General features: G+C 53.5%; 35 protein-coding genes across 35 annotated transcripts; 13 read left to right on the top strand and 22 right to left on the bottom strand.

Moving 5' to 3' along the window:
• Positions 1–648: 648 nt before the first annotated feature.
• Positions 649–1,512, bottom strand: CABS01_09188 (uncharacterized protein; the record flags this gene model as incomplete). Its single annotated transcript, XM_060542545.1, has 1 exon — positions 649–1,512. One exon carries the CDS (start codon positions 1,510–1,512, stop codon positions 649–651), a length of 864 nt encoding a protein of 287 aa, XP_060400826.1.
• Positions 1,513–6,541: 5,029 nt separating this feature from the next.
• Positions 6,542–8,128, bottom strand: CABS01_09187 (SAM domain-containing protein; the record flags this gene model as incomplete). Its single annotated transcript, XM_060542544.1, has 3 exons — positions 6,542–7,569; positions 7,626–7,787; positions 7,858–8,128. 3 exons carry the CDS (start codon positions 8,126–8,128, stop codon positions 6,542–6,544), a joined length of 1,461 nt encoding a protein of 486 aa, XP_060400825.1.
• Positions 8,129–15,048: 6,920 nt separating this feature from the next.
• Positions 15,049–17,614, bottom strand: CABS01_09186 (uncharacterized protein; the record flags this gene model as incomplete). The annotated part of the gene is made up of 4 exons (XM_060542543.1): positions 15,049–15,573; positions 15,741–15,781; positions 15,952–16,294; positions 16,397–17,614. The coding sequence occupies 4 exons, from the start codon at positions 17,612–17,614 to the stop codon at positions 15,049–15,051; spliced, it is 2,127 nt and encodes a 708-aa protein (XP_060400824.1).
• A 1,567-nt stretch (positions 17,615–19,181) lies between these two features.
• CABS01_09185 (kynureninase) lies at positions 19,182–20,803 on the bottom strand (the record flags this gene model as incomplete). The annotated part of the gene is made up of 3 exons (XM_060542542.1): positions 19,182–20,099; positions 20,158–20,525; positions 20,668–20,803. The coding sequence occupies 3 exons, from the start codon at positions 20,801–20,803 to the stop codon at positions 19,182–19,184; spliced, it is 1,422 nt and encodes a 473-aa protein (XP_060400823.1).
• A 4,112-nt stretch (positions 20,804–24,915) lies between these two features.
• On the bottom strand, positions 24,916–25,476 carry CABS01_09184 (uncharacterized protein; the record flags this gene model as incomplete). Its single annotated transcript, XM_060542541.1, has 1 exon — positions 24,916–25,476. The coding sequence occupies one exon, from the start codon at positions 25,474–25,476 to the stop codon at positions 24,916–24,918; it is 561 nt and encodes a 186-aa protein (XP_060400822.1).
• A 5,059-nt stretch (positions 25,477–30,535) lies between these two features.
• CABS01_09183 (NAD-specific glutamate dehydrogenase) lies at positions 30,536–33,901 on the top strand (the record flags this gene model as incomplete). The annotated part of the gene is made up of 3 exons (XM_060542540.1): positions 30,536–30,833; positions 30,893–33,812; positions 33,868–33,901. The coding sequence occupies 3 exons, from the start codon at positions 30,536–30,538 to the stop codon at positions 33,899–33,901; spliced, it is 3,252 nt and encodes a 1,083-aa protein (XP_060400821.1).
• A 1,672-nt stretch (positions 33,902–35,573) lies between these two features.
• CABS01_09182 (acetoacetate-CoA ligase) lies at positions 35,574–38,238 on the bottom strand (the record flags this gene model as incomplete). The annotated part of the gene is made up of 3 exons (XM_060542539.1): positions 35,574–36,837; positions 36,912–37,489; positions 38,023–38,238. 3 exons carry the CDS (start codon positions 38,236–38,238, stop codon positions 35,574–35,576), a joined length of 2,058 nt encoding a protein of 685 aa, XP_060400820.1.
• A 756-nt stretch (positions 38,239–38,994) lies between these two features.
• Positions 38,995–39,297, top strand: CABS01_09181 (uncharacterized protein; the record flags this gene model as incomplete). The annotated part of the gene is made up of 1 exon (XM_060542538.1): positions 38,995–39,297. The coding sequence occupies one exon, from the start codon at positions 38,995–38,997 to the stop codon at positions 39,295–39,297; it is 303 nt and encodes a 100-aa protein (XP_060400819.1).
• Positions 39,298–43,336: 4,039 nt separating this feature from the next.
• On the top strand, positions 43,337–45,304 carry CABS01_09180 (aminotransferase class I and II; the record flags this gene model as incomplete). The annotated part of the gene is made up of 1 exon (XM_060542537.1): positions 43,337–45,304. The coding sequence occupies one exon, from the start codon at positions 43,337–43,339 to the stop codon at positions 45,302–45,304; it is 1,968 nt and encodes a 655-aa protein (XP_060400818.1).
• A 1,894-nt stretch (positions 45,305–47,198) lies between these two features.
• CABS01_09179 (uncharacterized protein) lies at positions 47,199–47,505 on the bottom strand (the record flags this gene model as incomplete). Its single annotated transcript, XM_060542536.1, has 2 exons — positions 47,199–47,309; positions 47,398–47,505. The coding sequence occupies 2 exons, from the start codon at positions 47,503–47,505 to the stop codon at positions 47,199–47,201; spliced, it is 219 nt and encodes a 72-aa protein (XP_060400817.1).
• A 1,168-nt stretch (positions 47,506–48,673) lies between these two features.
• On the bottom strand, positions 48,674–51,060 carry CABS01_09178 (alpha-L-rhamnosidase A; the record flags this gene model as incomplete). The annotated part of the gene is made up of 2 exons (XM_060542535.1): positions 48,674–49,874; positions 50,087–51,060. 2 exons carry the CDS (start codon positions 51,058–51,060, stop codon positions 48,674–48,676), a joined length of 2,175 nt encoding a protein of 724 aa, XP_060400816.1.
• A 939-nt stretch (positions 51,061–51,999) lies between these two features.
• CABS01_09177 (SH3 domain-containing protein) lies at positions 52,000–55,617 on the bottom strand (the record flags this gene model as incomplete). The annotated part of the gene is made up of 5 exons (XM_060542534.1): positions 52,000–52,062; positions 52,117–54,020; positions 54,073–54,658; positions 54,710–55,275; positions 55,590–55,617. 5 exons carry the CDS (start codon positions 55,615–55,617, stop codon positions 52,000–52,002), a joined length of 3,147 nt encoding a protein of 1,048 aa, XP_060400815.1.
• A 2,852-nt stretch (positions 55,618–58,469) lies between these two features.
• On the top strand, positions 58,470–59,280 carry CABS01_09176 (uncharacterized protein; the record flags this gene model as incomplete). Its single annotated transcript, XM_060542533.1, has 3 exons — positions 58,470–58,587; positions 58,846–58,995; positions 59,069–59,280. The coding sequence occupies 3 exons, from the start codon at positions 58,470–58,472 to the stop codon at positions 59,278–59,280; spliced, it is 480 nt and encodes a 159-aa protein (XP_060400814.1).
• Positions 59,281–61,359: 2,079 nt separating this feature from the next.
• Positions 61,360–62,155, bottom strand: CABS01_09175 (uncharacterized protein; the record flags this gene model as incomplete). The annotated part of the gene is made up of 2 exons (XM_060542532.1): positions 61,360–61,845; positions 61,916–62,155. The coding sequence occupies 2 exons, from the start codon at positions 62,153–62,155 to the stop codon at positions 61,360–61,362; spliced, it is 726 nt and encodes a 241-aa protein (XP_060400813.1).
• A 2,786-nt stretch (positions 62,156–64,941) lies between these two features.
• CABS01_09174 (uncharacterized protein) lies at positions 64,942–66,016 on the top strand (the record flags this gene model as incomplete). Its single annotated transcript, XM_060542531.1, has 2 exons — positions 64,942–64,996; positions 65,844–66,016. The coding sequence occupies 2 exons, from the start codon at positions 64,942–64,944 to the stop codon at positions 66,014–66,016; spliced, it is 228 nt and encodes a 75-aa protein (XP_060400812.1).
• Positions 66,017–67,191: 1,175 nt separating this feature from the next.
• Positions 67,192–67,959, bottom strand: CABS01_09173 (60S ribosomal protein L32; the record flags this gene model as incomplete). Its single annotated transcript, XM_060542530.1, has 4 exons — positions 67,192–67,300; positions 67,401–67,522; positions 67,662–67,786; positions 67,920–67,959. The coding sequence occupies 4 exons, from the start codon at positions 67,957–67,959 to the stop codon at positions 67,192–67,194; spliced, it is 396 nt and encodes a 131-aa protein (XP_060400811.1).
• A 946-nt stretch (positions 67,960–68,905) lies between these two features.
• On the bottom strand, positions 68,906–70,409 carry CABS01_09172 (DnaJ domain-containing protein; the record flags this gene model as incomplete). Its single annotated transcript, XM_060542529.1, has 4 exons — positions 68,906–68,995; positions 69,055–70,143; positions 70,231–70,289; positions 70,358–70,409. 4 exons carry the CDS (start codon positions 70,407–70,409, stop codon positions 68,906–68,908), a joined length of 1,290 nt encoding a protein of 429 aa, XP_060400810.1.
• A 1,257-nt stretch (positions 70,410–71,666) lies between these two features.
• On the top strand, positions 71,667–73,866 carry CABS01_09171 (tRNA synthetase class I; the record flags this gene model as incomplete). The annotated part of the gene is made up of 5 exons (XM_060542528.1): positions 71,667–71,993; positions 72,061–72,171; positions 72,231–72,614; positions 72,718–72,990; positions 73,087–73,866. The coding sequence occupies 5 exons, from the start codon at positions 71,667–71,669 to the stop codon at positions 73,864–73,866; spliced, it is 1,875 nt and encodes a 624-aa protein (XP_060400809.1).
• Positions 73,867–75,054: 1,188 nt separating this feature from the next.
• Positions 75,055–76,989, bottom strand: CABS01_09170 (tetratricopeptide; the record flags this gene model as incomplete). Its single annotated transcript, XM_060542527.1, has 6 exons — positions 75,055–75,078; positions 75,139–76,032; positions 76,108–76,269; positions 76,320–76,655; positions 76,711–76,860; positions 76,975–76,989. 6 exons carry the CDS (start codon positions 76,987–76,989, stop codon positions 75,055–75,057), a joined length of 1,581 nt encoding a protein of 526 aa, XP_060400808.1.
• A 7,093-nt stretch (positions 76,990–84,082) lies between these two features.
• On the bottom strand, positions 84,083–86,028 carry CABS01_09169 (heavy-metal-associated domain-containing protein; the record flags this gene model as incomplete). Its single annotated transcript, XM_060542526.1, has 5 exons — positions 84,083–84,615; positions 84,872–84,949; positions 85,365–85,494; positions 85,676–85,828; positions 85,921–86,028. 5 exons carry the CDS (start codon positions 86,026–86,028, stop codon positions 84,083–84,085), a joined length of 1,002 nt encoding a protein of 333 aa, XP_060400807.1.
• An 885-nt stretch (positions 86,029–86,913) lies between these two features.
• On the top strand, positions 86,914–87,560 carry CABS01_09168 (50S ribosomal protein L13; the record flags this gene model as incomplete). The annotated part of the gene is made up of 2 exons (XM_060542525.1): positions 86,914–86,934; positions 87,042–87,560. The coding sequence occupies 2 exons, from the start codon at positions 86,914–86,916 to the stop codon at positions 87,558–87,560; spliced, it is 540 nt and encodes a 179-aa protein (XP_060400806.1).
• Positions 87,561–88,789: 1,229 nt separating this feature from the next.
• CABS01_09167 (uricase) lies at positions 88,790–89,692 on the bottom strand (the record flags this gene model as incomplete). The annotated part of the gene is made up of 1 exon (XM_060542524.1): positions 88,790–89,692. The coding sequence occupies one exon, from the start codon at positions 89,690–89,692 to the stop codon at positions 88,790–88,792; it is 903 nt and encodes a 300-aa protein (XP_060400805.1).
• A 1,038-nt stretch (positions 89,693–90,730) lies between these two features.
• On the bottom strand, positions 90,731–90,946 carry CABS01_09166 (uncharacterized protein; the record flags this gene model as incomplete). The annotated part of the gene is made up of 1 exon (XM_060542523.1): positions 90,731–90,946. One exon carries the CDS (start codon positions 90,944–90,946, stop codon positions 90,731–90,733), a length of 216 nt encoding a protein of 71 aa, XP_060400804.1.
• An 879-nt stretch (positions 90,947–91,825) lies between these two features.
• Positions 91,826–92,734, top strand: CABS01_09165 (uncharacterized protein; the record flags this gene model as incomplete). Its single annotated transcript, XM_060542522.1, has 3 exons — positions 91,826–91,907; positions 91,981–92,037; positions 92,418–92,734. 3 exons carry the CDS (start codon positions 91,826–91,828, stop codon positions 92,732–92,734), a joined length of 456 nt encoding a protein of 151 aa, XP_060400803.1.
• A 736-nt stretch (positions 92,735–93,470) lies between these two features.
• On the top strand, positions 93,471–97,735 carry CABS01_09164 (uncharacterized protein; the record flags this gene model as incomplete). Its single annotated transcript, XM_060542521.1, has 3 exons — positions 93,471–94,420; positions 94,481–95,927; positions 95,984–97,735. 3 exons carry the CDS (start codon positions 93,471–93,473, stop codon positions 97,733–97,735), a joined length of 4,149 nt encoding a protein of 1,382 aa, XP_060400802.1.
• A 751-nt stretch (positions 97,736–98,486) lies between these two features.
• Positions 98,487–100,665, top strand: CABS01_09163 (phosphomethylpyrimidine kinase; the record flags this gene model as incomplete). The annotated part of the gene is made up of 11 exons (XM_060542520.1): positions 98,487–98,539; positions 98,631–98,812; positions 98,878–98,960; positions 99,025–99,409; positions 99,466–99,625; positions 99,679–99,829; positions 99,885–99,950; positions 99,999–100,131; positions 100,185–100,400; positions 100,490–100,569; positions 100,627–100,665. 11 exons carry the CDS (start codon positions 98,487–98,489, stop codon positions 100,663–100,665), a joined length of 1,548 nt encoding a protein of 515 aa, XP_060400801.1.
• A 1,163-nt stretch (positions 100,666–101,828) lies between these two features.
• On the top strand, positions 101,829–104,354 carry CABS01_09162 (DEAD/DEAH box helicase; the record flags this gene model as incomplete). The annotated part of the gene is made up of 7 exons (XM_060542519.1): positions 101,829–101,965; positions 102,171–102,271; positions 102,333–103,301; positions 103,356–103,463; positions 103,904–104,032; positions 104,087–104,248; positions 104,311–104,354. The coding sequence occupies 7 exons, from the start codon at positions 101,829–101,831 to the stop codon at positions 104,352–104,354; spliced, it is 1,650 nt and encodes a 549-aa protein (XP_060400800.1).
• Positions 104,355–106,884: 2,530 nt separating this feature from the next.
• Positions 106,885–108,423, bottom strand: CABS01_09161 (AAR2 protein; the record flags this gene model as incomplete). The annotated part of the gene is made up of 1 exon (XM_060542518.1): positions 106,885–108,423. One exon carries the CDS (start codon positions 108,421–108,423, stop codon positions 106,885–106,887), a length of 1,539 nt encoding a protein of 512 aa, XP_060400799.1.
• A 3,789-nt stretch (positions 108,424–112,212) lies between these two features.
• CABS01_09160 (uncharacterized protein) lies at positions 112,213–112,338 on the bottom strand (the record flags this gene model as incomplete). The annotated part of the gene is made up of 1 exon (XM_060542517.1): positions 112,213–112,338. One exon carries the CDS (start codon positions 112,336–112,338, stop codon positions 112,213–112,215), a length of 126 nt encoding a protein of 41 aa, XP_060400798.1.
• Positions 112,339–113,574: 1,236 nt separating this feature from the next.
• On the bottom strand, positions 113,575–115,428 carry CABS01_09159 (uncharacterized protein; the record flags this gene model as incomplete). The annotated part of the gene is made up of 4 exons (XM_060542516.1): positions 113,575–113,603; positions 113,658–114,011; positions 114,265–114,457; positions 114,703–115,428. The coding sequence occupies 4 exons, from the start codon at positions 115,426–115,428 to the stop codon at positions 113,575–113,577; spliced, it is 1,302 nt and encodes a 433-aa protein (XP_060400797.1).
• A 5,128-nt stretch (positions 115,429–120,556) lies between these two features.
• Positions 120,557–121,030, bottom strand: CABS01_09158 (uncharacterized protein; the record flags this gene model as incomplete). Its single annotated transcript, XM_060542515.1, has 1 exon — positions 120,557–121,030. A coding segment is annotated over one exon (474 nt), but the record flags the coding sequence as incomplete, so codon positions are not given.
• Positions 121,031–121,071: 41 nt separating this feature from the next.
• Positions 121,072–121,299, bottom strand: CABS01_09157 (uncharacterized protein; the record flags this gene model as incomplete). The annotated part of the gene is made up of 1 exon (XM_060542514.1): positions 121,072–121,299. The coding sequence occupies one exon, from the start codon at positions 121,297–121,299 to the stop codon at positions 121,072–121,074; it is 228 nt and encodes a 75-aa protein (XP_060400795.1).
• Positions 121,300–122,912: 1,613 nt separating this feature from the next.
• Positions 122,913–123,557, bottom strand: CABS01_09156 (uncharacterized protein; the record flags this gene model as incomplete). The annotated part of the gene is made up of 1 exon (XM_060542513.1): positions 122,913–123,557. One exon carries the CDS (start codon positions 123,555–123,557, stop codon positions 122,913–122,915), a length of 645 nt encoding a protein of 214 aa, XP_060400794.1.
• Positions 123,558–131,411: 7,854 nt separating this feature from the next.
• CABS01_09155 (uncharacterized protein) lies at positions 131,412–131,948 on the top strand (the record flags this gene model as incomplete). Its single annotated transcript, XM_060542512.1, has 2 exons — positions 131,412–131,554; positions 131,618–131,948. Coding segments are annotated over 2 exons (474 nt in total), but the record flags the coding sequence as incomplete, so codon positions are not given.
• A 114-nt stretch (positions 131,949–132,062) lies between these two features.
• On the top strand, positions 132,063–132,636 carry CABS01_09154 (uncharacterized protein; the record flags this gene model as incomplete). Its single annotated transcript, XM_060542511.1, has 2 exons — positions 132,063–132,206; positions 132,433–132,636. The coding sequence occupies 2 exons, from the start codon at positions 132,063–132,065 to the stop codon at positions 132,634–132,636; spliced, it is 348 nt and encodes a 115-aa protein (XP_060400792.1).
• Positions 132,637–134,339: the final 1,703 nt, after the last annotated feature.

Below are 134,339 nucleotides of genomic sequence, written 5' to 3'. Positions count from 1 at the left end.
GACTCGCGCATGATCGATGGGCGGCCTCTGAGAAGTATTGACTCTTCTCTGAGGCTATTTCAGCCAAGCTCGCAAACGTTTCCCATGGTCTCATATGCCAGGCTACCTTGAAGATGCCACGGGAACACTGTAGCTTGGAAGATCTAGGTCGGGTCATCCTGTGAGGCAGTTGAGGCATGTCATTTGTCTCAAGGAAAGGGGTTTTTCGGATGATTGATGTGGTAAAAGAGTGAGACTGATGCTGTAAACTAGAATACAGGTTGGTGCTCAGCAAAATATTTCTCCATCGTGACTTTGCCGGTGCAAGCAGCTTCACACACGGCTGCATGCCATCGCCCCACAGTGTTTACTCACCAACTCCGCCTTTGCTTGATGATGAAGATTTTCTAGCATGATAACCACTTCTCCACGAAATTCTCCTATAGTTCCTTCGTCTCTTAGAAGATGAAGTTGCGCCAAGATATGGACAAGGCTCTCCTCATTATAGTATTTGAAAATACGATGCGTATCTGTGCCCGACCCTGACCTCGGTCCTTCCATCTGTGAATCACGAGCCCCCAGAAGTATAAATGCATTTTGTCTAAGAAGCCCAAACTCTCTGGAGGCCTTCATATTGCTCTGTTCGATTCCAGGTTCGAGTTAATATCGCTATAGTTCGATGACTTCGGGTTGTCCCTCCTTCTTCAAGGCATCCTGAAGCCGTGATACCTTGGTCTGCAGAGTAACATTCTCACTGATGCACTTCATGTTGGTTTCTCGAAGTCCTTTGATTGTCTGAGCATTAAGGTCGTGACAAGCCTTCAGTTCCCTCTCGCGCATCTTCAATGAGTCCGAGGCAGCCTGACAATTGTCTTCAGAGTCCTCAAGATCCTTTTCGAGAGTGTTGAGCTGCTCCTTATGGCCGCCCCTTAGATATCTGATGGTCCTCATCAAAGGAGACAATTCGTTACTCAAGTCAAAGGAAGCGTTGGACGACCGTTCGAGTTCTACCTCCGCATTCTCCAGTTCCTGTTTGGCATTTTCAAGATCTTTTTTGGTATCTTTTAGCTCTTGCTGAAGTCCATTCACCTCAACTCTCAGGGCAGAAGTAATCCTGTCGTAAGTCGTCGTGGCTTCACGGTGACCACGTACAGACGCGTCTCTCTCAGATTTGACTTTCGAAAGAATCTTCTCGTGGTCCTTTCTAGTCTCATCAAGCCGCCGTAAAAGATGATCTCGCTCAGCTTCGACATCCGAAAGCTTCTTCTTTGCTTCTCTTTGCCTTGATGTGAAGTCGAATGTCATGTCCTCGCCCAGACGGATCCTGGCGACTCCATGCGCTTCAACGTTGACCTGGACCTCATTGAGTCTTTGACGCTTTTCAAGGGGAAAGTCTGCATGATTCAGCTGATTCTGGGATCCAGAGAAGGCCGGAGGGCACCATGTGAGCGAATGGCCAGCGCCACTGGTTCCGAAGGAATATTGTAGGCCGCCTGGCCGACCTGGCGGGGTGACCTGATCTTGCTGGCTCATGGTAGGTAAGGCTTCGCTTCGGTTTATTGTGTGAAGATTCTATCCTTCGATGTGGCTCTGCCTGATTGTGACTTGTGAGAAGGCTAGTCGATATGGCAGCGAGACATCTAGTGTTCAAATTGTCAGCATGGATCGAGAGGAAATTCCAGAGGAATTCCAGGGGAATGAAATAGAAGGAGAGCTTACAAAACGTCAATACAAGTTCGTCAAGAACAGGCAATGTGTCAGAGTAGGTCCTCTTGCATTCAAGAGTGATCAATATTTGGAGTTCGGTCGGTGTTCGTCGAGAGAGGTTCGGGACAAGTATCTCGCGTACAACGCTTCGAACGACTCGATCGACGGGAGACGCCACGGACCTGAGTAGATCGCGTTGCACAACTGAAAGAAATAGAGAGGGAGACTGGCGGTGGTGGTGTTTTGTAGAAACAAAAGGCGGACAACTGGTGTGGGCGAAGGTGAGAGGCAGCATCAGGGTCAAGTTGAGAGGGAGCAAGTGGCAACTCTCGACGCTGGTTAACTTCAGGTAAGTACCAAAAAGGAAGGGAGGAGAATCACCTCGATGAATCCTCCTTCCAACATTCAATACGTGTGCTGCCACCTTCTTCAACTCAGCTCCTTCGTAGTTTGAGTGAGGTGCTCCTTCTTTCTCAGTGACGGCCTCTTGATCATGTGGATCGTGCATGCCTCCTTCAGCACCAGTACCTCATGCACCGCTAGTCTAAATAGTACTTTGGTCTTTCTCTTCGCGTGTCAATTGTTAACGCGGAACTCACCCCTCGAGCATTTGTCCAGGTAAGCTGATGTCAGTGCAAGTACTCTTTCCTTCTCGTAATCTTCCCGGTGACCACATGAAGAATGAAACTTCCCTTTTTGCGCGTAGTCTGTGGCCAAAAAATTGCTGCAGATTGCAGACTTCTCATGGCAGTAGAGGAGCCCTAACAGGCAGGAAGCTGCCTCCCATGGTGGAACTGATCTCACTGGTCCCGGATGCTAGTGAGTCGGTCAAATTGCAATGCCTCTCTCAAACAGGATGAGCACACTTTCTCTTCGCGCTAGTGAACAGACCAAGACAGTGATGGTAAGGATGACGACGGATAGCTTGAATGCTTCCAGTTCCTATCAGAGTGCATGTAGCTGGTATTACGGATTATCCCGAACAAGGGACGCAACCACAATCGTCCAATTTAAGCTGAAAGGTGTACACATGTATATCTATACCTCCCATCCAGCAAAATGCAATAACTACTATGAAGCAAAAGATACAGACATAGCAAAAGAAGAACAGATTGCCCAAAGGCGGAATCGAACCGCCGATCTTCTCATCGCGTTCACATATCATCCCTAGATCGTGAGATCTGGAGGAAGAACAAGGTACTAGTGAGACGCTTTACCACTGAGCCATTCGGGCATTTTGTATCTGTTGATGGAGTCATTAATCGGTGAATGGATTTATATTGCTGTGGACCTCTCTCGCGGAAGAGGAGCCCTAATCGCGTCGAAGAATCCGAGAAAAACCGTGGAGTTTCGACGACGTAGGTGGGGACCTAGCCGGCCATATATGGAGTGGACGAACTCGCCCAAACAGGAAAGTCGGTGATGGATATGCAAGGGGGTGTTTCGCTGGGTGACAAGGAGTTTGGAATGGAGGCATACTTTAACGGCGAGCCGGGCAGAAATTTTCATGGGTGACAGGTGAGAGAAATCTCTCACGCAGACTTCGACATGAAGATTCGGCCCTGTCGGCGATCCCTACATCGCAAGGCGCCCGCCGGTCTCCCAGGCATGAGACGGCACCTATCCGACATATAGACACAGGAAGCAACATATACCAAGCTGAACGACTCATCAATGTTCAAAACCAGGCCCTCCAAGACTGTGAGCCAGTACGTCGGCAACTAAACCATCCCATCCGTAAACCCAGCTTCATCAGACGAGTCACATCGGGGACGCACATCTCATGCTGATCTTATAGACTTATAACGTCCACTTCTCGACCAACTTCATGCGCGCGATTCAGCTCATCATTCGAGTTTTTGACAGATTCGCGAGCTGATATGGACATCTCAGTCTCAACTTACCTCACCTTACTCGCGAGCAGCAAAAGCATAAACTTTCCACCTTGGTAGCAAGTTTCGGTGAGAAAGAAGTACCTGCCCATCCCAGAAACCACTCAACCTGCGACTTGACGTCTCATTCCCCAGACCCGATTCTACCAAGAAAGTCACATTTCAAAACACCAAACGCCCGTCAAAAGGCGAAGATCAATCGAACATGTGGGGTGAGGAGTTGACCAGAGAAAAGTATCGGCGTCCAAAAAGAAAAAAGTCTTTGTGCGCGAGAGATAGTCACCCGGAAGCCGAACCCAAAAATCGTCGGGGTCGGAACCGTGAGGTAGCTTGAACCAAGCTTCTTAAAGTCCGCTTACCATGATGAGAATCAACGTCCCGTCTATCCGCGACAGCCCAGCCTAAGCGGACGGCACCGTACCGACCTACATACGGACCTGCGGCTCGTTGTGACGACCGTGCCGGCCTCAGTAAGACCCCCCGGCCTAGCCAACCCACCCTCTGGTCAAGCTTGGTTCTCAAGCAAGAAAGAAAAAAATGTCAAAGTATTCAGACGCTATGTGAACTTTCCTCGGACTACCGTCAATTCGGTTCATTCTCTGCCCAAAGCCACCTTTCTGTCACGAGAGATAGGGATAGACAGGGAAAAGCTGGTAGGTCAAACTAGGGCAAGCTTGTCTATTGTTCACGTATACGATACCGTACCCCCTTCACCCTTCGACTCACCTGTAACCTCTTCGCCCTCCAAAACCTCGTATCCAGATAAGGTGGTAAGGTCTCCTCCCGCACCATTGCCCGCAAACAAGCCACACCACACACACATGTCACCTGTACATCCCAGGGTAAACAAACCGTTCCAACCCCCCTTCTTTCCCCTCCGAGCTTCGGGGCTGACTTGCGCAAGGGCTAGCCGTCGTTGACATCAGTGCAAACGAATAAATCGCCGCCGGGGGGGAGAACGTCAACCGACCCCCGCTCCGTCCCGGCGTCACACCGGAACCTCCTCGCCGAAACCGCCCCCAACATCCCGTCGTCCCAGAAAGGGCAATATAAGGAATTGGAAACAGGGTCCCTTTCTTCCCCCCTCTTCTACGCCAGTACGGATGCATTGTCCGAGAAAGCGCCAGGGTCCAAATGAACGGAAACCTGCTCATCACTCCGTACCATTCTGCCCTCTATCGAATTGATTTTCAATGTGTTCTTGCTCATCCTACCCTTCCATTTCATCCACACGAACTTCTCTCTTCCCCCCGGCGTCTCGCCCCATCAAGACGCGACACAAAAATCCAACTCCCCTGCTTCTAACCGGCCCAAACATCACCCATTTGCTCATTCTCCATCATCACTGGCCCCGAAAACCGATGGCTCCAAATGACACAAAAACACGAGCAAAAGAGCCGTGTAAGAAAGCGTGTAAACGAACAGCAAAAACCCACCACAGGCCAAAAGAACACTCACCCCACCAGACTGAGACATCTAGAACCCGGCCCTCCGCCTCACCCGAATACAACCCCACATACACAACATCCCGGTTCTCCCATCCAACCCCCGAACCTCGCCCGTCCGTCCCACCACAAGGGAAAAAAACCAGTGCCGGTAAACCAGCTTGCGTTGCCAGCTCCAAGGAGGAACGAGCCAACGAACGGGGTGGAAGTGAGCTTTCTAGAGTACGGGAGTACGAATACTCCTTCCCCTTCCCATTCTCCGAAGGGAAAAAAAAAAACCCCCACGAACAGCCTCACCCACATCTACCGCGTATCCATCTTCATCCGGCATCCAGCCTCGTCATCCGTCCCACCTCAATTCCTTCAAAAAAAATCACTCCCTCTCATTCAAAAGTTACGACGCAGCGTGGCACCGAACCAGACTTCGGCCGACCTTGGAAACCGCGGAAATCGTCCCATCCTCACGAATCCTGGACCCGAGGGGTAGGCGAGATGGATCCCCCGTGCTTCTAGAAGGGCGCGGCCGCGCGAGTGCGTGTGATTCCCGTACACCAGCAACATACCCTACTCCGTAGCTTTGATCCTTGATGAGATCGTCCATGTGCGTCACTTCTCTTGGCAAAAAGGACAACGCCCAGCAAAACATGCAAAGACCTTTTCATCGTGCGGTCCTCATCAGTGTATCAGGTCAACACACACTGCCTCACCTACTAAGTCCAAGGCCCGGGTAGACAGACAGTGGCCACTGAACGGTTTCTGCGCTGGGGGGGCAAACAAAGAAGAGAGAATCACGGTGGCCACGTGCAACAATATGATCTGAATCAAGTGGTGAATAAATTGATGTCAAGAATAAAAAGAGCTCCTTTTTTTTGATAGCTTCCGCGACCTCTCGCGTCGCACAGAGCAGATGCCACCCTCCCAAACCCAAGAAATATCCTGCCACCCACTCCCTGAGGTGTTGGTTACACGTTCGCTCCAAGTCTCATCAGACCACACCCTGTCCTAATACAACATGACGAACAAGCGCCTTGCTCTACTCCCCGCTTACACCCAGCGTAAGCCCCAGTTGGATAGACCCTAGATCTTCAAGAGCACAAGACTCCAGATAGCTTCGAGAAGAAAACAAAAAAAGTGCTCCATGACGGCATTTGATGGCCCGATGTCTCGTCCGGTCAAGGCTTGAGAGCTCGTACACAAAAAAAAAAAAAACAATATTTGCTCAGATCCACGTTTCGAGTTTGGACAGCCCAGGAACAGTTGCGAGACGAAACACCGTGGAGAAAACCCCCGCCCAATCGAACCCACACATTGTTTCCGTGACAGTATTCCAAAGCAGTCAGTCGTCTCTCTTCCGCGCAGCGCTATGCAGGTGAACCCCAACTCCGGTATGCTCTGGTCCTGTCGAGCTCCCAGCCCCGCATCCTACACGCGGCTGGTGTCCACTCAAATAATCGGACGGGAAAGAAGTCAAATCGAGGAAGGATAAGCTTCGAGTATGATCAGTAGTGGTATCACCCCCTAAATGATACCACCAGGCGGATCATAGCCCGTTGTCGCGCCTCTGGCTCCCAGCCCGGCACTCCCTGGTTGTTCTGACGACGCATCGACTTGTGCGTTGTTCGTCTTTCGTAACATGAACATTGGTTTCTTGCCCTCCTTATCCAGCTGTTTGAATAGGATCAGAGGTTTCTCCTCCAGCCCCAGGCACCGCTCCTGATCGCCGTAGACAATATACAGGGCGTACTGATCCCAGGGTGCATTGATTTGGTATTTTTTGAGGGCGGCGGGCAGCACCTTGTAGCACGGATCGTCCATACTGACTCGGAATGACTTGAAGATCTCGACAGATGCGTTACTCGTGCTTGGTGTATCGGGGGCTGGGGTTGGTCCGCGTTTCGGCGCCGTTTGCTGTTCCCGGCCTTTGTAACTATGGTCGTTTTCGGCAAAGGTGGATCGTGTAGAAGGCGTCGGGGCTTCGGAGCGGTCGGAGCGATAGGATCGAGAGCCCAAGGTCGCGCCGCCAAGTGTCGGAGGGGAGGTCGGCGAGGGCATGTTCGGGGAAGGATAGCCGGGAGATGTAGCCGTAGCTGAGCCATTCATAGCTGCCAGATGCGATGAAGATAACACGGCTCGTTCCGCAGCATTTGAGGGATCCAGCGTTTGCTCCATCGACCTTTCGTGCGTTGTTTGCAGGTGTGACGGCGAGTTGTTCTTTGGCGTCGTTCCTAGCATGATTCTCTTGGTAGAGTACTGCCGTTGCAGGCTCATCGACTGAGTGGAAGAGGGTGTTGGAGCGGGTGGCGATACGGTCTCGTAGCCATAGCCCTGGTTGCTGTTGTTGGAGACGTTGGGCAGTGGTTGTGATGAATCCTTTGCCAAGCGCAACGCAGGCAGCATATCCTCCCTCAGCCGTCTGAAGTCTTCGGAGAGTCGACGCAGGTCCTTCTCTACCATGCTCATTCTCTCGTCTCGTAGACGGAGCTGCTCGACCAAGTGCTTGATATCCTTGAGGGTTGCTGTCGCGTACTGGGCCTCCGCATCGGCAGCTGGGAGAGCACATGTCAGTGGATAGTCTCTGCAAAAGAAATGCGGCGTCACCTACATAACGGCACATAATGGTCGCTCTCTATTGGTATGTCCTGGGCCTTCTTTACATCATAAACGCTCTTCAGGATAGTGAGGCGATGGCCAACACTGGCAATACCCATAGACTTCAGGTCATCGTGTTGTAGGGCAACCAAGGCTTCGCCGACAATCTCGTTTTCTAGTTGAAGACGCAATCAGTCAGGTGTCACAATGCATAGAACAACAAGAAGACCAATGGGGATACGCACCAACAAAGCTGTCGGCATATTGCGCCAAACCGATTGTGCTGATGAAATCGGCGCACTCGTCGGCGGTCCACTCGGAAATGATGGTCTCGGGTAGGCGGTCGGCGCTGCTACGGTGACCGTAGGTCGTGGGGGTATGCTCGTTGGAAGAGGGGAGTTCGGAGTCGATTGGCGAGCCTTCATCGTCGGCGACAGGCGAGTTGGGCCCCAGACTGCGCTCGTATTCGTCGTCGGCATCCGACTCTGCGTAAGCAGTGCCCGAATCGAAGTTCATGACTGGCAGCGTTTGATCGGCGGCTCAGTGACAGAGGAGAGGAGAAAGGGTGGAGGTAGAGGTGCGATAGCACGTTGGAGAGGGGTGGCGAGGCGACGATAGTAAAAGTCGGAACGGCAGGCGGCAATCAGAGAGAGAGAAAGCAAGGCGCGGCAAGTCGAGTCGAATCGAGAATAGGAGAGGGCAGGCTGGAAGGCGAATCGGGGTCTTGGTGTCAAGAAGCGCCGGCGGTGCCCTCAGCGTGAGGAGGTCGTGGCGGCGGCTGCGGGGGCCCGTTGCAGAAGAGATTGGAAGTGTGGAAGCAGAAGCAGCACACAGGACTGGGCTGACAGGGTCGGGATCGCGAGCATCGGTTCCTGGGGCAGCAGGTCGGCGTTTCTGTCCGACGAGTTGAGGTGAGGATGGCGATGTCAAAGGAGAGAGAAGGTGGGAGTTGAGATGCGCAACAGCGAAAGAGGCTCAATGGGGAGACACGCTACTTGGGCAGGCTAAGGTCGTAGACTGCAGGAGTAAGAGGGACGAGTCGGTTCCAAGATGGGATCGTCGTTCGGGTTCGGGCTCAGGCGAAAAGGTGGAGGAAAGCGTCTGGCAGGCCGAAGAGCCAACAGCAGAAGACTGCAGTTAGGTAAGGTAGGTAACGGCAGGGCAGTGAGGGCAGCGGGTGCGTGTTCCACTGCTTGAGGGGGAGGGGGGATTACCTACCTTAGGTAGGTACCTAGGCAAGGTACCTAAGGACCAAACATGAGGAGTACAAGGGATTTGGTGCGGGAATCCGCTGGAGCAAAAGTAGTTCTTGTGATGTGCTCCTAAGCCTGGTCTGGTGCCTTCCATGGTAAGGTACCTTTGGGAGGCTGTGTCCGCCGTTGGTAATGGAAGGTGCCTCGAGAAAATGCTGGGTCGTTTCCCCGTGCGGCGTTCAGTGGCCTGGTCCACGTCCCAGTTGGGTACCTTACCTTACGGTAGTGGAGCCGCAGGTGTGGGCGCGATCCAGGACAGCCCCCAGCAGTACTTCTGCCCGCCATCCAGTGAGAGGTGCGCCCTGTTGCCTGTGCCAGCCCGGCCCTTACCTTAGCACCTTACACAGTACATGGCAAAGATACTGGGCCTTGCCTGTAATGGTACTTACATACGTAGTAGTACTGTGTATGTCCCGGACAGAGAAGCGTGGCCAGGACAAGGAGACAAGAAGGCGGGCAGGAAACCCATGAAAAGCAAGCAGCTTCCTCTTTTCGGATTGTAATCTGCTTGGTACCTAAAGCCGTACGTCTCAGTCTAGGCGGCCTAAGGTAGTTGAGGCAATGGACGATTGGTACAATTGAGGCCTAGAGAAAGAGCAAGGTAAGAGACATACATCCATGGTTGGATCCACGGCCCATGGCACCGATGGCAGATGGTGTTTTCGTTTCTTTTTCCCCCTTGACATTGCATATGCAAAGCGACAAAATGATGGGCGCAAGTGACCTGGCACACTCACGGGTCACCAGGGCCAGTGGGCGGTAGTGACATGCAGATGCCGACGTCAAAAATGGTCTCCCGGCTGGTTGCGAGATGATGATGCATCACCACCATCATACTGAGTACTGAGATACTCCATATGCGCCGTGCCGCCTTGTTCGGCCCATTGCCGCGGCCACAAGAGTCTGTTAGCGCCCAAGGGGGTCATCCCTGCGCCATCCACGACATCCACAACATCCAATTGCTTCTATTGCTTGAAGATGACTCTTTGCCGTCTGCCCGCCTCCCCGCCAAGTTTCTTAGGTGATTAGGTACGATTGATTCTTTCTTACATCCAAGTATCAGCCTTTGCTTCAACGTTGGCATCTGAATCCCTGACACCTTCAACAAAGCATGCCCTGGCTTGCCTGACATATACCACACACAGTCGCCCATAGCAATTAATATGCAAGCCCCGGCTATGAAGCTGAAGCTGAAGCTCAACCTACCTTATCAACAGCACATGTCTCTCCCAGCTTCCACCAGTTCCTTGCTTCTCTCTCAGAAACAGTCTCCGCACACTGCATATTGTGTGCATGGTACCTAGTAGTGCCCAAAAGAGGCTGACGAGTTTTTCCCTCCCGCTGCATCAAACATCAGTGGCATGTTCCAGAAGCCGCGCCATCTGCGTTCCTCATCTCCCCCATGAACTTGTGCTACCCAACGATGACCAGGTTAATCAAAGTAAACAACGGAATAACTTGACAAAGGGGGAAAACAACCCCAGGTAAACAAGAGATTTTTCCAATTTTTGACGGCATGCAAAATGAAAAACGGTCCCGATATCTGCTAACCGGTGCAACATTGGCACGCTGCCCCTCTCTGTCGGTAATTGGGACCGAGCAGCCCAGCCGTTACCAATCGCTAAGTGACAAGTGGATTATCCTCCTCGACTCTCCCGTTTCCCGTTTCCCGTTCAGTCCAAGGTCCACCGTCCACCCCTCCAGAACGCCGTGATGCCCTGCCACCGTAACTTCCGGAATATGAGAGATATCAGAGAGGGAAGTCACCTCTCAGGCTGGTCTCCCAGACTCTCATAGCAGCAAGGAAGAAATATGACCATTCGATACCCCGTAGTATCTTGCCTTATCGCGCCTTTCCCCTTTGAAATGACGACCTTCATGTCAAATACAATCTGATTTCTCGCCAGGGTAAGCGACGCGCCTATGTACCTACATCCTATCTCAATCTTGAGGTACCTTACCTTGAGGTAGCTCAAGTATCCCGTACGAATACCCGACGGCAACGGGGTGAGTACCTCCTTACTTTGACTTTAACCTCGACAGACAAACACAAACACCAGGGCCGAGCACTGAGAGTCAGGAACCCGCAGCGAGAGCCATGCGGTGAAGTCATTATCAGATGCTTTTGCCGTTTCTTCTTTGCTTTACCGTCCAAGCACCGTCAAGTCCTCCACCAACCACATTGCTCAATCCCAACCACTGCCCGCTCTTGTCTTCCAGTCTGTATGGAATGACCTGGATCACCTTCCCCTCCGTCGAGACACACGAGTGACGAACCGCCGTCCTGGCTTGCCTGACCTTAACATCTCTGCTAACCTCAAACATCCCAGGAACCTCGGCCAACCGCGTGCCACACATCGTGGGAAGGGGTTCCCGACCTAAACCTGCTTCACGGCAGAGTGTCCCGACCGTCCAGCCCCCCGCACCTTTCATTCGCCCAAACCGCCTCTTCAGGGTTGATACCGGCAAGCGTCAATATGCAAACTCTCTCCCAGAAACACGCCAGCTACCTCATCTACACGACCTCACCTTGTAAAACGTTGCTTAATCGACCCAGTATTCTCCTTAGCTGCTCCATCCATAGCTCTACGTTCGGCTACCCCCAAATCCAATTGGCAAAGAAAATTGCCCGACTGGACGCTGAACCTAGCAAGCCGCCTATGCTATCGCCCTAGTCACAACTCTACCTTCTACTGTACGAATACAGCACTCAGCTTGCCGTGTCCAATGAGCCCGAATTGACTGGACAAGTGACATCAAAAGCGTCCGGGTACCGGCTTTCTTACTGTCCAAACGGAACAAATGGCGCTCTACGAATGCCTTACGTTTCCATTGTGCATACCGGATGGGGTTCCGTCAGTCTAGGCCTCCATCGCCCACAGTCTACGCGTTCAACGCCTTGCAATCAGTTCCCACACTTCCCCAGCTGCTCCATTTGACTCATGACGATGGGTACGGGTAGCCTTGTACCAGCACGCAAATGAGGCATTTTAGACAACAGAGACGTCGTCGCCGTCATATCGAAAGGCCCAGCCAGCGATATCAATATGCGCGACTAATCATCTTGGGGGCCTTCCATCATTTAACATTATGGATAAGCACCCACCCGCCGCCGCTGAAGCTTCCAAGCTTGTCAACTTAGGTCCAAGGCCGCCGTCTTGGCACTCTATAGCAAACCTGCTGTCATCACGTCCAAGCTACCATTTGCAGTCCCTTGGACCCCCAATTTTAAAACCAGAATTCCCTACAGGGCTACGCAGATTAGCCTCAGCGAGGCTGCCAGCGAGGGAAGGCGAATCGACCAAGGCCCCGATAAGAGCACCCGTCAGATTGAGCCCTGCGTCGATCATCCTCGGCTCCCTCTGGGCTCTCGACTCGTCCTCTCCTCGTCCTTTGACCTCTCTGGCCGTCTGGCCGTCGTCCTTACTCTCTGTGTACAGAGTACGGCTACCCATCCAACATTGTTCATCGCAACTCTGTACCGCGGCACAGCCACCCCGTTGTTTCCTCAACATCGTCCAAATTTCCTCCTTACCTGGCCACTTATCCTCTGCTGAAACATCCAGCTTTGATGAATAACATTCAAGAATGTGACTTAACTGCATCCCACTTCACAGGAATATTGGTCCAGTCACGACACAATGGAGAGAGGGATATCAAACGGCCCCCAATGACACTCCGCTTGACGTGTGAGTTTCAGGCTCTCTGCCGATCCATCCGGACAGGACGCTAGAGAACATCCACATTCGTCTATCGCGAACCTGTGTCGCGTCGAGGCTAGCTCTTGCGGTGCGGTGTCACCAATCCGCGCATGGCAAACGTTTCGCGCCAGTAGACGCGCTACCGAGAGGATAAACACCGAATTGGGCCGCGAAGATAGACCTAGGACCCAGCCTTCCGGTTGTCACATTTGGCATTCTCTCAGAAAGTCCGCGGAAGTTTCTCTCTGTCGTTTGATTCTTGAGAGCGCCCACATCGAACCTCTCGGACCATCTCGTATAAACAGCGCTATCCCAAACCGACAACACCTCTATCCTGGCGTTCATGTCACCATCGACCCTAGTGTATGCTACATTATCCCGGAGCATTGCACGACCTCTTGACACCTCGCCCATTATTGTCTGGTATTAGATATGAGACGCAACCTCTTCCGTCTCACATTGCTTTCGAGACAGAGTGAGGAAGACCGACACGCCAGATCTTATCGTTCATCTCAAAAAAACTCACTGACACCGTCCCCGTCCGTCCATTCATGGCTCATAATGTGATGCCTCTCAGCATTGGAAAACTCACTATTCATACACGAAGCATCCGGAACTTTCTCCGGGACCCAATCGCAGTGCCCTCCTGAGAAAACAAGTCCCATCATCATTTCCCAAGAGTCCGAGACCCCGTCAGCAAACATCCATCAACCGGTCACCCGTCGCACTGAACCACGGCCGAACGCACATCCAAACCTAATATGGAAGAACTGCCTCGTTGCTTACTCCGGAAGAGGCAAGGACAACTGCCCATCTCTTCTACAGGTTCCCTCTCTTGTCGAAAATCCCACCCCAGATAGACTTCGACGCTAGAGCCTCTCCGATCTGACGCCCGCCGCTCCCCTACGCCAGGCTTACACTACATTAATAGGATCCGAACGACGGCTCGCTCGGCCGAGTCCCTCCTCCAGTGCCCCTTTTCTTTTTCTGTTTGCCGCCTCTTTGTGTTTAAGCTCGCAGATCGCAGCTCAACCGCAAATCATCCGCCATCATTCCGAGCGACCCCTCTTGACCACGGACTTGAGTTGCTTCCCGAAGCTAGAGCGTCCGTGCCGACATCGCCCACAGAATCCGAACCTACCAACCAAGTATCTACCACTTCCCGGGTTTCCCAGGTGCTCAAAGTAAACCTTGACATCTCATGTGCGTGCGCGCTCTGTCATCTCAAGATCTCGATGCCTCTTGTTTCTTTTCAGGAGCTGGCTTGATCTCGTTTGGGGGGGAAACATCTTTAGAGAACCGTACGGACACTCTCCAGATTGGGAGAACCTTGCGTACCATCCAGATTACCCGCCCATCCGAGCTCCGAACCGACCTCATCTCACCTTGGGTTCCGCGTTATCCCCGACCGTCCTCGTCGTCGCACCAGAGCTGCGTGTCGGGCTTCATCGCTGCACATCGGGCTTCTCTGCTCTGCTAAACCCCCCACGTCTCTGTAGAGCGAATGCGAACAAACTGGACTAGTTCGCGCACCGGTTGCTACCGAGCTTTGTCTAAACTCTAACTGAGACCATTGCCTTGAGAGCCAAGAGGCTATTTCAGCCTTAATTCGCAGCAGGCGCGCCATGTAAGCAGAAGGACAGCCGGCAGTTCATTCTTGCAGATCGTGTTGGGGTAGCCCGCCTGCTTGCCCATCACCGAGCAAGTCTTGATATCGTTTTGGCACTCGGCCGGTCGCTTTCCGCAGTGACAACATTTCCTCTCCAACTTGAAGTTGCTAGTCGAGAATCCGTATAAGCTCCTTGTTTGTGAGTATACCGTACCTTTTCGTTGCACCGAGCACACGTGTTTGCTCCGGTTATTGAGACGACATGCTTGGCCAAAGTTGCAAATTGTGGGCTTTGAAAAAAGTCTGCCGCCATGTAAGAATGGAAGCCAACTGTAGAGACGGATTTGTATGCCTTGCCCTGTGTAATCGAGAAATTGCATTGTCGCAGCACCCTGCCGACGGGAGACTTCATTCAAGAATATGGAATCTTGACATAGAAATAGGGGTACTAAGGGCAACGTGACATGCTCCAACTCAGCTGTCTCTTCAAATCACTTCACGTAGTCTTATTCCCATGTTGGCAGATCGGATACTGGGTCACACTCACGTCTGGTTCTCGTTATGGGATGCTAAACCTGTTTTCTCAACCTGGAAATAGTGACACGCACTCATAGCCTATTGCCAACACACCCACAGAGCCCATACTGATACACTTCTTCCCTATTCCAACAGTCCAACCCATAGGCAATCCCACAGCGTGTGGTGTAATTCATGCAATCTGTCCACGACCGTCATCCAACAACACCATCACAGGGCTTGATCTCCGCCCTGATCCCCCCAGCCTATCAATTCCAGAGCTTCAGACATCCTGTGGAAGCAAGTTTGAGGCTGCAATACATCATGGAGACCCATGAGAGACACATCGTTCGTGAATCACAACTTTGGAAGAAAGCTTGCTCGCTTGCTCGGGGCTGTGGCGCCCGAAAGAGCTGAAGAATCGTCGTGATGCTCTTTCTTCATCTTCCTCTGTGTGCCCAATTTGGCCAATCCTTTCATTCTCTGCTTCTTCATAGGTCCCATTTCTCGGTGTAGAATCTTGACGTGGTCCTCCACGCTTTCGGCATATGCCTCAGGGGTTTGCCTCTCATCTGCAACTCGCGTTTTTGCGTCGCTAGTGTTAGCCACAGACATGTCGCCCGATCTGTTCGCGATGGTGATGATATGTTCGAGCACTGCCGACCGAGGCCGAACGTGGTTTCCGTGAGACGACATCACTCGTTCAGAACCCCGAGTCACTCCATGCTTGTTCACTTCAGTGCGAGGCGGCGCCGTTTGGTCTCGTCTGCGCTTCTTCTCTGTCTCCTGATCCTCATTTGACTTCGGGCTGAGAATAGACGAGGCGCTTCTCTTGGAGACAGGCGTATGCCAACCACCGGGAGATCGAAGTCCCTCGACAAGCTGTCTTTCGGATGTGTGGGGATTGTTTCCCAGTTGCAATTGTGCTCGTCCTATACGACTATGCGTGTGGGAGCTACATGTCTGCCGGTCCTTCTGGCGATGGCGATCCATTCCTTCACCCTTTGATATGGGACAATTGCGATCAGTAATCGAGTGATCGTTTCTACTACGTTCAGTGGTAGGTTGGGCTGGGGCAGGACCACGGGCACTAGAGTCGCTTCCTGTGAGAAGGTCAGCTTGTGTAAACTCATAATCGAGCAATCATGAAAACTGTGCTGTACTCACTTCTAGAACGGAGCAAGTTTAACGTCGGTGATTTACCATAGTTGGGTGTACGTCCTGTCTTGGAGTTGGGGAGTGTATGGCTTCTAGGCCTACCCGTTGTTAAGCCAGTTGGAGCATTCTTGCTAAGAGAAGCAAAAGAGTCGTCACTGTCGTATCCACCTTCGTACTTGCTATTGGCGAACCCAGAAAGGGGTTGTTCGGGTTCGTACAAAGGGCCTGGCAAAGTCTTGATGGCCACCAAGCCCAACGTGTCGGGGTCCATTCTACGCTGATTCAACACTTTCGGCTTCTGGCTTGGTGTTGTGCGGAGAGACCGACCCCGTGTAGCAAAAGACGCCTTTGCGGTTGATGAGGTCTTCGCAGGAGTTTCCACTCTCTGCTTCTTGGTGGCTGGAGCCGGAAACGACTGGTCGGGTGCAAGATCATCCCGGATTCGCTTCGACCCCTTCGTTGTCGTCGACTGAGTGTTCCCTTTCAAATCGTTCTAGGTCTTTGAAGAGGTATCATCCTGACGTCGGGCTCGACGGATAGGCTTGACTTCATGCTTCGGAACGGTAACAATTCTGATGGAAGGCTTGGGCGCCTTGGCCATCATGTTGGACAGCAGACTGAAGCTTTTTGGTACAGTCGGTTTTTTTGCGGTAGCCACATCTTCCTTTTTGCCGGTGTTGTGGGTGGTGTCCAAATTCAGGCGTGTTGCATCAGTATTCTTCAATTGCTTCTTGGGAAGGCCTTGAGATTCGATATCATGACCGACTAGAGTCGAGGATAACGATGATGTGCGAGGCCGGGAAGTAGTCTTGGCCTTGCTAGCTGCTATTTGTGTATTTTTCTGTCTACCCGTGCTGGAAGAAGTTTGGAATTCTTCGTCTTCATCTTCAAGAATGAAGCCAGAAACTTTGATTGCTGCAATCCCCTCCTGGAGGCCGTCGGCTGAGGCAGCTGTAGTTGTAGGCTTTTTGGAGGTACTTCCACGGCTCTCGCGTTCTTCGGTGTCAGGGAAGAAGCCACTTTTGAAAGCCCGACTCTGCAGCTTATCTAGAAATCTCAGGTGTCCAATATGGTCGCCGTTGGCAGGCGACGGAATTCTCAAAGGTGAAGAAGGTGCGTGAAGGTGTGCAGTCGGGTTATCAAGCAGTGGGTTACCGCGATGCAAACCACCTTGATCGACGAACAGGCTGTCGGCAGCCTGGGATGTTGCCCTGGGTTTGGCTGTAGCGTGTAGACTCGACACGGTAGAAGCCTTCCGGCAACTATATTCCGAAGGATTCTCTCGATAGCTTCTAGAGAACTCGGTTGATGGTAGAGAAGATGCGTTCCGGCCAGCTGTGCATTGAGCATTGGGAGGAGGGTGTGGTCCCAGAATGCTATGCCTATCGTGATCGATAGCTGACGGAAAGTGCGATTGCGACTGAATCGGACCGAGTGAAGAAGCCATGGCCGGAGGTTCAGGGAATGGAGTTCTTGGAATTTGCTGATAAGCTGCCGAAGAGCTATTGAACCCCTCAGAGGCTGACTGAGAAGCTGGCGATGGCTGGATGGAGTTGGTGCGATGTAGAGAATACTCGGCCTCTGCACCGCGCTCACGCGATGAACTACCCTGTGAGATAGAATAGTGACGCGGTGTGAAATTTCTAGGTCGAAGGGGTGGAAGAGACGTGTATCTTGGCTCGGCAGGATGTCGAAGAGGCTTCTGCTGTTGGCCTGATGACCGACGAGACACCACAGGAGCGTGGTGAGTGAAGTTGTCTTCCATACTGAACAACCACTCAGCGAGCAGATTTCCGATGATGGTATCTCTCGTGTGCTCTGGAAGTAAGCTCGTTGTTTGGGGATTCGGCGCGGAAAGTTGGTGCTCAAGATAGACGCGATCGCGCAGGCGCGACAATGTTTCAAACTTGGGATAAGGAAGAATGGCAAGAAAAGACCAAAAAGGCGACACTCCAAAACACCAAAAATACAAGATCAGACTCGAGGAATGATTCCCTGAGCACTGCGCAAGTAAGAATGGTAAGAGAATATGCTGCGTGGAAGTTGGAGGTTGGTGATATTTGCGCGGGTCTCTGAGCAATGTGATGTGGTGATGGAAGGATGAAAAGGTAAACAATTTCCGCGGTGAGGAAGGCGTAGAGATGAAGAGCGGACGAAGTGAGAAGGATCGGTCCGCCCTGAGGTAATAAACATCCCTCCAACCTCCTTCTGACCGCCCTCCTGAGCCGTTTCTGAGGTAACCACCGCCTCATCAACGACCTCGCGTCCACGTGAGGCGGTCACGCGTACGCGTTTCTCGTCAAAGGTTCAGATGGAAGGAGCAGAGTGCCTCGGGTACCCAAAGGTGAGATGGTCAAGAAGGAGCAAATGGGTAAAGGGGCATGAGGTGGCTCTCAGAAGGAACGTGAATAGTGTCAAAGGGAGAAGAGCAGGTGGATTCCTTGGATCAGAGGGGTCTGTGGGGTTGTTCTCTGCTTATCTTATTGATGACCCCGAGAAGGAGTAGGCCGTTCACGAAGATATCTGAGTATCTTCTTCTTCTTTTTTTTTTTCTTTTTTGATTAAGTATGTAGCTGAACCTCAAGATGGGAGTTATTCTTCCCCAGAATGGCCCCCGATATCGTCTTCTCTCGAGTAAGGCATTCCTGGAATGGTGTCTACTGTTTCAAGCCTCAATTCCTGGCGTCTAAGGCCATATACAGAAGTAGAAGCTCTCACCTACTTGGCAACATAGGAGCGTAGTCAGTCAATTTATGAAGAGAAAGAAACAGCGGACGAAGCATTGAGCGAGTGCTTCTTCACTCTAGTGCTCGAGAGCAGCGCTCTAATAATTATGATAATACATCCCTCAAGACTCGTGACATATCAACAGCAATAATGACTAATCGTTCATGAGTTCAAAAAACCAAAAGAGTTCACCCCCCCGGTGCTGAACTGGGGGCTACATCTCTGGTGCTCATGCCGGGACTCGAACTCGCTAAGCCTGTCGTCGAGTAGGCTGGTTGGCGTTTTGATTGTTGACCATGAACCGTTCCACCACCACACCACAGTTTGACCTGACCCCCGGCCTAAGGGGCGCCTGCTGCGCTGGTGACAGGAATTGGGTTGAGGGGGTAAATGAAGGCTTGTTGTTGTGTATTCAGGGCGGTATAGGCAGAAGAGGTATCGGATGAGAAGGTTTGTGATGTGGCTGGGAAAGGCAAGGCGCGGGTCAGGGTGGCTGACCTGGGAACCGTCGAGGTATGATCTTCGAACAATTTGACTCTGTCGAGTCTTTCCTATATTCTCTGTGGAAAGTCTGATTTTGGATATCTTTGACACGAGTCTAACCACTACGCTGTCTTGCTGGCCCTTTGCAAAGCCTTGCCAAAGTGCTCAACAAAATCAACACAGTCCACAAACGTATTATACAACGGCGCCGGCGCGACTCTGATGACATTGGGCTTCCTCTCGTCAATGACCACCCCAACCTCCTCAAAGTACTCCATCACACCATCCAACAGCCCATCCGCGAGCTTCAAGCTCAACTGCGCTCCGCGCTCCTCGCTCCCCGACGGCGTAATGATGCTGAAAATATCGGAACCGAGCCAGTTCTGGAGCAGCACCTCCAGGAACGCCGTCAGCCGCTTCGACTTCTCGCGCAGCGGCGCCATCCCGCCCGCGAGCTCAAACACCTCGAGCGAAGCGCACAGCGACGTGATGTCGAGCACGCTCGGGTTACTCAGCTGGAAGCCGGCCGCCCCGGCCGCCGGGTGAAACTTTGTCGCCATCACGAAGCGCGAGCTCTTGTCGTTGCCCCACCAGCCTCCGAAACGGTTCACGTAGCCCTTCTCGGAGTCGGCGTCCTCGACAGAGGTGGTGACGGCCGTGTGCCGCGCGTTGACGAACGCGCCGCCGATGCAGCCCGGCCCGCCGTTGAGGTACTTGTAGGTACACCAGGCCGCGGCGTCGACGTCCCAGTCGTGGAGGTGCAGCGGGACGTTGCCGACGGCGTGGGCGAGATCCCAGATAATGGGGATGGCGTGCTTGTGCGCGAAGGCGGTGATGGTGGAGATGTCGAGGAGCTGGCCGGTGTAGTACTGGATACCGGGCAAGAGGATGAGAGCCGTGTCTGCGGCGTGGGCCTCGATGATGGAGAGGATGTGTTGGGTTGCGAGGGTTGGTTCTACGGCGGTTGAGGGGGGCTCAATGCAGACCATTGACGTTGACGGGGAGAGATCATGGTGTCTGATTTGGGTCTCCACGACGAACTGTATGAGCTGTCAGTGCCATTCCCTTGTCTAAGTTTGCGGAAAAGAGCTGACTTACATGGTCACTCGGAAAGGCCTTGCTCTCCAGGATTATCTTATGCCTGCCGTCCTTCTTGGGCTTGTAGAAGGCCGACATGAGAAGATGGAGGTTTGCCGTCAAAGTCTGCATCACGGCAACCTCGGATTCCTCAGCGCCAACAATGGGGGCCATCATCTTGGCCGCCCTGGCGTCTACGTCGAGCCATGTCGGCAACGGGGAGTCTTCCAAAGGCTTGAAATGTCCCTGGACACCCTGCATCGCCCAGGTGGACAGATACTGCTGTATCCTCTCGGCGGTGCGCTTAGGCTGCAGACCGAGAGAGTTGCCGCAGAGGTAGGTGCATTTCTGCTGACCGGCCTCTGGTGTGGCAGAGCCGTCATCTTTTCCTTGGTGAAGGATGTTAGCTCCAAAATCTAGAGTCTAGAGGCATTGAGGGTGAGGAGTAGCATGTGAATGAGTTAGGGAGAGTGAGAATGAAGGGAGCTAGGTGTCTCCTGATGAAGTAGAATGATGCCTCCAATTGCTGACCTTTCTTGGCAAGGGTCTTGCTGGTGATGTCTTGTTTCGTGGGGATGACGAACTCGTCCCGCGTGTGCCTCAGCGCATCTTCCTGATCCAGGGCCTCGGCGCGTTGCCTGATGGAAGCGTCGAGGAGAGGGTCCATATCGGGTGAGATAGTGTGGATGACCTTTGACTAAGATGAGGTAGGACAACCTCTTGCTCCGACCTTGGCTTGAGGTTCGAGAGAGGGATTGAAGCGGGGGGTGGGGAAATCGAAATGGCCGTCAATGTGTCTTGGGATCTACTCTCTCTCGGGTTCACCTTGAATAGCAGTGTCGCAGTAACCCTTGATCGTGTGTGTCAAGATCCTTGAATTCAATGAGCTGGCCTCGATATCCTGCGTTTACGGCTTACAAGATGATGCACGTTGGATCAGAGGTAGTGAGGTCAGCAGTGTTTTCCAACCAAAAACACGAGTGAAGTCATGATGCTCCATTGAATAATTCCCGCGCGTGCGCCCCTCCTCCAATGAGGGGTTCGGATGGAGCTCCGGCTGGCGGGGCCACGCCGTGCAGCTGGCAACGTTCACCACCACCTTGCATCTTTTGTGACCACCGAGTGACCATCACCACGACCACAACCACTTGAAGTTGGATGACTGTGTGGATAGGTACCTGAACTTGGGATGGAGCTGCCCACTCAGAGACCAAGGGAGCATCAGGTGTTCCCACCATGTAAAACAGTTGGAGAGAGGGAGGAAGAGGTGAGACGATGGAGAAATCACCATTCCAGCATCAGAGGGGCAGAGGATCCTCTTTTTCTCCAAAAACTTGTGGTTTAGTGGACCTTGAAAAAACTTGGTGATGTATCGTGATGCCGAAGTCAAAGATGTGAATTCGATTAAATCAAGGTACTTTCCTTCGATCCTTGACATGTACCTTGCCCAAGTACCCTATACTTTGTCTAACTGTGTCAATGTACACTTACTTGTACCGGCATATATCTCACAAGTTTCAAAATGTCAAAAACCTGCATCGTGACAATCAAAGAAAGAAAAAAAACTTCTGTTCCATTCCATCATCATCAAAAACAACAATAACGTGCTCGAGCTAAACGCCTCGGATTACGAAATATGGGAGTTTTCATTACCCCCTCAAAACCCCGGTATTACCCCCTCATTACCCCATAGACTGGCCACATGCGGGGTTTTGCTGACTCGTCCCTTGGCAACGACCCTCCGCAATCCGCGAGTCTGGGGGGGCACACGAGATCGTTTGGGCCCAGACAGGGCCTGGTCGGTACCTTGAGCCTCGAGGCTCAAGGTAAATCAGGTACGGACGGCGGCGGCGGGCTTGCGTTCTTTGTCTCGCCCCTCCAAGTTTTTTTCTGTTTCTCGTGGATGGCGGTACCTGATGGACTAGTCTTACACTCCATCCAGATGGAGTCCTTTTGGGGGAAAGGAGGACCACATGAATGGGCCCAACAGAATACATACGAGTCTTTACTATGTACGACTAGATGGAGAGGGTGGGAGGTGGAAGGCCAGGTAGGTAGCACGGGGTCGGACGGAGCCAGAAGACGAGTCCGTCACCCCCTCCTCCCCGTGAGCGTCCGGGGATCCACGGCGGGTGATGCGGAGGACAAGGTGACTCTGTGACGGGAAATGGATGGTGGGAAGTATGCTGCCACTCTCGCCCTCCTCCGACGGAATTCCATGTTCCACGGAAGGAATCACGGCACGGGGTTTTTCGGCAGCTGCGGGCGCTAGGCGGGATATCAATGTACGAAGTATTCATACACAGCAGCAGCAGACTGACCGGGCTTACTTTCCTTGCAGATCCTGAAGCAAGTCTGGCCAGCCTAGGCCCGAGGAGGCCCGTTTCGAATTCAAGCCACGCTTTTCTTTCTTTCTCTCTTCGTTATCATCTGTTGTGACACGGAACTACTCTCTGTGGTTTCCCAGAATTAAGCAAGTCTTCCCAGAGCCATGGAAAGATAAGCACCGGGTGCCCAACCCGAACATCTTGGAAAGTTTCCCCTTGCTCGCCCGGGTGGTCGGATGATCCTCGCACTTTCGGGTTCTCCCCTTAGCCTCATGCAAGTTTTCTCTGCGGAGTGGTCGAAAGGGTGTGGGGGCGGGGGGGGAAAGAGGGCGCCCGGCCGCACACGGCGCGCTGTTGCAGCTCCTCCCCCGCTGCCCCGGGGGGGCTGGCTGCTTCCGCGTGGTGGGGGTGTCCCCTGGGGCGCGGGGGGTGGTTGGGGGGGGGGGGGGGGGGGGGGGGGGGGGGGGGGGGGGGGGGGGGGGGGGGACGACGGGCTGGTATGGGCTGGCTATGGAGGACTGAAGCCATACCTACGTAGAGTTATGGAAGTAGACGCCGCTTTGGTGACTTTTCTCACAATCGACCGATTACCTTACCCCGATGAAATAAAGCTCTGCAAAAGGTAGGAGGGAAAGAGGGGACTGACAATGGAAGGAAGATGACGCTTTTCCCCGGCGGGTGTTCTGCATTGTACCTCTTTTTCCATCGAAACCTCTGTAACCAATTACTAAAGATGGAATTTGGGAACGGAATGTCGCAGATTCAGGGACACGACATGACTAGGGTTGATTGGCGCTCTCCTACGAGGACAGGAAAGCCGCTGCACCTAACAATACACTCCGCGGGTTCTCTTGGCCGGAGTCTGACTTGACGTTGGGACAGTTTCGGGTGGAGACCCCGACCCTCCGACGTGATCGCCCAAAGTCGTGTGTATAGAGTAGGGGGAGGCTCTGCTTGGCTACCAACTTGTTCTATTTCATGTTCTCTCCGTGACGGGTCACCGGTACCACGATGGCTGGTCTTCCCCAGCCAATGCTATTCCGAGTCCTAGATAACAATCCAAGAGGCCTCCCCTCACGGCGGGCGTAAACGGCGTGAAGATCCCGCCCAATAATGCCTCTGGGTTTACTCAATTGGGAAGAGCCATTTTCTCTCCAGCGGCTCAACTCAAACTTTTTTTTTTTACCTGCCAGAGCAACACGCTCGAAAACTCGAAAAACAGGGCCATCTGATCGCGGTACCTTGCCGGATCGGAATGAATATACGCGGCTCGATGCGCCCGTCGATATGCACAATAGAGGAGGCCTCTCGTTTTTCTTCCCGTTGTGTATATCCAATCAACTAACAAGCGAAGAAAGAAAGAAAGAGCAAGAGAAGAGGGGGGGACTGGACGCATAGGTCAGGAACCCGGTCGGAAATATTTCTTACGTACTCGTACATGTTCGTGGCGGCCGGCAGTGAGTTTTTGCACGATGCCGCAATTATTGCAACAGCTTTTGTAAACATTACGACAAGAAGCAAGGGGTCAGTGAAAAAGTCAAGCGGCAAACACAACGACACCCCCAGCATCGAAAAAAAGACTTTATTGTATTGTGATTTCGTGGTTTGGTTGTCTGGAAATAAACCAGAACCACTAATTAATCCTCGTTTCTATGTGTCATTAACTGCCTCTCTACACACCCCCAGACCCAAAACAGAGGTGAGGTCTTTCTCTCTCCATCGTGACCTGGGGCTGGAATGGTGCCATTGACCTGGAACCCCCGAACCGGGCTTGACGGGCCACCTGGCGCGGCGAAGGAAATTAAATAACGAAAAGTCGCATCGTGACCTTTCTCGTTTTTTTTTTTTTTCCTTTCCTTGGTCCGTGGTCGAGCTAGAGACTCGTGACGGCTGACTTGCCCCGAGCTTTCCCTGGGGAATGGGGAATGCAGAAAGGAGAACGGGACCTGGCAAAAATCTGGGGAAAGGCACCTTGGCAAGTGACGATCCGAGTTTTCCATCCCCTTGTGGCTGTGCTATTGGAGTCACGATCTCTTCACTCCTGTCAATAGCGACTAGAGGCGTTGTTGGGGTAAAGCGGTCTCCGGGACTCAACCCCCCTCTTTTTGGCAGCGGGAATGTGGACGTGTGCGTGCGTGCGTGCGTGTATGTGTTCCACACCTTGAGGTGTGAAGTCTAGGAGTCGGTGGACTGAAAAGGTGAATCGGGGTAAGGGACGGTGAGAGAAAGATCGTGACACATCGTGTCTCTTGACCCTTCCAATGGGGACATGGTTCACATCTCAACCTTCACAACTACGTGACTGAGCATCGAATCCACAGAATCAGTCCTGAAAATTCAGACTTGGACAATCCGTCCATTCCAGGCTTCCTGTCAAGTTTCCCCAAACTCTTACCCCATAACATCCACATGGTATATTAGTATGCAGGAAGGGGGAACAGCGCAGTGCTTGTTACTTTCCCGGAAGGAGGAGGGAAGAATCGAATTTGGACGAAACAAAAGGCCTTGTCAGACCGCGTGACGAGAGGAGTCTTGGGTTCAGGACCTCTGGAGACCGGCAGTGTTTTACAACGGCTTTTCCATTTGGTAATGGCGATGCGGGATCGCGGGGCATCAATTTGGATCGTCGGGGCCCCGGCCTGGGGTGGCTAGATTCTGTGGAATAGACTGTGTTGTTACGCAAGTCGAGACTCGAAAAGGGAGTGAGAGTATCGTGAGTTGTGAACACCATCCAAGGTACGGTACCGAAAAGCTGGGGTAGAGCAGAAGCAGAGGAAGCGCAAGCTGCAAGAGTCAGAGGGAACGGGGCATTGTCCAAACGAACTAGGTTTCCCATCATCCAGAGTCCTTCCCAACTTCCCCAATGGGGCCAGGTCGGACTGTCCCGTGGCCATCTCGGGGTCGCAACTGGCGCTGGCGCGGGCTGCACGATCAAGTAATCTGGGGGTAATGGAAACTCGACGATTCGGGGGCCCGGTCCCGTCGGTTGGCAGATGGAACAAACAACAGCCATGCTAGAGCGGCTGTGGGGAAAGGGAGACATCAGCCGCCGCGCTCCCGGGCCACTCGGGGCTGAAAGGGTCAAGGGCCATCCCCAACATTGTTGCCGTCCCGTGATCTTTTTGCAGGCTTGACTGATTCTCCCTCGGATCTTGGACCCAGGGGCTTTACTTCTTGTCCTGGTCTAGACTGTTGTTGGGGGGCCTTCCTGGGCGTGCGTGTGTAAAAGGAGGGCTGAGCTGGTTGATCTGTGTAGTTGTGCAGAAGATCTGGGGTAAGAGAAATGTGGAAAACAGAGAGTCTCGGTTCCTGACGAGGTCGCCGGAAGGGAAGAGCGGGAGACTGGTGTTGTTTTCTCTGGGGGAATTAGATAACCCGGTTCCTGTGTCCGTATCCAGTTGCGATTGATAGTCAGTCTTTGGACGAACATGGCTGTTGCTATTAGTGTCCATATTTTTGTTATGAGGTCTGAGCTGTTGCCGGCCGGGGGACTTGTTGTTATCATGCCGTGATTCACAAGGGGAGGTACGACGACTACGTACACAACAAAGAGGTAAATGTCGTATGTGTACATGAGAAGATACATGACACCTCTTTGGATGAGATACATTAGTATTGCGAAAGTAGGTATCGTGGGTATCTAGCATGGTACATGATCGGAAACCACTTACAATGGAGCAAGGTACGACGAAGTTGGTTCTTTTTTCTGGGGCTTTAGAGGGGCAATGGCTGGGAAGTCGTCTCGAAGCAAGGCCGGCGCCTGACAAGCGGGCGTTTTGAGCTGCAACGCGAATAAGCGGTAAAAAAAGAGGAGGTACAGAGTACTCACGATTTGTTCAAATTTTCAAACGGGTTTCTTTACCCGCTGCGTGATAGATAGTATTCTTTAGAGTAATCTGCTTTCTTGTCCAAAGTACAGAGGTACCTTCGCTTACCGTCACCGGTCTTTTCGTAACGAGTCCTGTGCTTTGTTGGGAAAGAAACGCAAAAAGACATCATCTCGAGGGTACATGTCGTTTCGTCTGTACATAGAACGGCGGCTACCAGTGCCGAACTCTCGGGGCGTCTTGATAATGGGAAGGTGACTGACGAGATTAGAGAGTGCAATGCAACAGCAGAAGCAAGTTGACAACACAGCAAGCAGCAGGTCGGCGGGTAAACCGGGTACGCACAGGACGGCCCATGGAATGCTCTTTTGCGAGAGCTCACGGGATCCAAGGCCGCGCGCTGAGAGACCGGCCGCCCGGACGTGTGGCTCTGCTGGGCAATACCGATTTTGACACATTTGCCTGCGGTGAGTAAGACCTTATGCCTTGTTGAAGGCTATCGCCATCGGGTTTGGCTGCTTTGACTTGTCATTTTGGACCTGGCATCCGAGATGGCTCATCTTAGATGGGTTCTGTAATGCGCTCTTCTCTGCTTCATCCTTTCGTGCCCTCTCCCAAGTCCCAATCCAACCGGGCCGGTCATGTTGGGGAACACAGAAAAGTATGATATGAGGTTTGAAGAGACGTCGGGTGCCCGCTCCGACACTTGGACCTCGAATGAAAAGAGGTACCTGGCAAGGTATCCTTACGAATAGAGGATGCGAGAGAAAAAAATGCAAGAAAAAACTGGAAAGTGTACCGCTGCTGTGTGGATTGAAGAGCCTCGAATAGCCGTGACATGTAAGGAGAATTGCAGATACGTACACTGGCAAGTCTCTTGTACCTGCTTTCGGTCTTTCCCACGATGCCTTTTTGCAGAGAGAATAACCGAGAGAGAACGGCACAGGGAAGTACGGATACATCTGATGGGAAGAAGTATCTACGTACCGTTGGATACGTACCGTTGGAGGGCATCGTGGTCTTCCCAGTGGATGTTTGAGGCCTTGGTGGTTCCTTGGTGCCCCAAGTGCCCCTCCATTGGCGCATGTGATGTGCCCCATGTGGCAGCTCCCAGGCCTCACTGCTTCAGCTTCCGCCCCAGCTTCCCAGCCAAAAATGTCGCCTTACGCCGTCAGGTACGATGGGGCATACGGCAGCGATGAGGATGAAGCAAGTACCCTTTTCTCCTGTACCTCTACTCCAGGCGTACAGGCGGACCCAGGCCCGGGACGGTCGCACTCGCCAACACCACCACCGCCGCGCCGCCTTCGCCGCCAGGTACCGCAATACTTACGCAGTAGTACCTACCTTACTCCGTACCTACATACTTGGAGAAACTTGAGAAGGAGTAGGTACCTTCCCGCCTCTCTCTTCCCTCGAGCTGTAAGCCTGTGATCCAATCAGCAAGGCTAATTGGAGTCTGCTGCCTACCCGAAACGGCTTAGCCCGGTTTCTGTTTGGTAATAGTTCGCCATTTGTGCTGCGGGTGAAGTCATCATCGTGATCCAACTCGTAGTAGACACTGGACGAGAAGCCACGGGAGCTTCGTTCGAAAGGGCGAGAGCTGCAAGGATGCATGTCGACGTGCTTCCCCTGGAGGCCCTGGAGGGTGGAAAATATGCAAAATTTCCTTCACAACGTCTCCCGTCTTTTGCGAGTCACCTGCCCGGTCAAGGGGGGTGTGTGTGTACATGGAAGAAGGGACTTGGATAGACGTACTCTTGTAGAAGGGAATTAGAAGAGAGAAAAAAGTTCGACTGGGAAAAGAATGGCCGGCATTGATTTCTTGCAGTCAGAAGAGCATTCGTCGCCGTCGTCGTCGTTGTTGTCAAGTCATCAAGTACCTGTGAGTATAAAGCTTTGAGCCGGGCCTCTTGGATCGTGAGTTTCTCAGTTCCTGATCGACTTTGCTTTTTCCTCATCCTCATCTTCATCCTCGTCTCCTCCTCCCCCTTTCAAGAGCCTCAACTAAAGCTCGAGGTTAGACAACTTCACCCAACAAGCAGCATTTACCCGCTTGCTGTTACTCTTTGCCTACATCCCTCCCTCACGCTCTGGCTTCGTTCCTACTGGCCAAATAAGACCTGCCTTATCTCTCAATCTCTGAGCCACCACAAAGGTAAACAACATACACACGCAGCTCTCCCGTCATTCTCTTCACCAATCCCAAATTGCGTCCCTCACCGTGTCCGCCTATGGGCTCCCTATCTCGCGTCAGCCACACACCTGTAGTACACAGCCCAGCCAACAGCCGTCAGCCAGCTCTCTCAGCAACCGGCCCGGCGGCGTGGTGTTCTGTTGTGTCTCCCCCAATTGCTGCCCTCTTGCTTGTGCCTTTCAAATTTCCACCACCCCAGGCCCGTTCACAGCCCTGTGGCCACGGCTGCTACGACCTTGTCCGCCCGCCTTGCTGCTATTTTCAGCTGAAGGCAGCAAAAAACGAGTCGATACGGGAGCGCTAACTCTCACTCAGTTCAGGGTCCCTTATCTCTCTCAGAAACCCGCCCCTCGGTGTTGCCACATCCACATCTCACCAAGTCACAGACTGAATTTCTGGTATCTTTGCTGAACCAGGATCTGGATCTGACGAGACAACTTCTCTCACTCTGAATTGCCATCACTTCCTTCTCGAATCCAGCGAGAAAGATTCCAGGCCCCTCTTGGCCGCAGGTCGCAACCCCACCGGCATTCCAACCAAGGCCAGAACCTCTGACCCAGACGTAACCGATCGACCCAAACCCGGTCCTCGATTTCACTTCTTCACCCCCTGGGGCTTGAGCAAAACTCACCAAAAAGGTACCAGCTACCAGCGAATTGACCCCAAGCCGGTCGGATGGCTGTGTTGCCCGGGATTCCCATCATCCACCTTTACGTCAATTGACGCATTCTCCATCACCCTCTTCTTCTCTCTCACTCTCGGGGTTGTAACAAACACAAGAGAAGAAAAAAGGTACATTGCTCCCCCCGTACCTGAAAAGCTGAATAAGATTTGCCCTGGCCTTCCATATTACAACAAGTCATGGGCAATAGCTTCCACAATTCCAATACGGGACGTCCTGCTGACCACTAGTCGCGCTTACAAGGAAACTCCCTCTCGCTCTGCCCGCGGTTGCTTTCCTCTTTACACAGGAAAACACGTATATATCGGCCTCTTCTAGGTTTTGAGATACTTCGTCCTCGAACCTTTCCTGCCACGCCCACGCCCCCCTTCTTATCATCCGCTGCCTCCTTTCGTCCCGTCTTCATCTGTCAAAAACAGCCTGTTCTTGCCATTGGCTTGTGAGACAACCCACGGCTCCTCTATCACTCACCATCACCACCACCACCACAACCGTCAACAACAAAGCTCAGGCCAAGCACCTTACCGTCAAAGTGCCCCGCCGGATCACCTCTCCGAGACTTTGACATCAGTCACTCACCTCGGCTTCACCTACACTAGATTCCACGTCCTACATAACAAACACCACGCCCCGCGTATCGATATCTGCACTCCTCCCCGGAACCAGACATCGTGTCTCTCATCCTCTATCTTTTCCCTATACCCCTATACCGACCAACCGACCAACAGTCGGCAAGAAGCAGCTATCCGAGCCCATTGTTAGCTCTGCATCTGCTTTCCTACCTGATCCCGTATATCTGAATCGGATCAGCATCGCGCTAGTCTACCGAAGACGCAAGGTACGCCCGCCCGAGTTCACCTCCCCCAACTCCAAATTCCCATGCCCTTTCACCTCTCGTTGGCTCCCCCTGCCCATCCCTTATCAGTCCACCCATTGCACGAGCCTACGGCGGTGAAGCTTCAATGCTCCCGTTGCTCTCTCGATTCCTACCTTTGCGCGCGATCCCATTTCCACAACACAGCACTTCTGTTATACCTTGCGGGCCCTGTCCAATTCCCAGACCGCATTGTCCAGAGCAAGAAAGCCTGCTCTAGATCCCCACGATCCATTGACGGTCCCGGTCGTCGCAATCAAACGTAACGGGCGCTCGACAAAGCTGTCCTGCCAGCAGTCTGACATTGACTCACAATCATCATGTAACTTTTCCTGGTTGCTGCGATGCCTCGTTGTCCCCGTCAACATACTTAGAAGACCCTGGGGACGCCCATCCTGACACTCGTCTTCCTCTCCCTCTTCACCACAAACCGTCTCCCGCCATAATCACGCTACTTCTTCTTGCCATCTTGTTGATTCGCTACTCGCCACAATGTTGGCCTTGTCAATCAATACTGACCTCCCTACCATGGATAGGTATTCTTCAGAGCCAGACCCCCTCGAAGAAATCACCGACATCATGGCGACCGCCGCCCCTCCTCGTAACAAGATGCTGGGCCAGGTTCAGGCCGACTCAGCAGAGAGCAGCCGTGGCCCCTCTCCCCAGCCAACACATTTCAGCTTGCCCATGGCTTCTCGCTCAAATGGCAACGGCCACAGGGTTTTGAGGTCAGCAACAGTTGGCTACATTGCGCCGACTTTTGTTGGCAAGCAAGAGCAGATGGAGCAGGGTGAGTTTGTTATCGTCCAGGAACCAAGTCTAGGATGTCACTAACACGCGCAAAACTAGTCAAGGAGCTCATCAAGAACAACGGATGGATCCCAGAAGCTCTGATTGAGGAGCAAGTCACATGGTTCTACGACGAGCTCGGCATCGACGATGTCTACTTCAAGATTGAAGTTCCCGAGGTCATTGCCAGCCAAATCACATCTCTGTACGCCGCCAAGGTGGCCGCTTTCGCCCGCGAGGACAAGCGCGAGGAGATCAGACTTGACATGGAGGCGCATGATCATGCCATTTACATCGACACGAGCGAGCCCGGCAGGACGTCCATTGCTGGACCCCGCTACGAACAGCGCCTCGAGGCAAAGTATCTCGACCATGTTGGCAAGACCAAGTTCCGTGTAGAGACCTTCCGCTCTCCTGGAGTTCTGGGCGCATCACCAACCTCTAAGGCCACCCTGCGCTGCTACTTCGTCTACCAATGTCTCTTCAAGCAGAGCCCCGAGACAACGGACCCTCACGAGACTCGTTTGGAGGTTATTGCCGACAACGGTTTCTTGCAGAAGGCCACCAACAACACCAAGCAGATCTACCAGGAGATCATTGATCTCGCGGTCAATAGAACTGGCCCCGTCATTGAGGTCTTCGACATTGAGGGCTCTCCTGAGAAGCGCTTGGTCATTGCCTTCCGCTCTCGTACTGCCCGTGGCCTGTTCTCGGCTCTCAGTGACCTGTACCACTACTACGGCGTCACCAGCTCCAGAAAGTACGTGGAGCAATTTGCCAACGGTATCACGGTCATGAGTATCTACCTTCGTCCCGCTATGAACATCGAGGGCAACTTCCCATCGTTGGACCAGTCGATCCACCAGATCACCAAGGAGATCTCCCTGCTGTACTGTATTCCCCAGAACAAGCTGCACTCTCTCTTCACTGCCGGTGAGCTGAGTCTGCAAGAGACCGTTTACGGCCACTGCGTCTGGGTTTTCATTCAGCACTTCCTGAACCGTTTGGGTTCTGAGTACATCTCCCTATCAGAAATCCTGGACCCTAAGAACCAGGCTCACACAGCACTTCTGTCCAAGCTGAAGCGCCGTCTGAGGACGGAGACTTTCACTCCCGACTACATTCTGGAGATCATCCAATCGTACCCGGGCCTTGTTCGCGCCCTCTACGCTTCTTTTGCCTCGGTCCATCTTGCCGTCGGACCCGACTTTGACCGTCACTTCATCGCCCCTACCCCGGCCATTGAGGTCTTGTCCGATGCCAAGCTCAAGGAGCGCATCACTCGCGATGTTTCCAACGAGCACGAGGAGATGGTCATGACCGCCTTCCGGGTCTTCAACAACGCCATTCTCAAGACCAACTACTTCACTCCCACCAAGGTTGCCCTGAGTTTCCGCCTGGACCCCTCTTTCTTGCCTGAGATCGAATACCCCAAGCGCCTCTACGGCATGTTCCTCGTCATCGGCGCCGAGTCGCGCGGTTTCCACCTGCGCTTCAAGGATATTGCCCGCGGTGGTATTCGCATCGTCAAGTCCCGCAGCAAGGAGGCTTACGGCATCAACGCCCGCAACCTGTTTGACGAGAACTACGGCCTGGCCAGCACCCAGCAGCGCAAGAACAAGGACATTCCCGAAGGCGGTTCCAAGGGTGTCATCCTTCTTGACCCCAAGATGCAAGACCGCGCCGAGGAGGCCTTTGAGAAGTACATTGACAGTATTCTCGACCTTCTGCTCCCTGCCCAGACTCCCGGCATCAAGAACCCGCTTGTGGACCTGTACGGCAAGGAGGAGATCATCTTCATGGGACCCGATGAGAACACGGCAGAGCTCGTCGACTGGGCTACTGAGCATGCTCGCGCCCGCGGCGCACCCTGGTGGAAGTCATTCTTCACTGGCAAGTCGCCCAAGTTGGGCGGTATTCCCCACGACACTTACGGCATGACGACCCTGTCTGTCCGTGAATACGTCAACGGTATCTACCGCAAGCTCAACCTCGATCCCTCGACTGTGAAGAAGATGCAGACCGGCGGTCCCGATGGTGACTTGGGCAGCAACGAGATCCTTCTCAGCACCGAGAAGTACACTTCCATCGTTGACGGATCTGGTGTTCTCGTTGACCCCAACGGACTTGACAAGCAGGAGCTTCTCCGTCTTGCCAAGTCACGATCCATGATTGTCAACTTCGACATGTCTAAGTTGTCCAAGGATGGATACCGCGTGCTGGTTGATGACAACAACATCAACCTGCCCACTGGAGAGTTTATCTCCAACGGCACATCTTTCCGCAACACCTACCACTTGCGCGATACTGGTCTCACCGACTCCTTCGTTCCCTGCGGTGGTCGCCCCGAGTCCATTGACTTGATTTCGGTTAACAAGATCATCAAGGACGGCAAGTCGACCATTCCCTACCTGGTTGAGGGCGCCAATCTCTTCATCACTCAGGATGCCAAACTTCGCTTGGAAGAGGCTGGCTGTATCCTGTACAAGGATGCCAGTGCCAACAAGGGCGGTGTCACGTCTTCCTCCTTGGAGGTTCTTGCTTCGCTCTCGTTCGACGACGAGAACTTTGTCAAGCATATGTGCCACGACGCCAAGGGCCAGGCTCCTCAATTCTACAAGGACTACGTCAAGTCAGTCCAGGCAAAGATTCAGGAGAACGCCCGCCTCGAGTTCGAGGCCATCTGGCGCGAACACGAGCAGACCGGTGTTGCCCGCAGCACCCTCTCTGACAACCTGTCCAACGCCATCACCACCTTGGACGAGGAGCTCCAGCACTCCGATCTCTGGAAGAACGAAGCCATCCGTCGCTCGGTCCTCCAGGACGCCCTCCCCAACCTTCTTCTGGAGAAGATTGGTCTCGACACTATCATCGAGCGCGTCCCCGACTCCTACTTGCGCGCCATCTTCGGCAGCTACCTCGCCTCGAGGTTCGTCTACCAGTTTGGCAGCCAGCCTAGCCAGTTTGCTTTCTACGACTTGTAAGTTTTCCTGCGCCCTTCAATCCATTGAACATGATTCTAACCTTCTACTTAGCATGGCCAAGCGTATGGCGAGCGTCAAGCAGTAATCTTTTTCTCGAGTGTTTCTCAATCAGGCGTGTTTCTGTTTTCCCTGCATGATAAATGGGTATTGGAGAATTGGATAAGTGATTTCGTGCTTCCTGGCATATACACGCATGGGTGGTGCGAAAGAAAAGACAGAGAGAAAAAGGAACATCATGACACGGCAGTAAAAGATTGAGCAAAGGATCATAGTCCACGCTTAGATGGTGGATGAATTGCATACTAATAGGAGTTATCGGGCATGGTTATCAGATGGTTTGAACCTGATGGTCGAGAAGATCACAGCAGTTATTCAATGAGACTTTTTAACCTCAGTTTGGTGTTTTCTCCTTATCTTGATCCTCATGAATTTACTTCTCAGGCTCAGCTTGCATATGTTTGAGCTTTCCATCCTGCATCCATGGCACTACTGCTTGTAGGGGCGCGAGTTGATATCGTGAAGCCGCCTTTCGGTAGACGTGATGTGGGTTCGATCGGCCTCACAAACGTGCCGATGATTGATGGCACGTTTTCCCGTACGGGATGGTAGTCCACGGAAGACCTTGGAAACCTTGTAACCTACAGTGGGCTAGGATTGAGTTCTATCCTACCACAAGAATCAATACCTGGTCATAACGGATCCGGAACGAAGAGAGCAGAGGACATATATAACCTCTGACGTCCACAGCTGAAGAGATGAATGTAGAAACACGGAAGCAAAGCAGGGCATGTTGTTGATTAAAGGACGGGAAGGACATGCGGATCTACGTCCACGCCCTCTCTCACACGCCTACCTTGTAGCATAAGCTTGCCCCCCCCTCCCCTCCCCTTCCCCCAGTCAGTCTTCCATACCACACTACCGAACTCAGCGTGGTGTATCCAAATTGTCGGGACGGCCCCTGTGACCGCTCGGTCCGCTCCGAAGGGGGGAGGGGAGGAGCTTCTTGGGATGGGTAGGATAGGCGGGCTGTAAGTGCTGGGGGCTGAAAAACCGAGATAGGGCGAGACTGGAAGGCGTGGGGGTTCATTTCCATATAAGGACACACCCTTTTACCTTTGTCCCCCCCCCCCCCCCCCCCCCCCCCCCGCCCCCCCCCCCCCCGGGGGGGGGGGGGGGGGGGGGGTGAAGGGTGGGGGGTTGAAAAACCGGGGTAGGGGGGGACTGGAAGGCGTGGGGGTTCATTTCCATATAAGGACACACCCTTTTACCTTTGTCCCCCCCCCCCCCCCACGGCCTGCGCGGATCCCCGGACATGAGAGAGAGAGGTTTTCGGCGCTTTGCTCCGATGCGGGCGGAGCCGATCCGGCTTGGGATCCGACAACTCGGCAACATGTTTTTTTTTTTCCTTCTCTTCCTTTCTCTCCTATCAGATGAATATCTGGTCATGAACGCGATTGAACTGGGTGACGATGGTACAGGTACAGAGGGAGAAGCCTGGTCAATCCAAACTGTTTTGAATTTCTATGCCACTTGATATAAGTTTTCTAGCGTAGCTTCAGATCCCGGGATCGAGGCATATGCCCAAACATTGCAATTTTCTTTTTCCCCCTCGTGAAGTCTAGATCCCTCCCATGACGACCTTGTACCTGATTAATATAGTTCCCACTTCTTAACAACCTCCAAACAAGATATACCGCGGGGGAGACGGGTAGGACGCAAGAAACGAGCGGGTGAGTCGAATACGTGGACGCAAGACTCTAGTGCGTCTCGGCCCACGCGCGGAACCACTCCAGGGCCTCGGGGTTGGCGACGCTGGCGTTGGTCTTGACGTCCATGCCGGAAAGGATCTGCTTGACGGCAACTTCGATCTTCTTCCCGTTCCCCGTCTTGGGGATCCCGCCGCCGGCCTCTTCAATAACACCGGGAACATGCCTGGGGCTCAACTCCCTCCGAATCACGCTCTTAATCTTGCCCCTCAGCTCGTCGTCGAACGCGCGGCCCGCGACGGGAACGACGAACAGACACACCGTCTCGTCGGCGTCCGCGGCGCGCCGGCGCCCGACGCAGACGGCATCCTCCACCTCGGCGGCGAAGAAGCGCGTCAGGATGTTGTAAATCTCCGCGGACCCGAAGCGCACGCCCGCGGGCTTGAGGACGCCGTCGGAGCGACCGAGCATGACGAGCGAGCCCGTGGCCGGGTTGGGGATCTTGATGAAGTCGCCGTGGTGCCATACCGCGCCCTGCACGCCGCAGACGTCGGCGAAGCGCTCGAAATAGGCGGCTTTGTATTTGTTGTCGCCTCCGGTGCCGAAGAAGGTGAGGGGCTGGCAGGGGAAGGGGCGGATGCAGATGAGGTCGCCTGGGTGGGTTGGGTCCGGGAGGGGGTCGCCCGAGAGGGAGTCGACGGCGCGGATGGCCATGCCGAGGCCCGCGCACTGGATCTCGCCGACGCGGACGGGGAGGAGGGGGCAGGGGGCGCCGAAGAGGGAGATGATGTCTGTGCCGCCTGTGATGGAGGCGAGGTTGACTTTGGCGGGGAAGGCCTTGTAGACGAAGGAGAAGGTGGAGGGCGGAAGGGGGCTGGCGGTGGAGTAGATTGCCTCGAGGGCGGAGAGGTCGATGCCGGGCTCGTTTACGGGGTAGACTGCGTTGGCCTCGAGGGCGGTGAGGTAGGCGGCCGAGGTGCCGAAGTGGGTGACGCGAAGGTCGGAGAGGAGGCGGGGGAGGGAGAGGTGGCCGTGGGGTTTGAAGGGGGAGCCCGAGTAGAGGACGAGAGTGGCGCCGACGGCGAGGGCGGAGACGGACCAGTGCCACATCATCCACGAGGTTGTGGTGTAGTAGAGCATGCGGGACTTGGCGGTGAGGGAGCCGTGGAGGGCGTGTTCCTTCTTGTGCTGGATGAGGGTGCCGAGGGCGGTGTGGACGATGGCCTTTGGCAGGCCGGTGGTGCCGCTGGAGTAGAGGATGTAGAGAGGATGTGAAGGCGGAAGCTGCTCAAAATTGAGAGGCTCATCGGGAGAGCTTGGGTGAAGATGTTAGCAGGATGCAGTAAAGAGGCTTCTGGTGAGTTTTTCCAGGCATTGATGATGGCTTACCTTTGGAGGAACGACTCGTACTCATCAACTACAACGCCTGTTGCTCTCAGGCCGTCAATGGCAAGGTCGCATGCCACATTGTTGATGACAATCACGAGCTCGAGGCCCTCAGGCATCAGGGCCTTGACGATCTCCTCCGTCTTGTCGGTACTGCTCCACTCCTTGCCGTTGTACACGGTGCCGTTGTCGGCGAAGAGGACCTTGGGCCCGATCTGCGCAAGACGGTCCAACACTGCGCTGACACCGTTGTCGGGGCTAATGCCAGTCCAGATGGCGCCTACAGAGGCAGCAGCGAGAGCGGCAATGATGGCCTGGACGTGGTTGGATACGAAGCCGGCAACAATATCGTTAGGCTTAACGCCGTGAGCCCGGAGGCCGGCGGCGCATCGGCGGACGGCGTCTCGGAGCTCGGCCCATGTTGTGGAGACGGAGGGGCCGAGTTCGGTGGTGGTGATGGCTGCGACGGATGTGGGGTCGACAGCGACGTTGGCGGGGAAGAGCAGGTTCTCGGCAAAGTTGAGACGGGCTCCTGAGAAGAAGTCTGGACGCGGGTACATGGGCGCATTGAACGGCAGGACCTAAGGGGGTTGGCCCATCGGGCCGGATCAGCTATTGGTCTGGGAAAAGTGAAATTGAGGTGATCTTTGGAGGGGCAGCACGGGCGCCGGTATAGGAGGGGGAAGGCGTTGAGATGGGCAAATCGGCATTCCCATGGGCTAGACAATGGCTCATGGCATGACTCGATTGCTCGGGGATGATGGTCATGCAAAAGCTGTATGCCATGACCACATAGCTGTCCGCCTCACTCGAGGCAGTATCAAGGTTCTTGATGGGCGTCCTGACGAGGGTTCAAGACACTGGTGAGGACCATGGAATGCATTGGCGACTTTGATGGTGTCTCCCTCTGGCTGTTGCTCGCTGTCTCTGGCACTCGCGTAGAGTTTGAGCCCTTCCTCTCAGACTGATGTCACACAACCTCCTTCTCTTTTACCTTCTGCCTGCTATCTTTCAAGATTGGCAGTCAAGGCGCGCCAAGCATAAGTAGGGCAAATAGAGGATGAGGTTGAGTTGTGTTTGGGGTGAGTTGACGAATAGCATTGGTCCAGCGTACCTTGTCGAACGGCTTAGAGGCGGTGATGCCCACAGAATGCCAGACCTCCTCCCAGAACTCTGCCACGTTTTCGACGGACCACTTGTAGAGACCGGGGTAGTCTGCCAGTTCGAGTCCATACTTTTGATTCACCCGGAGAAGAAACGCCCACATGGGAGTCGAGGTGGGGTCCGGGTGCCGCCAGAGCTCGTTGCGCGTGACACTGGTGATGGTCATGCTGGGCGGATTGGATGAATTGGAGGGAATTGAGACGATGAGAGACGGAAGAGGCAGTCGGTGCTCTCAAAATGGGACCTAGATGTTGGGTATCACGGCGACGATGGTGGTCAAGTTAAAAAGGGGGAAGAAAATGTTTTCGAAAATTGTGTGCAGCAGCGCGCCAAAGTGAGAGTCGAGAGATTCCGGCCGGAGTGGAGGGAGAAGAGTTGGGCCGTCGCAATCCGAGGATGCAGTTCCGCAGGAAGATTCCGAAAAAGGGTTGAGGACGCAGTACCAGAACAATCTGCTGGACCGGAGTCCGGGGGTGGGGGTGGAATCTGCTGCACCGCACATCGGCGAGGGAGGGCAAGCAGCTCATCGTCAGCTTAGTCTGCTTGGTCCAATTTCCACATCAACTCTTCTTTTCTCAGATACTGTGTGTGGCCAGCTGACTGTGCTTCCGTTTCGCATTGGAGCTCGGTCATGGCTCGTTGCTCGCCTGTTCTTGTCTTCGGAGAACCTTTGACGAACCTCGACATCTCAAACATCGCAGTTCATGGACGCTCTGCTGAGAACGAGGACCGTGGTGAACTGTGCTCTGCCTTAGCTAAGGTACCCGTGGATCATGGACAGTAGTCGTGCTGTTTGACGCTGTACCTGCATCTGGTAAAAAAAGACTGGTACGACAGGCGAGCCTGTAGTGTACGGAGTAAGCTCTAGAACTAACAACAGAGCACTTGCAGACGCTCCCCACAGTCCAGCTCATCGAGGCACATGAGGCTATGCAGGGCACACCTTGGCAAGGACCTTCACGGCTTCAGGCACTTGAGCGAGGCGTTCATGGCATTGGGAACCCAGAGACTCGCCCATTCCGCTCTGTGGCTGGTGCACCAATGCGCCCCCCTCCTCTACCCTCCCCTTCGATGCGTCTCGTTGGACTCGATCAGTGTTGCGCTATCGCTGTCGCTTCATATCGATAACGTTGTCCAAGCGGACTGGGAAGACGTCTCAGAACGGGACCCAATGCTGGGGAGAAGCCTGCAAGTCGACGGGCCTCAATCAAAGATGGTGCAGTGACAGCTCACACAATCCCACAATCCCACAGTCGAGGACCTTGTTACACGGGTAAACAAGCACTGCAGACGGGAGATTGTGTGAAATGTCATTGGCCGCACCCAAGATTCCTAGTATCATAATCTGGCGAAACCGCAACACGCGATTCGGTCATCGAAGAGATCGAGATGGCCAACAAATGTCACCAAGGCCTCGGGAGACTAGCCGATATGCCGTACGTTGCAGGTGGGTCGATGACTGCTATTGAAGATTGAAGGGTCGCGGAGAATACAAACGTGTAACAAAGAAGCAACGGCATATCGTCAAGCCGTTGATGGAAATTCAAGTCTCGAATTAAATGACCATTCGTGCTGTCCCATTTCGAGCTCGTGTTACCCAACGTTGTGTCCCAAGTCAACGGTCAAAAAAGCGAGACATGCGCTGCGCCTCTGGTTCGTTCGACCCATTGCCAACTGGTCATCCGAGCGCCTTGGTTGCTTTTCTCTCTCTTTGCCTTCTGCAACGTCTTGCTTCCATCGCCAAAGTCGAGGGCGCCCTGTGCACGCAGAATATGGTTATGCGATGGGGCGGGGGTCAAGTCAGTTGTTGAACCGTCGGTGAAGCCGACTGGCAGGGCAAACGATGCTCCATTATGTCCAAGGCACTAGTGGACGAGGTATTGACAACAGCATTGAGTTGGGCAGAGATGGGCCAAATAGCTGTATGCATTGTGTCGAATGCATTGCCGGAAAGACACGTCCAACGCAACTATTTTGGTGATAACGTCACTTTGACCCTTCCAGACAAGTCATCGGACGGCGTAAGGTGAGGAGGAGGGCTGTCGACAAGTCTGGGAACAAGGGGGTTCCATGGTGAAGTGCTTCGCTGGCTTAGCAAGGCTGCCAGGCGACTCAACTTGGAACCATGGATAGGGCGGCGGGAGGTGAAGGTGAATTTTGACTGTTTGGCCAAAGGCGGGCCGTTGGACGATGAATTGTGCGACGACAGGGTCCTGTAGTGGTAGCAATAGCCGGGGGAGAACAGGTTAACGGCACTGGCGGGAACTTGGAAGCTCTTTAGCTCAGCTCTTCCCGTCATGCACAGCAGAGCTTGGGACGTGGAGCAGTGAAAGCCTCGCGGGATCTGCGTAGGCTGGACTAGTGCAGGATACCGAGGGTCGCATTTTGATGACATGGTCGGGTAGACGAAGAAGCGGATGACTATGCCTCGAAGCAATGCCAATGCTCAATGGCGGCATGGCTTGATGCTAGAGCGGTTGCGAACTCCAGAGCATCCGAGAGCGAAGGCGGGTGAGAGAATCTTGGTCCTTGGAAGAGGGACGGCGACTGCAAAGAAAGAATTGTCCGATCATCAGTCATCGAGAGTCCGGTGCGTCCGTCTCGGCCGTGTCGTCCGGGCAGCCTGTCAGGCTTCGATTCGCCCCTCCCCCTTTTCCCGCGCGTGATCTGATGGTTGCATCCTGCTTGCTGCTTGGTGCCAATGGTTGACTGGATGGGTGCCGAGTTGAGTAACGCGCCGGGGCCAGGCGGGATTTGCCCAACAGCCGAGATCACATTGGGTGGGTGGATATGGTAGTGGATCAAAGATGCAGCAAACGTGGTTCGGCCAGAGCAAGGCAAGCCGCAAGCCGCAAACCGTAAAATGAGGTGAGTTGTTAGTCGCGAAGACTGGCCGGAGCATAGCAGACAAGGTTGTGGATATCAGGTAGGGTACGGAGTATTCGTTGTGTCGTTGCTTGTGGAAGGGCCCGCAGAGGGGGTCTGACACTTGGACATTGGGTGAAAATCCAAGAATAAGGATGATTAGGAGCCAAAAGTTGTAAGCCTCGCTTGACTGTCAGAGGCAAGCAGCATAGTAGGCATTAGCGGTTGGGCTAGGGGGCCAAATGCTGGTGTGTGTGTGTGATACCTATGTGCGTGTTCAAGAGAGCGATCATCGTGAGTCTAACAGTAGGAGTTCTAGGCGAGGTACGGATAGAAAGACAGACCAATTGGAGGCAAGACAAGAAAAAAAGAAAGAAAGAAAGGACCGTGCAATAGAAAGGCGAACAGCGGGCAACCCGGACGTGTCGGGAGGCCAGGGGTCAGAAGCGGGAAGAAAGACAAGAAAAAAAAGACTCGTCGAGGTGTGCGAGAATGAGACCTGGGAGTCGATCCTCGAAATTGAAATGATACGCGCTAACGGGGAAGAGAGGAAGAAAAGTCACTCGCATCGCGGCTTCCACATGAGTTGCGCAGTGGGCAGAGAGCCCCATTAATCATCACAACGGGATGGGGGGGAAGATACTTTGAGGCTGCACCTTATTATGTGCATTCCCAAAGTACTTTTTTGATAACATGCTGTCGTACTAGGGTCATACAACCTGGAAGGCACGGATGCTACACAGTAAGGTACAGCCCGTCCACGCGGTAATTTTCCTCACCGTCGTGGATCTCCTCTGCATTATCCGTACTCCGTATTGTGTTTTTTTCTTCTTCCTTCCTCGTCAGGGTCATTGCCTTTATTTCCCAACTTGTGCCCTCTTTCCTTTTCAGACTTCTTCTCCTCCTTCTTCCTCTTCCCCTTCCTTCCTCTCCAAGCTCACATCATCCTGTGGTTCCTTCCTTTCATTCCCCGTCCTAACTTTCCCTTGGACTCTGGAGCTGCCTTCCCGAACAGCCCGACAGCAGACCAATCGCAGGCCTGCATCGATCGAGAAGAGAGGTCCAGACACCACTTCGACGCCATAGGTACCTCGTCACCTGCTTTTCGCCGTTGGGATACTTAGGCCACCAAGTAAGGTACCTTTCCAGGTTGCCTGTCTCGACTCTCAACACACTCGAAAAAAGTCACCTCACTTTCAAGGTCCTTACCTCATCACTGCGTCTACGTACTCCGTACCTTACGAAGTACCTTAGCTCATCGCTCATCAACGCGCCTCACCTCAGTGCAACAGCTGCAGCACCCACCCGCACCAATTTTACCTAAAATCACGGTCCAATCCCATCGCGCGACAAGCCGAAATCGACAATTTGCCTTTTCCTCTTTCGCTCCCGCCATCTCCAACAAATCTCCCTCCATCCTCCCGAGTTTCCATCCTCCTCAGCACTCACTCCTTGCAGTTGCAGCCCCTTGCAGCTGTTACAAATTCTGCGAGACTTGCTCGGTTCACCACCTTTTGCCGTCTGCATCTTCTGTTTCTCAACGGGAAACCCCATTCTTCACATTTGCACCAAACCTGGAACTCTCGCCCTGAGCCACTGCAGAGCCACGACCTCCTAATTGCATCCTCGTTGCTCTCTTGCGCGCCCCTAACCCCCTTTTCGCTTTCGCCTCCTCAACTTCTTGCTTTCTCACAACTTGCTCAATCGCAAAAGCAAAAGAAGTCGCCAAAGAGAAAAAAAAAGGTTTCCTCGGACCTACACGACTGTATCTCCAACCTCCAACTTTCGGCCACTTGAGCACCAGCTGCTTACAGCCTTTCTTGGTGAGTGCTTGACCGTTAATTCATCATCATCATCATCATCACCTTTCCTCCAAAAACAACCCAATCCGAGGACTCCGGCGCCTCGATAGCCTCTGTGGCTCCCCCAAGCGTCTCGTTAGCGCCTCATTTGTGTCTTGTTTCGTGCTTCCATCAAACTGCCGCAAGAGGTCGGAGGTGAGCCCTTGGCTATTCGCACTTCTAGCGCGCTCATCTTAGTGGTCGCCTACTCTGTGCCTGCGACCGCGGGTGCGCCACTGACACTCTGACCGACAATTTCCCTAATTCTCAAACCACCAACCATTTTTGTTATCTCTTCCACAACATCCGGGCCTCCCGTCAGACTTGCATTTCGTGCTGACCGATCGTCCTTCTTCTTCACAGCGCATCAATTCTCGGTTTCGTCAAGGAAAACAGCTTCGTCCTCGTTCTCTCCCTCAATTCGGTCTTTTCCTGCTCCATTGCAGACTTCGAATACCCCTATTCCAATCGCCACTGAGTCGACCATAGACAGCCACGTGCTTCTCAGCAATGCCCCGTAGAATTGCGAATCCCTTCTCCAACGCTCATTCACCCGCCATGCCGCTCTCCGAGAAGGAAAGGAGACCTTCTCGTTCCGGCAATCGCATCACCAACTTCTTCACCTCCCCAAAGGGCGCTAAGGACAAGGACCACCAGACTGCCCAGCAAGCTCTCCTCGCCATGCAGCAGCAAAACATCTCGTCCACCCAAATCACCCCTTCCACCATCTCCCTGCCTACAATTTCGCTCTCAACTGCCACCGCTGGCGAGCCCGACACCACTGACCCCCCTACGACCCTCTTTTCGCCTCCCTCAGCCGTCGAGACGGAGAAGAAGAGGCGCTTCGATGCTCAATTCGGCCCTCTCCTTCACCCTACCCACCGATACGTGAGCAAGTCCAACGATGGCAAGCCCTTGGACCCGCCCATCATCGATGAGCCGCCCTACTACTACATCCTCACTACCTACATCAGCTACCTGCTTCTCATTCTCTTCGGCCACGCCCGCGACTTTTTTGGCAAGCGCTTCGGCGACAAGAAGCATTACCAGGCTCTCAAGCCCCAAAATGGATACGCTCCCTTGAACGAGGACTTTGACAACTTTTACGTTCGTCGTCTGAAGATGCGCATTGACGACTGCTTCGCACGACCCATCACCGGCGTTCCCGGCCGCTACATTACCCTCATGGATCGCGAGTCTAGAGACTACAACAGAACCTACAACTACACTGGCACACACACCGAGACATTGAACATGAGCTCCTACAACTACCTTGGTTTCGCGCAGTCGGAGGGCCCTTGTGCCGATGCTGTTGAGGAATGCGTCAAGAGATACTCTCTCAGCACTTGCAGCCCCCGCGCTGATGTCGGTACTTCGGACTTGGCTCTGGAGGTCGAGAAGGAAATCGCCAGCTTCGTCGGCAAGCCCGCTTCCATGGTCTTCTCCATGGGTTTCGTCACCAACGCTAGCTCGTTCCCCGCCCTCGTCTCCAAGGGTTGCCTCATTCTCTCTGACGAGCTCAACCACGCTTCCATCAGAGTCGGTGCTCGTCTCTCCGGTGCAGTCATCTCATCCTTCAAGCACAACGATGTCGTCGATCTCGAGCGCAAGCTTCGGGAGGCCATTTCTCAGGGTCAGCCCCGCACCCACCGCCCTTGGAAGAAGATCCTGGTTGCCGTCGAAGGTCTGTACTCTATGGAGGGCACCATGTGCGATCTCCCCGGTGTCATGGCATTGAAGGACAAGTACAAGTTCTACCTCTTCATCGATGAGGCCCACAGCATTGGCGCCGTCGGGCCTCGTGGCCGTGGTGTCTGCGACTACTACGGTATCGACCCCGCCCGTGTCGATATTCTCATGGGCACTCTTACCAAGTCTTTCGGTGCCAATGGTGGCTACGTCGCCGCTGACAAGAGCATCATCGACAAGCTCCGTAGCTCCAACGCCGCGACCACTCTTGGCGAGTCGCCTGCTCCTTCCGTCCTCATGCAAATTCTGGCCTCTCTCCGTTTGATCACCGGCGAGCTCTGCCCCGGCCAGGGGGCTGAGCGCCTGGAACGTATTGCCTTCAACTCTCGCTACCTACGTCTCGGTCTTAAGCGCCTCGGTCTCATCGTCTACGGTCACGATGATTCCCCCATTATCCCCGTCATGCTCTACAACCCCGGAAAGATGCCCGCCTTCAGTCACGCCATGCTCAAGCGCAAGATTTCCGTCGTTATTGTCGGCTACCCCGCAACGCCTCTTATTAGCTCGCGTGTCCGATTCTGCGTCTCTTCAGCCCACAACAAGGAGGATCTTGACAGACTCCTGGCTGCCGTTGACGAGGTTGCCGATCAACTTCAGATCAGATTCTCTACTGGTATTGCTGGCGGACAGGAGCCTCTTCCCGAAGGCATCACTCCCGAGACGGAAGCTGAGTGGCGCAAGGCGAACGGCACGGAGGGCATGTACAAGGCTCCCCGCTGGAAGCTCGAGGATGTCATCGCTCGTGGAGTTCAGGATGCCAAGATGCGCCTTCGGTAAAGCAAGAGTCATTCCAAATTTGGAGTTAGCAAAGAAAAGATTCACGACTGTTCGGACCTTTGGGTCTGGCCATTGACGAGACGCGGACTGGACGGAACGATGAGGCAACGTCTAGAGTGGAAGAGGGAGTTTGGTGCCCTGTGTTCAATTCTGCCGGCTTCGACCTGTTTGCATGATACCTGTGATATCAACTGTCGAGTATCTATTATACCTTGATTGGGGAGCCTGCATGGCCTTGGCGTTTTTGGGAGTAATGATCGGAACAGCGAACGAATTCATGTGCCACGGCACCGTACCAACATAACTAGTAGTATTAGGCTCTCAAGAGCTGAACAATATAGACGACAACTAAGGTACCTTAGAGTAATGCACATATCCTTCATTGGAGATTATATACAAACTTTGCAGTGCATGTGTACCCTTGCTGGTGATGTCGAGGGGATGCCTATCAGCCCCGTGGTTATATCCATATATTGGATGTCCAAGTGCTGAGTACCCAAACACTGATAAGAGGACTCGGGTTAATGTTGAAGTCGTGGCAGCTGAAAACTCTCAACCCCACAGCCGTCGGCAGACCACACAATGGCCCGCTTGAAGAACAGTATGTATGATTGTACAGGTGAGACGGGAAGTAGGGAATGCGAATATACATAGAGAAAGGGCGGCGTATATATCGGAAGACAGGCTCCACTATTGGAACGTAGGTAGGCATATGAGAAAACTGTTCTCGTCCTCCTAGCACCATCGGATGAGGAGACTTCTGGCGCAGTAGTTGCGACTAATCACTTTCAACCACACACAAAGGGACTCGACCCCCGGTGGCTTATTTTGTTTGTTGAGCTCTGGGTTCGAGTCATCATACAAGTGTTTATAGTCTTTTCTCCCCAGTGTAAACAAGACCTATATGGGTTATGCTTGATCTGATGCTTCGAGATGGAGGTCCGCGATGGAATATCTGGAAGCAACCGAAAATTAGACACTATCCATATTGCCATGTATGTGAATAGTTGGGTCTAGAAGAACAGCAAGAAGAAAGATCTACTCGAGTCAAGCCAGAAAGCCCCATATTGGGACTATATTCAGGGCAAGTGGCTTGGTGGGAATACAGCTTCGATCTCTGCATCTTCAAGAACCAAGTGAGAGAATCCGTCTTTACGTATAGGATCAGGAATTATTCCAGGGGTTTCAGAAAGTTCGTTGAAGTGGGCAAGTTATATACACCTACGTCTACGCAATCGTAGTCCAGGTCTCATCAAACGGGCTTCAGTCTCCCGAAAGCTGGCGCCCCGCAACATGATCTTGCAACACCGATGAAGCTCTCTACTTCTTGCGCAGTACAGCCGCTCTCTGACTGGTGGCAACGAGGATGAACAGCTCACGAGGACAACGGCCACTCATATAGCCGTCCGCCTCCAATACGGGAAGCGAGGACAACGTCAATTGACACCTTGAAAACCCGACAACTCCCTTATGTCTCCGTACTCGGAACACCTGGTTCGATTTGTGCTCTGTATTTTACAGGTCGGCAACCGTTTGCCGTGCGTATACCTGGCAAACTGATCTACTTGTACCCCTCCCCTGAGAAATCTAGATGAAGCGTATTCCTCCCCTGATTTGCAAATCAGCCAAAAACCCCCTCCCAACTATCTTTCTCATCCAAGACAGAGAGCGAAGCCCCCTTCCCCCCAATGTCGGGTCCAATCGCCCTCCCGAGCAGAAAACCCCAATGGCCTTGAGAACAGCGCCGTAGCTCTCTACTTCACGAAGCCGAGAAGCCACTGCGAACTTCCGCCATGAACACGCAGTTTTAGCAATTTATTTGCCGCACCTACACGTCTCATGTTAGCCTCTTTACCCTCTTCAGTCGGGGGTGTATTCTTTTTTCTCTCAAAACCTACTCAGTACGGGAGTTGCCGGTGGTCTGGCTGACGCACTCCGCGGGCCACTTGGAGCCGCCGTCGCACTTGGAAGGGCATCCGCCGGCGCCGAGGCCGCCGTCAATCACCTAGTTGTCGAACCCAAAGTCAGTACGAGAGCCGAAGGTCACTACTCAGGACCATCGAGAGTAGGGGGCCGGGGGTTTGCGAACGTACACAGCAGTGGCGTCCATCATTGTACTTGCACTGGTACCAACCGGCGCAGGCCTCGGTGGTGGCGAAGAAGGCCAGGAAGGCGACGGCGGCGGAGATGATGCGAACCATTTTGAAGAGGATTGGCTTGGGTCTGGGGGGTGGTGATGAAGATGGATGCGGAAGTGAAGCTGGTGTTGTCTCTGTGCTGATGATTGTCTGAGGGAAGGGGAAGAGGCAGCCGTATTTATATTCGATCGAGACTCGCAGAAGATGGTTATATCCCGTACAGATGCCCTCCTGTTCTCCTCAAAGTCGCCGGTTTGTTCGTCCACCGAGATCCTCGAATGGATGCATTCGCCTGCCCATTTCTGCGGTGGTATACCCTCAAACTTTGGGGTATGCATGTTAGAGTGACCGGTAATGAAGAGATACGGAACTCAATCCGCCTGACTTGTGTCAGTGATGGAGTAAATTCCGGTGTCTTTTCGAGTCTATACTCCACATGACCTTTTTCAGCAAAAGCTCTACTCTCGTTGAAGGGTCCTAGTACATACGGTATACAGTCAAAGAGATATGTATATGCTAGTATACACTATTAAAGGGCAATCACGTACAGAGACATTTGCAAAGGGTGGGATTTCTTACGCACATAGTGCCTAAAATGAAAATAAAACAAAAAAAAACAAATACTTCACATGACTCCTTATGCAGTTATCGTGAAGAGGTTCTAGCGTCTAGGACGTCAGCTTGTCGGAGTCTCCGCGACCTGTGAATGAGGCTTAAGTCCGCGTCCGGGTCGGTGTAAGGAAAACCTAGCACATTACCCGAAGGCCTGTCACATTACTTGGAAAGACGGTGAGTATTGATGCTGAGCCAATGTAAATAGGCCTCCGTAGTGACTCCATCGTGAAGTCTTGGCGGATTACCAGGAGACGGGGCGGGTCGGTCACAGGCGGCGAGGCTCCGGTGAATCTATGAGTAGTTGGGTCTGAAAGCGGACCGCGAGGGCCCCGATAGCACGGGGTAACATAGTACAGAAGAGATCTACAAGTTAGAGAGTGGAGTTTTCCTTGAGTCTGGAAGAAGTCTAAATTAGGTTGACTCGAGTGGGTTCACGATACTATCAAAGTACCCGGGGGCCTTGGTACTGCTTAACTCTCCGGTCAAGCTTTCCTCCTACAACGCCAATTTACAGTCAATATAATTAATCACTTCCTGATTGACGATCGTGGGGACTATTGCCACATTTGGATTGGCATGTTGTTCGGGGCAGGCAACGGGATTGATCATTCACCCTTCACAAACCTTCCTGGACAAGTCGAACAGAAATGGCCGCCCCATCAACACCATCTCCCCCTTCAACCTCAACCCAAACCTTTTCCCCCTCAAGCCTCGCCCCAACCCCGTCACGCCCACGATACACAACCCTCCCGCCAACATCAACAACCACATCCCTCACCCTCACAGGAACACCAACAACGCCCCTGGTGCCCCTCGCAGCCCACACGACAATCCTAAACTGCACTCCCTCACCCGTCCCAAAATCCTCCCACTCAACCCGGATCCCCTCCCCCTCGGGCGTCGGCACAACACCCCTCGCCCACTTCAACCCGCTCACCTCAGGAATAACACTCCACGTCCGGAACCCAGGCCCCGTAGGCCTCACCCCGAGAACATACCCGCTCATCAGCGGCACAACACCCGTAGACCACCCGTGCGCCATACTCGTGAACCCGTCCTCGTAGGGCCGTCCATCCGGCCCCCCGATCCCCTCCCAAAACGTCACGCCCGGATCCTGCCCCGCCATCCACCCGTACAACCTCCGCATCTCCTCCACGGCCGTCTCCCCGACCCCGGACGCGAACCGCGCCGCCATCTCAAAGTAGGAGATGAAGGCGTACACCCGCTGGCTGAACCCCTGGCCCACGGCATCCGAGTCGTAAAACGCGTTCCCGTAGGTCCGCGACGCGGCGCCGGCGTAGTACGCCAGGATGCCCCTCGCCGTGCTCGTGTCCACCACGCCGCCAGCGAGAATGGCGAGGCTGTTCCCGTCCTGCGCGTGCGCCGCCGCAAACTCCCCGGCTCCGTCCGTCCCGTCCCAGAACGCGCCCCTCGCCGTGTCAAAGTTGCGTCTGGCCAGCGTGGAGGCGACGTCGTCCGCCCTCGCTACCCACCGCTCTGCGTCCCCTTCCTTTTCTATCTCTGCCGCCATTTCCGCGGCCCGGCGTAGCGCGAGGACGTAGAGCGCGTTGTAGTACGTCACTGGCCCCTGTCTCGGCAGGAAAGCGTAGTCGCCGTAGCCCGAGGTACCATTCAGGCCCTTGGTCACGAGCCCGGTCTCCGGGTCCGTGACGGAGACGTACCATCCGTCTAGAACGGCGACGAGGTTGGCGTAGTAGGTTGAGATGTACTCCACGTCGCCCGTGTACCAGACGTAGTCGTGGCTGCAGACGACCCACCAGAGGGGGTAGTCGAACAAGGGAAGCGTGTAGTTCATACTTCACATCCCGTCCCAAGCATTAGTTTCCCAGGTGAAATGGCTTAAGCAGCGTCTAGTACAAAGAAGAAAAATGAAGGAGAGAAGATGGGGGAAAAAAAAACTCACATGCTCGCCGGCGGAATCCACCCATCACCCCTCTGATGAACCGCCAAATCCACCAATACATTCCTACTCGCCTCGCTCAACATCCCATTCCCATGCGAAACATACCCCGTCAGCGCCGCGACCGCCAGGTCCCCGACGTACGGATCGCGATCGCGCTTCGGCGCGTCGTGCAGCACAATCTTCCCCTCGAGCGTCTCGCTCGCCGCGCCCCGGGGCTCCGCGTCCTCGGCGCCGCGGAACTCGTCGACGCAGAGGTCGTTGGTGTACACCCCGTCGAACCACCACCGCGTCAGCTCCTCGTCGCTGCACTCGAACCAGCCCCGAAAGGTATCGGGCGTGCCGTGGTAGGCCGAGAGCGCTAGGGACAGCGACGAGATGTTGACCTGGCCTTGTGGGGTTGTGTGCGGCGCGTCGGAGGGGAGGGCGTCGAGGTAGATGCGGAGGTAGCGGAAGCCGTGGAGGCCGTCTGCGCAGACTTGGCCTTTGCCTTGTTCGTTGGGATACTGGCATCCGTGTTTCGCGGTCCAGGTGTAGTCGTCCTTGGCGACTGCGATCTGGTCGCTGCCGGGCGTGATTGTGTCGCCGTTGTAGGAGCGGGAGAAGTCGCTGACGTTGCTCAGGAACTGTAGTGTCTCGGAGAAGGCGAGTCTGATGCCGGGTCTGCTGCTGCTGTCCTCTTGGTCTTTTCTCTCATCGTTTTCGTGACCCACGGTTCCGGAAGTAGACGAGGACGACGACCCGGCAAAGGAAATTGAAATAATACCCACAGTATTCTGTCCAAAGTCGACCGTCACGGAGGGTGCCTCATCTCCCGCCGAGTCACGAGTAAAGACCGTGGGCCCGCCTTCGCCGTTGATTAATCCCGACGGATTAGCGACGTCGCCGCGCGTGAGGTCGGGAATCACCCGCGCCGGGTAAATCGTCCTGGACTCGCTCGCCCGGACATGTCGGTGCCAGCTGGGCACCTCCTCGCGGCGAAGAGACTCATCACGAGGCGTGCTGCTGCCTCTCCAATATGGGTTTATGACATCCCATTGGCCGGTTACGAATGCAAAGAGGCTTGTCCATAAATTCGGCATTACGGCTTCGTCATGAGTGGAGGAGCGAGTGTCAATGACGTAGGCTGCTTGATAATCTGTCTAATCGAATAGTGAATGGGCTTTCGAAACAGAAAAGAGAAATGAGAAAATGAATGAGCAACGTGCTTTGATGAATTTGATGGATGAGCAATAAGTTGAGTGAACATACGAGTCGAGGAGGACTAAGGTCGGCGCGGGTGGGAATGCGGAATGCGGGGTCCCGCCCGGCGCTTCCCCAGATCGGATGATCTACGAACGGCAGTTGGCTGTAGGTAGGCTGAATCCACAACCCCAGCCCATTGCGGACCGCGGCCAACGATAGGGACTCGCATCTTTACACTGAGCCAGTCTCAATTCCACCAAATCCATACTACGTACAGCACGGCATTATAGGTTCCTAATACGTGCTTCCGCAGCGTTAGATGGGAGTATTTGATCACATTCATCTTTGCACATGCCATATTGTCGTTTTCTTCAGTTGCAACAAGGATCCCTGGTAACTTCAAGACAGACAATCAAATGGTATTAGACAGCACTGCGTCTCAACTGTCTCTATCGCCTCAATGCCACACCAGCGGCGCGATGAATGACCCCAATGCAAAGTGTCCATGTCCATGCCACGACGCTCCGAGTGGGCATCGTGTCTCTAAACAAAAGGAAGAGAAGAAAAAACAAGGGTTTCGAGGTAGCTCAAGACACCCCTATGTGAAGACCTTGGTATGTCCACGCATCTCAAAAGAAGTAACAACTGCGAAATGCATACGCGCGCGCAAAGTATCCATGGCGCTAAGGTTCATATCAGCGACCATGTTTCAATGTGTCGTCCATCAATCCATAAACCTTCTCAATCCCACCGCCTGTACCAGGACGCCGTCAAAAAGCCAAGAAAGGTATTTTACACTTTCGCTGTCTGTTAAACATGATGATCGTAAAGAGGCCTTATACAGTGCCTCGAAGTCTTTGCTTGCGTGCCAGCCAGTCGCCAAGCATGTTGTCAAGTTGCTATACAAATGTCAGTCCGAAAGCTCACGGAACTCCTTGTGTATCTCGACTTACTGTTGTAATTTCCGCCAACTTGGCATTCTGTTCGCGGAACAAAGAGCCTGCGACGGGGTGTTCCGGTCCAGCAGGCGCCACCTCGCTCTTGTCGTAAACAACGACCAGCATATCTCGGATATCCGAGCTCGAATCGAAAAATGCCCGAAGCTTCGCATCATTCCAGCTGCTACCGGTAGTGCTGCCACCCGTGGATGTTGAGCTGGCAGTCATCGAGTCTTGAGCGCGATGTCTGCCTGCCTCCTCAGCGTCAATGAGCTCTGGCGATGGTGACGTCGAGTGGCCTTCTTGACTGGAAGTATCCACCATGAGCGCAGGAGGGTTATGCGAAGTGACCGGCGACACTTGCACGGGAGATTCGGAAAGTCTATCCTTTTCGCGTTCAACAGCGGTAGGCTGAGGCTGAGGCTGAGGCTGTTGCGATTGCGTAGGAGTAATTGTCTTGTCCGTCTGAGCGCTGGCAGCACTCAAGTTGCTCATGTAGCTGTCAGGGAAGGCGCCAGGCAAAGGCCGTTCCAATTTCTCTTCCTTGACAATCTGATGTGCCTGCTGCTGCACAGGTGGCTCGGCAGACTCAACCTCCTCCCCGGAAGAGTCAAAGTCATCAAGTTCAACTCGAGACTTCGCCTTGGTGACCTTCTGCGGCTTCGGTTCACTGTTGCCACTCCTCGACGGGATGATCTTGGATAGGGTCGACTTCTCTTGGGGCGGTGATCGAGTCGTCTCTGGAGACTTGATCCGCTGCTGTTGAACAGAGAGTTCTGGATCCGAAGAATCATCCTCCACAATGCGCATAGAAGCGGGAGGCACGTTCGAGACGTTGTTAGGGCGGCCCTCGGAGGAAATGAATTCGGAAAGCTCCCTGGTAGCAGACTTTTGCGGCGTTGCCGCCCCATTGAGTCTCGCAGGAGACGGCTCGACTCTCGGCTGTTGCTTCTGGAGCTTGCTTGTGCTCCGTTGGGGGCCATCGCCTCTCGGGGACAACGGTTCCTTCGGCTCCTCTTCCCGACTCTCACGGCTTTCGCGACTCTCTCGGTCCTGAGATTCTGTAACGATATCCATCGATCTCTTGCCAAAAGACTCATCGTCGTCGTCCGTGGTCTTCTTCTTGTCCTTACGCGAGAAGAAACTCCGAATGGTGCTCGTCTTCTTCTCCTTCTCCTTCTTGTCCTTCTTCTTCTTGTCCTCCTTCTTATCCGGCTGCAGCTCCTTGTCCATCTTGTCCAAACTTGGCCGTTGCTTGACCTGGACGCTTTCCGTTGTCGAGGGTCGCGACCCGCTGTCGTCACGAAGCAAGTTAGGCGTAAGCGTGATCTTCTTGGTCTCGACCGTTTCGTCCTTAAAGAAAGAGTCGGTGTTCCTGACGGTGCCGTTCCTCGACCTACTGGGACCTTCTGGTTTTTCGAAGATTTCGCCGCTGTCACGTTTCGAGTCATCCTCGGGTGCCTCCTCCTTCTTCGTCGGTTCCGCAACGTTGACCTCCTTCGTTGTCGCCCTTGGCTTGAGGGGCTCCACCTTGGCCGTATCGTCATCCATCGTTTCCTCTGTTGCCTGTTGCGACGTTTGTTGCTGCTGCTGCTGCTGTTGCTGCTGCTGTTGAGCACCCTGTTGTTGAGAGAACAGCTCGTCGACCTCGTCCTCGTCCGAGGAGTAATCATAGTCAGAGTAATCGACGAAAGTCGGGGCGGCGAACGCGACCGTCTTCTTCTTCTTCCTAAGAGCAGTCTTGAAGGTGCTCTTGGACTTTTCCCCAGACTGATCTCCGAGCATTGTAGCGGAAAGCTGATCTAAGTCAGAAAGGTTCATCTCTTCCATGGAGGGAGCGACTACGTCTATATTCCTGTGCTTGTTCAAGCGCGCCAATCTCTCGGTCGGCGTTTCAATGTGCTCTGCCGGCAGATAGCCTATTGTTCATGTAAGGAGCTGCACTTTGAACAACGCTCAAAGGGTCCTTACCAATGCTGCTGTCCTTCACCACACGGACCAGCCACCAGTAGCTGTTGCTGTCATCCAGCAACACCATGGTGTCGCCCTTGGTGGCATTTGCTTGGCCCTCGACGGTTGCGACAAAGGTGTGCAACGCGTAGACGAATTCGAAATCGATGTCCTCTGGTTCGTGTAAGCACTCGTTGCCCCAGCCACAGGCAATAAACCTAGAATCATCAACAAGAGAAACATCGCCGTCATCATCATCTTCATCATCAATAGAGGGTTCGTATGGGATCGTAAGCGGGATGCCGTCATCGTCAAGTCCACCAACTGCCTCGTCTCTCTCTGCCCTCTCCATCTCGGCACGCCGCTGCGCAAAGTCGTCGTACACCGGTTCTCCAGTTTTCCGCACGCGAAGCGGACGAACCACAATGGGTCCATGCTGTGCAACACTCTGCAAGTCAAACTTGGCTGCATGATTGCTGCTGTTTTCCTCCTGCCAGTCAAGCCCGTCGTTGCATTCATCGCCGTTTTGTTCGTCGTCATAATATTCGTCGGTATACTGTTCCCCGTCGAATCGGTCGTCGTCGTCGTCGTCGGTCGTATTGCGATCCTATTCGGGATACTCACCGCGAAGAAGATGATGATGGGTTGATGTCTTGACAGATGCCTTGCTATGCTGCCAAGAGAGGTGCGCTGGGAGGTATTCAAGGGATTCGGTATAAGGAGAAGAGGACCTTGCCTCGCTGAAGGAAGGGGAAACGGGGGAGGCGTGATCTCGCATGGCGGGTAGAGAGTCGACTCTACGCGGCCATGATTGCGGAGGCATAATCGAAGTGTACCCACCATCTTCAATCGAGGGCGAACTCGAAATCTTGTCCATCATGTCGTCGTCGTCCATGCTCTCGTCGGTGTCGTCCATGTTCCCGTCGTCCGAGACACCTCCATTTTGTGCGACAGCCAGCGCATCTTGCTGTTGTTTTTTGCTTGCGTCGTCCATTGTGCTCCCAGTCAGCTTCCTCGAGACCTCTCCCGCGAGATCGTCTTCGTCGGAGATGTCGTCGTCGTCGGCGTTGGTCCAAGATAGCCTCGGGCTGCGCGCTTGATCTTCGGCGGATTCCTGGGCGACTTCTCGAAGAGTCTCGGCCTGGTGCGGGCCGAACGAGCCGTTGGGCGCCCTGCTGTGGTCTTTCGCTGAGGGTGCTTCCGGGTTTTGCAGATCGATGGTGTCTGTGAATGCGACAGAGGAGGCCAATGGTCAGCGTGACATGTCAAGCAAAGAAACAAAGCTGCCGAGTATATTTTTTTTCCTTCCTTCTTCCTCTTGCTCTGGCCAAAGGGGGGTGGGAGGAATTCTGTGAAATTGATCGTCCGCGGTTCCAGCCGTTAGACCAAGACGGGTTCAGGCTAGAGCTCAGACACAGAAAACCCAGAGCCGAGTAGGAAAGGGGGAGTTTTGTGTTTGGGGGGAGAAATTATGTGGTGCGACAGGAGGAATGGGCAGCAGGCGCAGGCGCGGTTGTTTGGGGGTCGCATAAACTTACCAGCGCGAATAATGTGAGGTCTCGTCATGTTGGATCAGGTCGTGGGCCAGCACAGCCAGCCGAGACGGTTGTGGGAAGGTTGTGGGAATTGTGATTTTGTGACGGGATTACTCGAGTCGTGAAGTGGTATGTTGTGGTGCGGCGTATGGATACACAGTTGAGTGTGCAGTGCAGACAAGAGGTCGTTCCGTTCACAGTTCCGTCTGGATTATTTTTCCTTTGCGCTTGACGAGCCAACCCCCTTTGGACCCGTCAGTTGGTACGTTGGAGAGACCCTGGTCGGCAGACGACGTATGGAGGACGGTTCGGAAGTGTATCATGGAGCGAGGGTGCCAAAAAAAAGCTGGGGCGGTTGGCAATTGCCAAGAGAATGGGATGGGCGAAGCGTACGGAGTATGCGTAGCGTGGTCTGGCCTGGTGTGGTCTGGTCTGGAGAAGGGAGGTGGGAATTACTGACTGTGTGTGACAGTAGTAGAGGTACGGAGTAGAGTAAGGCGTGCCGGTGCTGGGCGTTGAACGGGGGTCGAAATTGCGACTCCGCTGTTTCGTCGGCTGAACAGGGACGCCAGGCTGGGTTCTAGCGGCGCGCGAGATTGCCGTCGGGGCTGCCAGGGTGCGGCGTCACTGCGGGAAGAGGGACGATGATGAAATGGTTGGACGAGGTTATGCGAGGGATTTCGGAAGTCTGTTGGAATTCGGAGAGGATGAAAAGCTCGGCGGTCGTCGCCAGTACCACACGATTATTGGGAGGCAATCAAGCGATGTAGTGAATTCGGATAGACAGCCGGCGGAAGGTCGTGTGCTCAGTCAGGCAGAGTGCTGTCGGGGGCCAAGTTGAAAGTAAGCGATCAAGGAGTGCGCTGCTTGGTGAATGGTGGTGGTCGACCAAGGAGGGGCGGTTGGTTTGGATGGCTTGCTGGGCTGGGTTGGCAAGGAGCCGGCTATGAATAGAACAGGGAACGGCGCAGTTGGTGAAGGAGGCGCTGACGAGTTGAGGCGAGTGCCAGGTAACCGAAGTTCCGTGCTGTGGTTGTTGTATCCTGTATCATGTATGTGTACCTAATAAGGCGAGTTGTAAGGTGAGGGGATGCTCGAGAAGAATAATTAAAAGGAGCGACAAGGGCTGAAGAGGATGTCAATGGAATGGATGGTAAGGTTAGGTAGGAAAACGGTGCGGACTGCAAAATCAATTCTGGGCCCCAAAAAAGTGCCCAAGATGCTGGATTCGGTAAACGTCAAGCCGACAAGAAAAAGAGAGAAGACGGGAAGACAAGGAAGTGGGAAAGATGTGTTCAAAAGTGTGTTTAGTTTATTGTGTGCCGTGGGTGTCGTGTGTGTGTTCTATGTGTGCGTGTGAACCCAGCGAATATGACGGAGCAACAGCCCGGGCGGGATAGCTCTAAGATGGGAGGAGGTATCCGCAGGTACGGAAGGAACTTGGAGGAACCTGACGGGAACTACGTAGTAAGGGTGCGAATCCAGCACGGGGAACACGGGGGATGGGAGAACTTGACGAGACTCAGAGAGACAGAGAGAAAGGAAAAAAAAAATAAAAAAATCCGAAGCTTGCCAGGTCCGGAACCCCTTTGCTGTGCTGCCGCCGCTAAAACAGCCCAAAATTCAATTTCATGCGAGAGACGCTGCTGCAGGAGGGAAGGCCAGAGATTGGGTAGACGAGAATCAACTTGTTCCTCCCGCGCGCTGCCGTGATAGGTGATGGGTGCAGATGCAACCTCGACATGTTGTGCACACCCATACACACCAAGTAGTCAGGCACAATGTACTCGGTACTAATCTTGCTGTACGGAATTCTGTGTATCCGTACGTTCAGGGGAAATAGCATGTCTGCCCGATGCTGTCATGTCTTGCTCTCTCACAAGCCTCTCACGCCTCTTTCCCGCCTCGGCCTGTCGACAACACATCTTGAAAAGTTCAGATTGTTCAGAATCAAATAACAAAAAAAAATAAAAAAAAAATAAAAAAAATGCGGCAGTGAAATGAACTTTGGAGACTCGACACCCTGCGAAATGTTTGGCTGGGGTTTGTGGACTTGAAACAACTGGGAGTCGACCAGGGCCATGCCGCTTTCCACCTCAGGAACCAAGTATTCAAGTACATCTTGGTCACTGGTGTATGTACTCCAAAAAAGTACTTACCTGTCTACCTAAGATAGTTCACTCTGAGGTGTAGCCAGTCATTATCGAGAAAACCAGACCTCCTTGCCAGCTACGAGTTCCATCTTCTTTCACCCGCTGTCAGAAATCTCTGAGGCTGCCTCCGTCTTCCCGACTCTCGTCACAGATTTTCTTCTTCTTCTATCCCCTCTCCTGCTCCTGAAGCTGTTGTTCTGGTGGCCCCTCTCTCTCCTCGACATTGCATCACGGTCCGTTCGCCGTTTACATCTGGGCCAACTGTCTAACAATGTACCGTTATCGGAGACGAGGTCTCTTAGTCATATTCCCTGCACCGGAAGTATACCCGCCAGTGTTAGTCGAATTTTGAAAAAGGAGGTCTGGCCCTGGCCCCTGGGTGGGAGAGTATTAAGCTCTCGGGCCTGGTCTCTGGGTCTTGGGCTCCTCAGTCCTGGACTCCTGGGACCATTGGGAAAACGTCCATTCGCATTGGACCAACTTTCAGACTTGTCACCTAGTCCACATCCAGCGCAGCTAGAGGAATACCTCCAACTCCAACCGAAACTGCCACCTCTCGCGCACATCGTTTATATCTTCCTATTCCGGCTCTACGAGTTTACCCACCTTGAACGCTACTTCCGACCTCCCACTTCCACTTACGCATAGTTCCACCTCATCACAATCCGGATTCAGGTAAACAGCTGCCTCTTGCCTGGGCCAAGACGTCGTACAAACATACGCCTTCGTCATGCTTCTCATGACCAGCTCGTCACGGGAATTAAAGCCCGACCCGCTGAAACTCTCAATACTGGAGACGGGAGACCTCTGCCAGCGTTCTAGACAAGCCGCAAAGCCGCTGCCATCGTGTAGGTACGCGCTTCAGGCTCACTTTCACGCATCGAGAAATGTTCCCGGCGTCGATCTTTCCAATTCATCAACAACTTTCTGCCCGTCTCCGGCGATCAACATCAATGTGATTTCTCTCCCTCCTCGCTTCCTGAAGTATTATCTTCCCTCCGTCAACCATGATGAACCGTCCTAAGCAACCACCGCCGCCACCATCGCCGCTCATCCGTGCGTCACGGCTGCTGGCCCGTTTCGATGTGGCTCGTCCCAAACACCAGGTAAACTTCACATCCACTCCGTTGCAAACGGCGCCGGTCGAGAAATCAGCCTCCAGATCCAGACCTATGGCGTCGACGGCGCTGACTGTGGCTTTTCTCAGCTTCTGTTCGGACCCGAGCCTGACACGTCCCCCGCCAAGATATTCCTCTGTAAGCCCGTCAGAGACGAGGAATGTGAAGTAATCACCACAGCATACCAGTTGCCTCGCAAACACCATCCGAGACTCATCGCGTCCTCCTCAAGCTGAAGAGACCGGTCTGCTTTCAATCTCGCCACCACACTTTCCCACCAACCAGTATCCGCCGTCGTTCACCGGGCACACGCCCGCAGCAGGATCCTATTTCCATCAACCGCGGTACGGGTATCCGTATAGACTCGCTCACATCCTCACCGGCAACCCGTGCGGGGGCCTGCACCCCCCGGAAGCTTGCTGAGCACGAGCAACAACAAGACTCTGCTCACGTTTATGGCTGCAGGCGAAAGTCAATTACCTTCGTCCGAAGTTTTGTAAGCAGCGTAAAGGTTGCAGGCAACACGCGAAAGGGAGGGAAAAAACATCAGGAACAAGTGTGAAGAGTGAAAAGAAGAAAGACAACAAAAAAAGAGCCTCATCTGAAACCCAGGCTTCCTCGGGACCGAACATCTGGGGCCCGGCGCAAACGCACATGCCCGCTCGTCCCATCAAACTCTAGTGGCTTCGGCTAGTCGTCCCTTATTCGCTCTTACACGTATCTCTCAAACTGTGATTCCTTCAAGAGCTCAGCCAGCATCGTGATGCATGGCGAAGGACGCGCGCACCAGTCATCCGAAGCTCGGTCGACGAACCTTTTTGATGAGAGAGAGTGAATGGAAATTTGCATGATACGGGTTATTGAATGATTCATCGAATATGCACTCCGCGGCGGCGGCATACAGTCGCAAGCTCGGTGATACCTCATCTGTTACATCGGATCCAACATAGCTGTCACATTAGAACCGACATGAGAAGAACAGATCATCCCAAGAGATGCAGGCTCGCCGTCCTTGGGGGCGGCGGTGTACCTTGACTGGCCTAACTATGTAAATACCGACTCAAGGTCTGCATGCCCAAGGTGCGAGATGTCTCACCGATACTAAAATATGCTATTTTCAGGGGTAAACATATCAACGACCTACCTCTCCCTGCGCCATGTCTCTCGGTCCCGAGACATGCCTTTCCAAAAAATTAAAAAAAGAAAAAAAAAGGTAAGTACCCAGCAGTTTGAAAGCGAAGCGTTTTAGCAAACAGAGGATTCATAAGTGATACGTGAGATACTTGATCACAGTCTCAGGATACGAAGAAAAGGCGTCGTTTTCGACGGAACATCTCTTCCCCGTCCGAACTACGTGGCTCGGTGCCTTACTTTGAACCTGTAGCCTTCCATGACTTGTGTAACGATGTGGACGGGAGCCCATGATGTTCGTCTGGACATACATTTGGGTGCAATCAGTCTGACGAGCCGATAGACCATGCTCTCAGTGAGCTACTCTTGCGTCTGTAATTGGTGTGAGCCATGCCGGGTGGTCAGTCCCTGCATATCATCCATTATATTCTGCGGTGGGAGAGGATCAGAGCGCGGGACTTGGCATCGCAAGATTCTCTCGTTGAGAGATGCCAGAGCTCGATAGTCGAGAGCCTGATATCTTGCAAACAATTTCGATGCGTTCAGCCTGGGCACGGTATGACTTCGTGTGTTTCCCGACGGCCTGGTGTATTGCCCATGATACTTGAGTACTGGCAATGAAATGGGTATGATGAGAGTCTGGTTCCCTAAGGGCTATGAACTGCTGCCTATGCTGTTGGCGCCGTCATGTTCAAGTTGTCGTCAGTTCTCATATTGCCGTATGAAGCTTATCGAAGCAGGGAAATAGTGGGCAGTCTGAATCTGATAATTGACGGCCATTAGGCCATAATATGTAAAGTTTATCGAGTGTCTAGTAGCCTAGTAACCCTACTACCCTTGATCCGAGCCGGCAGGAAGTATCGTAGATCTGTGAACGAAACGACCAGCACAAGAGAAGACTGGCGTGCCAATGATCCTAGGCTCCGGCGATGTTTACCTCATGTGATCGAATCCAACAGAACAGGACTTATCAACTGACTAATGATGTAGTTGTACCATATTGCTATAGAGTATGTATCTGCTCAAGTAACACGATCTGGCCGGAAGTCCAGATCTGCTCAAACTAAGCAGATAGTCCGTTGACTGATTGATGCTCATTATGTACACGGGAAATCGATGACAAATTAGGTGAATTATTAGGTGTCATTATCAAAGAGTGTATAGCCTATTAATCCTTGCGCCAGTACCACCTAGTCCCTAACATTATAGTCCCTTGATATGCTGATCCCAAGTGTCATCGCATTTTCATGCGAACCAGTTCGCCTCATCCTTGTGTCGAGTCTTGCTCGACCGAATGACGGGCCAGCTTCAAGTTACCCTGAGTCCAAGCATCCTCGGCTCAGCCAAGACGCCTTGTAAATTCGGGAATCCTTAAAAGGTAACATCGGGGTTGGCGCCAATGATGAGAACAGGGTTCAGCTTGGCCTGAATGTTGCGGATACGATCAGCAAGGCCGTTGGCACTACCAGCAGCGTTCGCCACGGCCGTGAGCGCAGTCGAGGCCGCGGCGCCGACGGTGCTGAGCGCGATCTGGAGCGCCAGGTTGGCCTGGGTGTAAGCGAGCGTGTATGCTGCCTTGGCGGCGGGGTCGGCGACGGCGTTGGCCTGGGCCTGGATGTTCTGCAGCTGGGTGGTAGCCTGGCGAGCGAGCAGTTGGGCCTGGACGACGACGTCCTGCGCGATCTGGACGACCTCGGCCGTGGGAATGGAGGGTGGCGCCGCGGAGGTCGCGGACGGGGCAGGGATGCCCGACGGGACAACGCCCAGGAGATTGCCGACGACGGTGCCGACTCTGGTGCGAATGCTGTTTGTGTTGCTTGTTATTTGGCGGATGACAGCGTTGACCTGGTCGGTTCTCTGAAAGGGGAAAGGGTGAGTATGGCTTTCGAGTTCTGGGAGGAGTTCAGTATGGGGGGATTGGACTTACATCCTTTACTGTTGTTCCGACAGTCCTGGTGAGGTCGCCAGTCAGGGTCGTTGTCTTGCCGAGGTCGGTGCTAACGATCTTCAACGCGGTGTAGAGCGGGTCCGTCAGTTCCCCTGGGTTGAAGACGACTTCGGGAAGAACGACGGTGCCCGGTGTGATAGTTGCGCGAGGGAGGATGGCTGCCTCGACTGAGGCGAAGGAGAGGACGGCAACCGCCGCCGTAAGAGCCTTGGTGTACATGTTGGCCTTTGAGCAAATTCTTGAGAAAGCAGACACTGCTAAGAATTACAGTGAGAGGAATGTGAGGAATGTGAGGAATGTGATTGAGGTTGTAGTTACGAGTTGTTGATGATCGAAGGATTTGTCAACTCTGGGTAGACGATATTGAGGCCTCTTATAGGAATTTACGAATGCTTCGGGACAGACGATGTCTACCAGACCGACTTAGTATGTTCGATATCTGAAGTCTCGCAATCCGCAAGTAATGACTCCGATGCCACGATGACGAGATGTTTGACCCTGAGGTTGCGAGTTGAAACCCTCATCCGGATCGACTTCTCCTCGTCAAAGGCAACTCTCGATGCCAAAGCTCCGATGTCCTCTCTCATCAAAAACGTGTTGTCCATGTCGATATCCGTTTTCAGGATTGGACTCGGTCGAAAGAAGCATTGGAGATCATCTCGGAGTAGTTGTTGATCTCATCAACGATTGTCCCCCGGATTGACGTCGGGTGCCAAGATTGATCAGCGCTCAGTGCCGTGGTAGAGAGGTCGACTTCTCTTCCCGGCGTGGATGATGTTCCTGCCAAGATGCTAAGGGATATACGGATGCTGGAAGCGTCAGATACCAAGCTTTCCTGGCGATAGGATCGCAGCAAGACATGAAATGTCTGTTTTGACAGTAACCAATAGCTTTTCACTCGTGGCAAGCACGACCAGACACGTTGATACAAAAATCCTACCCGTCGTCTTGAATTGAAGATCTTCATGGTGTGTTTAAGCTCAGGGACACTATTCTAGTTCGCGCCACAAGATGAAGTAAGTGGTGTGCTAGAAGACCCTGAACTAAGCGTCAGCAAAGATGAATACCTATTGATCTATGAGCTAGGTGTAGTAGTATAGTCTGTACGGAACCACAAGACGTAGCAAGAACCACTTCGTACCGCGCGTGCACTGTATGATCCAGGGAACCAGCCATTAGGCGCCATGGTTGAGCCTCACTCATGTAGACTCTTTCCTAGCTTTACGACAGACTTGAGGAACGCAGGGAATGGCGTCATTCCCGAGTCCGACAGTGTGTGCCTTCATTGAAGAAGTTTCCCCATCTACAAAAGCCGGACGGAGATGATGTCTCCAGGACCGGAAGGAGATTCGGAAGTGTCTCACATAGGAACCAAACGGTTGAAGGCAAGATCAACGAACCCCGCAAGCGCAGCTATATCCGGCTCCGACGAGAATAAGCAATGCCTTGTGGTAGTCCGAAAGACAGTGTCTCACACGCAGGATATTGAAATTCTTGGTCCGCAAACAACGGCCGACTTGAGAGTTCTTTACTCGGAGGGCTTCTTGCTCATCATGTCGCGATCTGTGCCACGGTCCGAAGGGTTGACCGGCCCGGTTCTGCCAGGCGTTATGCTCGATTCTTCTTGCCCCGCCCAACGCCAGTCCTACGCATGGCCAATTCGTGGGAGGAAACTTTGCTTGCGGCAAGAGAATAGTATCGAATCCTTTGAGCCTCATTTGAGGCGCCATGTCCAAATTATATCACCGAGCTACAAGCTCGTTTCCGTTTTCGACATATCCCCCTGATTACGTGCATGAAGGCTGTGCGTGGAAGGATAAGCTCACAGATGACGGTTGAATGAGCCTCGCCTCCTCGGAATCACGGATAGAGGGTGGAGAGAGGCGGACAGACTCGGTTCGACCTGGTGAGTTGGCTAATTTAGAAGTGTATCTGATGATCAAGATGAATCGATGCGCCTAAGATCGGCGTATCGAGGTACCTTAGCTACCGAGACTGCAAGCAAAACGTGAATTTTGGAAACTCATCAGTAGGGAGCTCGGTGTCCTGGATCTTTGTGGCAAGCTTGATTGAGGAAAGAATTTTTGAACGCTCTTCATATGCACAACAGAGCATTCTGACTCCTGAGAGACGAGGCAGCAGCAGTGACACATGCCCGGAGAATTGCTCCGGGCCGCAAGGAGCATGGCGGGCAGGCTCCTGCGAACGCGCTGAACTATAGGAAAGACCATTCCTGCTCTTTCAGAATGTCTAGCCTCTCATTAAAAAATCTGATGCTCTACACAGCATCTGGTGTGCCCTGAAGACTTCGCATGGTGTCTCATCTCGCAAGCCACGTTGGGAATGTGGGTTGAAGAGACCATTTGTCGCTGAAAAATTGCACATTATCTTCTTTCAACCACTGCCTTTACCATACAGCGTCGCGTATCAGCTTTCTATAAGAGATACTGGCAAGTTGTGTCCGTGTAAGTGAAAATCGAGGTTATGCGAACTGACCGCGATAGGACTCCGAGGGCTCGTAACCCCAGATCAGTCCACCAAGCAACGCTCGCGTGCATACCCCGCGGGAACGAGAAGACGTCTAGCCCAACTGATGTTGATCGTCAAGGCCTCTGTTCGTGCGGGAGTCATCTGCAATGCTCATTGCTAAAGGAGATCTCGGGTTGATAAGGAATTAAATCCTTAGGCTACCCCCATCGATCTTAGTCAACGGGAGAACACAGTAAGCTTTCTGAAGTAACCATGACAAGCTTTTGAATTATTTACGACAAGAGACCATGTGCGGCCCCATCAAGGCCGACACACTACCCTGCCTCCCTCGCAACTGGGTGCTGACCCAGCAGGCCTCAGTCTTGACGGATTCACCTCAAAGCGCCAAACAACATGATGCCCATTTTCAGGGTGTGATGTTCAAGTCGAGAGAACATTAGAAACATGAGCAGTAGACGTGGTAGACCGCGAACAAGCCCTCAGAACTGCAACTTGTGATTGCAAGTACCATCCTCATGGTCGATATGAATACTCCTGGAGAGATCGGTGGAGTGCTTTGGAGTGAGGCTCGTGAGACAAACCCGCTTGTAACGCAATACATGGTATGCCATGCGTACTGGTCAAAGACAGACAAAATTGAGGGTAGCTGAAAGTGCTCAACCAATTCTATGAGGCCATCGAAACATCCCGTGTAAAAGAGTTCGAGAGGCCGTTGAGGGGAGCGATGGCGAAGCGAGAAATAAAGTCAGTCAGCCGGCAGGTTGGAATAACCTTACTTTCCAATCGACCGATCCCTCGCATCTAAGTCGCTACTCCTCAGAACGAATTCACCACTCACAATCCTTCTTCCCCTTTTCGATCACTTCAGCGGACCCTGCCGCACACACCTCAGCCACTACCCATATTAGTTATGGCGCCGTCCACCAATCGATGGCCACACCCATCATACTTGACGAAACTCTGTGTCCCACCCAGCCACACTCGCAACCTCATACTGCTCAGCCACGCCTACGTCACCGCCCTCACAACGAGCTCTTGGCATACAACACCACACAGCACAAGCGACCCTTCCAGCCAAGTTTCCAAGGGTGATACCATTGTGTCACTGGTGCAATTCAAGAAAAGGTTGGGGAAGAAAAGCAAGCCAAAGGGGGAAGGGAGACGAAGGCCGGGTGTGGTCTGCTGCCCCTTCGTCACTGGTTCGTACGTGGAGGGAACCGACGTCTAACTAGGTATTTAATACAAGCCCGTTCCTTCTTGGCCGTTCATCCATAGTCCGTGATCCATATCAACCACACAAAATACAAGCTCTCCACTGCGAATAACTTCGACAAGAAGCACAAGGTACATTGACACTCCTCAAGTGGCAAACCGGCGGTCTGCGCACCCTCGGACCTTGGACTAATAATCTCTGCAGCAATTTCAAACCCTACACAACCTCCTACAAAGTACCAAACAATCATCATGCCCTTCTTCTACTCCAAGCCCATCGGCGGCCGCAACTTCGGCACCTCCGTCCACGCAGACCGCCACGGCGTCCACCGCGGTCCCTGGCGCATGCGCATCGGCCGCTTCAACTGCTTCCGATAGAGTCGACGCCACTCTCACGGCGTAAAGGTGTCGGTGCGATGAGCCTTCGGACAGCAATGTCGAGAATTTCGTCCTCGCTCTGGTACTCTCCGCGTCTTCCAGGATACGACCTGAGTTGTCATCAGAATGAGACGACCAACTGAACAAAACCCCATTCAACGCCTTTTTTCTATTCTTGTTCCTCTTTTCAACTGTCACGAGATCATGGATACCAGGAGTCTGTATTTGCGTTTATAACGGTTTTGACGACGGGAAAGCGAGCGTTTCCTGTCATTCTGTCCTTATTGAGTTTCTCTTGCGCTGCAATCACAAATGGAGATTGATCGTTTTGCGGGTGGGTGGAATGATGCAATGCATACCTAGATAATACATTACTTCTTCACAAGCTATTGTTAATCAGTGAGTTGTTGTGATATGCATCTGGTGTAATTAGTAGTCAGACCGTTTCCTTGGTGCTTGTCAGTCCAAAGTGTATCAGTTAATCTGGTGCTGTCGTTGGCAGGCAAGCTCGAGGGCAAAGCTTATATCGTCATGACCCAGTAGGCACACCCGCGTCTATTTATCATCCGGCGAGTTTGACTGTGGAAATGGATGGCGGGAACAGCGGTTTAGCAGATGGTCAGACCTACCACGGGGAACGATAGACGACTAGACGACATGTTAGATAGGCCGGGGAGTCAAACTTAGATTGGGAACAATTCTCCTAAGTGAAGGTAATGCAGATAACCAAGCAGACAGAAGGACTCAGCCGGCAAGAACAGCCGGACAGCAAAATAAGCACGAACGTCACTGGCGCAGAGTACAGTGCAGGGGCCAAAGGGGTTGGTGATATTCTCGAATTACCGAGCATATGAAGGATCCTGTTTTCCATCCCACCCAACGCCTTATTCTTGTCAATCGACGGTAGTAGTAAGAAACACACGCCTGAGTGAACGTCAAGTCGTTGAATTTTGCTGCGGTTGTTTTTTTGTATTTCCTAGCACAACGGTACGAGCCATGCCAAGCCGCCAGCCCTGAATCATCGCAGAAACCGTTTCCGATGCATTCCCGTTCCCTGGATATGAGAGCACAACGCAAGTAACCAGGCGATGAAAACCGAACCCCCTCGCCCCGAACAGCTGATTTTTCCTCTACGCAACCCACTGAGAGAAAAGTTTTTACATCTTCTTCTTCGCTTAGACCTCGGTGGTGACCTTGGCCTTGGGGTTCGTGACCTTGACACCGAGCTGCTTGGCGCGGCCGATGATGTCGATGCGCTTTCTCGAGGAGACGTTGTGGGCGATCCTGTAGTGAGTCTGTCAGCTGGCTGTGTTTTCCATCGGAAAGATGCCCTTCGCTCGGCTTCTCGGTCGGAGCTGGTAGGCGGGTGTGGGGTGGTACGCACTCGGCAGCGTAGGTGCGGTTGTGCATCAGCAGGAGGTTGACGTCGTTGACGTTGCTGACGAGGAAGGCCTTGTGGCCGGAGGGCATCATGTACTTGGTCTTCTTGTTGGAGCCGAAGCCGATCTGGAGTGCAGGAATGCCAGGTTAGCAGCTGTAACCCTGGGTCTCTAGAACCATTTCCATCCCGAAATTCGCTCCTCTTCTTGTTGATGTCTATTTTCGAACCCAAGTCCAAATCCAGCAGGGAGGTGTCTCGACGTACCGAGGGCATGGCAGTGTTACCCCTGAAGCGACGGCGGACGCGGTTGTCGATACCCTTGGGCTTGCGCCATGATCGATCAACGCGCATAAAGCGGTCGCTCTGGTGGCGGTTGAAGAGCTTCGTGCCTGTTCAAAATAACACCCGTCAATCCTCTCGTTTCCAATCCAAAGTTCTCGTTCGGTTGTAATCATCGTCGAGGTTGTCGGGTACGCGGGGTCGTAGAGGGGTGCTGTGTCCTCGGGGAAGGAAAAAACATACGCTTCTTCACGATAGGAACGTGCTTCTTTGCGGCGACCATCTTTATGAAACCAAATGTCAGTAATTGAATCACAATACCGACAGCATGTCGATGAAGGATGCCGTAGCAATCAAATCTCACCTTGACGGCTGTTCCTGGCTATTGGGTTAGTCGGGGCGGGTGTACGTCGTCAAATTCGGGCTTCAAGGCGATCGTGAAATTTGGGTGACCACCATTTCGAATCGCACTGGACGTGGGCTCTTTCCGAAGCCCTAAGATTTTGTTGGTCACGTGTGGGCCGCCTAGCGGGGGAAGAAAAAAAAATGCAGGAGCGGAGACCTGCTACTGGCCCAACAGGTCGCGCTAGCGGAAGGGACTCTTTTCGGTCTGCAGCCAATGCAATTGGCCTACCTGCGCAACGGAACTCCAAAAAAAAAAAATAGGTGTCGAGGAGAGCACGGACCAACTGTGGTACAGTTGACGAGGCGGCATGTCCTGCATCGATCTCCCACGTCTCTGGAAACACCATTGTTCAAGAGAAAAAACAAATGCCAAATCCAGCAAAAGAAATTTCCCACACCGAGGTTCGAACTCGGGACTCTCCGGATGTCATTGGAAACATGAAAGCGGAGTATACTAACCACTATACTATATGGGATGTGGTTGTTGTTTGATGACAGGGGAGAGCACTAAGCTGTACATACACGTCTAGCGGGGCAGACAAAGCCCATTATAGCAGAACTAGAAGCGGTTTGTGCTTTCCATGAGTCACCACTGTTCGCTATACGACTGCACCATGGTTGAGAAGCGATATAGCAACCGTGTATTACGGGTTGCCTTTCATTCATGAGGGGGATGATGCCCAAACAACCAAGCAAAACTCCTCTCCAGTTCCCACGTCTATGCTCACCCCCCCACACCGTCCGGGTCGTCATGTCTGTCATGAGCTTCAGGGCATCAAGCCCAAGACTCTGTCCTCTAAAATCTCTATCCACCTCAACACCTCTTACTGAGGCTGGCACTGAGGCTGGCCATCTTCTTCATCTTCGTCTTCCCATTCGCCACCGAAACGCGGGTCTCCCGAGTTGGCGCCCATCTGTAGACATTTGTGTTAGCACCAGGTATCTGATGATGAAACGACTTGTGAAGACTTACCGAATCCAGGCTATCCACCTCTTCGTACTCAACCTCATCGACCTCCTCGGCTGTGATGGGGGGAGGAGGAGGAGGAAGGAGCTTGTTCAGAGCATCGTACTCCTTATCATCCTTCAACCAGCCATCCTCAGGGAACTCAACATTGACAATCAGGTACAAGTCACCCTTCTCTTCGCCGCGCTTCTGAGGCATACCCTCGCCAGCGACCTTGAGGATATCGCCGGGGCGGAGGATTTCGCCGCGCTGTCTTTCCATATGAATACCGCGGCCGTCAAGGTGCGTCAACACAACACGAGAAAAGCCACCGAGAGCCTCAGCAAGAGAGACATTCAGCTCGGCAGAGAGATCGTTGCCGATGCGAGTGAACTCGTCGTGGGGCTCCTCGGCCAAGTGGAAAACAATGTCTCCGGGGGTCTGGTCTGGGAACTGGTCCGCCTCGCCCTCCAACACGATCCTCTCTCCATTCTGGGAACCTCTGGGAATGTAAATCTCGAGGACCTTGGTCTCGGAGGTAGTGCGCTTGCCCTTGCACTTCTTGCAGCGGTCCTTCTCCTTGCAGAAGTTTCCGGATCCCTCGCAACGATCGCAAATAACGGTCTCTTTGCGGACCATACCCGGTCCGACCTGGCGGAAGGCCTCTGCCATACCGGCGCCTCTGCACTTCTCGCACTGCTGGGGCTTGACGTTTGCCTTGGCGCCGGATCCCTTACAGGTGCCGCAGACAACCTGCTTGTTTGCGGAGAACTTGACAGTCTTGCCCTTGTACAACTCCTCGAGCGTGACCTTGTAAGGCTGGTCCTCGTCGGGACCGCGACGCGGTCTTCTGGGACCGGCACCAGGGCCACCGGGGCCGCCCATGCCCATGCCGAACATTTGTGACAGAATGTCGTTCAAGTCGACCTCGACGCCGCCGGGACCGCCGGGGCCGCCCCGCGAAGGGTCGAATGCGGCCATGCCATGGGTGTCGTAAAGGTGGCGTTTGTCCTCATCTTTGAGGATTTCGTAGGCCTGGCTGACAGCCTTGAACTTGGCTTCCGACTCCTCTCTGCGTTCCTCGGGGACTTTGTCGGGGTGGTGAAGAAGGGCGGCCTATGCAAGACGGGTGAGTCAGTAAGGAGTGTTGCCGCTGGCGTGTGATTGTAGTTGTCGTTGCGACCAGGGAGAGGGGTTACGAACCTTTCGGTATGCCTTCTTGATCTGATCCTGCGAAGCATCCTTATCAATGCCGAGGAGCTCTGGAAAATGCGTCAGATGTGATCCACTGCGAAAAAAGTACCCCTGGGCTCCATAGGCAGAGTCTTACCGTAGAGATCAATATCTTCCTCCCCCGCCATGCTCGGTCCACCACTGTCCATGATTGAAGCTTCTTCGAAGGGCCCTCGGGCAAGTCTTGCTCGAGATTCGGCCTTCAGAGGAGTGATTTGCAGTTGTGAGAAGGGTGGGATGTGGAGTAGAATTGAAAATATTTTGTCTGGAGTACGGTGTACCTGCCGATAGCAGGCCTTTGTTTGGCGGGGTACCCAGCATGCCCGCACCTCAGTGCCTTGCTGGGCGTGCGGCTGCTTTGCAGGTTCACAGCGCTACGGGTAACCTGCTGAGAGCGCGCGGCAGATGGTTGTTGGCAGTCGGCGGGGGTACCTTGTACACTACCTAGGTACGGTATAGAGGTAAGCAGCCCAGGCCCCAGTCTCCTTTCCCAGCCGCCTATCCGCCTGCACCTGTTCATCAGCAACCTCCACTGCTTTCCAGGTTTTAGAAGGCGGTGTCCAGCTGCTTGCCTACCTAATTATCTAAGGTAGGTTCCTCGAGACCTACCGCATTTCCTTGGATCCGCTGGATCGTTGAGTACTGGCTTGGTTGCCAAGGCACCTCAATACTTGCCGAGACTAAATATACTTGTGACTGGGACTCTCACCAACTGAGACGGAGTTCACCAGTCATTGAACAGGTTTAGTATATTGTTGCATTGTATAACGAACCCGAGTTACATACTCAGCCCTTATGTGAATAATAACACTTTGTTGGGCTTTCACAAGCAAGTCATTTTGATCGGCGTCAACCCGAGGCTACCGAATAGCAGACTCCAGAGGGACTGAGAGGACTGAGCTCACTCGCAGCAAACAAGTGCCTCATCAAACTCTGCCTCTACAGCTTACCTCTGTTCGCTATACTCCTCGGACGGGCACTCGGACAAATTGCTCAAAGTGATATGTACGTTGTCATCCGAGGAGTCTGTGAAACCTAGCGACAGTTCGAGATTCTTGGGATGAATATCGCCCACTCTGTTCTTATTTCACCATACCTTTTTGGAAATTCTAGTTCCAATGAAGCATGTTCTTGAAGGAACATCATAGTCGATTGATTTTCGTGTTTGTCTACGAAAACAGAGTGGAATTGGTGGAGGAATACAGAGTGAACCCTCTCTCATGGTTAGGTTATGAATAGAACTGAAGATACGCAGAAGCCACCGTCGTATAAGTCATTATCTCGCTTGATGCATATCTCTCAACTGCGCCACACGTGGCTGAATCTCATCGACAAATTTCACCCTTCGATCAGTTCATCCATCAACCGCTAAACATATGAAGGCAACTTGAACAAATGTCTTCATCATGCCATTGATAGCCCTGAGATCCCCGGGCCGGCCCCTCTTCCAGCGCTCGTTCGTTGCATGCCGCGCGGGCTCGCACCTGAGATGGTGCTCGTCCGCAAAGAGTAGTGGTAGTGGCAGCAGCGGCTTCCAGGCGTTGAGGAAGAAGCTCCCGCCCCTGGCCGACAAGAAGCTCCACGGGCTGCCCGATAAACCGGCCAGGACGCGGTTCGCCCCCTCGCCCACGGGATACCTCCATCTGGGATCGTTGAGGACTGCACTCTTCAACTGGCTCATTGCCCGTGCCACCGGCGGTCAGTTCATTATCCGGGTTGAGGATACGGACCGGGTACGTTAAAAGCTGCTGTTGAGTACGATCAAGGAACCATCCGCTAACGTCACAAAAACAACAAAAGACTCGCATCGTCGATGATGCCGTTCAGCGTCTCCTAGCAGACCTGAGATGGGCGGAGCTAAACTGGGATGAAGGCCCTGATGTCGGGGGACCATACGGACCTTATGAACAAGTACTTGACTCTCCTGCCTCCCCTGAACAGTGGCACACCGATCTGACACCTCGATTTAGTCAAAACGTCTGGATTACTACAAAAAGTACATTGCCGAGCTTCTGGACGCGGGAAAAGCCTACCGCTGCTTCTGCACGGCTCACGACCTCGAGCGCCACAAGCAACAGTCCCTGGACGAGGGCGGCTCGGCGCACTACCCGGGCACCTGCCGGAGCCTCCCGCCGTCCCAGGCCGAGCGGCGCGCCGCCAACGGCGAGACGCACGTCGTGCGCTTCCGCAGCGAGGGCCGCCCTTCCTTCGTGGACAAGGTGTACGGCAACTACCAGAAGAACGAGGACGAGGACGACTTCATCCTCATCAAGAGCGACGGGTACCCGACGTACCACTTCGCCAACGTCGTCGACGATCACCTCATGGAAATTACCCACGTCATCCGCGGTGCTGTCCGTACCCCCCCCCCCCCTTTCTCTTATCCCTAAAAATCCTACCGATTCTTTCTTAGGTCACCCTTCAAGACGTATAACTGTAGCTCACACCAGATAACAGGAATGGCTCATCTCCACGCCAAAGCACATTGCTCTCTACGACGCCTTCAAATGGGAAGCCCCGACGTTCGCCCACGCCGGCCTCCTCTGCGCCCAGAACGGCGAGAAGCTCAGCAAGCGTAACCACGACATTGACATCTCCTCGTATCGTGACAAGGGCATCCTCCCCTCCGCACTCAACAACTGGCTTGCGCTGCTGGGCTGGAGCATGAACGAGAAGGATCTCGCAAAGGGGGGCGAGGTATTCTACACCACGAGCGACCTGGCCGAGAAGGTAAGAATCCATCATTCCCTATCGACCCTCCCCCCGTTGCATCACTTTTGTTTGGCTTTGCGAGTCAATGAACACTCGCTCACACACTGCGAATAGTTCTCCCTGAGATTCACAAAGGGCAACATCAAGACCAACCCGGACAAGCTCGCCGTCTTCCAGCGCAAACACCTAACCCACCGCCTCCGCGAAGAGAACCCCGACGAAGAGCTCCTAAAACAGGCCCTCCTCCCGCCGACAACCAAGCTCCTCGAGCACATCTCCTCTCTCCTCCAGTCTTCTCCTCCTCCTTCCATCGAGGCCGAGACTCATCCTCCATCCGCCTCCACCTCCACCACAAACACAGTCCTCACCTCCCCAACAAACCAAAAACACTTCTTCCTAACAAAAGACTTCACAGCCCTAACCCCCCTCCTCGCCTCCCCCTCAACATCTCCATCCCACCTCCTCGACATCTACCGCACCCTAGCCCTCGACTCCCCCATAGACCCAGTCGACCTCGTCCACGAACACCCCTCCCTCTTCCTCCGTCCCTCCCCGCAATCCTACGCCCGCTCCCTCGAGAACCTCTCCCTCCCAGACACCACCGCGCCGCCCCACGCCCTCCTCCAGGACCTCCACGCCTCCCTCCGCGACGTCCACGAGCTCGACTGGAACCCGGACAGGCTCCAGGCCGCCGTCAACGATTTCGCCAGCCGCAACGCCGACTCGGTCGACCCCGAGAAGCCCGCCAAGCCCGTCAACAAGGCCACCTACGCGCTGCTGCGGCTCGTGCTCACGGGCGACCACAACCGCGGCGCCAAGCCTGCCAAGCTGCAGCTCGCGCTCTTGGGCCGGGCCGAGACGATGGCTAGGTTCGAGCTCTGCCTCGAGCAGTGAGAGAGAACGGCAATGCCTATTTACCTAGTGAAAGAATAGAAGATGGTGGGTGGAGACCTTCTCGCTCCCAAAAGGAGCAGCATACAGGGGCAATCTTCAGCAATCGGAGAGATTCCTCCATTCCCATGCTTGGACTGTGTGCACCAAAGGATCCTTTTAAACTTTCTCTGCCAGGGTAGGAGAATAGAAGTGCTTTCTCCTATTGTGGGGGAGGGGAGTCTGGGGGTTTGGTCGTTGCGCGCGCCGCGGGGAAGCTTTAATCCCCAAGTCTATACGATTCTGGCATGACTGTGGTTTTGTACGATATATGTGTGTGTTGATAGAGGGAGTGTGTGGGCGTGTACTGCGCGGCTGTTTCGTCTGGAAGTAATATTTTCTGCCCGTCCCAGGCTTTAAATCGGAAAAGAAAGATTACCATACCTGCTGGTTTTGTTGCCCATGCTCAAAGCTTCGCGAATCAGGTGCTCGACCCAACTCTACTATGTCCACGTGAGCTGGCCCGATTGGATCTGGCCATGGACTGTACAGTCCGAAAGAGTTGACATCATTGGCGATTGATACGCATAGAGAGAGTCTCACGCAGTATAGAGAAGTACGTCGTGTACAATTTGAGCTCATTTGCGTCTACTTCACATAATCCCTTCACGTAGATGATGATAGTCACCACCCTCGTCCCTGAGTCCCAGAGCTTCACGGAAGCGTACAGTCACACGAGGTCGTTCACATATATACAGAAGTAGTGAGCAATGATAGTTGCATTAAGGTTGGTGTTGCAGGCCTCTCAACGATCTCGTAGATGATGGACAGGATCTCGTAACACGACAGTGTAGATGAGGTAGAAATTATATCGGAAAAGGAGAGATGGTAAACCGTAGGGGAATACAAAAGTGTCATCGCCACACCAATCGCCTCCGAACTGTTCCGTTTTCTAAACAATGCAACGCTATGATCATGTTGTTCGCGGCCGTGGGGGTGCCATTGAGCCAGCTCTGCTTGGCTCAGTCTCTCGAACTGTCCTCCTCTTTTACGTTCCGCCGTTTTAGACGCCCTGTCTACAACCAATCCATCCGTAAATGCAGCAAAAAATAATATGAAAGGTGTTTACTAGATGAAGGAAAGGTTGCAGAGCTCAGGGCGAGCAGATTGTTGGTCATTACGTCGTCACAGGCTTGGTTGGGGTATAATCGTCTACATAATTTCTTGGACCCAGATCTATACGTTCAGTTAGTCATACATCCTGATGATAGTGCAATTGTTCTTGGTGATGCTTACCTCCATCTTGCCGATGTCCTGCCTCGTTTTCCTTGCTTGGCTCTTGACGCTCATGATCGCCATGTCCAAGTCATCTTGGTCACCCATGGTAATCATGTCGCCATTCGGCACATCTTCGTCGCGGATCTTGATCTTGAATCTTCGTCGAAGACCAAACTTCTCACGGATGCGGTCAACAAAGTCGGGGAACTCGACTGCTGCGCCCACCATGATGTATCGAACATCATCGGCGTGCACCTTGACACGGATCTTGCGGACTTCAGGTCTCCTTGAACCGCCACGGGAGGACATTGAGTTCGTGCCTGGACGTCTGTTGTTGGAAACCATCTCAAAGTCACCCTCATCAAAGGAGCCGTAGTCGGAGCCATCGTCTTCCTCGTCCATGTATCGCTGGGGCTGGCGGCGGGAGGCTTGGCGGCTGGTTCTTGTACTGTTGCCACCACCACCACCACCGCTCTGGTACATGTCGTAAAGCTCATCAGGGTAGGCGTCCTCGGCATCTTCGTCAGCAGGCCGGCCGCGCATCTGCAAGTCGCGTCTCGAGTATCCTCTGCTAGGAGTTGCCGACCGTGACTCGGATCTCATCATGGGCGGAGGTCCCCTACGGTCGTTGGGGCTGCTCGTCTTTTGGTACCGTTCGTTGGGCCTGGAGTTCTCGATGTTCAACTTCGCAAGCATCGGCTTGGGTCCATTGCGGACGGATTGTCCACGAGACATGGCACCGGTATTGTTGGCCTCGACCTGGTCCGGGGGAGGGGTAGGGGGGAAGACACCGCGGCCGTTGGGCGGCTCAGACTGTTGTCTTCTAGAAGCCAGGCCAGGTTTGACTAGGTTGGTTGCAGCGAAGGAAATATTGTCAGCTGGTCTGTCGTCCTTGACGTCGTTCTTGCCGGCCTGTAAATCAAGAATTCTGTGGTTAGCAAATGGATTCCCATAAAAGCTGATTGGAATGGAAACCGATCTGCCTACATTCTTGATCTCGGACCCGGCAAAGCCTGTGAAGGCGTTCGCGCGATCGGAGGCGGCGACTAGCCTAGCCTTTCCAAGGTAGTCCTTGGTCTTGAGGTTGCGAACCTTTGCTTCGTTCGGTCGGTACACAACACCGACGGGAATCGAGAAAACAGTGTATCCCTTGAGAAATTGTGAGCACTGTACACAGTTCAACTCGGTGTCTTCCTTACCTCTGCCTCCTCACGGATCGCCTCATCGATAACGTTGTGGTCCTCTACCACCTTCTCCTTGACAGCGTACGATAGATCCTGCATACCAGCATCTTTCTGTTGCAGGTAGATGTAACAGAGACCTCTGTTGAAGAGCACTTCGCAAGAGTAGAGCTTGAAGAGCAGACCCAATTGGGCGTAGTCGATCATGGTGTTTCCTCGCAGGTAGAGAAGAGTGTCATTGAAGTTGGCCAGTGCCTCTTCGAAATCGCCGAGCAGGAAATTTGAGACACCTTGCTGGAAGTAGGCGACAGCAAGGTACTGGTCGAGCTTGATTGCTCGTTGGTAACATTCGACCTGGTATTTCCACGTTAGTGCCAAGAACTCGGTGTTAAGTTCGGAGACGACGCACAGCTTTCTCGTGCTCTCCCAAAGTGGCGTGAATAACACCCATATTGAAGAGAATTTTTGATGTGTCGGAGATCCTCTCAAAATCCTTGAGGGCCTCATCGAATTCATTGTTGTCGTACCGGCCCAAGGCCGACACCCACGTTTCTATTTCCTGCAATAAGAGACAGTTGTGGTCAGTAACATGTTCAACGGTCTACCCATTTCGGGTTGTCGGGTGTTGCAGGTTGGGCGACTGCTGATCGCTGTCTCCGACGCTGGCACGTACCTGCTTCAATGACATTTTGTCGCCAGGCCAGAGTTATCAAAATACCAAATCCAAATCGCGAGCCGAGGAATTGCGCAAGCAGACGATTGCTGCTGCGGTCGAAAGATCGTTAACGGACAGGATTCGAGGGAGAAAACGGTATCGTGGGGAACTGCGATGCGGACGTGGACAATGGCGGCTGAAGACAACGACGACGACGACGACTGCTGCAGGAAAGAAAGCCAAAAAAGCGACCCAGACCTGAACAGCAACAACAAAGTGCGCCGCGGGCGGCTAGAGAGGGTCCTCAGGGCTTATTTAGGGAGATGGCTGGCGGTCTGTCGACCGTGCGGTGCTCGGCGCCACTGAAATGACGGTTGGAGTGTTACCCCCGCTTCCAATGAGCCAGAAGCTGCAAATGGGGTACGCTTCGGACTTGGGCGACAAGCTGGAGATCTTGGCGCGTGGCGGGTACACCAGGGATCGATACCTGGCCCCGTCTGGCGATTTGCCGAAAGCTTCTGCAAGAACCGCCGATGCGATGGCGGGGAGGAGACAGAAGCGAAAAAGAGGGTTTATCCAACTGTAGGATAAACTCGACGTTGTAACTTGATAAAGTTGCTCTTTTCTCGTTCCTGGCCAGCAGAAGCAGATGCCAAAAGTAGGACGGTGTTTCGGGTTTGTGTACGTTGTGCGTCGAAAGACGGATTAAGTTGTCGGGGGGAGGATGGGATGGCCCTTTTTGGCTGTGTGTCCTGGTTCCTGTGGAGGTGGTGGTGGGTGGATGGACAAGGCCGCAGTAATATGTATGTAAGTCGGACTAGGCGCCAAAATGGGGGGGGGGGGGGGGGGGGGGGGGGGGTGGCGGGGGGGGGGGGTGTGGGGGGGGGGGGGGGGGGGGGGGGGTGGGGGCGGGGGGGGGGGGGGGTGCGGTGGGGGTGGAGGCGGGGGCGGGGGGGGGGGGTGGGGGGGGGGGGGGGGGGCGGGGATCCGAAGCCAGTCCGTCCTGTATTATCAAAGTCTGGGCTCTCTTCCTGTTCAGTCCTACTATTTCGAGAACGAGACCAAGACCAAAGAATCCGTGCTCTTCCTTATCTGCCTGCTTGTGACGGCGAAGACTGTGACTGTGTTGCGTATGTGCGTGTGCCGAGGGCGAGGTGACCAGAGGTGACCAGATACCAAAGACTGCCTAAGCCTGCGTCGTTCGGCGCGGGTCCTCTCTCGGGTTAGAATCGTGCGTTAATTAGAGTCGGAACCTCGGACGGTCGTTCGACTGTGGGAAGCTTGCGCGTGAGTTGCGGGTCAGAAAGGACAGTCTCGAGGTCGGTTTGTCTTCGCTTCGCAAGTTCCAACTTTGGGAACAGATGTGGGAAGCAAGTGTGATGTGGACAAGAATAAAAGTGATGAAATGACCAGACTTGCAGCCGGGCTCGAGGAAAGGAATGGGAATGAATGGATGGAGGACGAAAAGCCAGCGCCTACAGAAAGGAGGGTAGAGAAAATAGAGTCGAGTCGGTGCTTGCAGCGAGGGACCAAGGGGGACTTGACTGGTTGGGTTGTGGGCCGCGAGACTGGGTGTATATCATGCAAGGTGCTCATCAGTGATTGATATTCCAACTCGATTCTCAGTCAGGAAACGCTCAGGATGCCTGTGCTCCGGTGCTCGTCCAGTTGCGAGTCGCAGGGGGATCCAAGGGGGTTGTTCTTCTTCCTGGTCGAGTATCGACACTGGAAGGGGGGGTGTAGAGAGCAGAGGGCGTGTATCTTGTTGCAACAGAATTCCGGGTGTCTTTTGGTCGGCTTTCGCACGCCCAGCCTGGGTTTGGGAGAGAGACGAATTGTGCAACCGATCTTGGCCATTACAGGATCTGCCTCGGTGACAAAACGTGAACTTGTGTTCGAGGTGAGTACAGACTGTACAGGATGGATACAGCCTTCCAGAGGCATACGGAGTACAGAGCACACAGTTGTGACTTGTGAGATGGCTCGGCGCCAAAGAGATCATCTCCCGTCTGTCGACTTTTCCCAAGACGTCGTCCCAGAACACTTTAAGCAGCCACGCAGATCCTTCTTTGGATATTCGACAAGGTATTTCGTTCGGCGGGAGGAAACAAACTTGTCTAAATTGAGTGATAGAATCAAGTGTTTTCTCTCGAAATCGAACCACTTTGCATATCTCGTCGCCAGATGCTGGGTTGTGAATATGCTGGACATCGAACGTTGGGTTGGGATCCCCTCGGGCCCTCTGTGCCTCGTCTTGGAGGAGCCACCCCTAGTTTGTCTGGGCATTCCATCCGACGTCCGTTCCGGGGGGGTGTAAGAGACCGCGCCTGGGCAGTGAGTGATGGGCGAGGAGGAAGCCGGAGTCCATGTCATGGCGTCGCGGGTCAGATCGCATACTGCGTATCTTGCGGTAGGCTTGACAAGGGAGTGGCTGTTTTGGACTGTCTGCTTCTCCTGATCCTCCAGGGAGGGACGCTGACGACGATTGACTCTTCTCAGTGTCCCCTCTCCTGTCCTCATTGTGTGCGTGGCAGCTGGACAAGAGGCAGCGGTCCCTTAACGGTAATGCACTAATGCCGGGTATCGCAGGCATCGTGCAACCACTGCGAATCAGGGCCTGTCGCTTCCCATGCACGAAGCGTTCCAGCGAATGCGAGCTGTGCCTGATTGGCCCCCAGGAACACGGGTCGTGGGCCGGACCTTTGAGCCACCAAGTTGCCAGGGGCCAAGGGCGCGTAGAAGAGTGACTAACGCCGCCTTGATCACAGTTGTAAGTCGTGCTTCTCTTAGCCCCTACTACTGTACAGTAGGTACTCCGTAGTGAACCGTGACTGCAACCCGCAGCTTGCAGCTGTATCACGCCTCGTGGCTGAATATGGAGATGCTGCAGAGGTGATTGCAACTGCAAGGCCATCCGATCTCGTTCAGTCACCGGGGGTTTTCTTCTTAGTTGCTTTTGCGAACCCAGAGAAGAGGTTGAAAAGTGGATGAGGTGTAAGTGCTTGCAGGCCGCCATACTGGAAATGGTCTGCCAAACCAGTCCACTGGAGCTGGGAGAAATGACGTTGAACTGTTTAAAATAGCATCTCCCGAAAGTGCCATTCTTTGCAGAGTGCATATGGGATAAGTTAAGCGCCGGTGATATTTTTCTGATTGGGCTGACCCGGTGAACTGGCAACGTTGGCCGCCTCGGTGCGGGTGACATGTCGCCAGTTGGGCAGCCCGACCCGTCCGGACGTTTCCAACCAAAGTTTCTCCGTCCGTCAGATGGGTGCTTCATCCTTCATCAACCAAAGCCCAGGTCGAGCGGATGGGCGTCCGTCAAATTGATCAGCCCAGATCGAACCAAGGTGCCGCTATGAAGGAGGCGTGTAGGTCATATATCTGAGCACTAGGCGGTCGTTGTGGTATCACAATAGGTTGAACTCTGGAGATGGTGGGCTGTCTTTGGTCGACGAGGATCGGCAATGGAAACCGAAGGTTGGTGGTACAGAATCTAGAGACCCCTCAGCCCAAGTCAAGACATCTGCGAGACTGCGGCGCAGACACGTAGGTTCGGCAGTCCAGGCTGTAGGTATTGGTACCAGTCTAGGACGATGTTCCTGCATGGGGAGCTGCATCCCACAGGACTGGAATTTGCACAAGATGGAGGAGTGAGGTACCGCTCGGTTGATTCTGGCATATCATGAGGCCATCGTGGTGTGACGGGCTGTGTGAAGTCTCTCGCCAGTAGATTGGCCGGATGGCGGGGTTTGGCTCGAAGGAGGAGAAGAGGCCGCCAAGGAAAGGAATAGGTTCGTCGGCAGGTTCTTCTCTATTGCCCTTTGTGGCGTCTCGTCTGGGGCATCGCTCATCCCATCCAGTCCTGGTTAGGATTTAGACAACCTTATCTGCAGCGGGTCCACAAGTGGTTCTAGCCGTCCATAGGACCGTCACTGACTGGCGAAGGCACTGGCGTCAATATCGGCAGTCGTGTCTGTGCAGTTGTCCAGAGTCGATGCTTAGCCTAGGTTAAATTCGCAATAGTTGATATCGTAAGATTTGTCGGATTAACAGGGAGGGAGAGAGTGCGTGTGAAAGAGAGTCGAGTCATCGCGAGGTTGAGGGATCAGGGCTACTCAGCAAGGACCAGGATGCGTCGAGGGGAGACTTGGCTTCAGCCGTCAACCTCTACATACAGTAGGTAGGGTCTAGGCATCCGATACTTGAAGGCTCAACAAGCTCAGCCACACGTCGTTGACGTTTGACTAGGAAAGTAGCGTACCTGCCTCGCCTGTGTCCCGTCGGAAGCCACTGCCATCTTAACCCAGCATCCATGCCAGGCGTTCCTTCCTCCCGCCCATCAAAAAGAGGCACGTTGTCCAAGTACGTATCTTGCCAAGAGGAACGTGATCTTGTCGAGGTCGTCCTGGGGAAGGAACAGATAATCTAAGGCAGGTTCTTTACAATCGAGAGTCAAGTCCAGAATCTACTCAACTCTCGCTCTTTCTCCTTCCAATACCTAAGGTACCTAGAAATGATGTAAGACAGCGGGGACAACTTACAAGCAACGGCAAGCACGAGCCAGGACCCACGCAACTTCTTCCAAAAAGAACGAAAAAAGAACAAAATGTGGCCTCGCTAGAATGACTTGCATCGCCAGTGACAAGAAGATCCCTTCTCAGGGCAACCCAAAGACCGAAGCCGAAAAGATCCTTTCCAAGGAACCCCCCAACTACGCACCGCCCTATCGTTATTAGACAGCAAGGTGCTCCGGACATCACTGCGTAAGGTACTTCGTACCCGTGGGCCGTAGGGTACGGAAAGACACCGTGACACCCAGCAAACCCATCTCCAACTCTAATTATCCCTGCCAGTCCCAAGTCTCAAGAGTCTGCGAAACTCGCTTGTCCTTCAGGCTGTTTTGGAAGTCCCGTGCTGGCGTCCCCACTGACGTGCTGTCTACCTCATGTGCAAGGGGCGCACGCTCTTCTTCTTCTCTATCCGTACCTACCTTACACTATCGTGACGTGCCTGGCTATCATACCAAGTCATGGTAGGGTAGGTATCTGTACGGAGTAGTAGGTACGGATAGGTATGGATTCGTTCGTACTCGAAGGATCAACACACACACCTGCCAAGGTACCTTGATCTGGGTAAAGGCAGCTTCTGCTGTAACGTTGGCGCAGCTAGGGCAATGTCACTCTCCACATACCTTTGGGTGTGGAACGACTTGCGACTCTGCCCAGACCACCAGCCACTTCGCCGCATGAACCAGACGTCAAGCTTGTGAACTTCACCTTGTTTTACCACGCAGCATCCGGCCGGGTTTGAGGGGTTCCCTCAGTCATCGAGCCGTAGGCCATGCGTCTCCCGTCTGCTGGGCTACCAAGTAGTCTTCTGTCTAGTTGCCAACTGTCTAGGTCTGCCCCTCGCTCTTGATACGCAATAATTCGCCTCAACCACATCTCGTCTTGGCCCCAAGGTAAGCCAAGGTGACTCGACACGATGCACTCAACACACGGACAGGACCGCGCCATGGATCGCAGACAGTGGCACCCATAACGCTCCGCTCCGAGTTGCTGCTCGCTCGCCCGTCAACCTTCCACTCCCCTATTTTTCCTTCTCTTCCCAAGTGTCACAAGTCTGGGCATCCCTTTGAACGGATGAATCCACCCGTGACGCGGCAAGATCTACGTTGTCCCCGTCGTTCAATGCGAACCTCCGCGGTCCGAAGCCCGCAAATGCAAATCTCGAGAGGGAGCTCCGGCAGGCACTTGTCATGTTCACCACCAAACATTGCCCACGGGTCGAGACTCAGCTGTTCCTCGACTCTTGTTTCCTGAATCAGCCTCCTCGTCAAACACGTTTGCATCATAAACGTCGATACACTTTGGCGCAGTGGCTTCTTGGTGGCTCTCAAGCAGCCCAACTGACTTAACCTTCTGTCATTATCAGCCTAGACATGTCGTCAACGAACACTTCAACTCCCCTGCCGCCTCCGCCCCATATCTTTGGGGCTGCCTTACTCAATCTACAATCTGCACGTAAAGAGTACAGACCACCGCTTCTCGCATCCGATTTCGAGCTTGCCTACCACCTACCTAAGCTAGTTTCAAACTCGGCCATCTGCTCCACCCATCGACCCCTTTGCACGTATATGTCGGTCACTTCAAGTTCCCACTGGCACTGCAGCATCAGCCTCCTTGTGTAATGCCATCTGCGTACACGCCCTTACTACGGATAGTGGGCCTTATCACGGCAAGGCGGTCCCGGCGCCCCTGCGATCCAGCAAAATAAGGTAGCGCCTCTGGTCCCTGTTCAACTACAACGCGTATTCGTCTCATCTACCACCTGTCACCTACGCTCCGCCTCCTTCCGGTCTTCGATCGGTGGGGGGAATCTCCCGGAACCGTCGTCAGTGTTTCTTCTAACATGATCTGCATCAAGCCCGACGCTGAAGCCATGTCTGTTGGTCTCCTCCTCTGGCATAGGCCTCTCTCTCCGTTCCCAGGGAACAGAGGCCCCATCTCTTTTGCTGGCCCCGCTGTCCCATCTGTCCCATCGCCCAGAGACGATCAAGAACTCGGCGGAAAATTCTGACCGAGACAAGCCTTGGGAAGCTTGGCATACAGAGGTTAACTTACACGAGCCTGTGACAACGGATGGAAACCCGCAACCTTACCGAGACCCCAGAGTCCAAGGTAAGTGCCCCCATCCCGCAACTCCAGGTCCGCGAATCTGTCTACCTAACCGAGAGTCCTTGAACCTCATCCTTGGGGTGGGCAGTATGCCAAGCCATTGGAGAGGCTCAGCCTCAGTGTCAAACCCGACCATGGTGCGGTTCTTTGGACTCCTCACACCATAACCACAACAACCCCTGGCATCTTGCCTGTCAGTGTTCTGGAAGCCGTGGCCATCGAGCTTGACCTGAGGTAGCAGATGCAGTCCAAAAATCTACGTTCATCGCAAAAATCGTACGATATTGTTTATGGTGGCTGCCACTCCACGTGTGGCTATTGGTGATCATCATAAAGCCTATCCGGCTCATCGACCGAGCTTCCCTGGTAAGAAACACATTGAAAATCTCTCGTTGATTTCATGATCATTCTTTATACATCATCTGATGGCTTCCCGCAAAGTCTACCTACAGCATACCCTTCTCAACCTCGTCCTTTCTCTCCTCCCACAGCGTCTTGCCGGTGCATGAACAGACCGTCTTATCATTGTCCCACACGCCGGCACTCCTGGCAATCACGCCGACTAACGTGTCTGGGTCATTTTTCAACGCCCCTGCAGACTCATCTTGTCTCGAGACGACCATGGCATGGCCAATAACTTCCCAGATTTGAAAGGGTTTGTCGAGATAGGCGCTGCCTCTGCCATCCTTGTCGACGTTGAAGACACCCAAGAAGCCCTTGGCGGCGGCGGCGTCTTGACTGCTTCCCGACCAGACAGGGCCCGTCGATGATGCGCCCTCTGCCAGGTTACCGTACTCACGGATTGTAGCTCGGTATGACCCGGGGGCAACGCCGCGTAGCGTCATGTCGATCAGAGTTGTAGTCGGGGAGACCTGCACCATTCTAGCCAGGCCCCTGACCTCTCGGTCTCGCTGCTCATCCGACTTTGAAGGCGCATCATCTGCATGGTAAAAAGACTCGAGGATGCTCACAGCCGCGCCTAAGGGACGTGGTGAGTCAGCGGTCAGATGAAGTCCGGTGTTCCCAGGTGAGCGAGTTTAAACGACGACGATGAAAACCCAAAACTTGACCCCATCTGCCGACACCAGTGCCGGTGTGACAAGACAAGTTGGGTGGTATCAGGAAACAACTTAATGTCCGCCAAGGGGTTACAGGAAATGCGGACAGAAAAGTTGGACTTGGACGACAAGAGCACAAAAGCCAAGGAGAGAAAGAAGAGACTTCAGTTGACCTACTGTTTGATCCTCCCGAGCCTCGCAGGATGGCGTCCCTCCCCGTGGCTTGGATGGCGTCAACAATTGTTGATGGTGCGGCTGCAAAACGTCGCCAAGAGTGTTAGCGGCAGGTACATTCTTTTCTTTTTTCCAAACGGTAAGGCGTTCAATTTTTTGAGTCTATCCATCCCCCATGACAGGTTTGTAAGGCAGCGAATACAATCTTGAGAGGATCACCGCGATGGCGCTGTCAAACCGGCAAGCTTGGGACGCCTCAAAGCATCGCGTATGTGGGACGCACAACAGCACAACAGCATGGGTGTAAGACAGGGAAGGGGGCGTGTGTGTGTGTGTGTGTGTGTGTGTGTGTGTGTGTGTGTGTGTGTGTGTGTGTGTGTGGATGGAGGAGGGATCAACAGCCATGAGCCGCAAGAAGGATGATAGTGAAAAAAAGGGAAAAAGAAAAGAAAAGGGAAAAAAAAGCTTTCAGAGTTTGCGGCAGAAGACGACGTACCTGTGCCCTCGACAGAAAGCAATTGGTCCTTGAGATTGGCCTCGACCTTGGTGATACCCCCGAGCTTGTACAACGAGTCTGAAACGTCCTTGACGCAGCTGTCACATGTCATGGGTACGGCGAAAACGGTCTAGTGTTGGATTTTCAGACGTTTCATTAGCCATTTGATTCAGTTGAGCAATTACACCCCCATTGCTGTATTGTAGATTCGGGTATACTTGAACAGGTGGAAAAAGGCAATGGGTAGTAAATGGGCAAAGGATGAAGCCCGTGTATGTGCGTGCGGAAGAGGAATGGACCCTCATACGCACATGTCCCTCTACCCGGATTGCGTGCGTCTCGACGGGACGGTACTGACGGACGACGGAGCGAGCGAGAATCAAGGAACAAGACTTTGTCGCCTCGGCCAGGTCCCGTGTCCGTGACGGAGACTTGAGGGGCGGGTGGACTGCCTGACTGACTGACTGACTGGACTTGCCGGGCAAAGCGGAAAGAGAGGACCAGACTGGAGAACAGGCATAGAGGGAAAGAGAGAGAAACGGTATTGAGAACTCACCTGAAAAGGATATGAGACGCTCATGGTGAAGGGTCGTCTGCTTGGCTGCAGCGGGCTTCGTAGCAGAGAGCGGTAGTTGTGGATGAAGTCGGGGAGGCAGTAGAGCATGCTCTGTCCTTGTAGGACCCTTTGTTGTTTGTGCTGTTGTTGAGATGAGAAAAAAGTGAGGTCAGGTTGTTAAACTCCGGTGGTTTCCCGTTCCTAAAATAAAGAGAGAGAGAGATGGATGGAGTTTGTCGTTCTCGGGGAAAAAAGAGCCCCAGGGAATGTTGGTGTGTCGCGGGTTTACTCTGTGACCATCCCACTTTGACAAAATGCCCAAAGTTTTCAAGTGGTATTGCTCATAGGATATGGTTATGATGCTGTTGAATTGCGTACCAACAACCTATGGGATGACTGTGCCGGCATATGCGGGTTTAATACCCATGGTCCATCGTGGAGTAAAGTTGTCTGCGAATATGGGCTTGCTTTGAAATCGTGCTGCTGCCCCTCCTCTCCCACTCGCGGCCAGCGGACAGCGAGCACGGCGCAATTGGATCGCATCGCCTCATTGCTTTCCGTCGTCGTCTGCCCCACCATGAGAACGCTCGGGCCAGTTTTTGGAGAGCATCGGCCCCAAAGTCGGCGCTCGGTCTCTGCAGCTGGGAGCAGTCCCGGCAGCTGGTACCATCTGGTAGATCGAAAGCAGCTTTCGTTCCCTACCTAGGTACGGAGTACCAGGTAAGCTGATGGGATCTTATCATTATCATCACGTGAGAACGCTCCCGGCTCCAAAATTTTGGGAGAAGCTCAGGGTCAGGCTACTGAATGGAGATCGCCAACGACGCCCAAGAACGCGTGACGACTACGTTCCTTTTCCGAGATCCGACGACGACGCTTTATCGCTGGCTTGCCCGCTGCAAGGACTGTCCCATTGACCGATTCGGTTCGCGAATACCAGAAACGAGCGTCAACGTCGGCTGAGGCGGCCAGCCCCAGAACACACATTTCAAGATGTCGCAAACCATTGGCCTGGTAAGCTTTCCCCCTTTCGCAGCCTCCCCAATCAAATATACCTCTCTCCATGCTCCCGAGAGCTATCGTCACGACCATATAGCTGACCCAGTTGCTCAACTCTCCAGACGCGCCTCTCCTACTCCCGAGTATGGCACCAGATCTCCGCCTCGGCTCCCCACGAGATCCTCTCGACCCAGCCGGGCGTCACCCCGCCCTCGCTGGGCCGCCTGGCCAGCCGCATCGCCGTGCTGCTGATGGGCAAGCACAAGCCGACCTGGGACCCTTCGACGGACTGCGGCGACTACGTGGTGGTGACGGACTGCGCGGCGCTGCACGTGACGGGACGCAAGAAGTGGCAGAAGACGTACTACCGACACAACACCCGCCCCGGCAGCCTGCGACAGGTGACGATGGACGTGCTGATGGAGAAGCACGGCGGCGCCGAGGTGCTGCGCAAGGCGGTGAGCGGCATGCTGCCCAAGAATAGGCTGCGGGAGAAGAGGCTTGCGAGGCTCAAGGCTTTCGAGGGGGAGGCGCACCCGTATAAGCAGAATGTTATCCGGTTTGGGGATGTTCCTGTGGGAAAGACTGGGTGGGAGGAGCAGGTTAAGGCGATCCGGGAGGCGGATTCGCAGAGGATATGAGAGGGGTTTTGCTGTTGACTCTTCGTGAGGTGCGACGGTTGTAAAGGGGTGATGGAGGGGGAAGGGACGACCGAGGTGTAAAGTAAAGCCGCCTTGAGTCGGCGTGTATATTCTGTACGAATACGGGCATTCTCAAAAACTTTGAAGTCAAATGACCCTCTACAATGTGGCAGTGTTTCTCATCGAGTGCCGGACTGTGTCTGTCATTGATATGTTCTGGCTAGTGGGATTGGGATCTCTGCCTGACATGCGTAATGCGATCCCCTGGAAACTCCCGAGGCTTTCGAAAGACATCGTACCTATTGGAACTGATGTCGAGAATGTTGCGAGCTGAGCATCGACAGTCTACGATGTCTCGATATAGGCGAGGGGAAGAGGAGTGCCGGTTGAAAAGGAGCAAGGAAGGTTAGGTGCGGTATCAGGGAACCTACTAATATCTTTGTATAGACAGGCGTGTTTCGTCAAGGGTGATAATGGCAGCAGTATGAAGATGTGATCCATCAAGTTTTTCCTTACGTTCACGTCGCCTTTGATGTCGAATAGCATTGTCTGGAATCACTTCTGAGCTCTGCTGCCAAGAGACACAGGTATTGCTTGCTTATCCAATACTTTGAACACATACATCTGAGTTTGCAAGTTATTGTCACTTTTACAAATTATCTCCTAATTGGAGTCAATTGCCAAGTTTTTCTTGAGAATCGCAATACGTGTGAAAGCTTGATGGTTACGCTGACGGCCTTTTACTATTGTTCAGCTTAAAGGAAAGAGGAAAACGCTCCTCACGACACCTGTCTCAAATGAATCTAAAAATCAAGTAGCAGTTCGAGTATATGTGTCATTTGCGAGACAGGTCGTAGAATGGGGAACACCATTGAGAAGCACCACGCCCTTTCTGAAAACCCGTACATGGTATCATGGGTGGCTTCATCATAGCTCTCCGTCGTGCCCATAATCCAAGATCAGTTCCAAAGCCAAAAGACGGTATCACTCGAGTCACAGGAGTTCTCTCAAGGACAACAAATTTGATGGGTTATCATATTCTTAGTCATTGCTCATTATTACTATAAAAGAACACCCGGCCAGGCTTGACCAGGTCATGGACGCCGGTAAATGCAAGTGGGGAATCTCACTGGATTCTCATAGGAAAGCATCTTCTCTCATCCTCAGTCTACAGCCCCTTATCTCACTCACTCGACCCACAGGCCAACTCACCCAAAGCTCGCTCGCGTCTACAACTTGGCGGTTTCGGGCTTGCGGGCGACCTCGCACTTGATGAGGCCGTTGGGGCCAGACTGCGGCGCGTAGACCTCGGCGTCCTTGCCCGTGTTCTTGAGCCCCTTGTGCCAGCTGAGGTCGATCTCAAAGTAGTGCTTGTTGGGCAGGGAGTAGGTGGCGGTCAGGGTCTCGGGCACGGCGGCGAGGATCTGCTCGCACATCTTGTACATTGTGTTTTGCACGCTGGCGCTCTCGTCCTCGGCAAAGGTCTTCATGGTGATGTCGCGGGCGGCGCGCCACGCGGGGTCGAACTTGGGCACGGCGGCGCGGACGGCGGCCAGGTCCGGGAACTTCCAGGTCCAGGCGGCGTCGACGTCGGTGGACAGGATGCGGTCCCAGGTCTCGGGGAGGGTGGTGTACTCGTCGCGGACGAAGCCGTGGAAGGCGGAGCCGGTGGACTTTAGGACGGTGAGCTTCTGGATGGCGCTGGTGAGGGCGATGCCGTCCTTGCGGGAGATGCGGGCCTCGACGTTGCGGGTCTCCTCGCCGTCGCGGAAGAAGGAGTGCGGGTGCGGCTTGCCGTCGACGGTCATGCGGGTCCAGCGGTGCTGGATGATTTTGACGTTGGCTGTGTGAATGTGGGCGTAGGTCTCGAGGAAGTGGGCGCCGAGGATGGAGGCGAAGAGCTCCGGGGGGTTGACGGGGTTCTCCTTGGCCTTGATGTAGGTGGTGTTCTTGATGGAGTCGGTGGCGACGACGACGCTGTTGTCGGCGACTGTGTACGAGGTCTCGATCTCGCCCTCGAGGAGGCAGCAGACAGTCATCTCGGTGACGGTCTGGACGTTGCCGTTCTTCTCGACCTTGTAGACGCGGACGTTGTCCTTGCCGTAGCGGGCGGAGGCGAGGTAGGCTGCCATTGTGAATGTGTGTGTGTGTGTTCGTGTGTGGCTTTGCGAGGGTTGAGAATGGGGGGAAAGCGAACAAATTGTACGGCGTTTGGGGTATCACGGATGAGATTGCTGGTATCGCAAAGACGAGATAAGATGAGATGTCGTTGTGAGATGAGGGTCGAGGATGAGAGCAAGGTGCTAAGTGGTTCAAGCTCAAGAGAGACCGCAAGCAAGCACTGATAAGGAGGTGGGTGTTGGTTGATGATGAGACAGAGGACAAGAGCAAGGTCACAGGAGAAGAGGCCAGAGGGGGGACGATAGGTTTTATATCAACATCCAAGAGAAGAAATTGGTTGAGGTTCTCGCTCTCAGATTAGCTTCGTTGGACGTCACCCACCACAGAGACAAGAGCCGGGCCGGAGATACACCAGCAAGCAGCACAGATAGCGTAGTCGCGTCTTGAATCGGCACGCAATGTTTGCGCTGTGCAAGCATGAAAGCTTCTGCTTGTGTTGGGTGCTGGGATGTACGTACTGTGTAAGGGTGGCCCCGCGGGTCGGGGGTAGGTAGGTAAGGGCCCAATGGCCTGGCCGAACTGGCCCGATCGCTTGATAGGGTCCGGCTGCCGTGGGGTAGAATGGTCTTATTGGAGCTGGGTGGATCCCCCGGAGCCCGCCGATGCCCTTTGGACGCTGGGCAGGCAAGTCGCCGCATGCAGCCGCTGTCTCCCTACGGCTGTCTGCGCCAGGGCGGGACCGACGAGAGACGCTCTGGGCCGTACATGCTATTTGGTAAGGCGAGGTACCTCAGCTCCACGAAGCAAACGCCTCTAGCCTCTAGGGCTCTGAAAAAAAGAAGAAACAAGACGAGAGTCGGCAAGTTCTGCCGTGACTACCGTAGCTACCGCAGGCGGTAGTTGATTTTGCACTTTTTCTCTCCAGGGTCCGTCTCTACGGGACCAATGAAGACTAGATGAGATCAAAGGATCTTACAGAGCCGCAGATGCTCGTGATGTATCTTGGCTGCTGGACCTCCAGTGGCCGGCTCCGCGTAAGGGTCAATATTTCATACAATGATGAAGAATGTACATGAACGCTTCACAACCAACATGGGAACACCAAGAAATCCACACATCATGCAAGCCGTTTCTCTCAAAGCCCGTCCCTGTGCCGCCGCTCTCCGACCTGATGTGAGGTCAAGGTGAAGTGAGATGAGATGAGGTGAGGTGAGGTGAGGGTTTGGCCAAGGACGGGCGCGCGAAGGAACCGGGGGCCCCGCCATTTCGGGACTGTGGATATTAGACCGAAAGGCCGAAGATGCAAATCCCGTAGTGGGTGACTGATTCTGACAGAATCATTTCTGTCCATTATGTTTGCTGTGTGGATGATGGGAACTCTTTGGCAGGTGTTGTCTCGATCCTCGGCGTTGGTTCCTATCTCCCGCCACCAGTACTTGCTACCAGCAAGTCTGCTTGACACGGCTAGAGGTGGGTGTCTCCGAGGCATCGAATGACTGCGGATGGGGGAGCCGGCCGCGTTTCAGCATTGGTAGTGGCAGTTGATGCTGTGGCACAAGCAGCTTCAGACGGCAAGGGATTTCCTCGGTAGGATGGTCCATGATGAGCGTTCACGAGCACCTTTTTTCTCTCTATGTAATACAAAAAAGGTACGGATATGGGCTCGCCCGAAGTTGACTGCCCGCCTTTTCAGGTTCCTTTGAATAGAAGCTGGTTCATCGATTGAAGCCATCGTCGACTGCACTTTACTTAACCATAATGAAGATCTTCAGCTCAAGTAACATGTACCATATCGGAGGATAGGCTGACGAAAATATGAGGCTGTCCAAGCTATCATGATCTACCTTAGGCGATCATTCTTGTAAATTATTGGAGGTCGATGGTCGTTGATCGTTGAGCGTCGAGGTAAAACTGAGTGGTGCCAAGAGCTGCACCTGTATCTGTACAGATAATGGGGTCAAGGTTTCGTGCCTTATCTAGGGCTTATCGACAAGATGCCTACCTTAGGTATCCATGACGATGTATCCCTTCAGCAGACGTAACGCTAGAAGGTAGCTCGAAATAGAGACTGCTGCAGCTGACGGCAACGTCCCCATTGGCTTCTCAGGCAGTCCTCTTACCGTCCGAGCCAAGCATAACGAGGCATGGTGCCCTATCTGAGCAAGTATTTGTACTCGACGTCTTCCAAGGTCACCAAAGGGGAGACAGACGTGGTCCAAGCTTTCGGTGAGGGGTGAAGCGACCAAGAAGCGGGGCTACTGATGGAAGGCTGCTTCCTTCCGCGTTACGGCGCATGCAGCAATAGCCCAGCAGCAGCAGAAGGAGTCGAAGGAGAAAGAGCGCACCGAGAGAGCAAGTAAGATTTCATCATCACTTCTTTCCAGATCCTCGGACATAAATGCTTGAAGATGAGATAGACAGGCCGAAGCTACCTAAGTTGTGTTGTACACGTGATCTCAAGTTGATTAACATCAGCATTGAAGATGGATGATGAATGAGGTAAAATGGACTTGGCTGTGTGCGTGCATGAACGAGGTCCGACTCCAACAATCTGAACCCGAACAATGGGCTTGGGGCTGCCAAATCCGTACACACTTGAGCTGGAAAGTACTTTCAAGAAACAGCCTACCTACCGTATCTCCCTATTCCTTCCTACCTACCTTGACAACCCCAAAGCCATACCTCAAGATTTCTCTTTTCTCTCACCTTTCTTCACCTTAATTCACCTCATCATAGGGCAAGGAAGATACTTTCAAAGGCGAACTGACGCAGACGCTGCTTACCCCGTCCTGAGAGTCAGAGGTGCACTGGAGAGCTTGAACAGAGGAGAACCTCGCAACTTCGCTGCAGCTGTGGCCGTGACACTGCACCACCCTGAGAAATCACCCCTGAACACCACCCACCTCAGACACCAGTATCAGCGCCTTCTGCGGTCCACAGGTGACATCGGCAGCAACCACACCTCTACAGCCCGCCCGCGACCATTCTCAACTGTTAACACCGCTGAGCCACGCCCGCGACAGCAACCCATGCGCATCCAGGCCCACTCCTGAAGCTCTGAAGACCAGGCTCAGTTGGTATCCGGCGACCAAGTACGCACTGCGCAGTACCTACCTTACACAGTAGGTACTTCACCGTCAACTGTGGGCCGCGAACGAGCACTCGGCTGGAACGCCGCAGCACCACGCAACAGTCGAGACAACGACAACAGCGACGACTGCTTCCACCAGAACTAATCATCCATCACAGACAACCCAAGGGCACAGATATCTCGCCCGACCTCAAGCGACACTGTTATCGGGACCGTCTTCCACGGCTGGAACCTGCGAAAGATCCAAACGATCAACCCTTTCTGATGCGCCAATCGCATATCCTCAGCATTAGACTCACATCGCATCTCCACTCGGACTGACGTCCTGCCCTGCTCTTGGCGTGGCTCTGCGGGTGGCCGACCAACTTCGCCCATTTGCGCGCCCAACAGCCTGCGACTCGAACATTCACCTTCTCCTCCGTACCTCTCGCGCCATATTTCGACCGCCTTCAATTTGAAGAATTGTCCGAACCTCGATTCGAACCTCGTTACCCACCTACCGCGACAGAGCCTCATTCAAGCGATCGACGACAGTCCTTTACTCCACGCGGACGAACCCCGACTACGACCACCAACCCCCTGACACCCCGATAACGAATTTCTAAAATCAGAGCAGTATTGAAATAACAGTCGCCCGAATGCCAGAACCTCCGGAGAAGCCCCGTAGCAAGGTGGTAACATAGAGAGGCATCGCCAAGATGCTGAGCGCCTCCGGACAGTCTCAAAAGGCACTCTCGCCTCAACAGTCGGCATCGAGCGCCAATACCCTCAATCCACGTCCGAGTTTCGAGCGCATAGAGAGCACCGGCGGCCTTCAGCCGCCATCCGCCTCTGTCAATGGATCGAGAAGTCTGGGCGCCTCGGGCGTCAGCTTCGGACCCCGAGGCTCTTCCCTCAACCCCTCCATCGCCCCTGGGAGCTTTAGTTCTGAGCTGCGCAGCCAGATGATGCCATCTCGCTCTGGCTCCCGAGGCGACATCTACAGCATCGATAAGGTCGACGAGGAAGATCCCGCCACGGCTGCAGAGCAGACCCTAGCTATTCTCAAGGAGCAGCTGAATCGAGAGATGAAGATCAAGGACGGAAGTGAGAACATGCTGGAAGCCTTGAACGCCAAGAAGGCAAAACAAACCAAGGAACAGAGGGCCAAGGTCGAAGCAGAGCTGAATGCCTCCAACCAGCGCATCAAGAATCTACGGCAGAAGATTACAGATGCCTCGAGATTCAAGGCGACTCCAACCACACCCACAAGACAAAGGACAAACGAGCCACTGTTCTCTTCTGCCAACAATGGCATGCGCTCACCTCCTAGCGCCTCTCGCAGTGGCGCTGGTTCAGACAATGAAGAGACGGCTGAGCAGTCACCGACCTTTCTCCTGGCTGAGTTGCTACAAGCCCTTGAGCAAGAAGGCATGCCGCCAGAGTACTATGTCAGTCGAGGAAACAGTCTAGTTGATCTGTTCAGGCGGCATCCAACTCTCAAGTATGACCTGGTATGGTCGGTGTTCGGTCTTCGCATGCAAGTAATGCTGCTCAGTGAGGCCAGAGAAGTAGTGGCAGCTGGTTACCGAATGATTCGCTATGCCATCTCAGATGTGTCTTCTTTAAAGAAGATCCGCAGTCTGAATACTGACATCATTGTTGTGACGTGAGTTTGGCCATGTTTCTACAATTGACAAGACTGCGAGCCACAGCTAACAAACCGTAGATCTTTGATCAAAGACCGAAAAGCAGATCTGGAGCGTGAACAGGCCTTGAAGTTCGTTCGGGCCTTTTTGGATGTCAAGGATGGAGTCAAAGAGCTTTCACGCGCTGTTGTGAGGACTATAGCCGCTGTTGCAGAGCAGGCTGAAGATCGTCTACGCTCCATCTGCTTGGAAACACTTGCTGAGGTTATGCTTCGTGACCCGGCCCTGGCAGTCGCTTCTGGCGGCCTTTCACCGCTCTCTGAGGCTTTGATCGAAGGAACATATAAATCGCCCGAATCTCTTACGGCGTCTTATATGCAGATCTTGGATAACCCACAAAAGAGAATCTACTTGCGCTCCGGTTATGATCTGGAGGTTCTCTTCACGGCATTCACAGATATCATCCTCGCAAATGAGAGCCTACTGAAGCAGAACGCCAAGGCAATCACCAAGATCCTGAAGAGTTGGCCTGGGTTGATGATGCTGACTATGCATGACTCTCGAGCCATCAAGTCGCTGCTCACTAGCATGGTGCTTCCGCAAGCAACCATCCGAGAGACAGTAATCGATCTCATTTACCTTCTTCTCCGGATCAAGTCGCCCTCGTGGGCTTCTTCCTTCCTAGCTGGTCGCCGCCTAACGACATATGGACGGGTAGCGAGCCTCAAATCAGTTCCGAACCAGACGCCCTCGGCCAATGCTCTGCCCGTGGAGGAAGATAGTGGAGAGCAAAACTTCATGGATCACTACACTGCCCTGCTTCTGGCTACATTTGTCAAAGCTGGTCTGTTGGAAAACTTGCTCCAAGTTGCCAGGACCAGTGACCCTCAGCTCTCCAGAAAGACGTGTCTCCTGATTGGCGAGGTGCTGAAGCTGGCAAGCAGGCTCCTCCCCGCGACGTGGAGCAACGACTTACCTCTGCTTCCGGAGCTCTTCGCTGCGGCGACTCAGTTCAAAGACGACAACAGATTCGTTGCCTCGGGCATAGTTTATCAGATTAGCTCAGTGAGCAAGACGCTGTATAGGAGCACGCCGTCTATCGCGACTGCTGGAACTCTCCCCTCCAGCGACAACCTCGCAGACATGCACCGTAAAAGCAACGCCGGGATTGTGGTTCAAGAGGGCGCAATCCGGCAGCTTTTGGTGGAGTCTAATGTCCTGAACAGCTCCAACTACTTGAAATGGAACTGGGATGTTATCTCGCGAATCATCGAAGGGCCGCTTCAAGATGGAAAGCGACTAGACGAGGTCAACAGGGTGTCCAAGTTTATGAACAGGATCATGAGCTTCTACCGGCCTTTTAAGCACAGGTTTTCGGATCTTACAAGCAATAAGAATTCTCAAAAGTACGTCAGGGTCGGATGCACACTGATGCACACTCTGCTTCAGTCAAATGAGGGCTTTCAGTACTTGCAAGATCATAAGATGTTACGGCAGATAGCTGAGTGCCTCGCTCAATGTGACCCGGTAAGCAAAAAAACACATCCTTGGCAACCTCATCAAGACACTGACAAACAATGCAGAGCAGCGGATTGACATCCACGGATCCAATGTTCTCCCCTGGCCGCTTGCAAAGCACACTTTGCGCAGGATACTTCCCCATGCTTGGAGTCCTAAGTGGTGATCCCAGAGGCTTGGAGCTTCTACAACGCTGGAGAATGTTCAACATGATGTACCACATTCTCGGGCACAAGCAGCGCCCTGACTTGATCAAACTACTTCTCTCAAACTTTGACTACAGCATCCCGGGACACCCACGGGTGCTTATAGAACAGGCTCTTACGTCTGGAACGAGGGAGATTCGCATCACGGCGACGAACGCGCTGCGGAAGTACGCCACTCGACCATTCGATGCATCCCAACCATCCCACGGCAAGATCGACTGGAAGTGGGCCATCGAGAAGCTTTGCGACCAACTATACGACCCCGAGGTAGAGGTCTGCCGAACCGCAGTTAAGATCCTCGAGAAGGCATGCAATAAGAAAGCATATCTGGAGTATGTCGTCCAGTGTCGTCCGACAATGGACCACTTGGGAGAGATCGGTGCTCCTCTCCTACTGCGGTTCCTGTCTTCGTCCATTGGCTACCACTACCTCGACGGCGTTGACTACATCAGCAATGAGATGGATGACTGGTTCCTCGGTCGAAACGACTCATACGTTGGTGTGATTGAAACCAGCCTGGCCAAAGCATTCCTAGAGAATCCAGAAGAGCACCAGAACCGCATCAACATGGTGGAAGAAGCTCAAGCAGATACCGAGCCAGAGAATCACATTCCACCGCACTTCTATCGCGAGCTTGCACGCACTCAGGAGGGATGCAAGTTACTGAGCGACAAGGGACACTTTGCTGAGTTTGCCAGCACGATCAAAGAATACGGCATGCAGTCGGAAGATCCCGAGCTCATGCTAAAGGTCAAGGCCTCCATGTGGGCTGTCGGCAACGTGGGATCAATGGAGCTCGGTGCCCCTTTTATCGAATCATGCGATGTTATCGAAGACATTGTCAAGATTGCCGAAGAACATGAGGTGATGAGTCTGCGTGGCACCGCCTTCTTCGTCCTGGGACTAGTGTCTCGATCCGCCCACGGTCTTGAGATCCTGTCAGAATGTGGATGGGATGCAAATCTTTCACCGCGAGGAGAGTCGATGGGATTCTGCATTCCCAATGACCTATCCAAATTCTTCTCGTTCAAACCCTGGAAGCACGCTATTGCCTCCAAGATTGCGTTGCCAGATACGCAAAAGACCTTTTTGACCCCGCCGCCACCAACAGAAGCGCGTCCGCCTCTAGAGAAGGAAGAGCTGCCGGCCTTCACCAACGAAGAGGCCATCAACCAACGTATCCTGGATCTCGTTGTCGATCTCGGCAACATGGTTCTGTACAAGCGGGCAATGGGTGAACTGATGCAGATCAGGCAGCACAAAGTGGCAGGCTTTAGATGTCCCAAAATGTTCAGGCGCGTCATGACGATGCTTGAATACAATCACTACCGCCTGCCTATTAGACGAATGGTTCTCGAGATGTTTGACAAAAACGTCCTCAGAAGAATTGTCTTTGACGAAGACAGCGATAGCGGATCTGACGACGAAGATGTCGATGAGGATGAGGAAAACGCATCTTCGGGTGACGAAAATCGAACAGAGAGACAGCGTAGTATCTCAGACCCATCGGAACTGGAGAAAGAGACGGAGCCTCTGCCCAAGGCGGAGCGTTCGGACAGCATGAGCTCATTTGATACAGACAGCTCAGCTGACTCGACGGAGACAGCATAAGGTTGCATGATCCGTTGCACTCATCGTCAAGAGATCACTTGGCATTTGAGCCGGAAAGTTATTAGTGGAATTCGAGAGGCATCATGATGAGGCGTTTTGTTTGTTGGTTTTTCTTGTACTATAACTCGTGACTTTGGGGGAGTGGATAAAGTCTCCAGCTGAGGTTTTGGCCGGCAAAGGGACCTAGATAAGCTACGGATTGATCTTCAAGAGCGAGCAAGGACAGGATGGAGTTGGTGGCCATCTGCGTATCGATTCCCAAATGGTGTAGGTAGGCAGGGTGTCGGCACGATAGGCAAATCAAAAGTGGCTTGTTTTCCTCACCTCTCGCTCAGATCACTCATCCTTTTCTTGCCAGTGAGATATAGAGCCTCGAGTGAGGGTCATGCATATAAGAATGGCAGCCTTGGCGATATCTTTTACGTGATGTGTGACTAACTAGTAAGGCGCAGGTCACAGTATGGCGTGGGAACACAACGAAGAGTTTTGCAAGTCGGACGTTTAATTGAGGTGAGCAAAAACTAAAGGGTGCCCCGCCCCCACTTGAGTGACATCTTCGACCCGCGACCGATCCGTCGTCAGCCGTGCCTACCCCGTCCTCCGATGATGTCCGATCCGTCTGCACGGAAAGAAGCTCCGGAGAGTCGATTGCTACCTTACACGTATCAATACTCTTTCTTGCCCAAAAACAGGATCCCAAACCGGCGAACGTATCTCTGACTAGTCCGTTTTGCTCCCTACACTAGTCACCATGGTTCAGGGACGAGTTCTTGTCATTGCCGGCTCGGACTGCTCCGGCGGAGCGTGAGTATACACACATTCTTCATCTCCAGACTGCAACAAGATCTGGGGAAAGCAAATACAGAGATGGGCTTGCTGACGCGGCAATCCAAAGAGGCCTGGAGGCGGACCAAAAAGTCATCGCGGCGCATGGCTGCTATGCCATGACGGCCACCACGGCGCTGACGGCGCAGGACACGACTGGAGTGCACGACATTCACCACGTGCCGCAGGAGTTTCTTCTCAAGCAGATCGATGCCTGTATCGGCGACATCGGGGTGGACGTCGTCAAGACTGGTGAGATTTGCTTCATTCGTAGACTGTATCTGGCCCATGACTTTAAGCAGCTAACTCAGAATCAGGCATGCTGGCTTCGCCTGCCACGATTGAGGCGGTTGTCGAGGCTCTCAAGAGGCACAAGGTCCCCAAGGTCGTCGTTGACCCGGTATGAACACGTCATTTGCAGACTTTTGGATAGATAACCCAGAGTTTCTTACAAACTGCCACAGGTCATGATCGCGACCAGCGGCGCAGAGCTGCTCCCTCGCGAGGCCGTCGCCGCGTTGTTGGAAGGCCTGCTCAAGCTCACCACCGTCCTGACGCCAAACATCCCCGAGGCGAAGCTCATCCTCGAGGACTCGGGCCACGCGCCGGTCGAGGTAGAGAGCGTCGGGGACCTCGAGGCGATGGCGAAGGCGGTGCAGGCGCTGGGGCCCGAGTGGGTGCTCGTCAAGGGCGGACACGCGCCGTTCAAGGCGGATTTGACTGTGGCGAAGAGCGAGGAGGACAAGGCTGTTGTTGTGGATGTGTTGTATGGGCACGGCGAGTTTTGGCATGTGCAGAGCCCGTATCAGAGTTCGACGAATACGCACGGGACTGGGTGTTCTTTAGCTTGTGAGTTTGGGTAAGAGGTCGTGGTTGAGTATGATGAGTGCTGATTTGTGTGGCAGCTGCTATTGCGTCTAATCTGGCAAAGGGTCTTGGCGTACCGGAAGCTGTCAAGTCGGCTTGTCGATACATTGAGGCCGGGATCAAGACTGCTCCTGGGTACGGAAAGGGGCATGGTCCGCTGAATCACTTTCACTCTATCCAGACGCTGCCCTTTGCACCGTAAGTCTCCTTTAAACCGCTGGTATAGGCAACGAATTGACCAAAGTCGATAGTGGGCGCTTTATCGAGTACATGCTCGAGAGACCGGATGTCAAGGATGTTTGGAAGACCTTTGTGTATCACCCCTTCGTCATGGCCATGGGAGACGGGACGCTGCCCATGGAGTCGTTCAAGCAGTATCTCATCCAGGACTACCTCTATCTGGTACGTGTGCCATGATAGCCGACGGAAATTCTCGGTAACTCATTTTCTATCTTAGGTTCACTTCGCTAGAGCCAACGCGCTGGCTTCTTACAAGGCGAAGAGCATAGCAGACATCTCGGCCGTAGGTGTTGCCCATGGTTCTGGAGGGGTTGTGTACTGAATCATCTAGGGTGCCACAATCGTCAACCACATAAGTCGTGAGATGAGCCTGCACATCGACTACTGCAAGGGTTTCGGCATCACGGTGCCTGAAATCGAGGCCACAGAGGAACATCAAGGCAAGTCTTATCTTGTGGATGTTGGTCCCCCTGGGGAGACACACGAGAGCGAGACTGACAAAGGACCACACATACAGCCTGCACGGCGTACACGCGCTACGTCCTCGACGTGGGCGTCAGCGAGGACTGGATCGCGCTGCAAATGGCCCTCGCGCCGTGCCTGCTCGGATACGGCGCCGTGGCAAAGCAGCTCCACGGCGACGTCAAGACGAAGCGCGAGGAGAACACGTACTGGAAGTGGATCGAGAACTACGTCGCTGACGACTACGTCGGGGCGGTGAAGACCGGCTCAGGTTTGTGGAGATGTTTACTTTCCTCTCATGGTCATGATGGCTGACTGAGTCGTTTTGTTCCTTGCTGACTGAGGGGGTTTGAATCACAGACTTAATTGAGAGGCATGCCGCCTTGCAGAGCCCGTCGAGTATAGAGCGGTTGATCAAGATCTTTATTCACGGCACAAAGGTTGGTCTTGATGTTTGTTGGGCGGGGTGGGTGAAGCTTGGGCTAACTGTGTTTCAGATGGAGATTGGTTTCTGGGAAATGTTTCCCTACCGGTGAGTTTTGACGAGCAATGTTTACCGGTGAGCTGGTAATGGAATTCTGTCGGTGAATTTTCTTGCTCGGTAGACAGATAAAGGCTCTGCAATTGGAGCGGATGCCATTCAATAAAAGACGATGGAGAGAGGACAGGCCTTGAGCTGGAAACGGGTGTAGCAAGATGGAGGGAGGCAAGGATGGTGGCCCCTACATCGCGTTGCTGCCATCTTGATACTCAAACAGCCTCATAGATTGTGGGCGAAGTTTCTACTCCTACCTCACATAGTATTACTTCCTTCCTCACCTTGCTTCAAGTATGAATTAGCTAGACGTTAGATCGGGCAAGAGAAAAAGCCAAGCATTACTAGTCGGACTGAACAGAAGCTTCCACTGTCATCTGATGCATCTCGCCGTGCTTCCTTCCTTCCCTTGACTTCCCGCCGCGGGTGCGCATGCCGTCCCAATTAGTACTGATACCAAACAAGCAGCAGTCAAAGGGTTCCCTTGCACCGCTTGTGCTGAAGCTCGCTCGAGGCCAAATGATTTCCAATCATTCAAAACCAGGTCTCCGCAATTCGCATGCAAAAGTCTGGAAGAAAAAAAAAAGCTGGAGACCCCCCGGTCCAAACCGAAGTACACTGTACCACAGTCACCGTGGACGCCAGCAAGGTAAGAGAGAGCGGCAGGAAAAAAAAAACAGAAAAAAAAAAGTCAAGAACCTTGCTGCTGCTGCAGGTGTGCAGTGTGCAGATTTGGCAGAGGTGCCTTATCGCGAGTCAGATCCACCATCTTATCCGAGCGATAAAGGCAGTAACAGACCCACGTGCATCGGGTACGTACCTTTTTCGCCTTAGCAGGGTCCTTCTGGTAGCGGTCGCCGAAAAGTTTTGGGCAGGCAAAGAAAAAAATTCACCCCGGGACCGCCTTCCCTCGCGCTCCCCAAAACCTCTGACCCTCCTACTCTTTTTCTCCCCTTCTTTCATCTGCATCCCTCTCTTCCTCCATCTCACAATCCTCCATCCCCCTCCCCTCAACGCATCAGTTCTCTTTTCGGTTCGCTCCAGAAAAAGAGTTCACTTCGCGTCTTCTTTCTCTCCCCACAGTCTTTCCTTTGGCATCGCTCAAGCAAGCGAAGCACCATTCACGACAATAAACACTTCGCGCGCTCTTCGCAACTAGCAAACATGTCCTACGGCGGCGGATACGGCGGTGGTGGTCGCGGCGGCGGCGGCTACGGAGGAGGTGGCTACGGCGGTGGTCGTGATCGTCAGGATAGAGGCGGTCGCGATGGTGGCTACGGCGGTGGTGGCTATTCCAACGGGTAAGCATTTCTTTGACTCTATTCTCAAACACGTCGGCCGGGTTCACGAGGCGGCTGTTGCCTTGGCGCGACACCGCCCGCAGTGCCACGATGCTTTTTCCCGAATCTGGAGCGTAGTTTCTCAAAACGACACCAACGCCAGCTTCAACATCTGATGAAATTTTTGATTCTGTCGTCAACATTATTGCTAACTGGTCAGTGACAGCAACGGATACGGTGGTGGCGGCTACGGCGGCGGTGGTGGTTTCGGCGGTGGCGGTGACCGCATGAACAACCTTGGCGCTGGTCTTCGCACACAAGAATGGGGTTAGTTGATTCACGACAGTATACACCAGCAACGCGTTTACTGACTTTTTTCCTTGCACAGATCTTTCCACGATGCCCAAGTTCGAGAAGTCTTTCTACAAGGAGCACGAGGAGGTGGCCAACCGCAGCTCAGAGGATGTTGAGTCCTTCCGTCGCAAGCACCAGATTGCCATTGCTGGCAACGATGTTCCCAAGCCCGTCGAGACCTTCGACGAGGCTGGTTTCCCCAGATATGTCATGGACGAGGTCAAGGCTCAGGGCTTCCCCGCTCCTACTGCCATTCAGTCCCAGGGTTGGCCCATGGCTCTCTCCGGTCGCGACGTCGTCGGTATTGCCGAGACTGGTTCCGGAAAGACGCTTACCTACTGCCTTCCCGCCATCGTCCACATCAACGCCCAGCCTCTGCTGGCCCCCGGCGATGGCCCCATTGTCCTGATCCTCGCCCCTACCCGTGAGCTCGCGGTCCAGATTCAGCAGGAGATTTCCAAGTTCGGCAAGTCTTCCCGCATCCGCAACACCTGCGTTTACGGTGGTGTCCCCAAGGGTCCCCAAATCCGTGATCTCTCCCGCGGTGTCGAGGTCTGCATTGCCACCCCCGGACGTCTCATCGACATGCTCGAGGCCGGCAAGACCAACCTGCGTCGCGTCACCTACCTTGTTCTTGACGAGGCTGATCGCATGTTGGACATGGGTTTCGAGCCCCAAATTCGCAAGATTATTGGCCAGATTCGCCCTGACCGTCAGACTCTCATGTGGTCCGCCACTTGGCCCAAGGAGGTTCGCGCTCTTGCGTCCGACTTCCTCTCCGACTTCATCCAGGTCAACATCGGTTCCATGGACCTGGCTGCCAACCACCGCATTACCCAGATTGTCGAGGTCGTCAACGAGAGCGAGAAGCGTGATCGCATGATCAAGCACCTCGAGAAGATGATGGACAACAAGGAGAACAAGGTTCTCATCTTCGTTGGCACCAAGCGTGTTGCTGACGAGATCACCCGTTTCCTTCGCCAGGACGGATGGCCCGCGCTTTGTATGTTGTCTCATTCTTTTCTTAATCCTCTGTACTCTAGCTAACATTTCGTAGCCATCCACGGCGACAAGCAGCAGAACGAGCGTGACTGGGTCCTCGACCAGTTCAAGACTGCCAAGTCTCCCATCATGGTCGCGACCGACGTCGCTTCGCGTGGTATTGGTGAGTATCATTCCCCCCCAATCTACATGGCAACTTCCAGCAGCCTTGTGCTGTACTTTACTCTTATGTCTAGGGGCTCTCTTACTTGCGCACTCTTGCCTGATGCATTCGTGTTTCCTTGGTTCTCTCTGCTCCTGTGTGGAGTCTTGGTCTGGTGTGCAGCCGTTGGCTCGCTATACTCGCTGTTCCACCCTTGTGCCTCCCATTTGCCTATGGTACAAGCGTGGATGTGGCAATTCTTGATTCGCTCAAGCTGTCCCCAAGATTCCCCAAGCCCGAGGACCCGGTACATTGAACTTTCCAGGATGGCATTTGACGCATATGGACTGCCCTGTCTTCGACGGAGTGAAAACAGCCTGATATATTTATCAAACAAACGTGGTTCCCGGCTGGAACGTTGCTATACAAACCGTGAGGCGTCTGCTAACCCCTTGCTCAAGATGTTCGCAACATTACTCACGTGCTGAACTACGATTACCCCAACAACTCGGAGGACTACATCCACCGTATTGGTCGTACCGGTCGTGCTGGTGCCAAGGGTACCGCCGTTACCTTCTTCACCACTGACAGTCAGTTCTCCCCCTTACCTGTCACACCTGATCAAAGTGCTAACTTTCTCCCAGACTCCAAGCAGGCTCGTGACCTCGTCAACGTCCTCAGAGAGGCCAAGCAGGAGATTGATCCCCGTCTCGCTGAGATGACCCGCTACGGTGGCGGCGGCGGCGGTGGTCGCTACGGCGGCTGGGGCCGTGGCCGTGGTGGTGGCCGTGGCGGCGGTGGCGGTAGTACGTGTTTTCCATTCTCCCAAAGTCTAGTGGCCTAATCGCTGACCGGACTTTCTTCACAGACAACGCTAACAACGCTCCTCTAGGAGGCGCTCGTCGTTGGTAAAAACCTTGCCAACCGGACCATCTTAAAGGCGAGGTGACTCATCATGCGGCGGCAACTTGCGCAATTCTCATGCAAAATCGGCGTTCACGTAGACGGGGGTTTTAGACTCGAGGTACCCGGGACACGTATCTGTGTCTCCTTCAGTCTGGTATTCCTCCACGGCTGTTTTCATTTTCCTTGAGTGTTTTCTTTTATTTGCCCATAACGGTTTGGGGCTTGTGTGCGATATCTCTTCAGGCATGGTCAAACGTGGATCAGGTTGAACAAAAAGTTAAGACGGAATCGGAGACGACACAATGATTGGTGTCGTGGACTGCAATAGAGATCCTTGTGGGGTCCCAGTCACTTTTGATGCTCTTCCATGAGCAAGAATGGATGGCTCAAGTCGAAAGCTCGACAGGTCGTAAAATGCATTAGATGACTGTGTATATCAGACATGGCCCTGTCGAGGGCGGCTTACTGCTCAAGTAGTAATAGGAAGATCATCTCATGATAAGACTTGAACATGTTTATGTTTTCTACTAGACATCTTGCGTGATAGCCTTTTGATGTTGCTTGCTACAGTTCCCTTGCTATGATAAAGCACAAGTCATGCCTCACTGCCAGCTGAAGCTTGGGGATTGGACCGCCTTATTGGCACTAAACCATCGTTCCCATTCTCAGATTTCCGTGTCGACCCCAAACTCTTGGTGTTGCTTTTGATACTTGACCTCCTTTGCAGCGTCATAATTATGAGTTTAGTCCGCCATCCACAGACTTGACGTAGCGCCCCTGTGAGACTGTTTCAAAGGGACGATGGATGACTGGGACGGTATGGTGTTTGACCCAAATATAGCTCTGGAACCGAAATGAATATTTGTGATGCCAACCAAGTGCACCATTGTCTCGGCAGACTGCTTAAACGTACTGACCAGATCATATTGTGCTTCTACACGTCCATCCCTTTACGGATCTACGCCCCCCGCCCCCCCCTTGGGTGATGAAAGTCTCATCAGCAGTGTGCTGAGTGCAGTCCACCACCACCACCGCCAACCCCTTTCTCTTCCCCAACTCTATCAAGTGCCTTTTCTCTCTCTCTGTGTGTATAATCAGTTATCTGAGTGATCACATGGGGAAGTAATGTATGGGAGCCGGGGGCCCAACTCTGATTGGAACGAGGAGGGAGGAGGAGGAGGAGGAGGAGGAGGAGTACAGTCATTGAGTGTTTCTGATATCTTGTCCGTTCTAACTCGCGCGTTCAACCTCGTCTCCCTGAGAGAAATGTAGGTGGACATCACATCTTGGTCACGATACGAGTTCCTCAAGCCACGCGATGTTCTCCTCCATGGTCTACGGATTGCAAAACCCCAAGACGTGAGAAAAAACCTGTCTCGTTCGTGTGACAGCTATTTTGATGTCTGGACTTCTAGAGCAGAGCCAGCTCCATCCCTCTCGCCGTCTCCGAAGGGGGCGGAGGGGGGTCAGTTCTAAATGTCATCTTGATCAAGGGAGGGGTCATGAACTTGACTTCACGGCGCAGTATATCCCCCAGTGATATAGTACCTCCTCCATCACGAAAGAACGAGCTGAAGCTCAACTCGCTTGACTCGATCCCCATATCCCCATCACGAGAATTGATCTAGTCTGCTACACCTTTGTTCCCCAGTCACGGAGTGGCGCCAAAAACGGCCAACAAAGAACAAAAGAAAACGAGCCAAAGAATGACAAGACCGGCCGGCTTTTAGGTAGCTGTAATTTGAGGATACGATATCAAAAGGACTGCGAAACATTCAAAGCCTTCTGTCCAAGTCAGCAGGTCTCTCCTACGGCAATTTATACACCTGCAGACAAAGGGATTACCCTCCCCCCCCCCCCCCCCCTTCCCAACCCCCATATGGTGAACCGCACCACAGTTCATCTCACAACTCAAAATAAACACATCATGTAGCAAAGGGATGATTCCTAGCTGGACATACAGTCATACAAAGTAACGGCCTATCAAAATTACCAAGCCATGAGTGCCATACCACCTATAATCCTCCTTCTCACGCGCCAGCCTATACCACAGACGCAGACCTAAGCCATCCCAATAGCCCTTGAACAAGCCATAGTCGGGAAAAGGAACATGATTGAAATTCAAACAATGCCATGGCCCAGACGATCGATGCTCAATGCCCCGAAATAAGAAAATGCCAAGAAGAAACCGACACCTGAAAACTCCCCGCTGAATGATGCTGAATGACGATGCCCATCCTTTCTTTGATGCCCATACTCAAAAGTCAACATGCGTCATGCTCGAGTTGCGAGACTTTGGTCGAACCATATCAATGAATGAGGTTCTTCGAGATGAGAAGCGGCGAGGCCTCACGCCCACGGGCCGAACCGGAGACAGAAGCGGGTTACCAATGGTATCTGTGCCAAAGGTGCCTGTATCGGTGGTGCTTGTGGCAGCGGTGTTAATTCCCTTGGTGCCGTTGCTGCTGCTGGCACATGACTGTGAGTGTCGACGACGCTTCTCCTTTGCTTCCAACCAGCGCCTGACCCCGGAACCCTAATCCCATGAGACGAGGTCTTTCTGCTTTCCGCTCTCATCCAGTTCAACGACCACAGCAGCGAACTCGCCACGTTCATCTTCGGCTTCAAGGTCGTCCATCTCAAGCTCGACCTCTTCTCCGTCCTCTAACATGGTCTTTCCCTTTCTGAGATAGTCGCTCCTGATATCCCAGCCAAACTTCCAAACCCACGTCTCGAGTTCAGAGAAGGCCTGACCGACGGCAGCCTGCTCAGGAGTGGCAAGCGAATTGAGGCCGAGGAGCACTTCGTTGAGTCGCCGCTTGTAGACAATGAGGGCCATGCGTAGGTCACGGGCATATGAAGGGCCGTAGTCGAGAACAGACCCATCGAGGTAGCGTTCGTTGTAGACAAGCTGAGCCGTAATGGTCTGCAGGAGCGAGCGGGCCAGCTCCGGGCGCTTGAGAGGCAGTGTGTAGCTCTTCAAGATGACGGAGACCAGCATGTGCCACCACTGCTGGATACACGCCTCGTTGCCAAGATGCATACCGACAATGAAGGCAAACTGGAGCTCACCCACAACGTCATCGTCGGTGGCACCGCTGGAGAGCAAGTGAGCAGTCGCATCAACTGCCTGCTCAGTACGCTGAGCGCCGACACTCTCTGCATCGTATGTTTTGGCACCCTGGCTAAAGGTAAAGTTCAGCTCTGTGCTCGCGACAACACTGGGCATTCTCTTTTCTAGCTCGAGCTCAGCGGGAAGCATAAGCGCCCCCCTCACGCGGTCCGAGGTATGCACAGCCCAGTCACTGGCCTGGCGGGCGGTAATTCTGCTCAAGAGAGGCGCGGTGATGGCGTTGGTCAGCTGCTGCCAAATGTTGGTGTTTCTTGCGAACTCGGGTTCGGGACTGGAAGAACCGGATGTAGCCGATTTGACGGTGGCATTGAGAGCGCGGATCTGGTAGGGGGCCAGCTTGGGGTAAATGTCCTGGATGTTATCCTTTTGGAAACGGGCTTCGACCTGGCTGGCGGGCTCGCCGATGACCTCGTTGAACTTGTCCCATTGCATGACGTGGATCTTCTCGGTGGCCGTGCTGATGATCCAGAAACCGGAGCGCGTGGTGCTAGCCTCCGTCTCCGAGACCCAGAAGAAATGGGAGCCGGGAGGAATGTCTCTGACGCCGACGAACTCGCGGGCGGTGAAGGAGACAGAATCGTAGCCCACGGTGAAGTGAGCAGGCAAGTCCATGACAAGGACAACATCTCCTCCTCCAAGCTGGTGTTTATGCTGAGAGGCCTGTTGGTTGGCGCTGGCGGCGACATCGAGAGACTCGATGGGTGCTAGAGGCGGGGGCTCGTCATCGTCGGGAACGGTGTTGGGGTCCATGGTGACTTGTTGCGACAGGGAGGAGTCGACGGGCTGGTGTACGTGCAAAGAGCCGAGAGGATGGGCACCGGTGACGCGGATGGATTTGCAGGATGGAGCTCTGGTGGAGACGGAAGAGTCGGACTTTGGCAGGCCCGAGTTTTTGAAAATGGCGGGCCGGAGAGGGGCGTCGATGGAGGCGCCGGCGGTCATCTTTTTGGAGATGGTGGGAGTGGTCCCCACTACCGTCCGAACCTTAGTTGAGAATCGTCGGATAACTCGAGGCCCGGAGAAAATGCGGCCTAATTCTGATGGGTATCAAGCGAATGATATAGCTGAATGGCTGTTACGAAAGCGACGTGTTGCTGACGATTCTCGAGGAAGAGCTAGTCGTTGTTGGAAAAAAACAGAGGCCCACCGAGGAATTTTATTGTTGTGCTGGCGATGGAATGGGGTGCGGAAGAAGAGTGGGCGGTGAAAAAGACGAGGGAAGAACGAGTGACAATGATGCAGCTCGGGGCTGCCTGGAATGGCCGTTGGACAAATCCAGCCTATGAAAATACACTTTCTTGAGGAAAGTAGGTATCCGTAGGTAGACGCCGAAGTAGTTGGAAAAACGAGGTGCAGTTGAGAAATATCGAGCAGGTCGTCTGTAGCAGTCAAGGACAAGGAGGTAAGATAAGGTTGAGGTTGTTCCGGCCAAAAGACGCGACGGAGGGCACGCGGGGCAGCAAAGCAAGCCCTGACGCGACCGGATTGCGAGACCTGGAAGGTACAAAAAAATCCAAGAGCAATGGAAAGAGAGAGAAAAAGATCGAGGAATGTGACCATGCCGAGGCAGCAACCAAGATTTATCAACGTCTGGTGCGGCCTACCTACCTTTTTTCCTCCCATGCTTATCCATCTTGACCTCCCCCCCTTCCTTCCCCCTCCATCTCACCCGGGGGATTCCTTCCCTCAGACAATGATGAGGTAGACAGCAAATTGCCAACAAGAATAGACGGGTCCAGACCTTCCCCTCATCTAGCTTCGTTTCCGTTCGAGACAATGCGGCAACCCGGCGAAAACAAAAGGAAGGAAGGGGCCAGAGGGTGTTAGGTATGCGATACTTCAGCGACTCGTATGCTGCTGTCGTATGCCCGCTGTATCGGTACATGTTCCAGGTTTGAGAACTGCAGATTACGTCATGCGTAACTTCTGCTAAGATTACCCATCTCACCTAGGTGGTGTGGTGTGGTGGTGGTGGTGGTGGTGGTGGAAGGTGGGAGAGGCGGGACGACACTACCGGACCGCCCTGGGCCGCCAAAATGGAGACTGAGCACTGTAGATTCTCAGGTCCGTAGGCTTAAGTATTGGAGCGCCTCGGTAATGAGCTTGAGGTAAGTAAGGTGGATTGTCTTTTCGAAGCTTCAGGAGACTTGGGTGACTCGCAACCACAACGCGGACGAGCGAGCCTCAGAGCAGCGTTGCAATCTTACTAGGTACTCATTCATCGCTCCAGGCGAGCACCCACCTCAGTGCATGACCGTGGTCGTGGGGCGAGGAAGCAAGCCAACGAGAAACGTCTGGGTCGCAACTTGGGAGAAAGAGTGCTTGCTACCCGTCTCTAGCTCCCGCCATGAATGTCAAAACAAGACCCGACTGCCATCCCGTTAATCCGTCCCAAGAATTGGGGTCAGGTGCGGAGGACGAACAGCGGCATCGATACGGGTACATCTAAACCGACAAACAACCCAAAAATGCCCACCGTCCACTTGGTGGAGCATCCACCCGCCGTTCGGTTCCGTAAAGCAACCAACGTCTTCTTCTCCCGTCTCTTACCCTCCCGCCCCGCCCCGAAGCGACATCCGTAATCCTCCCCATCCCCACACCTTCCTCCGGAACTCGGAAAACCCGCATCCCACAAACAAACCACCACCAGAGAAAACTCCCCACCACCACCAAACCCGTCCACGATATCCGTAGAAGAACCCACTCCGGGACCCCCGACTTTTTTTTTTCCCTCCCATGCATCCCATGGTCCCTTCACGTTACAATTGGGGGCCAAAAAACACAAAACAAGACGGGTGCTTGACACGTGTACCTGACATTAAGGAAAAAGGAGACTACGGGATGTAGTTTAAACGCAATAAACTAACATGAACGCTAGTATCATCGACACCAAGGATTAAATGCGGAAGAAAAAAAAAGAAGCATTCTTCACCTCCTGCATCTTTAACCCTGTGCCCTGCCCCCGAATTCCCGTCACCACCCCGCTGTTCCATTCACTCGGGTTTTCCATTTTCCAAACCATAAAAACTCCACAACCGCATCGGCGCCAAAAGGGAGCAAGCAAACTCAATCAAAAAAACAAGAGCCCATATGCAGGGTCTCGTGTGTTTGGCGCGGCCCCCAATACAACCGTTGAGCCACCAACGGGAAAAAACAGGGAAAGAGGGGTCCGCTGTGCCGTCCTGTTTAAAACCGCAAAGGTGACCTGGTGTTTGTTTGTTTGCTTATTTGATTCCTGTACCCAGAGTACAACACAACCCAAAATTTAAACAACAAGAAAAAAAAACCGGCCGTTTGGATGCAGCACTTCGCACCCTTCGGCGTGTTGGTTTTCTGGGTGGGTGTGTGTACGTGTACGAGGAATACCTTGAGCGAAGTGACTTCGATAATTGACCCAATAATCATTTCGCACCGTCGTCGCCGCCCAAATAAATTCAACGTAGGTGCACATGATGTTCCTTCTCTCATACGCACCCCCTCTCACCTGTATCACCAACTGCATCGCTCCTTCCTTACTCAAGGTTCCATAAGGTTGTGCTCCCTCGCACTTCCCTCGTCATCGCATCTGAGCCAACCAGCATTCCGTCGGAAAAGAAGCACTGCGTTGACCCTATTTTAAACGCCAACGCCAACACCAACACATGCTCACCGACTCTTTTCCATCCTACACATCCACGACATCCCAATCCCTCCACCTCGAAAGGAGGGGCAGAAGCAACGCCTCGTTGTCACCAGCAAGTCTGTCCTCACTCTCCAACCCCACCGAATCCTGCATATGCACAGAACTCGAAAGGAAAACATCGATAGAAGCAGAGAGGAAGGCAAACAAGCAAGCCCAAGGTTTGCACAAGCTTTTTCAAAAGAAGCAGCGGCCCCTGTCAATCACCCGTCAATAACCAGAACTCTACTTTCGTCCTTCCCTCCCCCCCTCTTCTTCCGACTTTGCCTTTCTTCCCTTGAAGTGCAGATGCATTATAAGACCGGGAACCTTGGAAGTGTATTGGCTAACAAACTCCCGGAACTTCACATGTATGTCCGGTCCCGCAACTCAAAAACTCTTTTCGGCGGCCTCTCCTGTTCTCTTGTCCTCTCTTTCTGCCTTTTCTTTTCCCCCGTTACTGCGATACATACACCTTGACAATCATAGAGACCCTGAGAATAATGAGGAAAACCAAGATGCCACCTCGAGAGCTTCACTTAACCAGGTCCTCATTCCAAAACTCTTCACCAGCAACCAAAGCAACAATCCCATTGTCATTCGTTAGCCAAACACCCCTTCCTTCTACCTTATTCCATGCGGCTATCCGCACCGCACCTATGTCCTACCACAAACAACCCCTCATTCACATCAACGTAAGAATAAGCAGCGCCACTCATCCATCCCCATGTCACCACGGCTCCCACACACGCACACACACATACTCTTCCACACACACACACACTCATGCACACGCGAGCAAACCGACCGACCGACCGACCGACTCCCGTAGCGTCAGTTACACATAGATCCTTTCTCTCCGAGCCAACCTACTAAGCCAAAACCCAGCTTAGCTTCCCTCCCCCGCTCCTCCCCTCCCCTCCATTCCCCTCCCTCCCTCCGCCCCAGCCTGCCTTACCTACCAGCGCTAGCTGTCCCAACTCTACACTAAAACCGTTTGGCGAGAAAAAAAAAATCCAACACCAACACCAACACCAACACATTGGGAACGAACCAACAAACCACAAAAGATCCTAAACCTGAACCCTTGTCTCTTTTTCCCCGCGAAATCCTTGTCGACCATGCATGTAAGAAGTGCAATGCCGCTTGATGAAGAAAAATAAAACTAGGCTTGCAAGGGGAATGGTGCTACCAACCATTACGCCCACACTTTGCCATCTGCGTCATTAGACGAGGGTTCAACGATATATCCTTGCCCCCCCCCCCCCTTCCCCTCCCCCAAAATGGCAATTCTGCAACAATTCAATTTGGCTTTCAGCTTCTTTCAGCTTTCAGCCTCACTGTACACACGGTGTTCGTCCAATTTTGACTCCTTGGTTTTTGTCATTGCAGGTTTGGGTAATTCATCACCACTCACAGCTTAGTTGTGCTCAGTTGTGAGTTACATCACGAGTCAGACTGCCATGTAGGTATGTAGTGCTGTGAAAGAGGTGTATTTTCTCAAAAATCTTTTACATTTCCTTTTCCACCGCGAAAAAGCAAATCAACTGTCAAACGCATTCTGTCGACGCCCTGAACGTCCGTGTATGTATAGGTATCTCGGCCACTCCAAAGGTCCGTCCTTGCCAATCCTGTGCTTTCGCCCTCTACCGAGAAAAAAAGTCCCCATTTTCCGAAAATCCTTATCGCCATCCGAGAAGAGCAGCTCCCTCGAGGGACCCAAGTCTTGAAAAGGAAAAAGGTATCGTCTGCAAAGGATGGAGAGTTGGGGCGTCGATCGTGCTGAACCCCCCAGGCATCAGGCCGGTCGTCCTTTTCCCAATCATCACAGAGCATCTTTGTCCTCGATTGCTCGGGGGTAAGACTGCTGTGAGATCAATGCCGAGCCCGTGACGTCTTTCAGATCGGAGCCGGTTTGCGCCCATGTCAAGAAACCCTCTCCAAACTGAGACCATAAATGGCCAACCAAAGCGAGCCTCCACCCGTTTCGTCAAATCATGACCCCTCTCAACCGTTCTCGTAAATGCAGAAACCACACCGGTCCAAGGAAAAAGCCGTTGCCCAATGCATCATCTTATGTGGGGAAAAGAAAACCGAGGAAGAAACATCAGCATCGCATCGCGATGTCAATGATCAAGCCTCAGACGGGTGTGCCTGAGGCGCCTGTGAAAATGTTGGTAACGCATCGAAACCATGCTGTGCGTGTACTCGATCGAAACGTGAAAATCCCAAAGCCATCAAGTGGCGGATATCGCTTCGTAAACCAGAATTTTGCCGCGCGTCTAGTAGCCGAAAGAAACGAAGTTGAAAGTTCGTAGTATAGACATTTACGGATGTGCGGCTGTCGTCGTGTGAAAGGGAACCCGATAATGTACAAGCTCATCTCCTCTTTCATCATTACGGTTGGGTCCTTTTCGTTGGCGTATCAGCCGTCCTCAGTGGCTTGAAGCCTGAGCACCGTTATCTGCCTATACAGTTAGTTGGCCGAGGTCAGTCACACGGACGATTCGAAACTCACGTGAGTTGTACATGCTCTGGTTCGGCTGGCCGTAGGGAGACTGAGGTTGGTAGTTGGCCGAGTACATGTGGGAGCCATTGTACTCGGGCAGAGGCTGCTGCGCAACACCTCCAGACGGGGGCGCAGGGTACTGCGAAGGCTGATATCCGATGGGCGGCAACTGGACCTGGCGACCAGGCGCGTATGCAGAAGCTGACGATGAGCCGTCGGGTGCAGACTGAGGATCACCTGAACCGTTCTGGGCAGCGGCCTGTGCAGCGGCCGCAGCTTGACGCTGACGTTCGTCCTCGGCCTTGCGAGCGGCCTCCTCCTCCTTCTTACGTTGCTTCCATTCCTTGCGAATTTCCTTGAACTCTGTTTCCCATAATGTTAGCCTCCGTGAATTGCGACAAGAGTGTCTTGACGCGTTTATCGTAAGTTTGTCGCGGACACTAGGCCATGTGCATGGATGGCACTGGGTCAAACAAGCGAAAAACCGCGGCTCGCTAAACTGCGGGATGTACGACGCTAGTCCCGCGTACCGCTTGGCAGCGTGAACGCGAACGCGATTTCGACAAAATTCGCCACCAGCAACGACTCGGGATTCAGATTGTGCAGCAAAACGTACCTTCAGGTGTTCTCTTCTGTCCGTGAGACTGCATTGTGACGTGTGCGTTGAGATGGTTCAATGTGCCATAAGCCTTCTCGCAGCCATTCCAGCCGCACTTGTACATGCGCTCAATCTCCTCATATCGTCGACGGGGTCGCTTGTGCTGCTGGGCACCGGGAATTGGAACGAAAGAGTATACCTGGTTGCCAAACTGTTACGTCAGTACACTGGTTCCTCCATTGGACGACATTTCGCGCGTGTGCCAGTCTCCGACCCTGCGCCAACGGCCGTGCTGCCAAGTTAGTTCTGAAAGAACCCCCTCTCTTTGGATGGTTGCCTCTCAGATCCTGCAGCGCAGAGCACTGCTCGGATGAGTTACCGTAAATAGAGTCGGCGCAAACTTTTCCTCCTGACGCGCTGGCACACCTGAATTCATCGCCTGCTACCTTCACTTACCTGACTGGGTCGTCCCTGAGGAGGGGCAGAGCTCGGTGTCGGGGGAAAGACGTGGCTTGCGGGAGTCAGGGGACCGGCGCTGTGTTGGCCGTAGCCGGTCCAATCGGGACGGGGTTGGTAGGCGGGATGCTGGTAGGAGTGCGACATGTCTCCGGGGGGAGGACCGTAGGGAGAGTGTTGTCCGTACGCGTAGGTAGGACTCGGCGCCGCTATCGACGGATCTATGGGTACATCGTGGTCAGACTTGGCCAGAGGGACCTGATGGTTACGGCCATCTTGCTGGGGCAAAGACGGACTGCTTGCTTGTTGCGCCATGCCTCCGCTGCCACCGTTGTGGTTGCTAGCAGGATGGTATGATCGCTGAATGTGTTCAGGGAAGGATCCTGACCGCGCAGAAGGCGGGTAGACGCTGTACTCGGAGGTGGGCGTCGCTGAGGTAGAGTAGTTGCTGGGGCGAACCTCTTGTTGGGTCGCGTATTGCGCAGCAGATGCGTGATCTGCAGATGAGCCTTCAGAACGGGTGTCGCCGCAGTTGCTTGGGTAAGGCGAAGGCAAACCTGACTGCGAGTACTCGGTAGCACTGCGTTCCATAGAGGTGCTGAGCGAAGTCAGGAGCGAGCTGATGGCAGCGGCTTCTGGGCGGGAACCTCCAAGCTGTGGCGAGCCTGAAGAGAGCAGTGATGCGTGGTTGTCAACGAACTGGTGTTGCGTTGGGACCAAGAACATGCTACAGTTCAGAGGAACGTCTTGGGTCGCGAAGAATTGGCCGGAGAGTCCTTAGTTCTCAAGCCAACGGGGAAATGGTTCGCAGGTTCGTGGTAGGCGGTTCCTTTTCTCTTCTTTTCCGGATGCAAGAGCGGTCGATGGGATGGCTCAGGAAGCGGTCTTTCAAGTAGCGGGAGCGGGTTGGGCTTGCACTTGAAGAACGAAAAGAAGGATAATGGAAGAAGTAATAGTAGTAGTAGACAAGTGATGTCGGGAGTGAAGTGAGACTTGAGGCGGCGCGACGATGGTGTATAAAGATGGCGGCCAAGATAGCGCGGGCCACCCAAGGGCTCGGGTTTATGGTTAAATGGGGATGTGATGACAACAAAGTCGCTAGCCACGGCCCTGAGCGAGGATCTCTCAAAGTGGCAAGGATAGCGTTGTCTTTGCCAGATCACGGAAAGGACGCCTCTTTTTTTTTTCTCTTTCCTCTGGCTCTTACTCGCTTTGGCTGAGAAAGAGGTTGACGGTATTGCCTGGGGAGAGCGACACTAAAATAGTGCGCTAAGTAGTAATGGATGGGCTGGGCTCTCCGCTTGAGTTCAGGCCGAGCGAGTCCTTAGCGTCTGGATCGGAGATAGGACAGGGGTGGGAAGGCCCACGAGCTGGGTGTGTGTATGGAACCTGGGCCAAAGGCGGCGAACAGTGCCGTAGGCGTATGAGAGGGTAGGTACTCCGTACACCGAGGAGAGGGAGACTAAAGGTTGAGTGGGGTTGGCGAGGAGGATGGGATGTCGAAGGGTTCCTCTTTGCGTATAGCGTAGGGTGTGCCTCTTCTTTGATCGGGGTTGGCGTATGTCTGGATTTGGCCTGGTGTAGAGGTCGGGACCTGACTTGACGAGATGGCAGATGGGAGTCCCGAGAAAGCAACTGACTCTTGTCTGATCTGGCTGGCGGGATGCAGGAGACTGTGGGATGCAGGTGCTGCAACGCAGAAGAAGCGACTGAGCGCGGTGTGCTGCAGTGCGGAGGAGGGTGGTGATGAGTTGGGTGATGCGTTGGTTGGTGCAGGAGCAGTGCGCACTCACTCACACGCAGCAAGAGCGAGGAGAATCTGGTACAGCCAGCACAGCTTTCGACAGGCTGGGTGAGGTACGGTAGTGTCGTGTCGGGTGATAGAGAGAGGTGTAGGAATACTCCGTAGACTGTATGTACGGTAGCTAAGGTAGCTGAGTGGAGGGTGCTGATGCTTCGATGCTCGTGCGGTAGGGGGGCGTGGTTGACCTTGGCCTTGGTACGAAAGTAGGTACGTAGTCTACGGATACTGGAGGGCGAGATGGGTGGGTGAGTGGGCTGGTGGGCACGAGTGGTGGCGGAGGGTGGATGCTCCTTCCTCTGGTCTTTCCGACTTTACTCGACTTGACGACGTCGACGAGTGAGGTACGTGCTCGTGCTGCCGCTGCCGCTGCCGAATGCTGGAAGCAAAGAGCGTGCGTGCGTGCGTGCGTGTGTCTTGCGTAGTGCGGTTTTCCCGTGGTGCTAGTCAGAGGAAAGAGAAGTAGCGCGCGCGGGCGGAGCGTGTGAGTGTGTGTATGTGTGTGTGTAGTGAGATGAAAGAAGAGCGAGATGAAGATGGGGTAAATTTTTTTCTGTTGTCGAGTGAGCCTCTCTTCCTCTCTGAGTTCTGGCGCGTCTGGTCTTTCTTTCTCTCTTTCTCCTTCTCGCTCAGCTCGGTGAAGCACCAGTGTGTGGGAAATGTGAAGGGGGAAGGCGAAGCTAAGGAAGGGGGTAAGGGGGTAAACCCAATGAAGGTTTATGACGAGGGGAGTTCGATCTTAGCGCCGTTCCCGGGAGGAAGACGAATTTAATACTTGCGACGGAAGAGGGATAGGAAGAATGGGGTAAGCTTGAGAGAGAGGAGAAAGAGAGAGAGAGAGAGAGAAATAATGGAACGCCTGAATGACGGGTCAGCGCGAGGGCTGATTTGCAGCAGGTGGAGACGCGTCGACGGGCCTGTGAGTGTGCGGTGGGCAAGGATGCGTTGGAGAGTGGAAGGATGAAGGGTGAACCGTGAAGGGGGTGAAGACTGGGAGTGAAGGGGTGAGTGAAAGTGATGGACGAGTGAGGTGGAAGGGTGAAATCCCGGGAGACAGACACCTCCAGACTCCAGACTCCAGCCTTCAGCTCCAAGTCGTGGGTATGGTTGCCTTTTCCAAGGTTGTTGCTCTTGCCCTGCCCAATTGGCAATGCTTACACTACAACCCAGAGGCCAGAGCAGAGGGGGGCCACCTTCCTCTGTACCTTGTCTACGTATAAGATAAGGTGTCAGGTATCTACGGAGTACGGAAGTATCAGACTGAGCAGCAAGGGCAGCAATTATTGGGATACCTAGGAAATGGAAAATTGACGACGAGACTGCTCCGAAATGTAACTGGGCAGACGACCGAGTCTGGGGGAGTGCGAGCAGTGATTGGTGAATTGGCACAAGATGGGCATGGAAAACACACACCCAGAACTTCAGAAGAGGAGCCGATCAAGCAACAGGAGGGCGAGGTGAGCTTTCTTTTTTTTCTTCTTTTTTGGCATTTGTCCTCTCCGTCTATCCTCCAGATCTTCCTGTCTCCGTAACTAGGCATTTCCCTTTCTCTACTTTCCTTTGCAAATGCCCAATTGCAGATAGAAGGATAATAAACATGTGTGAGGAGTAAGGACTCAGGAGTATAAGGAGCAGAGACCAGGAGGTACGTATCCTCCGAGGTACAGACGAGGTCGTCAGTTGTATCATCGTCGTCGTCAGTCGTCGTCGTCCCTCGTCTTTGAGGTATGTGAGTTGATAGGTGACTGCAGCCGTGAAAGATGGGAAGAGCATGCGCCCTGTGAAGGTGGGTGTGAAAGAAGGCTGCAGTCCCAGCGACACGGTGTAGAAGTCGGTACGTACCGATACCCCTATCACAAAATCTTGGAGACTGGAGATGTCCCCCCAAAGTAGATAGGCGACAGGTGAGAATCATCCATGTGCTTTTCCTCTGTCTCCCACAGGGCTGCTTGCGTCGGGACCGGGGGGGTGAGGTAAAAAGGTGAGGGTGAGGTTCAGACTTCACTGCTCGCTTTGCAGGGGTATGCCTCTCGTGCCTTCCTGGGAACTTTCCTTACTGCTAAAAGCATCCTGGCTGTATCCGCCCGTAGGAGGAAGACATCAAGAGCGTCTTTCGGTACGTAACTGCGTACTTTGTGCTGTTGGCTTCCAATTCTTTCTGCGGTACGGAGTACGTACCTACATACCTGCCTGTGGCCTACCCCTCCCCCCTCCTTCCATCGCAGTCGACACCCAAGGTAGATAGAAACACAGTACTACGGTAGACATTCGAGCCTAGTAGACAAACGTAGCTGGTAATCATACGAGTTGACAGGTGGCAGATGAGGTGGCAGATGGCAGGTGCTTCTAGGCCTTTGACCGCAGTGTCTGAAGATTGGTGTCGGCGCGGGCGCTCGCAATGTTACGCTACGGATCCCGGGTACAGGAGATGAATTATGGTGGTGGTGGTGGTGGTGGTGATGATGATGATGATGCCGATACTGGGGCATGATGAAAGTGCGCTTCGCAGCTAAACCACCTTGGGGACGCATGTCCTCTGCGCACTAACTCACTAGCTGAGGATCCCTTAGCTTGGCGACGCCGCTTTCTGGATGCCGGGACTAGCCAAAAGTACGGTGGCTTGACTGAATGACTTGAGACCTTGGCTGTGCGTATGGCGTCGCTTCTTCTTTCACTGCTTGCTTCGCGTTTTCTTGGTCAGCACCTCGATTCCTCATCCAGTCTTCCCATCCATTGGACGACGCTCGACTCCGACCGGAACGGGTGAAACGATCGAATCAATGAAATGACCAAACCTCCTTTCTTGTCTGGACTCTAGTCTCTGGACACTAGACTCCAATGACTCTAGATAATTCGCAACAACCTAGAGATTACTTGTCGCGTCGCGTGTCAGATTGATATTGCTCACCCACAGGCTCGATGAAGCTGTTTGCCGTTGAACTAACTGGCTGGAACGTGCGCCTTCCTTGCACTTATTTTGCTTGTCGTCTTAATAATCTTTGGTACCCCAATCCTCCTGGGATGCTCGTAGGTGCCGGGAAATTTGCTAATGCCCTTGGAATTCTATGCACGTAATGCTTATCGCCCATCAAAGAAGGAATGAGAAATGTCATATAATAATGATATTATTCGACCTGGAATTGACAGCATGTCGGGTCCAAGGTGTGGCCCGTGGAAAACCGAAACCCGAAAATCCCGATGAGAAAGATGACTTGGCTCCCGTGACCTATGTCTCGTTGGTTGTATCGAGTCGTCGACTAGGAACTCGGTCGATTCGAGTCAATGTCTACGAAAATCGCACAATGGCATTCGGTCTTGTTCTCGGCTCTCAGCGCGTGACGGAGTCTGCCGAGAAGAGTTGATTAAAGGATTCCACTGGAAAGAGCAAAAAGCTTCTTTTCTTTGCCCCCAACTTGGTCGCTACCTAGACCTAAAGATCGGGACCCCTTCCCGAGAGCTACCTATTGCAGCTGCCCGCTGTCGGATCCGCCGTCTTGACTCGCGAGCAGGGGTTGACGAGAAACATACAAACAAAGAACTACTGCGTGAGAGACGTCGATTACGGACAAATACCTGATTAGAGAGTATTGAACGAAACGTAACGTACCGTCTTGACTCTTCTGTACTCATCGAGGAAAAGTCCAGGATGCCGTGTGTCTATGGAATAGGATGGGTCGGCGATGACTTGCTCCGTGATGCAGCGGTCGGTGTGGATTTTTACTGGTATTTGGATTTCCATTTCTCAATGGAGGAATGATAGTTGAGACCGCCCCTCCCCTTTCACGACGCCACACCAAATGCTTGGAGAGAAGGGAACAAGATGGGTGGTGCCGGATGGCCCATTGTGGCCGAGGGTAGAAAACGCATTCGGGCCTGATCCTAGTCTTTTCGAGGACGTGAGCGCTCCGTACTCAATACGCAGTCATGATCGCTGTGCAATATCTTCCTGCACACGAAGAGCTGGTTAATAACAAAGGCGGCGGTCATGGTTGTGCAGGCCTGGCCAGCGAGCAAAGCCGCGTACGAAGGTAGGTAGCTAGCAGCAGCGGACCGTCAACCACCGCAGTTGAGAAAGCAAAGACTCAGAGAGCCACAGCCACGAGAGCGTGGCAGCCAGCGAGCAGGGCCCCAACCATGAGAATCGAGAGCCCTTGTTCCCTGCTCAACCTTTGGGATTCTTACGGTCGAGGTTCCCAGCGGATGGGAATCAAATAGTTGTGGCGGCGAAAGGGGGCGTGTGGCCGGTGAAGGGCGTGGCAAGCCATCTGACTGGCTGGCATGACATCCGCACGCACTCCCAAGACATGCTGTCCGCGGTACGGCACAGCCAGTCTCCAGAACACGACGACATGCCGAGCTGGATGCTGCACGACCTGCTTCTGCACCTCCGGATGCGTGGCACTCCCTCCAGACGGCAAATTCTAAGGCTTGGGCATGGTCTTGGCCATGATTTCGAGCAAGTTCAAAACTTGCGCAATGCCCTTTGCTCCTGAAAGCATGCCTAGGCGCACAACGAGTGTACCGTCTTTCTTGTGTCTTGTATCTCGTACAGTTAAGCGTAGGAAGAATTAGGATGGGGGTTGGCTGCGGTAGGTACAAATCGAATCGACCGTCTGCAAGCGCTCCAGGATGGGTTGATCTTGATCATGCGTATGGATAGCGCCAGGGAGAGGGAGACAAGCCGGCGACGGCTGGTGAGCCTGGGTCTTGCATAGGCAACCTGAAGTTTGGAAAAGGGCAGCGGGTAAGGTTCTCGCTACAGAGCTTGGTAAGTGTAGGCACACTATACGGCACATCACACATGGATGGGGAAGAAGGAGATAGAGCCAGAATAGGAGACTCACAGCCGCGTCGTCGCGGAACGGGAGCGCGGGCTGAAATGAGTGTGTGGTGTGTAGTAGGTAGGTGTGCAACTGCGGATCGACGTACCTCTGGTGGGCGGTAGGCGTAGGCATTCAACGTGCGCAACTGATGGTAACGTGTGCCTCGGTACCGAGCAAATAGCGCTCAAGCTGAAAGTCGAGTTTTTGGTAGGAGGGAGTCAGGGCAGGTCGAGGCACCAGCAAGCAAGGTCCAGGGCCGGAAGACCGCGGCCGCGGAGCTGAGAGAAGCGGCACCGAGGGTTGAAATTTTCCCTTCCCCTGGTCGTAGATGTGGTCCTTGTGGTGTGTGTGGTGTATGTGGTGTGCATTTGGGTGCCCACAGCTGGCTTGGGGTTCCCTGACGTTAGGTTCTGGGACTCTGGGAGGAGCCGCTGACGGTCTTTGGTGTGCGGCGTGGCCTAGGTGCCCTGCTCGTGCTGTGGTGGTCCATACCGGGAATTGAGATGCAGCCAGCTGGGCGCGAGGGAAATACCGACGAGTGGGACAGAGTGACGGTGTTCGTCTATGTACGAATACAGCTGCGGATCGTGATGAATTTTTGGGCGACCCTGTGTCCAAGGTACGTGAGCTGACGAGCTACAAAGCGAAGATTCTCAAACATCCACCTCACCTCCAATTGCATCAAGCATCTAGCGCAAGGAAACAGAGAATTGATAGCCAAGAGGAAGGGCAAAGGAGAGAAAGGGAGAAAGGAAAAAAAAAAAAGAGGGACCACCCAAGCGACAGGCATGTGAGGTGGGAATGTCGGATCTGGTGTGTGTTGCGGTAGGCAAGGCAGGTGGCCCGGCGGCGGCCCAGAGTGGGTATTCGCGGAGAGAGGTATATTTTTATATGGGGCTTGTATATGAACATTGACGCACACTGTACGACGCAGAGTTGCGAGGTCTCGTGAGATGGTCAAAGGGATATGTCGACTTCAGGCTGGTGCTTGGCTTTGGATTTGGGGACTTGGGAATTTGGGAAACTCGGGGGGGGCATGGATGCTGGGGTCTGCGATGAGAGAAGGTAGGAACGCGAGACGGTGGGGTCTTTCCTTCTCCTCTGGATCCAAAGTGGGCACCAAGAGCCTAGGCCCCAGAGAACAGAGATCTGCGCCATTTTTCTGCGCTAGCCTGATGGATGATGAAGTGGGTGGGAACTGGGAAGGAGTCCGTGACCGGGCCCACCTCCTTCTCTCTCTCTCACATTTTTTTTCCCTTCAATTTTTCCCCCCCCATGCCATCGACGAACCAGGTCGAGCGATGCAAGGTGAAGATTGATGCTCCCCCTCCCCTGCACCTTGCCTCGCCTTGGCTTTGAGGGCTTGGGAGGGGGGCTGATGTGCCGACTCTTCCATCTATCACTGGCCATTCAGCTTGATGCCCTTGTCGATCGTCGAGATGCTCAGTTACGGTTGCATTGGCATCTGCAGAAACATTGCCAACACCTGCAAATTTGGATATCCGAATCACCAAAACCCAAACCCGACGAGATGCACACGTCCCAGCGACCCAGACAGCCAGATGTCCCAAGTTGCAGACGGAAGCCTAGTGTAGATGCGTGGGGTACCTCGTTTGTGCATACATGTTCGCTGACCATGGCCAGAGACTATGCGTACCGTAAGGAAGCAGTACGAGCACTGCCGTCTCCCGAAGCCATTGTGCACTGTCGGATCCGTCATCGCCAACGCCGGGGCCGTCTCGGCACGGCAGCTGAGGAATGACAATTGCGATTGAGACTCGACTGCATCGGGCAAGGAGCAGCCGGTTGTCTGGACGCGTTCCCGTAACTTGTCCGTGTCCTCTTCCGACGGACAGAGAACAAAGAAAGCAGAGGCCGCCTTTCATGGTGCCGGCCAAGGGGGAGACATTGAAGAGGGACTTGCCGTGTGGTGCCCGCGATCTAGACTCCGCGAGTGTGGGACCCTGACTCGGGCGGAGTTGAGGGAATGCTTGCACTAGAGTCGATCCAGGTGGACGAAAACAGCATGGACGCCTCGGGGACTTCTGAGCCCGGCGTCTTGAACACAACACTAGCCCCGGCGTCCGTGACGGGGCTCTGCTACCAGAATATTCTCCGCCCGCGACAGAGATTGTGCTACCAAGTACGAAATACATACAACCGAGTGGATTCGGGTGGGTTGTGGATTGTGGCCTGTGGTCTGTGAGCAGCGACGAAATGGAAACCAACATTCCCTCCTCACCTGGTTCTGACACCGTCGGTCATTTGGCACTATCTCCTGGTCCGGTCTGGTGTACAAATGCTTGGCTACAGAATTCGCTCCGTTTCTGCGCTGTTGTCCTATCCGTACAAATGCTGCGTGGTCCTGTGCGTTTTCTCGTGAGGGCGGTAATAGCCTGCATGCAGAACCGCACTTTGATAGAGTTCTAGAGGTTTGTATAGTCACCGAGGATCTTGCTGGCACCTCGGTCGCGCTCAAAGGTTATTTTGGCGCGCCGGTCCAGGGCTTGGGATCAAACGGTGGTCTAAACTCTGGTCTGGCGATCACCCTAAGACTATGATGCTTAGGGGTTCGGCGGTTTCCTACACTTGATCTGTCAATTGGTGTGGAGCCCATAAGGTCGATTCCTGAGCTGCGTCTATAGACGGGGCTGCGACAAGAATAGCTGCTGATGGGACGAAGGCGTAACTTATTTTCTGGCCAAGCCTCGAGGATTGAATATCGGACGTTTCCAACGGCTTGGTGAACGCCTAGGTTGAAGGTGAGGGGCTCGGACTGTAGCAGAAGAAGCCACCATCGTATTTACGATGTAGAAATCTCGTCGATCAGCACACGTTTTATGGACGAGCCCCCTTGAGCTGACCAAGAGTGCGCCACCAAGAAACGGGCATGAATGGTACAAGAAAGATTCCATCCACTACACGAGAGTCACAGTCTCGTCTTGATACTCACTCTAGAGTCTGCAGACAAATTCCCCTGAAGCGATATAAGTTGTAAGCCCTGTTGCTTGAGACGGCACATGTCTCCTTACACAAAGTGTCTGATGTCGAGCTTGTCCCTGTCACCCACCAGTAGCTCGGGGGCTACCTTAGCGTTTTCCCCGCAAGTTCGACTTGTCAAACGATTCCCCAAGCTAGGGCCTAGGTGTGCGCTGGTGTTGGTGCAGACACGAACGCTGAGGCTGGCTCATCCTGTCTCGAGTTTCCCATCCACCAGGAGCGTGTGATCGAGCGAGACGCGACGCGACGTAGTCGAGGTAGCTAGTGATGATTGAACGTGTGGACAATCAGGAAGACGACAGCACTGGAGAAGGCAGCTGGATACAGCTAGCCTGGTGACTTCAATCTATCCGTGCCTCTCAATGCGAACTTTGAAGCTCGTGTCGTCTCTGCAATCTTGAAATCTAGATCTTGGGAGGTAGGCTTTTTGACGCGAGTGCTAAATTCCGATCGTTTTGCCGAAATTCGTCAAGGAATAGTCCCTTGCTTCGCAGCGAAGCTCAACCTACGATGGAGTCTCGGGGGGGGGGGGGGGGGGGCCCCCCTTGGGGGAGGAAACCCCCTTATTTGGGGGGGGGGAAAGAGAAACCGACCGCGGCAGGGGGGGGGTAAGGGGTCCCAACTTGTTAAGGAGGGGGCCTTGGGGGAGCCGGGGGTTTGACAAAAGACAAACAAACACCGTTTGGCTTCCCATTTGGGAGGGGGGGGTTTTCTGGGGGGGAGGGGGGGAGAATTTGCGTGTAGGGAGACAGAGTACACGTACCGCGTCACGGGAGTGATAAGGTGTCACACATCGTTAAGACGAGGTCCTTGGGGAAGCCGGAGATTCGACAATCGACAATCGATACACGTTTGGCTTCCAATTCGTGAAGGGTGGGTTTCCTGGAGAGCAGAGGGTCAGAATTCGCTTGGAGAGAATAGCCTCGGGGATGAGGGCTGTTTGGTGCTAACTGGAAAGGCAGCTAGCGGCATCCGCTTCCTCGATTTTGGAAATGGGGTTTTCCCTTCGCTTGTGCATCCCCCTGTCATCGGGCACCTCAAGGCCGGGCGACTTCGCGAGGAGACGACGGACGGACGGGCCACCCCTCCACGTCGACTTTGTCGCAGCTGAGATCTGCCGGGGGCGGATTTACCAGGAATACCGAGCCAAACGCGAGACGGAGGGGGGGGAGGGGGCTCAGATGCCAGGGTTTGAAGTCGACCAGATTCGAGGTTTTCTGTTTCTGTCCTCCATAGTCCGTATTTCGCATTGCGTGGTGCACTGCACGGCTTTGGTGAGGTCCAGTCCTGGTCAAGCGCTCAGTCAATGAAGTCAGAGGAAAAGGGGGGCAATTGGGGGGTAAAAGATGGGAAGGGGTGGCCCAGCCCTCCAGGCAACCTTTATTGGGTTCCTTGCAAGGAGCTGCAGCATCCAGCTTGCCCTGCATCCCATCCATGGGAATGTCCCCCCTCCCCTCTCCTTTTCCCCTCCGTACCCTCTACCTTGAACCTCGCCCTCCACCATGTCAATCACCACAGTGTGCTGCTTCCCCCGCCCTGTTTGTAAGGTCGGTAGGCTGTAGCCCACTAGTTAGTTCCCTTCTCCTTGCTTCAGAAAATTTCCAGAGGGCTGGAGCACCGGGAGACCCTGAACAGCTTCCCAGAAACCCAAGCGACTTGGTGTATGTTCACTACTACGTACGGATAGAGAGCAGGGGATGTGATGTGAGGGCTTGTTCCTTTTCCCTCCTGGTTACCCCTCGCTTAATTGTGACAGCCCGCGACCCTGTATGACTGCGGCGGCGAGCATTCGACATTCATACCTTGCCATCCAGGTTAATTTGCACTGCAAAATGATGAGAAGTGGGTACTCCGCGACTCCATACCAAAGATGCCTTCCAAGACAACCAAAAGATGCATGCGGAGTCGAAAATCGGAGGAGGCGGATACTGGGCAGTAACAATGGCACATATCAATTACACATGCCTCGGTGGAACTGAAAACAAAAGTGCAGTTATCCAAAATTGAGGTGGGACTTTGGACAAGAAGCATCCATAAGGTACTCCTTCCGTACGGAGTACTGTGAGAATGGAAGGGCTGGAACTTGCAAGCGAGTACGGGTAGTGACTGCTCTTGCCGAGTAACAACGGCGATGGCGACGGTGACGGTGAAGGTGGACGGACGACCGTGGCACGGCCTCGGCCGGAAGTGGCCGCTGGGAAGCGGTCGTGCCTCCTCTCGGTGAGCTCGCTCTAAATCGAGGTGAGGGCTACTTCCACGGGCATGTAGCCGTCCACGTCTGATTGGATCAGGTCATCATGCACTTCAACCATTTATGGCACTTTCCTGGGCAGTCCTCCATGTGTACCACCGTGCCACCTCCCCATGAAGCAGGCGCCCACGGCACCTTCAACTTTGGTATGTTACTACCACTTGCTTGCGGAGTAGGTGCGCAGCACAATCGCTTTGGCGCATAGATGCCCACACACTTTCCACGTTACAAAAGTAATGCCTTTCGTGCCTTCCAACTCAAGAAGTACCTCGCATACCTCCTACCTAAGATACCTTGAATTAATTGTACCTGAGGCAGAACTCTTGTCAGCTGGTGAAATGGAATGGCAAAAAGGCAAGTACAGTAATATGTACTCTGCAAGCACTCATCACTTTTGTCCTTTCCCGAGCTCAATTGTTGCAGGAGCGGAGAAGGAGTGCTTCCAGTTGTCTTCACGTTTCCTTCCATTTGCTTTCGAATCTGAACCTGCCAGGTCCCATTTCTGCCAGTGGCGGGACCTCGGGGAAATCCCTCAGTGACATTTGCATCCCGTTATTCTTGGGTCATTCTTTCCCGCCGTGCCCGCCGCCTCTCGCCCGCTTCGCCACTCGCCCAATGGAACATACATCCTCCCGCCAGTCCTTCCTACCGACGGAGTATCTTACTGCGTGTTACTACGGACTCTGAGTGTGCACCCACGCATGCCACGGCACCTTAGTTGCGCACCTCAGTCTGTCATCTCCCGACTCCCGATTCCCTGCTTGCAAATCAACAACTTAACCGCCACCTACCGTTGCAATGCCTGCGCCCTGCCTGTCTCCATGTTCAAATCATCGTCTACGAATACGTGTTCGACTTTCGACCTCGAGACTGTCTAGCCGCCCCCCCCCTCCCGGTCACTGGGATGTTTACGCTCACAGTCACACCTCTCACCGCTCACTCCACGACCGAGTCGTTCGGCGTCCGATACGAATTTGATCCCCCCCCCCGGTCCTGCAAGCAATTGAATGCGTTACAAATTACAATCATCACATCACAATTGCCGCCGTTGTCGCCGCTGTCGCTGCTGTCCATATGCTGCTGCCCTTGCGAGCTTGCTTGCTATCATCGCTAGGCTCACCAACAATTCGGGCTCCTTTTCTACCCATAACCTGCACGCTACCGACCGACCGTCCCTCGTCCAGGCATGTCGAGACAGCCTTGCCCAAGTCAATGCCAATGTGGCCGTGGCTCCTACAAAAGCGCCGGCGTCAGCGCCAGCCCAGGAACCGACGCCAATGTGCTTTTAGGGCTACTGTGTGCTCAAGAAGCTCAGGTCCCCCAATCCCCAATCTATGGGCTATACTCGAATGAACTAGGCAAATCCCGACACCCTGGTTTGGGGGTTCACCAAGAAACGCAGCCCGCTGCTAGAGTGATCTGTCGCGAAGGTTAGGGCGTCGACAGATCTCAAGCGACCCAAACCGCTGGGATTCGACTAAGCAAGCGTTAATGCCCCTGAGGGGCACAGTGTCTGCTTCTTCTCCAAAGTTGTTGGTCGCCCCCCCGAAGGAACGGGAACCAGTCCAAAACTAAACCAAACCAAACCAGTCCAAAGGCCGTTTTCTCTCGCCCTTGACCTCGCACCTACATACCTACCACGTCCCTACAGAGTACATGCACCGTCTCCGTACACACAAGCCCGTACTCTGTATGGATGCTCAGCGCCAATTCATCCTCGGGACGACCACCAAACGTGCTAGCGGCGATGTGTACATGCTTGCACGTTTGTTCCAACGACAAGCCGTCCGGCCCAGTGTTCCGGGACAACTAGCTAGTCACTGCGCCGCCCTAAGTCACGATCAGCAAGAGCCTCCATGAAGTTGGTGTACGGATACACGAGGAAATCAGCCGCCCAGAATTTACTCCAGCATGCAACATGTCAACATGTCAACTTTTGACATGGAGGCGTACGACTTTGGCTTCCTTTTGCTACGCACGCTCAACTGTCAACGAATCCAACCAGCTGCGACCAGTCAAAGCGGCATATCATGCGCCGTCAAATATCCATCCGTACATTTCGCCCGAATAACAAACTCGACAGCGGCAAGCGCCCGTCAGCCCGCAGCCACACTCCCCTCTAAGTACCTTGTTATTAAAGAAAGTTAATTCTTTCTAAGTCATAAGTACAAGAATATAGTTTTAATAAAATAATATAGTACCTACCTAGTACTTAAATTAAAATACTTTTTTAAGCTCGCTATAAAAAAAAGATAACTATATTACTAACTACTTACTATTGAGGTTCGTAACGCTATAGCTTTAATTATAATAGCTTCGTTTATAATAAGTAAAAAGTCTAATTATAAGTCCTTTAAAAGCCTCTCTTTAAAGGCTATAAGAGCCTCTAAGTTAAGTTAAAATACTTACTAAAATATTAATAACTAAACTAACCTTATAATAACGGCTTTAATAAAGAAACTAAGAGACGAATTAAGAAATAACGTTAGAATCTTTATTAATATTAGGTACGATTTATAAAAAGTAGTAACGCGGCCGCAGAGTATTAATAATATATTTTATATTAAAAAGACTATTATTAATACTAACGAAATAAATAGGGCCGTATTAATATAATACCTCGGCTTCCTCTTATAGCTTAAGGATAATCGCTTTAAATAGTATTAAAAATTTATTAAAAAGCTCTCTTAAGTACTCCGGTATATCTATTACTATCTCTATAATAATAAGACTCCCGGCGCCTATATATAAAAGTAAGTTACTTATTTTTAAATAGTAATACTAGCTTATTAATAAGCTATCGAAACTACGATTTTAGCGATCCCTTAACGAGGGAGAGGGTAAAATAGAGGAAAGGATAGGTAAGAAAAGGGTTAAGATTAAATAGTACGGAATTCGAGGGTAGGGTAGCGTCTATATGTACTACGGCAATCCTCTAGTAATGCAAAACGATGGAGTTAAACAGTGGCCACACTCCCCTCAGCCGTCCAAACACTTCGTTCTCAGAATTGTCACCGTCATGACGCACGGTGTCGGCATCATCCTTTGCATCGATCTCAATCATGCGTCCCTATGAATCACGAATTTGGCAACCAACCGTAATTTCCCCGACACCCAAAGCAGGGCCGGCAACCGCTTTGCCCGACGACAAGTTTTTCCAACGGTACCAGTCTCTTTGCGTCCTTTTGTTTCTATCATACACCCGGTTTGTTCCGGCGCATAATTTGACCCTGTTCCGACTGAGGTATCACTCCGTAGCTGGCGTATTATCACCGTCAATGGGTGAACGAGACAGCAACAGCAGGAGGTTCCCTCATACACAGCTATACTCATTACAGCCATGCGAAAAGGGCAAATGATAAAAACGACATTTAGACAGGATAGACCCATATTGGGTCGCGGATTCCAGAGGAACACGAGAAGTCGGGACGAGGTCGCGCGGATACCTCGGGACGACAAGCAGCAGGACAAGGTCATCAGACCCAAAGTTTCTGACCGCATTATCCATGCCGTGATTCCAATTGCCTGAAGTATGCAGCTCAGGAATAACAGCCACTCCCAGGTCTACTCTACTCCTCTTCCCTTGGCTAACATCCATGTCGGCCGCTGCTGGTTGGTCGTCTCACTACCGCACTTTTCTCTCTTGCCGTCGAATCTATCTGGACAGCTGCCAGTAGAAAATAAAAATAAAAAAACCTGAGCTTACCTTGGCCCTGGCATGGCTGGATTCCTACCATGCCCCAGCGGACGACCGAATATCGCTGCAACACTCAGTTAGACCAGACTGGATCGATGGGACAGAAGCCAGTCACCATAACGTCTACGATTTTGGGGCCTGCCTACCCCTCCACGCCCTCCTCGCATGGGCCTGGGATTCTGCTCGCACGTCCCTTGTCAAGCTCAAATACCACCTCAGCGAGGCACTCCACGTGCAGACTAAAACTTTGTACGCCCCCGATGTCTGCACTCTGGTCGATACTGCCTCACGTGGAAGTATCCACTGATGTGCAGACCATGCCGTTCGGAGCACGACAGTCCTACCGTCCAACCCACGCCATAGGACAATGGCTTGACCCTGTCCAACTATCGTATGAGCGCCTACGAACCGTCTCGCCTGGACAAGCCCATGTCAGCAGCTATCGTGGACTGTCGCATATCTTCGTGGACAATGTTGCACAACCGCAGACAATACTCAATTAGAGTTGTGCTGGCAACGAGTTACTGGTTAATCGTTTCCGGTGCTATTGATGAACGCCGTGAGCGTCGTTGCAGGGCAATGAGGAGAAGAAGATGGCCCAAGACTAAGCGTGGCTAGACAAGGTTGTCATCGTGCTAACCTCACAGCCGCAAGGTAATATCGCGTGGTACCTCGATTTACCTTCGCGTCTTTATCGCGGATAGCGGGCGGCTTGAAGGCTCGAAGCGGTTCTTCATTCGATTTCGGTTTTGGTCGCTGCCGTACTCCGTATGCTTTCCTCCTCATTTCCTTTCTTATCATCCCCTGCCTGGTCCTGTACGACTCCCCTCTTTCTCTCTCTCTCTCTCTCTACCTAATTCTTGACAAGCTTGTGCCCTCTTCTGATCCCTCGCCGCACAACTTCCCAGCCAATATCGGAAGCACACCTCGGCAGCAAGGATTTTTCTCCATCAAACAGGCCCACCGATGGTTAGAACGGGGTCACTTTCGGCTGTTCTTTGCATTTCGGGAGACCTTCGCGTCTGTCATTTGATGCCCAAGCCAGAGGGGGGATTTTGAGTTTTTCGTGAGGCTGGAACCAATCTCGCAGCATGCAGCATTGTCCTCACAGGGCAAGTGTCTTGCTCACACCGCCTTTCTGCCTCTTTCAGGCTGCAGAACGAGAGGTTGCTAATTCGATCGAATACGGGTGGATCTTTTGATTATTACTCGGATTCGAACAATTCACCGGCAGAATTCGACCTCGGCCGTCTTCTCCCCATCGATATCTGGTCAGCTCGGTACGGAGTACGGATACTCATAATAAACAGATCATGATCGTTTGACACCATCTCGCAGTATAGAAGGGAAGGTGTGCACGGCCTCAATCAATCGGGATTCGATGCCACCGCGAATCGAATGGGAGAGCCATGCAGCATGCCAAGTGTCAGGCATCGCGGTCTGCATAACGCTGCTCTGGAAAGAACAAGTCCCGTGCACCAAAGGGATCAATTGATGGATATGGATCGCCGCAACGAGCAGGTGTCAGCACTCTTTCCAGCAAAGCCAAGAAGCAAGTTTCAAGGCTTGTCTGAGACATATGTTCCTGACTACGGATACCTGACTCCCAACGCTTCGAGGCTTGTGCAGCAGCTAGGGCAGAAGGGACAGGCGCCTCAAGTGCCGCTAAAATGATGATGGAATCATTGCCAAGGTTCAGAAACCAACCCGGAAAAGCGCCTCTTTCGAGCTATTCGACCGCAGACAGTGATCCCCAGTTGACGAGTTGCTCTAGCCGATACGTCTCACATGTTGCTGGACATTCCGCGAGGCCAGACCATCAGGGACATTGTGCGACAATGGCATATGGCACCCCTGATGGATGAAGTCATGAGGCCACCAGGCGGTCAGTCCCCCCCGGAGGTGTCGTCGCCTTCCTGGCAGCACCCGATGGTGTCAAGCAGAGTGCAGCCAATTTCAAGCCCCCAACGCGCAAGGATGCTTCATTCCCCCTGGTCGAATTGGGGTGGGTGGGTTGCGCTGGCTCAGCAGACAGTGACCAAGACATCAATTCTGGCACTGTGATCGCAACTGGCACGACCTGCATGTCCTTAGGTAACGCGCATGGATAAAGTGCAACCTGGATGCTGGGAAAACGGCTTATTTCACTCGCCGCCAGTTGGCCGAGTATCACACATCCACAGCGGCAAGTGACGACGGTCAAAAGCGGTGCGCGGGCCACGGCCAAGGAGACATGCGCATGTGGACAACAAGCAGACAGGCCATCAAGGGCATTCCCGCATGCCTCTCGCTGGTCGACGAAGGGCGAGTTGGCGGTGAAGGGACCACAGAGGAGAGTGGGAAGGCCGTGCATACCCGCTAGAGCCGGACGGCTGAGACGTCTGCCCTACGCCTACGGGAGAGGGAATGGGAACGAAGTGGAAAGGATTTCAAGGAGAAAAAGGCTCAAGGCTCCCGGCTCCAGGCTGCAGCCAATTGAGGCACCTATCACGATGGCTCCGCTGTTTACGCCGCGCCTATCAGCATCCGTGTGTACAAACATCCGGGAACAGTCGAGATCGGACGCGCCAGATTCCGAGAAACACGGCCGGCAGCGGAGCAATCCAAGTGGAGGTACGAGGCGAGGAGGCGAAAAGACACTCTGTCGGCCGGCAGCAGTGGGAAAGTCGATTTGCCCATCTCCCCATTTGCCGTGGGCCAATTTTCCTGGCAATGGTTCACATGGACATGAAGATCGGCCTCCTACTTCGGATCCACTACTTCAGCCGTCCATCCACGGGTACAGTACGGTCTACCTGATCATCTTCACCACACGGATCCAGACAGGGCTTACTTACACACGATGCGCACATGTCCACCCCAGCCAGACAGATGTCGATACTCGATAGTCTCTCAGGTAAGGCGGCCCTCAACACTCGGCTATCCCCATTGGGCCAATCCGCCTCGTTCGTGATGCATGGTTGTACATACACTGCAGTTCAACTTTATGATGTATCATCGTGCGAATTCCACGCGAGGGCAGATTCCTTTCCGCTATCCGGCCTGGTCAAGCTGGTCTAGGCGAGCGGCCCATCGAGCACCGCATCCCCACAATCAAACAATCCCTTGCAGCTATCGGTGCTGTCTTCGCTGCAAAACGTTCAGTGTATGGAGAAGATGTCACCGGGTGCTTCAGCTGCTAGCTAATGCGTGCGACGATGGGATACCACGGATACCTCCCCACGTTTACTAGCCCAGCGATCCGCCGCGATAATTGAGTCTATTACTTGGTAATCCTGCCACAAAGAGGAGTTGCGTCAGACTGGAGGAGGTGCGGCCAGAAACATTTCAAACCCCGCGAAAACAGCCTTCGATCAAGTCTACTTGCAGCGAAACTCACGAGTCGATGAGAGCATCAAACTCCTCCAACCTGGCTAGGGTTTCTTTCTTTACCAGCTCATATGACTACCTCACTATTGTAACTGGTCGTTCTGCAGATTGTCTTCTGCATCAACACCTCGGAACCTGACTCGCGACCTCACAGCAGTGGCTCGTAAGAGTGCTCATCTCACGCATAGTCAGGGATTTTTGCGCCCTGTCGATCGGCTGCTTCTGTTGCCTGCCATTGATCGACCAAAGACGCTCCACGCGCCCAGCCCTGAACGCGAAAGAGCGAGCTCCGGGCAATGATGATCACTGAAGAAACTTGCGCCTCCGCCAAAAGCCTTGAAATCCAAGACCGACGGGGCATCAATCGAAGATCGGTTACGTGCGTGCCGTAGACGGCGGTACTGGTCACGCTGAGTCATCATCTCGGCCGACTAAGCACATTCCCGGGTGGCGTGCTGAAATGTTTCTGCGTCTAGCGTTCGGAGGACAACCGAGAAACCAAGTACGGCGGTCCTTTCGAGTACTAAGGACGCATGCTGCGTGCCATGGCCATCTGCATTAAGGCCGTGTCCAATCAAATTGGGCAATTCATGCTCGACCGCATGGCACATGATGAGTTCTGGCTGCGGGCAGGCGTAGGCAAGCGTGGCAGGCTGGCACGGCTGGTCACCACACGGCCTATTTGGACTGGTGTCG

Source organism: Colletotrichum abscissum (assembly GCF_030869225.1).
Source record: "Colletotrichum abscissum strain IMI 504890 chromosome Unknown Scaffold_21.1, whole genome shotgun sequence".
Taxonomy (NCBI): Eukaryota; Fungi; Ascomycota; class Sordariomycetes; order Glomerellales; family Glomerellaceae; genus Colletotrichum; species Colletotrichum abscissum.
Note: the sequence above shows the minus strand (reverse complement) of the source record. Positions and strands in the feature narration are given on the sequence as shown.